The sequence below is a fragment of the Gastrolobium bilobum genome, unplaced genomic scaffold, assembly GCF_033153095.1.
Source record: "Gastrolobium bilobum isolate Gb01-03AN ecotype WA unplaced genomic scaffold, APGP_CSIRO_Gbil_v1 utg39213, whole genome shotgun sequence".
NCBI lineage: Eukaryota > Viridiplantae > Streptophyta > Magnoliopsida > Fabales > Fabaceae > Gastrolobium > Gastrolobium bilobum.
The window spans coordinates 132,599-273,432 of record NW_026897470.1 but is presented as its reverse complement, the minus strand read 5'-3'; the positions used below and the strand labels follow the sequence as shown (position 1 = coordinate 273,432).

General features: G+C 34.3%; 15 protein-coding genes and 2 non-coding genes across 28 annotated transcripts; 11 read left to right on the top strand and 6 right to left on the bottom strand.

The window, feature by feature from the left end:
* Positions 1-10,716: 10,716 nt before the first annotated feature.
* On the top strand, positions 10,717-16,644 carry LOC133307161 (probable LRR receptor-like serine/threonine-protein kinase At2g16250). The gene is made up of 5 exons (XM_061507609.1): positions 10,717-11,096; positions 11,266-13,291; positions 13,947-14,075; positions 14,876-14,898; positions 15,589-16,644. Exons 2-5 carry the CDS (start codon positions 11,346-11,348, stop codon positions 16,203-16,205), a joined length of 2,715 nt encoding a protein of 904 aa, XP_061363593.1. The 5' UTR covers positions 10,717-11,096; positions 11,266-11,345; the 3' UTR covers positions 16,206-16,644.
* Positions 16,645-17,029: 385 nt separating this feature from the next.
* Positions 17,030-17,101, bottom strand: TRNAQ-CUG (transfer RNA glutamine (anticodon CUG)). The gene has a single exon. It is a non-coding gene; the product is annotated as a tRNA-Gln (tRNA).
* Positions 17,102-17,228: 127 nt separating this feature from the next.
* Positions 17,229-21,239, top strand: LOC133307154 (transcription termination factor MTERF2, chloroplastic). 2 transcript variants are annotated; one of them, XR_009751012.1, is made up of 7 exons: positions 17,229-17,989; positions 18,315-18,723; positions 18,930-19,145; positions 19,405-19,512; positions 19,938-20,212; positions 20,330-20,914; positions 21,057-21,239. XR_009751012.1 is itself a non-coding variant. In XM_061507598.1 (6 exons), the coding sequence occupies exons 1-6, from the start codon at positions 17,292-17,294 to the stop codon at positions 20,568-20,570; spliced, it is 1,947 nt and encodes a 648-aa protein (XP_061363582.1). In that variant the 5' UTR covers positions 17,229-17,291; the 3' UTR covers positions 20,571-21,015. The 2 variants fall into 2 exon arrangements, 1 of the variants encoding a protein (XP_061363582.1); XM_061507598.1 differs by lacking the exon at positions 21,057-21,239 and having other exon boundaries at positions 20,330-21,015.
* A 345-nt stretch (positions 21,240-21,584) lies between these two features.
* LOC133307151 (phenylalanine--tRNA ligase alpha subunit, cytoplasmic) lies at positions 21,585-28,198 on the bottom strand. The gene is made up of 17 exons (XM_061507591.1): positions 27,887-28,198; positions 27,713-27,805; positions 27,482-27,538; positions 26,545-26,600; positions 26,354-26,446; positions 26,115-26,205; positions 25,392-25,429; positions 25,251-25,289; positions 24,331-24,407; positions 24,162-24,246; positions 23,958-24,054; positions 23,560-23,656; positions 23,208-23,279; positions 22,909-22,975; positions 22,704-22,829; positions 22,467-22,521; positions 21,585-22,276 (listed from the first exon to the last, which is right to left on the bottom strand). Exons 1-17 carry the CDS (start codon positions 28,154-28,156, stop codon positions 22,223-22,225), a joined length of 1,467 nt encoding a protein of 488 aa, XP_061363575.1. The 5' UTR covers positions 28,157-28,198; the 3' UTR covers positions 21,585-22,222.
* Positions 28,199-28,336: 138 nt separating this feature from the next.
* Positions 28,337-31,693, top strand: LOC133307166 (protein NONRESPONDING TO OXYLIPINS 2, mitochondrial). Of its 3 annotated transcripts, XM_061507617.1 has the most exons (4): positions 28,337-28,501; positions 28,579-28,697; positions 29,913-29,949; positions 30,262-30,630. In XM_061507617.1, the coding sequence occupies exons 1-3, from the start codon at positions 28,365-28,367 to the stop codon at positions 29,915-29,917; spliced, it is 261 nt and encodes an 86-aa protein (XP_061363601.1). In that variant the 5' UTR covers positions 28,337-28,364; the 3' UTR covers positions 29,918-29,949; positions 30,262-30,630. The 3 variants fall into 3 exon arrangements, with proteins under 3 accessions (XP_061363601.1, XP_061363600.1, XP_061363599.1); XM_061507616.1 differs by lacking the exons at positions 29,913-29,949; positions 30,262-30,630 and adding an exon at positions 31,354-31,693; XM_061507615.1 differs by lacking the exon at positions 29,913-29,949 and having other exon boundaries at positions 28,339-28,501.
* A 6,485-nt stretch (positions 31,694-38,178) lies between these two features.
* LOC133307152 (uncharacterized protein At1g01500-like) lies at positions 38,179-41,096 on the top strand. 6 transcript variants are annotated; one of them, XM_061507595.1, is made up of 3 exons: positions 38,179-38,221; positions 39,151-39,941; positions 40,478-41,088. In XM_061507595.1, the coding sequence occupies exons 2-3, from the start codon at positions 39,237-39,239 to the stop codon at positions 40,700-40,702; spliced, it is 930 nt and encodes a 309-aa protein (XP_061363579.1). In that variant the 5' UTR covers positions 38,179-38,221; positions 39,151-39,236; the 3' UTR covers positions 40,703-41,088. The 6 variants fall into 6 exon arrangements, with proteins under 6 accessions (XP_061363579.1, XP_061363576.1, XP_061363580.1 ...); XM_061507592.1 differs by lacking the exon at positions 38,179-38,221 and adding an exon at positions 38,359-38,675; XM_061507594.1 differs by lacking the exon at positions 38,179-38,221 and adding an exon at positions 38,705-38,877.
* Positions 41,097-44,452: 3,356 nt separating this feature from the next.
* Positions 44,453-48,914, bottom strand: LOC133307160 (BTB/POZ domain-containing protein At3g05675-like). Its single transcript, XM_061507608.1, has 2 exons — positions 47,753-48,914; positions 44,453-44,950 (listed from the first exon to the last, which is right to left on the bottom strand). Exons 1-2 carry the CDS (start codon positions 48,884-48,886, stop codon positions 44,666-44,668), a joined length of 1,419 nt encoding a protein of 472 aa, XP_061363592.1. The 5' UTR covers positions 48,887-48,914; the 3' UTR covers positions 44,453-44,665.
* A 6,228-nt stretch (positions 48,915-55,142) lies between these two features.
* Positions 55,143-58,200, top strand: LOC133307146 (probable receptor-like serine/threonine-protein kinase At4g34500). Its single transcript, XM_061507581.1, has 7 exons — positions 55,143-55,800; positions 56,309-56,413; positions 56,523-56,645; positions 57,033-57,203; positions 57,310-57,439; positions 57,526-57,735; positions 57,867-58,200. Exons 1-7 carry the CDS (start codon positions 55,268-55,270, stop codon positions 57,978-57,980), a joined length of 1,386 nt encoding a protein of 461 aa, XP_061363565.1. The 5' UTR covers positions 55,143-55,267; the 3' UTR covers positions 57,981-58,200.
* Positions 58,201-65,960: 7,760 nt separating this feature from the next.
* Positions 65,961-70,573, top strand: LOC133307150 (cyclase-associated protein 1-like). 2 transcript variants are annotated; one of them, XM_061507590.1, is made up of 10 exons: positions 65,961-66,330; positions 67,195-67,360; positions 67,435-67,499; positions 67,961-68,252; positions 68,332-68,479; positions 68,591-68,700; positions 68,963-69,018; positions 69,116-69,172; positions 69,379-69,522; positions 70,010-70,573. In XM_061507590.1, the coding sequence occupies exons 1-10, from the start codon at positions 66,049-66,051 to the stop codon at positions 70,094-70,096; spliced, it is 1,407 nt and encodes a 468-aa protein (XP_061363574.1). In that variant the 5' UTR covers positions 65,961-66,048; the 3' UTR covers positions 70,097-70,573. The 2 variants fall into 2 exon arrangements, with proteins under 2 accessions (XP_061363574.1, XP_061363573.1); XM_061507589.1 differs by having other exon boundaries at positions 67,192-67,360.
* Positions 70,574-88,873: 18,300 nt separating this feature from the next.
* LOC133307158 (glucan endo-1,3-beta-D-glucosidase-like) lies at positions 88,874-92,591 on the top strand. Its single transcript, XM_061507607.1, has 5 exons — positions 88,874-89,026; positions 89,437-90,098; positions 91,473-91,799; positions 91,889-92,180; positions 92,359-92,591. Exons 1-5 carry the CDS (start codon positions 88,957-88,959, stop codon positions 92,394-92,396), a joined length of 1,389 nt encoding a protein of 462 aa, XP_061363591.1. The 5' UTR covers positions 88,874-88,956; the 3' UTR covers positions 92,397-92,591.
* Positions 92,592-95,524: 2,933 nt separating this feature from the next.
* On the top strand, positions 95,525-95,596 carry TRNAE-UUC (transfer RNA glutamic acid (anticodon UUC)). The gene has a single exon. It is a non-coding gene; the product is annotated as a tRNA-Glu (tRNA).
* Positions 95,597-97,301: 1,705 nt separating this feature from the next.
* On the top strand, positions 97,302-100,444 carry LOC133307157 (guanine nucleotide-binding protein subunit beta-2-like). 2 transcript variants are annotated; one of them, XM_061507606.1, is made up of 6 exons: positions 97,302-97,574; positions 97,691-97,785; positions 98,253-98,677; positions 99,426-99,783; positions 99,905-100,018; positions 100,225-100,444. In XM_061507606.1, the coding sequence occupies exons 1-6, from the start codon at positions 97,469-97,471 to the stop codon at positions 100,258-100,260; spliced, it is 1,134 nt and encodes a 377-aa protein (XP_061363590.1). In that variant the 5' UTR covers positions 97,302-97,468; the 3' UTR covers positions 100,261-100,444. The 2 variants fall into 2 exon arrangements, with proteins under 2 accessions (XP_061363590.1, XP_061363589.1); XM_061507605.1 differs by having other exon boundaries at positions 97,302-97,596; positions 97,674-97,785.
* Positions 100,445-101,508: 1,064 nt separating this feature from the next.
* Positions 101,509-108,536, bottom strand: LOC133307147 (coatomer subunit gamma). Its single transcript, XM_061507582.1, has 18 exons — positions 108,370-108,536; positions 107,772-107,869; positions 107,631-107,681; positions 107,386-107,499; positions 107,080-107,280; positions 106,907-107,008; positions 106,050-106,157; positions 105,738-105,971; positions 105,231-105,481; positions 104,946-105,117; positions 104,701-104,856; positions 104,535-104,585; positions 104,256-104,396; positions 103,988-104,185; positions 103,709-103,840; positions 103,453-103,626; positions 103,017-103,256; positions 101,509-102,044 (listed from the first exon to the last, which is right to left on the bottom strand). Exons 1-18 carry the CDS (start codon positions 108,413-108,415, stop codon positions 101,850-101,852), a joined length of 2,664 nt encoding a protein of 887 aa, XP_061363566.1. The 5' UTR covers positions 108,416-108,536; the 3' UTR covers positions 101,509-101,849.
* A 3,863-nt stretch (positions 108,537-112,399) lies between these two features.
* Positions 112,400-115,517, top strand: LOC133307167 (ras-related protein Rab7). Its single transcript, XM_061507618.1, has 7 exons — positions 112,400-112,558; positions 112,944-112,970; positions 113,113-113,212; positions 113,689-113,835; positions 113,942-114,022; positions 114,158-114,303; positions 115,195-115,517. The coding sequence occupies exons 1-7, from the start codon at positions 112,506-112,508 to the stop codon at positions 115,259-115,261; spliced, it is 621 nt and encodes a 206-aa protein (XP_061363602.1). The 5' UTR covers positions 112,400-112,505; the 3' UTR covers positions 115,262-115,517.
* A 1,858-nt stretch (positions 115,518-117,375) lies between these two features.
* Positions 117,376-125,207, bottom strand: LOC133307148 (SWI/SNF complex subunit SWI3D-like). Of its 2 annotated transcripts, none has more exons than XM_061507584.1 (9): positions 124,646-125,207; positions 123,085-123,620; positions 121,050-121,703; positions 120,663-120,829; positions 119,810-120,564; positions 119,469-119,665; positions 118,932-119,375; positions 117,654-118,122; positions 117,376-117,556 (listed from the first exon to the last, which is right to left on the bottom strand). In XM_061507584.1, the coding sequence occupies exons 1-7, from the start codon at positions 125,118-125,120 to the stop codon at positions 119,001-119,003; spliced, it is 3,159 nt and encodes a 1,052-aa protein (XP_061363568.1). In that variant the 5' UTR covers positions 125,121-125,207; the 3' UTR covers positions 117,376-117,556; positions 117,654-118,122; positions 118,932-119,000. The 2 variants fall into 2 exon arrangements, with proteins under 2 accessions (XP_061363568.1, XP_061363567.1); XM_061507583.1 differs by having other exon boundaries at positions 117,674-118,122.
* A 4,762-nt stretch (positions 125,208-129,969) lies between these two features.
* On the bottom strand, positions 129,970-131,093 carry LOC133307163 (organ-specific protein P4-like). The gene is made up of 2 exons (XM_061507612.1): positions 131,022-131,093; positions 129,970-130,558 (listed from the first exon to the last, which is right to left on the bottom strand). The coding sequence occupies exons 1-2, from the start codon at positions 131,073-131,075 to the stop codon at positions 129,992-129,994; spliced, it is 621 nt and encodes a 206-aa protein (XP_061363596.1). The 5' UTR covers positions 131,076-131,093; the 3' UTR covers positions 129,970-129,991.
* Positions 131,094-139,534: 8,441 nt separating this feature from the next.
* On the top strand, positions 139,535-140,625 carry LOC133307162 (BURP domain-containing protein BNM2A-like). The gene is made up of 3 exons (XM_061507610.1): positions 139,535-139,606; positions 139,758-140,153; positions 140,277-140,625. Exons 1-3 carry the CDS (start codon positions 139,535-139,537, stop codon positions 140,601-140,603), a joined length of 795 nt encoding a protein of 264 aa, XP_061363594.1. The 3' UTR covers positions 140,604-140,625.
* Positions 140,626-140,834: the final 209 nt, after the last annotated feature.

Below are 140,834 nucleotides of genomic sequence, written 5' to 3'. Positions count from 1 at the left end.
TCACGAATTTCACAAAATAATCGAATGTCATTGATATTTAAAGAGAGTGGAAGAAAGCGAATACGAGGGGAAAATGAGAGGTAATTATAAAAATTTAGATGTTTGTATACTCAAGTGTCAGTGCAAATAATCCAATTTTTCCCCTTAAAACTTCAGAGGCAGTGGCAGAGTCGGTCTCCCAACTCAATCAGGGCCAAAGAAAATTTAGTAGGTGCCAATCAATAATCATTAAAACATTTCTATTTAGCTACATTTAAAACATCTCTAATTTTAGAAAATAAACTACGGCGAGGCATCCCTCCATTCAACATGGCTTGCCAGTTGCCACTAATCAGAGGTGATATTTTATTTGACACTGGGAAAAAAAAATCCAATTTGCTCCTTTTTTTTAAAACAATCAACTTTTTAAAATATAACTTTGTAATTTGTGAATTATCTAAGCTTAAAAATTCTTAGGAGGTTTTTTCTTTTACAAAATCAAGATATTTGAATATTTTGTATAAAAAATTCACATCCGTTTTGAATAAAAGTAAAAGAAAATATCTCAACAATGAAAAATGTTTCCGAATTCCAAGAGCTTAGTTGGCCATTTCTTTGGATCTCTGGGTCCAAAAAGGTAGGATATTTAGTATCCATTTGGATGTGTTTTTATTTCTAAAAAATTGTTTTTTTTCATAATAAAAATCTTTTTAAGAATTTTTTGATGTTTGGATACCAATTTTTTTAAAAAACAAATTTAAAATAAAAGTTAAAATGCTGTTTTTTTATAACCTACTTGGTTGCTTTTGAAAAAAGCAAAAATTAAAAGATAATATAATTATTATTTTTTTGGAAAAAAGATAATATAAATTTTTAAAATACAATTTTAACCTTATCCTATCATACCTATTTTATCTCTTCTTGTCCTACGATCATGCTATTTTATCTTTCATTTATTGTAATTTTATATATAAAAAGTGCTTTTTTATTTTAACATCCAAACAACTTTTTCATGTAAAAGTGATTTTCAAATCATACTTCCAAATATAAAATAACTGTATCTTTTAAAAAAAGTTATTTTAAAAAAATAATGCATATAAAGTTATTTTTTTTAAAAACTCGTCCAAACAGAACCTTATTGCTTAATGCGCTATGCACGCAAAACGTTCCACTATAATTTAATATTAGAAATAGAATCAGACAGTGTTTCCACCGGGTGTTTGAAAACTTGCCCCGATCATCAATTTGTCCAAAGTTAGGAATCACAGAGTTATGGATTCAACCGGAGGGTCACGGTTTGCTGACTCAAGTTTATGTATTAAAAAAAAGAAAAAAACTATTCTCACGCTACATGAGATAAGTTTTTCTTCCTACACATTATTCGATAATTGTGCCACATTTTTTTCTTTTTTTCGTTCCTTTTTCAAGTGATAGAGCCCACAAATTTGCCTCTATGACATGAGAATTGAGATAACTTATCTCATTTAACATGAAATTAAAATTCTTAAAAAATATAAATATATATCTTATATGAAAAATTCAAAAAAATAAAACACCAGTCATTAAAGATTCAAAATATACTTTACATAATTCAACCAATCACACCCAGAAAACAATATTACACAAGTTAATTAAAGTATCAACTATCAAAATATAAAATACATATTCTAATAGAGTTAATGAAAAGTTATATCATCAAATTCAGGCATTTATTGTCCTTCTCAAGAGAGAACAACGGAGGAGAGGCGGCGGCGCAACGAATCAACGATAGGGAGAGAAGAACTAGCCCGACGAAGGAGAGGGAGAGAGAAGACCGAAGATGATAGGAGGAACAACATCATGTCGGAAGAGATCACCATATTAGGTAGACTAGGTCTGGGAGAGAAGATCGAAAGAGAAGAAAAAAAAAAACGATTCAAATTTCAGATCTAATTCTAGATCTAGGTAGCAATGAGTTTTTTTTACATACCAAATGACGTCTTTTTGTGTGATTTTTTTTTTAATGAAGAGACCCCCTCGGACCCCGCAGACACAGGTTCAACCCGGGGTTTTGGAGATTAGAAGGGTCAACGTGTATGTAGAGTCTAACTGCTGATCCTTTTCCATATAGAAAGGGAGTTAGTGACCCGACATAATTGACCCTAGGATACGTGGAGTTTTAAAACACTGATTTTCAGCACAAAAAAAAAATAAAAAAAATAGAAAAAGAACAACATAGTCTAAAAAAAAAAAAGCAATGTCAAATGTTCATAGATAGTGACAATAAAATTGACTTTGTCTTATTATTTTTTATGATTTCTTCACCAATTTATTGATTAATCGATTAATTTGGTTCAGCCAAACAAGACCATAAAAACGACAAAATTCTCTTAATCAATTTTTTAACACATATACATATCTAAGACTCAAACTCAAGATCAATTATACTGAAATAATTTTTTACTATTTGATTTACGTGCTTCATCGTGACTCCGCATTTCAAAAGGGTAAAATTGAACAAAAAAAAACACTACTGTTGTTTGACCAACATTTTAGTGTATAACCATTAGTACCATAAGATATAACGTAAATAAATATTCAAGCTCAACTACAACAATTTTTTTATCCAATGTGATATACACAACATATTAATATATTAAAGTTATGTATAAAAAAAAAGGGCAGGATCATCTTACACCGGTGTAAGAATAATAAATCTTACACCAAATCTTAATCATTGATTTTCTACATCTAACGGTTAAGATTTATTAGGTCTCACTCATTAATTAATTTTTAATTCCCAATAAATCTCAACCATTGGATGCACGAAAATCAACGGTTAAGATTTGGTGTAAGATTTATTATTCTTACACCGGTGTAAGTTGATTCTATTCCATATATATATATATATATATATATATATATATATATATATATATATATATATGGCTTATCATTTCTCAAGCTGTCGGAGATAATTTTATCTTCGGTTACTAAATCATAACCGTACAAAGATTGATCAATGGTGATAAAGGAAGAGAAAGAAAAAGGGAATCATAACCATTCAAATGTGGATAAATTAATAAAAGGAAATAAATAAATAAAACGACGTAGTTTTGGAGTGACAGGAAATAACCTTATTTCAAGTTACCGGAGAAATATTTTTCTCATATATATATAAAAGTTTGTTACGCAATATGGATGATCCACACACGCCAATTTTATTTTATTTTATGCTTTAATTCAATTTTTTATTTAATAAATAAAGATGGTAAGCATCGAATTGGTAAGCCTTGTCAGGTCATATACAATTAACTCTTTTAAAAACCTAAGTCATTAAGAGAATCGACATAAATTGTTTTATAATATCTTTTAATAATTGTATAAATAGAGACTTATTAAATTAGATTAAAACGGAAAGAGAAAAATTATTAAAATTTGACTTTTATTGATTGGTGTGAACTCTTTGATATTATATGTGATTCTTTTAGTACAATAATAACGATGTTTAAATTTATAATTTCATGTAAATTAATTAAGTTCTGCGCCATTAATTCATTCCTAGTGGCTTTTATAACATATTAGTGAAATATAATATATTATTATTAGTATTATATATATATATTATTTTGATAATGAATCGAATTTAACTTAAAGGGAAAAAATAAAATGAAGTTTGAAACATTTTATATAGGGAAAAGTGTGTATAATTTTGAAGGATGTAAAGTTGTGTCATTTTAAGAGAGAAAGAGATAGATAAATGAAGAGAGAGAGTTGATAAAAAAATAAAGTTGTGAGTCCCACCTCTTTGTGAGAGTGAAAGGATGTAAGTTGTGTAATTTAAAAGTATAGACATTTTTCCCTTTTATATACGATAATGTAGATTCACACATAGCCGTGGATTGTTATTAGTAACTCAAGAGTACACAAGGAACGTAACGTTATCAAAAGTTTTTGTTTTTTGGGTACATAAATTGACAAAATATTTCTATCAAATTGTAGAGTATAATTTTAATCCAATATTAATAAAACAAGTGCCGTGTTATGTATAGTATTTTTTAGGGAAAAACATATATCCTTTTAAAGCATATAAATTTATATTTTTTTAGATCTTAACCGTTAATTTTCGTCCATCAACGGTTATAATTTATTGGACCAAATTTAATGGGTTAAATTTATTATTAATTAATTAATAATTTTAATCTAATAAATTATAACCGTTGATGGACGAAAATCAACCGTTAAAATTTAATAGGATATAAGTTTATATTCTTTAAAAGAATAGATGTTATTTTTTTTTTAATACGTGATTCTATAGTTAAGCTTTTATGCTTTCTGTTAAGCCAAATTATAATCGCTTAGTTTTATCATCTTTTATTATTTTTTCTCGAAGACATTTTTTTTAATATTATCCATCGTTGATCGGTAATTTTTTTTTTCTTTCTAAAATAGAATCTGAATGGAAACTTTACTCGATAACTTTGGCCGACTATACTCCCAACGTGGCATTGTTATACGCTCGGTTGTATATCTTAACTCATTTTCAAATTCAATCCACCTGTAACGATATACAAATATCAACTGTACAATTGTTTTTTAAGTAAATAAATATTGGAGAATGAATCAATTTTGTCTCATATACAACAAAGTAGATGAGACCCACTATGAACAAGAGATAAAAAAAAAAAAAATTGATCTCATGCATTTTTTGTGTATGCATAAAATAAAATTATTTCATGTAATATGTGAAATAAATTTCCCATAAATATTAGTATAGTAATATAATTATATTTGAGGTGGTTAATGCCAAGACCCTCTCACATTTTTACTTTTTATTTTTTTTATTTTTATAGTGTTGCCTGGCACTCTAGGCTCTGGAGTCTGGCCATCCAATCTCTTCATTAAGAAGTTTTTTCACACCCATTTTTAGATTATTTTGATAATGATATAATAATTAAAGATTAGAAATTATAGATTAGTAATTAGGGATTGATTAATATTCTATTATTTTTTTGAAATTATTTCTTAGTAAATTATAAGTTATAAAATAAAATATAATTATTAAACAAATGATTCACGATCATGGATTGGTTGATATAAGTGTTCAAATAATCAAGAAGGAGCTCCATTTTCCCCCCCAAACAATCTCTCTGAACGGTGTTTGAACTACGTGAACAAGAATAATACACTATATGAAGATGCCTCTTTGAAAAATATCAAATTTCATAACTATAAAATATATTTAAACAACAACAAATAAAATAAACATTAATTTAACAATTAAAATCTATTTTATAACTTATAAGTCACTAATAAAATATGGGAAAATATTACAAAATATAATAATAACCTAAATATTATACAATTAAATTTAAAGTCTCTAAATATGATTCACAAACTACTGCAATTACTTATTAATAATTAATTAGTGCTAATAAATAATGACTAAAAATTACTGGCTTTTTAACCCTTTTGTCCCTTATTAATTAAAAAATAACCATTTTATTACTGTTCCAAAACTATACCTCAATCTGCCCCTCTTTAATCGATTACACCAAATATTTAATCGACTACTCCAAAATTTTTGACCTAGTTGATTACATAATCGATTAAATGAAAAGAAAGAACATAAAAAGGTGTGTTTTATGTTATGCCATTTCTATCCTACTTAAAGTTCTCACTTCTGAGTGTGTTTTATGTAACCATAAAAAGGTAGACCTAGTACTAGACTGGTTGCTACCACTTCCTCAAGCGCATCTTATCATTTCATGCACTTACTCTACCACACAGCCATGCTTCATGCGGTTCTAGAATACAAGAATCTCTGTGACATTTTTTCTTTTCATTTAATCGATTACATTTAATCGATTATGTAATCGATTAGGTCAAAATTTTTGGAGTAGTCGATTAAATATTTAGTGTAATCGATTAAAGAAGGGTAGATTGAGGTATAGTTTTGGAATAGTGGCAAAATGATTATTTTTTAATTAATGAGGGGCAAAAGGGTTAAAAAGCCAAAAATTACTAATCACTAAATGTTATTCACATTTATTATTTATTAATTTTTACTAATCACTAAAAAATAATACTATTAAAATTAACATTTATTTAACAATTAAATTTTATTTTACAGTTTATAAATTACTAAGAAACAATTATAAAACAATAATAGAATATTAATCAATCCTAAATTCCAAATCAGGAAATCTTAATTCTTAATCCTTAATTATTATATGATTAATCAAAATTTTTAAAAAAATAGGATATTAATCTCAAACAGGAGAATTGCTAAATAATTTAATTTATGTTGGGGAGTAAGAGTTATGTGAGAATGAGAGGAGTTGAAATGAGCATGAAAATATTCAGGGATAAAATGAGAATGAGAGAATTAACTGAACATAATTACACCACGTGACACAATCATATCAGTATTGCAGGAATCTCACGACACTCTAATAAAAAAAAATGTCAAGATTGATTACCCCAAATACTTATATCTGCTATTGATGTGACCTAATGTTTATTGACTATGAAATTGTGAAAACTAGACCGGACCGGTCGGGTCAATCCGAGATTTGGTGAATCAATCATTTAATTGATTCGGTTATCATATTGGATCAGTCAAGTATTAGATCTGGTATGATCTGGTGCTACCTGATTTTTTGGTGAAAAATCGGTGACCCGACCCAATTTTTTTAAAAAAAGTATTTTTTTTAAAAAAAGTCAAAAAAATCATAATTGACATATTTGAGTAATCTGTTACTTATTGACTTACATAAGTTATGTACCTACAATCTTAATATTATCTCAATTATGCATTATGCAGTAAATTTTGATTTGATAGTTAGAAATGTCATTTACCGAACTTGAAATACCAATATAACAAACATTATGTATTTGTTTGATTCTTTATTGGACAATAATGTATAATTTATTATTTTTTATATTAAATTATTTAAAATTTATATTATTTTTTCAGCTATTTGACTATATTTATAATTTTTTTAATATAAATTTATATATAATCACTGGGTCATGCAGTTCAACCAGTGATCCACTGATTGAACCAATGATCCAATACTTCAATCAAGTTATTAATACCGATTTTAATAATATTAAAAAAAACTATTTGGGTCGAAAGTTTCCCTCTTGTTTTTCTATCTCCGAGAAGTACACATCCACTAATAGGATAGGAAAAATTATGTGTCTTTAAATTAAAGAAGGTAGAATTGTGTCATTTTAAGTGAAAAAAAATAAATAAAGAGAGAGAATGAACAAAATAAAAATAAAAATGTGAATCCCATTTTTTTATGTGAGAATGAAATGACATAAATTATATCATTTAAAAAATAAATATTTTATTATAAAAAAAATTAAATAAATATTTTTTCCTAAATTAAATACTGTTTGGGGCCACAGTTACTATTTACGTAATTTAATATTTCTGTAATGAGACAAAATAAAAGTGTGACTACTTAAAATATGATGTAAGATTAATTATAATTAAATGAACAAAAATTATTTATGTATAAACGATATGTGTATTTCACATTACTTGTCAATATAAAGCACGGACAATGGTTTCAAGTTTAATTTTTTTCACTGTATTTTAGTTCCTCAACGTCGGTTATTACTCTTCGAAATTAATTCCTCTGAAAATAAAAAAAATAATCAAACAGTCTTTGTTCGTAATATTTTTTTTAGAATCCAGGATTCGAATATTGTTGGATCTATATTAAAAACGGTTTTGTCTATAAAAAATAAGGTTTTTTTTTTTTTTTTTTTAACTATTTTCTCCATGCACTAACATTACGAATACTTAAATTCCTATGCTAAAAACAAAATTCACTCTCTATTACACCAAATCACTCGTGTGAGAGGGAAAAAAAAGAAAAGAAAGAAAAACTTTCGTTATTTGTTGCGTATCACATTCAACAAAAGTCTCGTCTGTTGCAGTGAAAGGCCACCGCAAATTAAATTTCGCTTCCAGGCATTCTATGACGAAACACTTACATTGCTTTTACTCCTTTTGCGTTATATTAAGAGAATATAAATGTACCTTAAAGTTACAGGCTGTATACAGCAACCCAAAATACGAACCATATATGCAATGAAAAAAACTTAAATGTTCATTCATAAAAAAGGAAAATTTTCGTACATTTTGAAGCTGGTCCATATGCCATTGACATTGAGAAAATTTTTCTAACTTGTGTGTTGGCAAGCGATACAAGAATTTGTTTTTTTTTTGGTGGTTAATTTTGGCTGCATTTTATTCTTCTCTCTTTTTGTTTCAAGCTACTTAATTAGTAGGTTTAAATGTACTTTCCTCTCTTAGTTTATATTTTCAGTGACATTTTTTTTACCTCAATTTATCAAATTAAACAAAATACACCCTAATTTAACACAGCTCTTTATAATTTCTTCCCGTACATCTTACTTCTTTTTTTAAATTCTCTTCAACCGATTCATCCTTGGAATCAGTCCGGTTCGAGTATTGTTAAATCCAAAGCGGTAATGGTTCTTTCAAGATCATTTTTTTCATTTTCAGAACTCAAACTCGAGATATTTGATTAAGGGACACAAATTCCTTACCACTTATGCCAATAATATTTGATCCTTACATCTTACTTAATGTTAACTTTAACAAAACAAAATAAATATGCTTAATATTATAGGTAAAAAGACAAAAAATTTCAAATTTTAATTTCATGCTCGTGTAGTGTTTTGGTTTTTTTCTTTATTCTTCTGACGCATTTGTTGTTATGAAAAAATATATGTTTATATCAAATAATGTTTTCTTATATCATTTAATAAATATACAATGAAGTAATAATATGTCATTAAATATAAGTATAAATTTATTACATCCACACTATATCCAAATTTATTTGTAACTGTATGTGGAAATCTACATTAAATCACTATCAATCTACCATTATTGTGATCATTAGAATGATAAAATTATAATCATCATCATTATCTTTTTGCTCTAGTGATTATCGTTTTTATAACACTCATTGTGATTGTTCTAACTATTACTGTCGATATTATCATTGCTATTGACTTAAAAACATTGACATCCTTTCCCTATTAAAAAAATTGCTTTTATTTCCAAACAAACAAAGAAAAAGAATAATTATCTTGTATCTAAACATTTTTAAAATAGTTATCAAAATTCATAAAATACATCAATCAACGAAGAATTTCTTAAACCACTTGCTTACAAAATACATTATAATTTTTGTTGTTGAGCATTAAGTCTTAGATCCATTTTTGTAAAATAATAACTCACTAAAAATATAGAAAAACATACATTTACCATACTTATTGCATAAATTGAACACGTGTTGGAAAAAAAAACCCTTTATATTCATGGTTTACAGGGTCGAATATTAGAGGTATTACGAAAGAGGAATAATTAATACTAAACTTTTCATCGATGCTGAGGAAGAAAAGTCATTCATAAATCATAACAATCCCATAATTTGGATACCAACTTAGAATTTCTTGTTGATTCTATTAATTAAAGTTTATTCAAGATTACGCTCATCATTGGTTTTTGTTTGAATAATTTTTACTTTAATTAAACATAAGGTTAATTTCTACCAATAGCTAAGTGCCTAAGTGTCATCATCATCGTTCTTAATTACAACCACTACAATCATCGTTACTACTAATGCTACCATCACAAATTTCATTTTTAATAAAGTAAACAAGGAAAGTCACTTTCCAACTATTCAATTCGTAAAAACTGAACTTTTCATATCAATCACTACAAAAACTATTAAAAACAAAATCTATGTACGAAACGTTTCATAAAATGTAGAGTAAAGCTCTTTTAGATCCTTAACAAAAAATATAATTATCATTGTCGTTCTTTATAAAAAAAGTCAATTTTTGATTTCTCTACCATTTCAATTCTTTGAAAATATGGTTCCTCATAAATTTAATAAAGATCCAATTTAATTCCTAAAAAGACTAATATAATTTTTTTTTGTAAGAGACAAAAATAGTTTTCATTATGTTTTCGCATAAAGAATGAAATATCATCGGTGCTCTAAGTGTACCTACATTAATTAACACCCCTAAATATTTGAGTATTTGATTCAATTCAATGCAAATAGAAATTGAGTATATAATTTTTTTTTGGGTCCTTAACAAAAAATACAATTATCACTCTCGTTCTTTATAAAAAAAGTCAATTTTTGATTTCTCTACAATTTCAGTTCTTTGAAAATATGGTTCTTCAGAAATTTAATAAAGATCCAATTTAATTCCTAAAAAAGACTAATATAATTATTTTTTTTCTAAGAGACAAAAATAAAGACCTTATTTTTATTGTTAGCAGTTTAAAGAGCTTTACTCTAAAATGTATTAAAGATTCTACTATTTGTCAAACTTTTCATAAAATGTATAATATTGTCAAAAGCATGTCTTGTTCATCCATATTAAACTTTAATGTGAGTACCTAAGAAAAAGTAGCGCATTTACTAGAGTTTATTGGTCAGTGCTGAACACAATCAAAGTTTCCCTTGCAACTAGACAGTGACAAACTTCAAAGCTCACAGAGAGAGAGAGAGGGCAAAAAATAAAAAAATAAAAAATAAAAAGAGAGGTTAGAACTTAGAAGCAATAGTTTTGTGGGCTTAGCTGTACTGGGCGGGATAAACGGTGGTCAAACCGGGCATAGAACCGAACCGGTGGTGGATTCAGTGTCAGAACACGGCGAGCCATCTTGTTCTGCACCTCACTCTCAAACAAACCATCATGGCAGAACCATAGAATTTTCAGCATTTTTTTTTTTTGAAAGAAAGACTCTACCTTTATTATTTGTGAGGCTTTGAGCAGTGACAGAAGCAAGCTATTGTTGATAGTCCACTTTCCATAGATATAGTTTTCATGTTTGAATTATTATCTTCATTCCATGTCGTTGTTATTTTTATTTCAACCCTTAACATTGTTTTCAATTTTCTCCAAATTTAAAATCTCCCCCTTTTCCATCTTGCTTCCGGGTCAACTGAAGAAACTTGATGGATTTTGAGAGAGAGAGAGAGAGAGAGAGAGAGAAGAAAGGTAGCACAAAAAGCGATGCAGATTTGTTATCCCCAAGTTTGAAGAATCAAAGCCTTGTAATTGAGGTAATTGTTGTTCTACTCTTTTATTTATTTTGTTCTTTTTCCTATTGAAAAGTGAAAGTGTAAGACTTTTCACACACTGAGAGAGAGAGAGAGAGAGAGAGAATAAAAAAATGTGTTCTTCTTCTGTATTGGCCTATTGTATATCTCCATTCTCCACTTGTGATTACAGACATAGATACAAAAGTGCATACGTATTTGGGAGCAAGATTGGAATGTTTGGATGTTTTGGTCAGCGCTCATAATAAAGACATGGTGGATCAACTTAACATAGTATCGTTTGTGTTCTTGTTCTTGTTGCTGTTTAAGTTTCAATTCACATTGGAGCAAATTGAGCCACTGAGTTCACCTACTGAGCGAGCAGCACTGCTGGAACTTCGATCTTCTCTGGGCTTGAGGAGCAAGGAATGGCCAAGAAAAGCTGACCCTTGTTTAAACTGGAATGGTGTTAGGTGCCAAAATGGTCGAGTTGTTGCCATCAATATATCTGGCTTTAGAAGAACCAGGCTTGGGAAGAAAAATCCACAATTTGCTGTGGAAGCCTTGGCCAATTTCACCCTATTGGAGTCCTTCAATGCCTCCAATTTTCTGCTCCCTGATCCTATCCCTGACTGGTTTGGCCAACAGCTCTCTTCACTTCGGGTGCTTGATCTTCGTTCTTGCTCCATCAATGGTTCTATTCCTCCCAGTCTTGGGAATTTAACCAGCCTCACTAGCCTCTATTTGTCTGATAACAAACTTACTGGGATACTTCCTATTAGTTTGGGTCAACTGTTAGCAATTTCAGTGCTTGAACTTTCCCATAATTCTCTTAGTGGATCCCTGCCGGCATCGATTTTCTCTCTTCGGAATCTTTCTTCCCTTGACATTTCTGCCAATTTTTTATCCGGGTCGATTCCCCCAGCCATTGGGGCCCTCTCCGAGTTACAATACTTGAATCTATCCAACAATGACCTAACTTCTTTTATACCAGCAGAATTGGGGGATCTAAGTGGCTTAGTTGACCTTGATCTTAGTGAGAATTCTTTTTCTGGTGCTGTGCCCTCAAATTTGAAAGGGTTTAGGAACATGCAGAGATTGAATCTTGGGAATAATATACTTGATGGACCTCTGCCAGAGGACCTGTTTACTAATTCATCACAGTTTCTGTTCATAATGCTGAGACAGAATAATTTCACTGGTGCTTTGCCTGTGGAGTTGTGGTCTCTGCCAAGATTGAGCTTCCTCGATGTCTCTAGCAATAACTTCACTGGTCAGCTTCCTAATTCTAGTTTCATTGCTAATTCTACTGTTGCGGAGCTCAATATTTCTCATAATAAGTTTTATGGAGGCCTCACTCCTCTGTTAAGAAGATTCGGTTTCATTGATCTGTCAAGCAATTATTTTGAGGGCAGGGTTCTGGACTTCATGCTTAATGCATCTGTAGATAGCAATTGCCTCCAAAATGTGACCGATCAGAGGACACCAGTAGAATGTGCATCATTTTATGCTGAGAGGGGCCTCACTTTTGATAATTTTGGACGTCCAAATTCAACAGGTGCTCCTGCAGCAAAAGGCTCTGGGAAGAGCAATAAAAAAAAGATAATATTGGCAGCAGTCTTGGGTGGGCTGGGTTTAATTGCACTTTTGTTGTTACTCGTACTGCTGCTTCTATGCATTCGAAAAAAGGGTAATTCAAATCAAAGGGGAAATGGTGTGGGCCCTGCTCCTGCTGGAGGCAGTTCTCCACAACCTGGCGAACTAATTAACTTTTCTAGTGTTGGAGACTCATTTACATATCATCAGCTGCTCCAGGCCACAGGTGACTTCAATGATACAAATCTTATCAAACATGGTCACACTGGGGATCTCTTTAATGGTGTTTTGGAAAGTGGGATTCCTGTAGTCATCAAAAGGATTGACATTCGTTCAACTAAAAAGGATGCTTATTTATTGGAATTGGAATTTTTTAATAAGGTTTCACATCCTAGATTTGTTCCCCTGCTGGGTCATTGCTTAGAAAACGAGAATGAGAAGTTCCTGGTTTATAAACATATGCTAAATAGGGACTTGTCAAACTGCTTGTACTACAGAAAAACTACATCTGAAGATGGTAGCTTGCAGTCATTGGACTGGATAACAAGGTTGAAAATTGCCATTGGAGCAGCAGAGGCCCTATCTTATCTGCATCATGAATGTAATCCGCCCTTTGTTCACAGGTATCTCCCGACTTCTTTCTTTCTCGATTTTGAAGATTTTCCCTACTTGTTCTTTCTTTTGAACTAGCCATTCTATTATGACACCTGACATGATGCATGATTGACCTATGCCCTTCTATCTGTAATTTCTTGTCTATATTGCTAATTTGTTGAATAAAATGTAAACTAGAATTCTGATTCAGTGATTTATTCCAACTCCCTGGATGCTAGTATCTTTTTGAAGGGTTCAAACCTTTTGATTGGAATATTTAGGGAAATTGATAATTACCACAAATTGGGGTTGGGTGGGGGGTGGTTGGAGACGACGGATTTTTTTTATAAGACTTATTTACGTAAATGCAGCTCTTTGTTAACTGATCATTAATTTGTAAGTTTTTACTGAGATCATGTGAAATTATAGCAAGATTTAAGTTATAGGTAGGCAGGGACTGTGGTTATTGAAGAACTGACCTAATTTAAATAAATGCATATGTTCGTTGATGTCCTTAGTGGCGGCAGCTTTGTGTATATGGCCAAGGTTGCGGTCATGAATATCAGTGGTCATATCTTTTAGGTGTATTGAGTGTGACTATCCTCTTTCTATAAATGGAACTAAGAAAGATTGGAAGGTAAATGGTGTGCTTGTAGTAACAAGTTAATGTTTTAATTATTGTAGAGATATCCAAGCGAGCAGTATACTTCTAGATGATAAATATGAAGTTCGGTTAGGAAGTCTAAGTGAAGCCTGCCCTCAAGATGTGGATACTCATCAAAGCAAAATCACCCGGTTGCTGCGGTTGCCCCAGTAAGCACTCCATTAACAAATTTATTTGATGAATTTCATGAAAATGATGTTTGATAGGTCTTTAATAATTCATTATATATTGACAGTATTGTGCTTCCTTTTAAGCTGTTTATTAGAAAATGCTCATGCTTTGAAGTGGTCTATTGCTTTTAAAAATTATTTTATGTATTTATGGTACGTCATTCTGTCTGTTGGGTTTTCTAATAATGAAAGCCATTTATTTGGTTTTCATTATCCCCAACTTAAAACTTACTTAATGGACATATTCGGACTTTGTGACTATGAAACCCTTCGGTATGGTAGCCATTTAATTATCACCTTTTGCACCTTTTTCTGAATTAACTCTTTACTAGAGGAACAAATTAATACATTACTCTACACAGGCTTTTGTTTGGTGCAGTACCACACCTAGTACTTACATTAGTTTATAATTTTAGAATGTTGTCAAAATCTGCATCTGACTGTATTATTTTAGTTTTCTTGACGTTCCAGTCTTCAAATTTGATTGTGAGCCCTGTGTAATGGGTGTAGTTAGTTCTCTGTTGGTTTGGGTTGTCAAGAGCTGATTCCTTAAAAACCTCTGTGGTCTACACAAAGTTACTATCAGTAAAACCTTGACATCTGTTCAAATTTCTGCGTGATTCCTGTCTTACCTCGCTAGAGAAGTTAAACATGGCTGTGTTGCTGTTGGATACTTTTTTCTCTTCAGCAAAAGTAGAACTATTTTTCCCATTTGCAAATGCATATTATTTGTTATATAAACATTTATCTAATATCTAATTTCTCTTGTTAATGTGCAGGTCCTCTGAACACGGCACTCATGGTAAGTAGAAATTCACGTTTATTTTTTGGCATGAATGTGTAGTCAGTTCTGTCTTGACTCTCGATTGTGTGTCTCAATCATTCACATTTTACCTCTTACAGATATCAACTTTGTCCTTTTGACTGTATTGTGAGAGAAGATAATTTGGTGCAGTAGAAATATCATTTATGAATCACTTTCGAAACTGTCACCTATAAATTGATATACAATGGTGTTTTTGTGGATGATCACTGTGAATTGTGGTTGGAACTCTTTAAGAGTAGGAATGGAAACATAATTATTAATCTCTATCAAAAAAATAAAATAAAATTGATGGACATCTCTTATCATCATTTACCAACTTAATGTTGTTTTCCTTCAATCTGATTTGAGGTCTGTGTGTGAACGGTGGAAGCAGGGAAATGTATGGTGAGGTGGACTTTCTTTATTGCTCTTAATTAGTTTTTTCTTTCTTACTTGAATCTTTGTTCCAACTATTTGTGTCTTTACATTTTAAAATTTCTGTCCTTAGCTGACTGGGAAATAAATGCGATGGAATTTTTTGAAGCTTAGAATTGCTATTTCTCTTATGCTGAAAGGGGTTATATTTTGATATCATTTGAAGCTGTGGTTGTGTTTATACTTGAATGATAGAAGAGTTCTTGTAATCTATTAATTTATGACATTTTTTGTTTTAAACTGTGAAACAAGGTGCATCAACATCAATTTGTGCCTATGACGTGTATTGTTTTGGGAAAGTATTACTTGAGCTGGTGACCGGTAAGCTGGGAATTAGTGCATCCAGTGATGCTGAACTAAAGCAATGGTTGGAGCAAATGCTACCTTGTATTAGTATTTACGACAAGGAGCTTGTGACAAAAATAGTGGATCCATCTCTGATTGTTGATGAGGATTTATTAGAGGAAGTGTGGGCAGTGGCCATAGTTTCCAGGTCTTGCCTAAATCCCAAACCTTCAAGAAGACCCCCTATGAGATATGTTCTCAAGGCTTTGGAAAACCCTTTCAAAGTTGTAAGGGAAGAAAATTCCAGTTCTGCAAGACTCAGAGCAACCTCTTCTAGAGGCTCTTGGAATGCTGCATTGTTTGGTAGTTGGCGTCAGAGTTCATCTGATGTAACAGTAATGCCGGCAGCCTCAGGTACAAGAGTAGAAGGAGGGAGTACTTTAAAGCGTTCAGGAACTACTGGCTCACAGGGTAGTTTCCTCAATGCTGGGGGTGATGTTTCATCCTCCCTTACACGTCATTCAAGGGAGATATTCCCTGAACCTTCTGGAGTTCAAGATGTAGAGAGGCAGGAGCAGGAGTAGCTGAAGGCGTAAGTCTTGATTTTTTTAGGTAATGATCCAACAGGCTTTCCATTCCCATTGCTGTTCACCTAATACCATGAGCTCTTGTTGGTTTTGGTGCTGTGCTTGGATATTGGAATTGGAAGGCGCATATTGTACATTTCTGCGGTTTGAACTTGTCATCTTTTAAACGGGAATTGTATTTCTTTTTCAGTGGTTTTGGACAAAGTTGCATTCAAGTCCCTTGAATTTGTCACTTTTCAAAGGGGAATTGTATTTCTTTTTCGGTGGTTTTGGACACACAAACATGGTGGACAGATAGAGATAAAAGGACCAGAATGTCGAGTGCTATGGTAGATTTTGGATCCTTTGACTGCTTGTTTTGGATAGAAAACAAGCCACAATTTTTTCACTTGTAATTGATTTTTTTTTTTAACCCATTGTTGAGAGTCTTCTCTTGGAATGTAAATTTTAATTATTAGAGTTATTGTTTCAGATCAGATTTGTTATTCTGGAAAAAGGAACAGCATAAAAAAAAAATGTTGTACTGATTCTTTTGGCCCTGAATCAATTTGTTGGCTTATTGAAATTAAGAGCAGTGAGCAACTTTGTTCAGTCTAGTGAGTTGTGAGTATGCACACTTCTTAGGTGAGCAGATGATAATCTGTTATTCTTCCCACATGGTTATGAATTTAATAGTAAACATAAAACATACATAAATTAACTGGTTTGAATTTATTTTTCTCATCAAATTTAGATAAGGTTTAAACAAATTACATTTCTTCCACCAAAAAAAATAAACTACATTTTAACAGATAAACAATAAATACGAAGAAAAAAAAAGAAGGTCCCACCGAGATTTGAACTCGGGTTACTGGATTCAGAGTCCAATGTCCTGACCACTAGACCATGGGACCTTATCTGCTGTATGTTTCGTAAAATCGCATTAAATATACTTATTCTATCTCCTCGGCGTCGGACATGTACATGTTCGTTCTTCGTTTTCCTTAAACCGAACTAACGAAATGTGGAAGAGTGGCAATTGTTAACACTCTTATCCATTGCCAATTCCGACCACCATCTTCACATTAATAAGAAGAAAAGAAGATGTTTTTTTCATGTCAAAAATACAACCTTTACATTCCTTGCTCTTCTGTTCCACTCTGCAACCCAAGATGCTGCATTGTCATGTGCCAAAACCCACATGCCCCAAATGAACAACAACCCATTCTCCGCAAACACAATTCCAAATCCACAGCCTTTCTCCTTCACCACCTTTCCCACAAGGATGAGGATGAACATGATTCACATGAACATCATCACCACTCTCACCAACTCACTCCAAAATCCAGTGACCTGCAAGACCCTATGCCCCATGAAGAAAAGGTGAAGCTTTTGGAACTTTCCCTTGTCAGGAAAAGGACCCCTCAGTTTCCTGGCTCCATCTATGCTCAGTCCCCAAGCGACCCTGATGTGGGTTCTTCTCTGCCTCCTCTGCGCACTCTGTTTCAATCAAGTGCTCTCAGCGATGATGATGATGATGATGATGATGAGGAGGAGGAGATGGTCATGCGGGCTCTTCAGATTCGCAGGAAGGTGACTGAGGAGGTTCTAAAAGAAGCTATGCGAAAAGGAAAGTTTGGAATCACATACACTACCAATTTGGTTAGCAGGGTGCCTGGTTTCATCGATTACATCATGATTGAAGCTGCTAACTTGAAAAGGTTACAGGAATATTCACACTCCACCTTCAATTTACGCGCCAAAACCGTCATTGATGATTCCCAAGTTGTGCCACTTATCAGGTAAGAAGCTAAGATTTGTCTGAGTTGTTACTATTTGTTATCGGAGGATGGTTATACTTTTCGTTTACAACATTTTACAATCATATCTTAACTGTCGCCAATCAACGATTATTATTTTCGCAAATCAAACTCATTAATTAATTAACTATTGATCGACGAAAATCAACTATTAAAATATAGTTGTAAAAGATTGTAAACGAAAATAAGTTGTAAGTATAATCCTCCTCTTATTATTGTTGGTATTAGTTGTTTCTTAATGTGTGGAATTTGAATTTTAAATGCTTCTTGTTATTGATTGTCTTTCTTCTTTACTTCAATTCTCTAGATGGTTGAAGCATAATGCACTGTCGTATCCTCAGATAGCAAAGCTCATTTTGATGTCAAGAGGAAAACTTGAGTCCATAAGGAATTGTGTTGAGTGGTTGAAGTCGGTGCATGTGAAAGGAGAATATCTTGGGCTTTCACTCTTGAAGGGTGGAGAGAATATTTTGCAACGCAGCAATGAGGAGCTGGATGAGATTGTTTTGTATTTAGAGTCCAATGGAGTCAGGAGGGAGTGGATGGGTTATGTCATGAGTCGATGTCCTCAATTGTTGTCTTACAGCTTAGAAGAAGTGAAGAATCGTGCGCAGTTCTATTTTGATATGGGTTTAAATGAGAAGGATTTTGGCACAATGGTTTTTGATTATCCTAAAGCACTTGGTTACTTTACTCTGGAAGTAATGAACCAAAAGGTACATTAGAAAGTCATCTTGCAATGTATCATTGTCGTCATCTCTCATACTTTACTAGCTTATTCAGTTTTAGTAGTATCTAAGTGAAACATGTAGGATGTTTAAAGGCTTAATGATATAAAGTCTACTTTGATATGCATGTTGGTAAATGTTTCTGATATATAGATATACATGATAAGGTATGGTGCTGCGGTTGTAATTTTCAGGTTAATTACTTAAAAGAATTTGGGCTTCAAAGCAATGATGTTGGCAGATTGCTAGCATTTAGGCCACAATTGATGGGGTGCAGCATTGAGGAACAATGGAAACCTCTTGTTAAGTATCTGTACTATTATGGGATCACCCGAGATGGTATGCGGAGAATGCTTACCATTAAACCAATGGTCTTTTGTACAGACTTGCAAATGACTATTGCGCCAAAGGTATGCAAGCACTGTTTTTATTCGTTTCTTTAAATCAGTTGAATGAGGCTCGTCATTAAGGTGGCAGCTGGTACAATAGGTACTTCATAAATGGCTTACATTCTGTTATCATTATTTCCATTCCTCCAGCTCACGATATCTAGATGCTAATATATTCTAAGCTATAGATTGTAGTAGATTCAGAAATAAATTTTCCATTGGTTTCTGTCTTGTTTCCTGATGATAATGCTGACAATTTATTCCCAATTTTATTATGAAGGTACGGTTTTTTCAGGACATAGGGGTTCGAGATGATGCAATTGGCAACATGCTTGTAAAGTTTCCTACTCTACTCACTTACAGCCTGTACAAGAAGATTAGACCAGTGGTGTGTCCTTTCTTCTGCAACTATGAAATTTGTCACCATAAAGATATTTTTCCAATTCCTCACTGCGACTATTGTCTTTTTCTTTTTTAAAAAAAATATTCTGAAAACAAAAAAGAAAAAAGAGTGTTCATATTGTGTTTGGGAAAACCAGCTAAGATGATTGGATTAGGGCCCCTCAATTAATTTTGAATATATTCTGTTCCAGTGTTAAAAGTATATTTATCAGTTACCAATCTCATATCTGTATTATATACATATCAAACCACATCCAGAAATGATGAGTTACGAATGAGAATTTGTGCATCAAGTGCTACTAACTTATCCTTCCTTTCATCTAGGAGCTTGCTAGTTAGACATAACAAGTTGATCACAATAATTACATGCCAATAAACTGACTCATCTGCTGAAATTTGAATGGTGTATAGGTTATATTCTTGATGACCAAAGCTGGGGTAAGTGAGAAAGATATTGGCAAGGTTGTAGCTCTTGGACCTGAGCTCTTGGGATGCAGCGTAGTACATAAGCTTGAAGTAAATGTAAAATATTTTTTGTCGCTTGGCATACGTATTAAGCAATTGGGTGAGATGATTGCTGATTTCCCGATGCTGCTCAGATACAATATAGATGTCCTTTGTCCCAAGTATAGTTATTTGCGGAAAACCATGGTCCGGCCTTTGCAAGATGTTATTGAGTTTCCAAGGTATCACAGAATGATATTTTGACTGTATATAACTTTGTAAAAATCTTGTTTGATTCTTATGTTTTGTATTCCATTGCATGGTTGTCTACAATTATCTAAGTCCCTTCCCGTTATCAGGTTTTTCAGCTATTCTCTTGATGGTCGAATTATCCCAAGACACAAGGTTCTGGTGGAGAATCAGATTAATATTAAGCTAAGATACATGTTGGCTAGCTCTGATGAAGAATTCAAGAAAATGGTCAATTCTACAATTAGAAAGCGCCAAAGATTTGAACCTGCTGTCATTAAGGAGGGTACTACTCATCTTCAATCTGGTATTGCTGGGGATATTACTACACCCCAGACATGTACAAATTGATGGCTCTGTGGAAAACAGAATGGTGGTTGAGTTTATGGGAATTAGAGCAATATAGTAATTGTTCTTCTCAAAGATGGAGGTGCTAAATGACATTGTAGCAGCTGATATAGTGCAGAAACACCTTCATGTGTAAATGAAGGAAAAAGAGCTCCTGTGCCTTAATAAACAGAAAGAAGCTTGCAATTTGTCATCCGCTGCCTCATTTCACTAGTAAAGCCAATGAAACTTGCTTACCAAAAAAAAAAAAAGCCAATGAAACTTACCTCTACAGAGTGCAGACTAAGTTTTATCAGATGAGGAGACCTGACCTGTATACTTCTTGTAAATCTCTAGGATAGTTTGAGGTATATGCTCATAACCCACTTTAAATGTGCATATTGTACTCTTGTTATTGTGTTCATTTTTGTTACATGTCTGCTTAGTTCTCTCTTCATTATCTTATTTTTTCACCTGATTTTTGGAACTCGTATTGTTACCCCACAACAGGAGTAGACGTAAATTTGACTGTTGTGCAACTGAATAATCTCAGTCTGAACATGTAATCACCTATGAAGTTTGGTTTGAATCCTGTTGGATCCATATTGGCTGAAGACCCATGGTCCTACCATTGCAAGATACCATTCCCAAGGCAGATTATTTGTAAAAATATCCTTAAAAAAAAAGCTATTATATATGGAAACGATCTGTTTATGAATTTTTACAAATTACACTATGTACTCCCAGAAATACATAATGTAGTTTGTAAACAAAAAGTTTATAAATATAATTCTCTCCATATGTGTGTGTTGTAAACAAAAAGTTTATAAATATAATCCTTCCCATGTGTGTGTGTGTGTGTTTTAGATATCAATCAATGTCTGAAGTCCTTATGGATTTAACTAAAGTTTATAATTTTAATCTATGGATGTTGCCGTCAATTTATAGGTCCTCATTATTATTCCAAGGTGCGTTAGAAATGGGTGAATTATATAATATGAAAGAAGTTCCACATTTTTCCAAGCAAAAAATGAGTTGTTAACCACTGCCCGTGTCAGTGAAATTAAAGACTGCCAACAAAATTTTTCGATAACTAAATAGTCCGAGGCATGCTGAAAAGTTACTTTTACATATATGATTTTGCACTATCTATTATCGTTATCACGGAAACTTGAGACTAAGACAAATTGTTTTGAGTACATTGCACACGGAAATTCCAAGCCTTTCCTTATGGTAAGATGAAGCTTGCCCTCTTTTCCTGGGAATAAATGTAGCCTGGCAATATAATGAAGCACCAGGAAGACCCATGGCAATAATAAAGGATGTCCCCACTGTTAACAAGAGCTGGTTCAATTGGTAAAGATCAAAACACTTCACTTGCAAGGCTTGGTTGCCAGCAATTCTCCAAAATGGGTGATATAGTAGGTAAGTCATAGCTAAGGTTTATGATATGCCCCGTCTTTGGAATTGGTAACTTACAATAAATTTTTCCCAATAATTTTCTTCCAAACCAAAAGAAAAATGCTACAACCACGAGTTAAGGTATCTTCAAATAAAGGCGTAACTTTTTCTTCCATAACAAAAATTACAGAAATTGAACTAATCTACAGGTAGTGTTTGAACTCAAGAGACAAAATTTATAAATAACAAGAAATACAATAGACAAATGAATCATTTTAGTCAATTCCAATACGACATATCGAATTTTTCTTTATAAGACCAAGATCCACCTGAAAAAAAAAATGAAAAATACAAGACTTAGGATAATATCACTTCGTAAATTTAAAAAATGTTTAATAATTATAAATAAGAACTCATCAATCAAGTTTTCTATACTTGCAAGACCAAATAACCAGAGGGTGGTTATTCAGTTCAAAACCGAGATAACAACAGAAGTGCAAAAGAGTTTGTTAACAATACCTTGTGCCCAAAGAGATCCCTGATATTATCTATCCCATATAGAATCATCGTTGGCCTGTTTCCAGGTAAAAAAACAAGTTAAAACTAATTTCCAGTCACTTCCATCAATATATTGCAATGCAATTTCCCTATAGTTTCCTTAGATTTGGAGAGCAAAACTGTAACTATAATTTAGGTATTACAAATTAATTCGTTTTATTCTCAGCAATGATCATGGTGTGCTCAATTTTTTCTCACCTTTCAAGGGAAAGGCCCCATGCAATAACTTGGACGTCTTCAGGAAGTCCCATCGGCTGCAACATTTCAGGTCTGAACATGCCTGAGTTTCCTACCTCTACCCATTTTTTAAAGCCTTCATGATAACTGATAGAGTAATTGATTAATATGTAAAGTCTCAGAATAGCATAAGGAAATGCCAAATAATCATTACAGAAAGACTCACCTGAAAATCTCCATGCTAGGTTCAGTGTATGGATTGAAAGCAGGTTTGAACTTCAGCTTGGTCATGCCTGACTCAATGATGAAATTATTATTTAGCTAAGATCAATAACAGATTAATTATAATACTAAAGTTAAGCCATTAGGTTTGGTCTAGTGGTGAGGGATATGAGTAGATTGTATTAGGTTGTGTGTTCAATTCTCATTGTATCCAAAATAAAAATAAAAATTATAATACTAAAGTCTCTAACTTTCATTCAACAATTAAATCATACAAAGTTTTTCAGTATAAGAGAGCATTACCTAAGCGTGAGAAGAAATCATGTAGGACTCCTATTAAGTCACAGAGAGTGAGTCCTCGGTCGCATACAAGGCCTGAATTGAAATGCAAAATCATGAGAATCACAAAATTCAGGTAAATTTTTTCACAAATTTTAATGCCGAGATTAAACCCCTGGTGGGTCAAACCAAAACAAAAGCTGAATTACCACCTGTAGTCTATTTCAGTAATGCCCCCATCCCCATTTAATATGATGGAAACCACTCCCCATTAAACCCCACACTAATGAGGGTGTAATGTTTTCATTTGCAAGAAGATGAACAGTTTGAAAAGAATTAAAACCTCAAGCACAGTAACTTACTAGCTCTCACATACCTTCTATCTGGTGGAATTCAGCAAGATGTGTTCGATCAACTGCTTCATTTCTGAATACACGATCTATAGAGAAATATTTTTTCGGAGAAAATGGTTTCTGCAAAGACATTAAAATGAAAAAAATAAAATGATACAAGCTATAATTCAGAGCTAGAACTTTGGAAAGTTTAATCATTTATCTGTGCGGAAGGAGGGATGAGTAAAAAACAAAATACAGAAATACGAAGTAAAATAGCTTAACCCAGCTTAAACACATAAATGTACATTTCTTGGAAATTTCAATCTAAAATCATATGGAAAAAATGAGAATAGTAGGAGGTCTGACTGGCACCAAACACCATGTTATCATATGCATCCACAAGATCACGATACCAACAAATTCAGAGACAGATGCAAACCTGTGCCAACTGGTAAAGCATCCTAGATGAAACAGCAGTTGTGTGTGTTCGCAGGAGGTTTTTATTTGCTTCCTCTCTTTTCCAGTCATACACATATCTACCAAGGAATATATTGTAAGCTTTCCCTCAAAACATTTTGGAACCTATCCATCTATCAATAATTAAACTATGCTAAAAGTGTATTAAGTGCTCTAAAGGTCATACCCCCTTGATCCATAACCACCAGATTCATGAACTTGCTTCACCCTCTGAACATAATCTTCTGGCAGTTTCTTTGTTGTTGAAGGAGCTGCAGATGTGTGTGTCACATCACATGTATTCAATGGAAACATAGAAGATTAAACTAGCATGGAAAAAATAAGGTTTTACTAACTTTCCAAAAAGAATGTGTCATGTGAATCACGAGCTGGGTGCTGTTGAGGCTGGAACAAGGCATCAAAGTTCCAGAAGCTGCCAATTAAAACATTCAGACGTAAAGTTTAAGGTGAGAGCAGACATGTACTGCTACTTGCCATACACACAATGGGTATAATCTGTTAACTTCCGATACTTTTAAAGATAACCTAGCATCTAAACAACAAATATAGCCAAGAATCAAAGGATCGTGCAGAATACTAATACAATTCATGTGATTCAGAAAATACATATTTTTTTAAAGTTTACTTTAGTTATGATGTTCTAATGCATTGTTCCGAACAATAAGGTTTCTTTTCAAGGTCTCGAGTCACTGCTGAAAAGAACCTTTCCAAGGACAGAAGAGGTAGTCTATCATTGTAACAAAAGAAAAATAGCCTCATTAGTCAATTCACCATCATTCAAAGGCCTAATTAAACAAATTACAGAAAAAAATATAGTGCATGCAAAAGTTTTTGGTTTCTGAATTTATATTTTACGGCTGCAATTACCAGCCCCATCCAAAAGCTTGGGAATTTCTTTAATTTTCAGTTCTGCCAAGGAATTTTTAAAGGCACTAGGCTGCAAACACTTCCAAACATTTGATTTTCAACAGCTTGTTTGTAAGTATCATTAAAGAGAACAGAGCTTCTTTTGGAGGGGAAGGGGGGAGGGCTATGAGTACAGAGCTTTTATCATTGAGACTTTGACAGTCTTCTTTCTCTTTAATTCTATAATATTGTTAAGTTTATTGTTATTTATACAATCCATGTGTATTTCTTTTACAAACTAGATTCCACATGTAATTCTCTGTTTGATAGGATAGGAGAGCCTAAGGATAGATTATCTGCATCTCAATCAGAGGCATTAAAAAGCTTTAGATATGGAAACAACAATTACCTGCTCTCAACAAAATTATTTGTTGGCATCTCCTCAAACCTGCAGCACCATATTAACATTAAGAAATGTTAAACTTGGAATTTTAAACAAATATTTACCACAAAAGACATCAAGCTTCCACATAACAAAAATAGGACTCACCCCATGCAGAGGAAAATCTGTTTCAGTTGACTCCGTACCTGAAATAGAGAAATTTCAGTAAGTATTAAATATTGAAGTATCATCAAACTCTTTTTTTTTTAGCATAGAAGCATCTTCAACAAAAACAACAAGAACTTTCTCTCATTAGGTGAGGTTAACTACATTGATTAAAGGACACCATTGTGCTATATCAGAAAACAAATTTTCGTAATAACAGAATTAAATTGTCTGTCCACATGATACCAATACAGATTCAACAAAGTTTTACGTTGGATGTTGACTGCCGAACATAATCTACATTTATTTTGGCTTGGGACTAGCAATGTAAAGATTGTTAACAATGCAAGACGTAGGTAGAGTTTTTTTTCTTTTGGATCAAAGTATCACCACAGTTAAAATCAAAACTCACTTTATAAAAATAGTATAGTGCACATATAAGAACTACTAAACACACATGCATAAAAAGGCAGACATAAACACATGTATTGTTCAGTTAATATAACTCCAGAGTATAGTAAAAACTCACCATATCAAACAGAAAGTGTAAATATAAAAAAACACAATGCTTCTGTTCATGTTTTCCCGAATATGGATATTTTTAATGTCAGCAAAGTTCTGTAGTATACAAAATTGATATTTGTTTAATCTAAATATCAAAGGGTATTTACTAATACTACTGGTTTGGGAAAGGAGGAAGAAAGGATTGGGGAAATATCTCCTTGCCTTCAGTAGAGGATGAAGATGACCACCCTCAAGAGGCTGACCTTTAGCACTGTAATTGTACTCTTTGAACTCTAATTCCTTCCACTCACCACTGACATAAAATAATATGACGAAGTCAGAATTCATAAAATATGACTCAAATCCACTAAAAATATCTTACACAAAGTATAAGCTTCAATACAGAGGTTTCAATACCCACTCACATTCAGTTTAAGCAAAAAATAAAAATGAAAAAATACCTCTGAAAATTATCCCGAGTTAAATCAGTGACAACCTTCTTTCTTTTTGGAGCATAGTTAGGACCCTTTTTCACTGAGTAACCTTTCCATGTCCTAGATCATAAGATATCAAGAATGAAAGTCAAGTCCTTCACAGCACATTCAGTATATCTGAAAAAATCTTTAGCACAGCCAAGTGAAATTATTATTACTGAGGAACAATAAGCTTTCTTGCTTTGAGTGCTTTGATATCATCTGAACCAATGCCCTGTATTTGTAACAAATTGTAAATTTTTTAATGAGATATGCAAATTTCATAGGGAAAATTGATAAAGACAACAATAAGCAACCTATAAATTTTTTTATATAAGGTGGAAGCAAAAAGGTCAAGAATAATAATCTCTCCAAACAATTGGAGGTGTCCATAAAACAGTTTTCCAATCACCCACGAATTAGACTGCAGGTACACCTCATAACTAAGAGAAATGAAACACCTCAAATCCCCCTTTCCCACTTTCTGTAACAATCTCAAACATTGAGTTGAATATGATGAACCATATAAAACCTTGCCATTTTCCCAAAAGTATTATTGCAAATCCAAGACTTAGACTATGTGCGCATAGCCAAAACACACAATTTAAAAAAGACTGATATCAACTAATGAGACTTCCCTGTTGTCTGCTCTAATCAACAAGAGCATGAAACCAAAAGGATGTGCATATAAAGTATAAGGCTAGAAGAAGTGAACTTAAAATTTCCTATTAAATTTAGGGGTGGAAGAAGAGGTTATTAGAAGATTTCAAACAAGCATGAGTAGTCACTAGTAACTATATAGGCTCCTATTTAAAAAATTGAATGCAACAAGGGTAAAGAGAGGTTAATTGACTGTAATAAACACATGATACTTCACGCGGCCACATCTCTATTATCTTATTTTCGATTTATTACTTTCACATAGTTAACTATATCTTAACATTTAACCTCCTCAATTTTCATAAAAGTTCCTACTAATCCTAAAAAGTTGAACGTTAGTTACAACACTCTCTAAACCCAACAAAAAAAAAAAAAAATCTCAGTTCTTCCTACAGTTGCCTCCCTCTCAACATGACTAAGAAATTTACTAACAAAGATATTCATACTAGTACACACCTGTCCCTGTTGTATTTGCAGAAGCAGGTCTTTAACTCTGTCATCCACATGTTCGACCTGCAGCAAGAAATCTACTCATGAAAAATATATCGTAAATCATAAAGCTATTACCATCTCAAAGAACAAAGCACGCTGATAAACAAAACATTATGTCTTTAAAATAAAATGTAATTAACATATAGCGTCCACTTGTTAGGATTAGATTAATACCAAAACTGAACAATCACATACCTTTCTAGATATAAGTTGTTTCCCCATTTCCACCCATTTGTTCTTAGCAGCCTGGGCACAAGCTATCTTGAAGGCTGAGGGATCCAGCTTTTTCTGCAAACACCCCAAACATAAAAAAATCAAATTTTTTCCACAAAAATTAATGAATTGCAGAGAAGGGTAAAAATAAATAACCTGAAGTTCATCTCTAGAGATACCCTCTGGTGGAATTGCCAAAAAGAGTTGAACTTCAGGGGATCCTGAAGCAGCATAAGTCTTCCCCTCATCAGTGAGAACCCATGTTTCCCTCTTAATATCCTCAGCATCCACGTATCTAAAACCATGAAGACTCTTTATCACATTCACCATCTCATTGTGATCAATACCTCGTTCACTTGCAAACTCACCCGAATCTCTTATCTCATCGTTGTTTTCCAGGTAACCCAGAACTGCTTCTTCCGCCATTCTCACCCCTCTTGCGCCGTCGCAGTACGATGAATCAGAATAGGTACGGTTCGGTTCGGGTTAAGTTCCTTCCCCACGCGAAAAGGTAGAAGACCACTGAAATTGGGCCGGATACCCAATTTCGTTTGGGCCCAAGCCCAAGCCCAATAACAATTAAAACACTGGTAGTAGGGTTTTACTTTTAGGGTTCAACCGTTCAGTAACAGCAATGGCTAGCATGGCTTCGGTGGCGAGGGTGGCTTCCAGGTCACTCGCTAATCGTTCCAGAAGCTTCTCTCAGAAATCATCGAATACTCCGTTTCTGTTATCTTCACCTTCTGCAACACGCATCCCTCGTGCTTCGAGGTACATTACACTGTGATTTCAATTATTCTTATCGATTTGCATTCTGGCGTTAACTTGAGACTCTGTATGTTTCTAAGGATTTTGACGGTTATTGGAAGCGTTGGTTCTTTGATGCCTCTTCACAGCGCCATCGCTAATGCTAGGCTCACTTCAAATATCGCCTTGGATTCCACTTGCTGGAGCTGGCTTTCTCAAGGTACTACTTTCCTTTCCCTGCTTCTAATTCAAGGATATGTATTGAATTGTGTGTTTTGCACAATGCTCATTGTTGAGATGGTCTTTTAGCACTGAGAAGGAAAAGAGTGAGTATATGTCAACGATCCATAAAATGATTCCACAGAACGGAATATTAATGGAATGGCATAAATATTCTAACTCAATTGTCTCCTACACTGAATCTAATTAATCTAAATGTCATAAATATTCTCGTGAGAAAATCGAATTAGGTTAACTTTTCTGCTATATCATATTCTAACTCAGTTTTTGTAGTAACTTAATAACAAAATGTTGGTACAAAAAGGATAAACACTGTTTCAATTGTGAGAGAAAAAATAATTACATGTGTAGAATGTTTTGGATAAATACTCCATACTTATGGTACGTTGGATGACAATTGTGCTCTATATAACATTATTATATATATATATATATTTAAATTTTTCACTTATTAACATAATATTTGAAACTGATTTAATGCATGAAGGTTAGGTTGAAAATATAATTAGAATTTATAATAGAAATTTATTGAAAAGTAATAATTGTAATTCTAAAAGAAATTGTTTATGTTAGGAAATGGAAATTAGTCTCATTCCACGGAACATCAAATCAGCTTTCCCACTTCTCTTGCAAGCATGGTTAAAGAGATTTGGGTTGGAATTGAATGCCCATTTCTGTTGTAGTGTTTGGTTTTGTCTGGGATGGAATGTCATCCATTTGTGTTTTTATATTTGATACATGGAGTAAGCATGGAACGGAATCATAATCCAACATCATTGTTACCTTTATCCCAAACTAATTGATGTCGGCAATTGATGAACCCAAATAATAAAAATGAAAAGATTGAGGGAAAAATGGAATCATAATTATGAATTATAAAATTAAATAAGTACAAAATATAAAAATTAAATTTACTTCTTCTAACTGCTTGGAATCACGAATCTCACCCCCTCAGTGATATACTATGGTTCCAGTCTATGAAGAATCTATGCCCAAAGCAAAATTGTCAATCTGTAGCATATCATTTAGTACGAAATTAAGAAATTATCATCAGATGTTTTGAAATTAGAGAAAATCTAACAGATAGTTAGAATTCATTATACAAAGCGGGTAACCCGCCACAAAACAGGTCAATCCATCTTGTCCCGTTTACGAAAGTGGGTTGAAAATCTCAACCCATCTCGTTTTATTGCAGGTTAACAGGCCAACTCGTCGGCGTTGCAACACCATATGTGAGATCCTCTGAAATTTAAGACTACCGTGTTTGGTGTGAAAATTAAAATAATTTAAAAGTTTAAAACATGTATGGGACATCTAGGAATAAGGAGTTCTTAGCTTTATGAATATCCTACATTCCCATTATTTGTTGACATTATAAATGTAGAGATCCGGGATTCCAGGTTATTTTCCATACTGGTGTAAAAATGCGCACGTGCCAAATACCTCCTTAATAGTAGTATTACTATCAGATGGGCATCCAATATGGTAATTACCTTTGTCTTCTTTATGCACATCCTGACATCTTCTTTTACATTGTTGTATAGGACTTGAAAAAACATTGTGACAGGCCTGCTGGATCCATTCAAGATGAAAGAAAAAATGAAAAAGTGATAATCATAGATTTTCTTTTCTGTCTCACCCTAGGATGAGAAAGGAACTTCAAACATTGAAATTTTGGTTATTGTATTGTGCACCAACTGCAGACTTGTATGGTTGAATTTCCTTATTTTCCTGGGAATAGATGACCAACATGCTGATAATTACACTTTGTCCAAAATTTTCTTGAATGGGTTTGTAAGGATTAACAATAAGAGTAAGTTTCCTTGGGGATGTTAAAATGATGCTTCAGGGGCTGTAATAATTATAATTTGTTACTTGCATTGATAATCAAGAAATTATAGATGTTGATTTTGACTTGCATTGATGTTCTTAAACAGATAACTGATTCTTGGCATTGTTAAAAAAATTAATATTCATGCAATGTGAAAGTAAAGTTTCTTCTATGCAAAATCTAAATAGACAATGGATGTTGAATCTACTACTTAGTTTGGGATTGTAGATTCATTAACTCCACTGTAAATATGAAGCTTGGTCAAAGGATGACATGAAAGATTGATGGTCCATCATAATAGATGAAATTTATTTCCTATTATTTTGATACTTGACTGGTGAATGTTGTGTTGTTCCATGCCTGTTCAATTGATCGTTTTGAGATTATGAATGAGCATCCTATTTATTGACAATTTCAGTATTTTTCGCATGGCTGTACAAATGAATGTTGGGTCTGCCACAACTTGATACAAGGATAGGCGTCCCTTTTTTAAATACACTTTTTGGTCCTTGAGAGATATAGTTTGTGGATTTTTAGTCATTAGAACTTAGTCTGGTTGTGTATAAAACACAGTCCACCAATTTTTTTTAAGTACTGACAACTTAATCCATTTTCACTGAGGACAAAATGGATTCTGGTCATTTTCTCCTTAAATTAGATATTGCCCTCCTGATTTTTCCCTTGTTGAAACTTCTTTCTTCTTCATGTCTGCTGGGAGAAAAATAAAATTTCGTTCAAACTTAGTCCCCTAGATTTTGCTTCCTCTTGCTGATTGTAATCCATATTTTTGGTTGATGTGTCCTAGACTTTGCAGTTCCTCGGTGACAAAGACTAAAGGATTCAATCATTTCAATCCTAGTTGGGTTGCATTAGAGTTAATGTTGGTTCACATCTTCCTCTTGGCCTATTTCCCTTATGGCTGTCACATGATTTGGATTCCCATCATTCCTTGGAGCATGACAATCTGGTTTCAAAGATAATATTATTCTTTTAGTAATGTAAACCTCCTATATATTACCAGGAGATTGTAATTTGAGGTAACGATTCTCATATTTGATGAACCATCTTTCACCTCCCATCTTTTAGATTCCAGATTATTTTATGCTTTAGAAATAGTGAATCGGAACTCTGATCCATCCCATTTGACTAGAAATCCCTACCAGGAACCTTTTTTTTTTTTTTTTTTTCTAACTGATATTTATTTTGAAGACTCGCTTTTATCTATTTTTATAGTATATATCCACAGGTCAACTATCAGGTGAATTCAATTCTTTATTAATATATTATTAAGCCATGTTCTAGGTTGATGGGTACATACTACATACAATGTTGTTACCCATTCATTAAAAGAAGAGAGATTATCTTTAGTTGTGTGATCTACATCGATAGACCGAATATTGAAGGAGCCAAGATAGAATATAATCATTAATCAATAAAATAATTAGAAAGCATTTAAATCGGCATGGTGTAGGATAGAAATTGTCAATTGATTTGACATTGTTTTAGTGTCATACGGTACATTTTGTCCAACTTGCTCAGTTTATGTAATGTCTATCCAAGAATATCTCAGTATAAACTATCAACATTATTTAGGCATGGCAACGACTTTTTGGGGAGTTACGTAAATTAATAAATGAAGGTAGGGAAAAACCCAGCAGTGTCACGAAAGTACCGCAAGGCTCCATTTCCAAATCCTTCTCATCCATATCAATAGTATTACTTGAATATATTCCAACTTTTTACTTTCCGACGAGATAAGAGTGGAGAAAGCGAATTCAAGAGGAGCATATAGACATATTGCATTGGAATCTTTATCCATCCATATTCCCTACCTTATATGAGGGGCCTCCGAACTGTAAATTGTAGTCCATCTGGTCTCTTACTCATGAGCTGGCCCAGTACAACACGCATCATCTTCTTTTCTGGGTTGGTGCACATGAATTGCTAGATTTTTTGTACTGGCCATAATGTAGGTTTAGTTTATGCTGGAAATGGTTTCACAAGAAACTCTAAAGCACTAGTTATCAATTTGGTTGGTATGTATTGTAACACTACCTTATATAACGACACGTCACTATTTAATTTTTTATTTTAAATAATGAGAAAATAGTACCGAGTGATAGGTCAAAATATTTATGGAAAGTTCTTTTGCACTTACAATACATATCAATTGACCTGTTATAAATTCATATATTATGATAAATTTATTTTATATTTTCTTTGACAAATAATTTTATTTTAATTTTGACTATTAGTATTCTTGAATTTTTAATTTGTCACACAACAGATATATAAGCATTAGTATTGAATTTTTTTATGGATGCCAGCACTTTATTTTTTAACACTACCACAACCAAGATAGTGCATAAAGCAAATTCTCTCAGACTACCAATTACCTTATGGTCAAGAGGTCAACCTTGACGAGTCTAAACTCTCCTTTAGTTGAAATGTTCTTTTTGATAAATAAATTAAAATCCATGCTTGTTTGGGAACAGAGCAGATGAATGAGAGCCACTTGAAATATCTTGGCCTTCATACCTTTGTTAGGAGTTCCGAGTGCCAAAGAGAGGTGCTTCTTAAATTGATAGCTCAATCTATCATAATTTATATAATGGGGGTGCTTCCTCTTGCCAAAAGGTATGTGCCACATTGAGTCCATGATAAATAACTTTTGGTTGGGAGCAAGGGTGTGAAGAGGAAAATTCACTGGGTCAAATGGTCCGAGCCATGTCAATCAAAAGATTAAGAGGGCCTTGGAGATAAATTTTTGAGGTTTTTAATCAGGCATTTCTAGCTAAAATGGGGTGGAGATTGCTGAAAAATCATGACACACTTATGATAAAAGTTCTAAAGGCAAAATTATTTTCTAGAATTACCTTTTTGGAAGCAGGTTGTGGACAGATAAATAGCAACATTTGAGGAGCATTCGTTTATCAGCATTGGTGTTGAAAAGTGAAAGGAGAGTAGAGAATTGGCAATGGGCAAAAGGTTAAAATATGGAGTAAAGGTAGCTAGCAAACCAATTAATTTCAAAAGCTATACATTGTTTAGTTTCTTCAAGTTGGTGGTAGAAGCATAAGAATCTTGGGATACATCATCTCAAAAATTAGTTCAAAGGGTAAGAGTATTCAAGGCTTTATAAATCTCACATTAATTTTCCATACAATCAATTGAAGTCCCATATCTTGCAAATGAAATCATAATATTTCACCACACTCCGCAGCCTAGCACCTATGCGAGCTGGCTTTGCACTAATCTTTTACTAGTTCTCGGAGATATAGTGGAAGGCTGAAATTCTTTATAAGGTACGAGACTTGAAGTTCTACATTAGTTGTATGTGCAACTAATATCGAGTTTATTAGACTTTGAACACTTTCACATTTTGAGCAAGTTTTTGAAGTGATGCATCTTAAGTTGGAGAAGATTTTTTGTGAACCTGGACCATGGTAGTTCCTTCCCAAAATAGGAAAAAAAGAGGGATTAAAGAGGGAAAAATCAAAAAGATAGGGATAGAAATGGAAGAAAATTTTTCATTTATGGCAAAGGGACCACTGAATAAGTGGTGGGCTTGAAGCATATTAAATTTTTTCCCCAAGCTGGTACGTGTAGTAGAGGTGGCAAAACGGGTCGGCTCGCCCCGACCCGCATTTTGATATGGGTTGAGAATATCAACCCACCCCGTTTTGTGGTGGGTTGGCGAGTCAACCCGTCTAAAAAATAAAAAATAATTAAAAATTTAAAATAAATTATATTTTATTAATTTTATAATATTTCTTATTTTCATTTCACAATTTCTTTAGTTTTTCTCCAATCTTAAACCTAAATATATACTAATATTCAGTCAAATATTTTTTAAGAACTTATTTTTGCCTCAATATATGGATAACCTTTGCAATAAATAAAGTTTTTCTTCTTTATTTTTCTAGGGGAGTACTAAGATAAAAAAAATTTCATATCACAAAAGCTTAGTAACAAATAAAACACTATCTATTAGTAAAAAAAAAAAATTGACCTGCGGGCCAACCCATCGCCAACCCGTTTTGACCCACAACTAATCAGAGCGAGTTGAGGTAAGTTGGTGGGTTGCAAAGTATAACTCAACCCGTCCCGGGTTGTCGGGTTGACCCTTCAGTTCAACCCAAATTGTTACCTCTAACGTGTAGGACCTTGACTCTTTTTACACCAAAGAACCAATAAAACATAAAATTATCGGAACAGTGACCATTGTGCCACTGTTCCCACTGTTATTTACCTAAATGCCACGCACCTGAACTTTTTCCCCAAACTGCCACGCGGGCTAGTTCGCTGGGAGTAGTAGCGACCTCGTAATGCTGAGCTGTCAGCTTCCTGGTGGTGTCAGAGTTCGCGACTGACGCAGGCGACCTCTGTTGCAATTAATGCTTGATCAGCCAGGCCACGTGGCGTGCATGCAAGAGAGGTCGCGACTGACGCAGGCGACCTCTGTTGCAATTAATGCCTGACCAGCTAGGCCGCGTGGCGGGCATAAGCGAGGTCGCTGTCCACGCAGGCGACCTGTGCCCAACGGCTACATTTTCACCCTATATAAACACCCCCTCCCTTTCATACGCATCTCCCCATTTTCTTTCTCTCTCTCTCTCTCTCTCTTAATTCTCTATCTCTCTCTCTTAATTTCCTTGCTCTCACATTTGGTCTTAAGTCTTCATTTGAGGTTAGTGATGTATAATTTGATTAATTTTTATTTTTTTTTATTGTTAATTAGTTGTTGTTTAATATATTATATGTAACATAAAATATTAGGTTAGATGACATTTTAATTGTTTTATTATTTTAATTAGTTTAATATTAGTAGTTTAGTAATTACATTTTAATGTTAGTAGTTAAATAACATATTGTTTAATTAATGTATGTAATAAATTGTTTTATATGCGTTATTCATTTATAGGTTTTAGAAGAAGATAATTTTTATGATTAATGTTATGACACATTAGGTTAGATGACATATTATTTATTATATTATTATAATTATTCTAATATTAATAGTTTAGTAATTGCATGTTAATTTAAGTAGTTAAATATTTTATAGTTTAATTAATCTATTTAATTTAATTGTTTTATTATTTTAATTAGTTTAATATTAGTAGTTTAGTAATTACATTTTAATGTTAGTAGTTAAATAACATATTGTAAAATTAATGTATGTAATAAATTGTTTTATATGCGTTATTCATTTATAGGTTTTAGAAGAAGATAATTTTGATGATTAATGTTATGACACATTAGGTTAGATGACATATTATTTATTTTATTATTTGAATTATTCTAATATTAATAGTTTAGTAATTGCATGTTAATTTAAGTAGTTAAATATTTTATAGTTTAATTAATCTATTTAATTTAATTGTTTTATTATTTTAATTAGTTTAATATTAGTAGTTTAGTAATTACATTTTAATGTTAGTAGTTAAATAACATATTGTTTAATTAATGTATGTAATAAATTGTTTTATATGCGTTATTTATTTATAGGTTTTAGGGTAAGATAATTTTTATGATTAATGTTATGACACATTAGGTTAGATGACATGTTATGACTGGTAGGGATGAAACATTGAGTGCTTGCCTCTCCACCGTTGTTTAGTTCCGCATATAACTCGATGTATGAGGACTCTCCATGCTGTCGAAATGCATCAACTACTAGTGACACATCTTCATCCTCAACCACCTCCACAGCAACCCATTGCACGGGGTTACCAGAAGCACATCTAACAATCAGTCGAGACAAGGATTGACCTCGTTGTAATCTCAACTTCTTGTATATTATTTTCTTGAGCTCATTATATTTGCAACGCGGACTCATGCGGAAGATCTTCGTATCTCCTTCAACACTTGACCGTTCGGTCCAAAATATCTTCTCCCATTGTAATATAGAAGGCATATTACATCATTGTTATTCTCACTCATTATGTACTGAAAATAGAATTCACACACAGAAATGAAAAAATTTCTTTTGAAAATGAACGAGAGAATGAATGACTGATCGAGGAAGGGGGTCTAAATTATATAACACTGAGTTCGCTTTATGGCCCAGCGACCTGTAGCTGTCGACAAGTAGTTCGCTGACCAAGGCAGCGGACTTCGAGGGAACTGCCACGTGGCACCTAGGTCGCCTTGGCCCCCAGCGAACTTGTCTGGGTTCAGACACGTGCCATCTAGGTCGCTTGCGTAGGCAACAAACTCAAAATACGTTGCAGGCTTTTTATTACCCAAGTTCGCGGCTGACACAAGCGAACTTGAGAACCAGCAGCTTACTGACACATCATCATGTCTAGTTCGCTACTACTCCCAGCAAACTAGCCCGCGTGGCAGTTTGAGAAAAAAGTTCAGGTGCGTGACATTTAGGTAAATAACAGTGGGAACAGTGACACAATGGTCACTGTTCCAAAATTATCCAGTGACTTAAAGATAGGCTCCAATAACAACTAATGATCTTTATCAACTTAAATAACAAGATAAAATAACATAACGGTCAAATAATAGCAGCAGCAACATTTCTTCTAATAGCCATTATAGGAGGATTTTGCGGCTGTAACATAATTTTATGTATGTAATTTACTCTCTTCAATAAAAAAACTACCGTGTATTTTTATTTTGGACAGCATTGGAAATTTGTTTACCTCTTGCTGAAACATTTAGGTATTATAATTTTTTCTAAAGTGTTAGGAAGGGTGGAAACTATGTTGTCCATTATTCAGCCCATATTTCTTTTATAAATTTAAGTTAGTATTCTGTTTGGATGAGTTTAAAAAAAAAAAATATTTTATGTCTTACTTATTTTAAAATTACTTTCTATAAAAAAATAAAGTTATTTAAATTTTTTAAAAAAATATTTGACTTTTTACTTTTATTTTTTTTATAAATTAAAATTTTTAGCTTTTAGAAAAAAGTAAATTTTTTAAACTTTTTTTATGAATTTTTTTTTATGAGAAGTGTGTTTTTTTTTTTTTTTTTTGAAAAAAAGGTGCTTGAAAACGTGCCAGTCGCCAGAAGAATTTCTCCATCACACGTATGTAATATAGCTTTATCAGGAGTTAATTTGTCTTCTTTAATGAAAACTCATTCGAGTTCCGAAAAAAGAAAAAAGACACAATCGTAATTTTCCTACAAAATTAGCGTACATAAACATGTTTTTGCAATTGCAACTTTACAAGTAATCCATCCACCTACGAATCTTTGAGACGCAGCACATCCTTTTCAATTCACGTAAAACTGCGAACGTAGTCTCTCTCGGGGATAAGATCTTGAGAATATCATATATAGAGCGACCCCACTTCTTCCATTAAAATAACAATAATATCTACATCTTCTCTATACCTAAAGAGATTGTAGCAAAACTGAGAAGAGAACTCATGATTTCTTATGAGGGATTATTCTCCACAGAATATGCGTTGTTCTGTTATTTTGGCATAATTGTGATTGATCCTAAGATGAAACAAAAGAAGGAGAATCCTCGTTTGTGAGGATTTGATTTTGAGGACGTCTTGGGTTTGGTATCTGAACTCGTATAGATTCTCCTTTGCGTGTCAGCGAATTGTGGGTGTGAACCAAAAAGCATTATTTTGTTTGGTCTATTGCTAGATAACAATCAAAATTCGATTTTTCTTTGGCAAAATTAAAGACACAAGATATTTATGGTGAGTGCGGTGGTGGGTGGGCCTTAAATAATTGATTTTCATTTTGGTGTTGCATTTCCATCGTTACATCATTTTATGTTAGTGACGGTTTTGTCGGGTTCCGTTGACGTGAGTTGTGTGTCGTGTATTGCCGCCTGTTTTGTCCAAATCTTTAGAGAGGAGATTCATTTGCTTTGCAATTTTTCTTTGATTAGTTCTGTTTCTTTGATCCATCTGTTTCACTGCATGGATGTGGTTAAACGCTTGAATTTCTTGTTTTTCTTTCGCATATTGGTGGATTGTCTTCGGTATGGTGTAATTTTCTGTTCATTGAAAAATTGGTATGAATTGGAGTATAGATAGAGAGAGACTGCTTTCTGAAGAATTATCCACCGAATAGATGATATATTCGAGGAGTTTCTAGATTTATCTGCTTCACTCCCTCTTATCCTCTTTTTGTTTGTTCTTTCTTCAGGTTCGGTAATTTTTTCTTTTTCTACTTAATTTTCTTTTCTTTTTTTTTTCTTTCCATTTTTGTAAATACTTTTTGGTTTGTCAATCCATCTATTATTTTGGTTTACTATTACCATTTCTTTTGATGGTTATCTTATCAAACTGAGTTTGGGTTGTTGTCGTCTTCTTTATCTTCCTCAATTGGGTTCTTTACTCCCCCAAAAGTAAATTGTTTCGTGTCTAAGTATGCTTGTTTCATTGTAGCAGTGAGCTTTACTTAATTGCTAATTTTATACTTCTTTATTCATTTGATAATTTATGCACGGATCTAGTTGAGCTCTTAGGTTAGTGGGAGATTTTATTCTTTATGTTAGATTTCATTCCCTTCTCCTTTCTTATGCTGATATATAAAACTTCTGATGGTTGCCTTCGTTTAGTCCTCCAAATGTACAGATTTTCTTCCCTAAATTGAGCTGATTTACACTTTGTTGCTGCAGACTTCTGAGCTTCCTATTTAACTTTTCAGTGGATCAGTGTTGGCACAAGACTTTGGTTCAATTGAAATGAAAGAAATTGAGAGAGGATGACAAACTCTCTGGCTATGGAGAATTCTTATAATGCTAATGGAAATGGACCAACTGATAATGGATACTGTGTTTCAAGGCACTCTTATCAACCCTCCATAAAGGGGTCATTACCTTCGCTGGACATAAGGGTATTTTATGTAAGAGTTTGCATGTGTGAGCTTGATGATTCCACTCCTGAGTTTCTTACACTAAACCATATTCCTTTAAATCCTGACACCCTTCTTGAAGTTAATGGTGTTCGTTCTGGTATACATTCTGATGGGATGTCAACCCTGCTCAAAAGAGACCGGGTAGATAGAAAATCAGAAGAAGTGACATTTGTAAGCACTGATAGCGTAAGGATGAGTGGTAGTGTGAAGTTTGAGGTGTTTGATAAAAATGTTCTGCTGCTTTCTGGGGTTTTAGAATTATGTAATAGCAATGGTGTTGTTAGGGAATCAAGTTATAATGGACAAAGGTGGAGCATGAACTGTGAGTCAGATATAATTCCAGACACCAGCTTTTTTAAGGGGAAGCAAATGTTATTCCCCACAATTGAGGTCTACATTGCGGGGTCCTTCTTGAGTACTCCAATTATCTTAACAAAGACCCTGCAGCTTAGTTCTCATAAAACATATACAAGGAGGGGGGTGTTGGATGCAATTCCAGAGCATGAAGCAAGTGAAAATGAGAAGGATCCTTCTTCAGCACTTGCTTTTCAGGTAGTTACTGCTCTTTTGATTATGTTTTTGGTCTGCTTCTTATATTCTCCTCTTATGCTATTTCAGTTCATCAGCCAAGTTAGCTTTATGCTTGTTTTTACCTTGTCTTGACTATTTTTTTACTGCCTAAATGCAATTTCATTGAGTTATTTGAAACAAGAGATGGTTTAACAGATATAAGTATTGGTATCAGATGGAACATAATAAAACTACATATAGCTGAAAATAACCTTTGGTCTGTTTCTGAGGTTTTGTTTTCCTTCATTCTTTAAAATCTTCTTGTTCCCTTCTGTATTGTGTTGATATCTATCAAGAAAGGATATCATTCATGTCCGGTCCTTAACTTAAGAAGTTTGGTCCCCCCCTTTAGCACATGCAGTTAGCTAATTAGCATCACATGCCCACAGAGTGATTGAAATGTCTTCCCCTAACAAGATGTGGAGAGTTTATTGCCAAGCCAATCGGAATTTGAAGAACTTTATTTTCTCGTAAATTATAGACCATCCTTCTTAATATTTTACATGCTAATCCTGCAGGCCCCAGATTACCTTAGCGACAAACAGGAAGAGGATTATAACAGCCTGTACTCAAGAACAGCATATCCAGAGGGCGAAGATGGAGAACTTTCATGGTTTAATGCTGGTGTTAGGGTAGGTGTTGGTATTGGACTGAGTGTTTGTCTAGGAGTTGGCATTGGAGTTGGCCTGCTTGTTAAAACCTACCAAGGCACCACTCGCCACTTTAGAAGAAGGCTATTCTAATTGGTTCTTTTTTTTAAGCTTCAAACTCCCCACTTCTTGATCCAAAGACAACTAACTACCTTTTTGTCCATCTCCTCTTGATCCATAGATAAACAACATGTTAATGTTTTGTCCAACTGAGTGCTGGATATATATCTAGATGTATAATTTTTTGTTTCTTTGTTTGCTGTATGTAATATAGTTTATTTTTAGTGCCATTCTCTACTAGTTATGATGTCTAGTAAAGAAGGAAGAAGTTTTCAATTATATCCTCCACTTATTCAGGTGTAATAACATGATTTGATTTAAGGGGGGAATTGGATTAGTTTTGATTGTCCTAGTCATCATCATAACATTGAACCTTGAATCAAGTATGGGGAAACTGAACCCAAAATGATTTTTGTCTGAGTTTCTATGACTTTTCTCAATTCATTTCCCTTGCCTTGAGCAGCAAGCCAGGATCCATGGTAGCAGCTGGCCATGAGGAAGGTCGTCTTCCACCTAAGTTTGGAAGATATGTGGCATGATTATCTACAGTCTAAAAAATAATAATAATAATTAAGTTTTGCATTTTCCTTTATGACAATTTACGAGAGGAAATTAACTACTGCAGTCAATTGTCTTTCATTTTCTTTTATTGTTTGAATGGTGCAAGTACAAGAGGAGTATAAACACACACACTGTCGTCTTAAAATATTTTCATCCCCCTCACAATTAGTTGGGTACCTTACAATTCAATCTTTAGGAATCTCTCTATCCACTGCTTGAGATTGACGCATAAAAGTGATCAATCTTCTTCATAAAAAAAGCATGTTGATAGGGAATGCGGATCAAACATTCAACCTTATTTCCTAACGTATTCATCAAATAATCTTTGAGTGGAAGTTGACTGGGGTTTCAAAACTGCTTGTGGCCCGACAACACTTGAATGATTTGTGGTTGAAAACCCGTAGAGAGTAAACCTAGAAAGGATCTTAAGAACACTTTGGCAGAGCCACGAAGCAATGAATTAGAAGTTAGTGATCCTTTAAAATTGCGTATAGCACCAGTAGTAGTGGCCTCAAAGCTCTTGTTGGGGCAAGAGCACCGAACTGATATCATTGCCAACCTTGTATCGTTTTTTGCAGTCAACCCATATCAAACTTTCCTGTAGTGTTTCGTTGAGGTGAAATTTTTTAATATTAGGGAAATGTAAATACTACGGAACTGCAGGAAAAGTGAGTTAGATAAGAAAGTTTTAAAAAAATTGTTTGGTTGGGCAAAATTTTACCAGGAAAATTGAATTAAATTTCTGAAATATGTGTTTGGTTGAAGATAAAATATTGATGGAAAAACTTAATTAAATTACAAAACTATCCTTGTAAAAACATTACAACCTTCGAACCACAACCTTCGAACCATAACGTGTCTCTGTCTTCCATTTTCGCTATCGTCGTTGACTCTTTCCATCGCCTGTCTACATTAGCCATTCTTATATCAAGCACAGTAATCTTATGCACATCTTCCACTGGAAATGCCGTAGGTCCAATGTCCTCACAATTACCTCCAATGTCTTCACCTGATACCAAATGTGGTCCACTTCTTGGATGATCTAATATGTAAGCTGCAACTTCCCTCAAGGCTCCTTCTCCCACCTTTGTCCCTCTTTTTAAACCTTCACCATTGGATGAACTTGGTAAATCTCGTGGGTTGTTCACAACCATTGGTTCCTCATCCATGGGCTTGAAAACTGAAACATACTCTTGACCTGTTGATTACGAGGGGATAAACTTGTCTTATTTTCCATCTCCTTTTTCCATCAAAACGGATTTCACAACAACACTACGGTGAGAGAGGGCAAGTGAATCCGAGATTTTCTTCCATTTTACACTCATTTGTCGATAGCTAGGCAAGGAGGAATGATGGCTAAGGGAAACTTTGTCCTCAACCAAACGTGGAGTTTCAGGAAACCCACTTACACTTAGATGGGATAATTTTCATATGTCCCGAACCAAACACTACCTTAGTAAATTACTTTGTAATTAAGTCCGCTAAATTGTTAATATGTGATGGGCTAATTCTTGTAATCGTAGTTGTTAAACTCGAGTTACTATCTTAGAACACATCAATGTGTTAATTCCCATGTAAATTCCTTTTTTTTTTCCTTTTTGGTCAAACTTGTATGTGTTCAAGTAATCTCTAGCAAAATTAATGAACTCTCGATTTTACAAACGAGTTCACGAACTTGAATCTACACAGTTTTAGTCTCAAAATGCACAGTTTTAGCGATTTTTATTCTACAAATGTGTTAGGTCTTTGTGTCAATTTTGTTTTATTTACAATTTTTGTTATGCATGGCTAAGTATAACAGTTGGAAGAAGTATTTTTACGTTTTTCTATATCTGTCATTTTCTTTGTTATAAAATTAGAAGGTTGGAACTTATGGGTATGTTATTTTCATTTGTTGATTACTAAGATGTGAGTTTCAAATAATATTTTTAAATATTTAGACTCGCAAGTTGAGTTTATCGTTTGAGTTTGGTGGAACTTCACATTTACTTAATTTATCGAGTTTGACAACTTTGCTTTGTAATCATTAAAATTTTTTTGTAGTTAAGCTAAGAATTGGTGTAAATTTAATTCATATGAATAAATGTTCTTCATTTAAAATTGTTAAGTTCGTAAAATTGGAATGTTTTGGGTGTAAGGCTATGATGCACGGACACGGACACGAGACACGACACGACACTCCGACATGTTAATTCTGAAAAATGCTAAATTTCGACACGCTGGGACACGTTTTGATATTAAATAATATATTTAATATATATAATATAGTTTACATTTAATATATATAGTAACCCATAATAAGTCACGTAACTAATCAAATATTCAAAATAAAAAATATTGTAAATATTTTTTTAAAATTGATTTTATTAAAATCTCTAAACCAGTACTGGAAAGGAAATAAAAAATATTGTAAATAGACAGCTTTTACAAAAAAAAACACAAATTACCCAATCTTTTACAAAACACAAAACACAAAAGAAACACAAAGGAAATAAACGACATGCTGGCAATCCTTGACTTTCTGAACGAACCAATTAAAAACAAGCACACAGATTAATTGCCTTTTCTTGAATCATCTTATCACACGGTCCTGAATCATCTAATTGCCTTTTCCTTTGTTTCTCTTATACGGATTTTGTTCTGTTGCAATTTGGATGAAAAAAAACCTTTCATCGATCGGATGGTTGATTACTTTCTCTCTTAAGAAAGAACAGTATTCTTCCTTCGAGCTATATGGATGATTACTTTCTCTCTCTCTTCCAATGATGGTCGCCGATGACAACAGCAACTCCTTCCTTTCCGACTCTTCTTCATGGGATCGTCCGATCCAACCGCATCTACGTTTTTACACGTCGATCTTAACAGATCTGAGAGTGAAGACCGAAGACAGAAGGGTTCATCGCAATATTTTCTCTTTTTTTTAAATTGTAATTTTTTGATTTTTACAAAAATGCCAAAACGTGTCCCAAAACGTGTCCAAATACGTTGACCGCGTGTCGGATTCGGTCAAAATCGTGTGTCCCTCTAGTCAACGTGTCCCAAAAAGTTGACCACGTGTCGGACGCGTGTCCGAACGTGTCCTAACGTGTCCGTGTCCGACACGTGTCGGACACGCATTTTTTTCCAAAATGGACGAGTCCGTGCTTCAGAGCTGTAAGGAACCATTATAAAGTTTTAAAAGTGTAAGTAAAAAAAAAAAATTATTTGCAAAGGATCAAATCAAAGCTGGTATTTTCATTTTGACCTATAATTTCCCGAGCACCGCATTCCAAGGATCCCACTAGCTATGCAAACAGCTACGTCTACCATCCTAAAGGGTAAGGTCTTAAGTGTCGATTTATATGTACAATGTTAAACTTTCTGAAGACGAAGTTAGTAATACACAAATGCACAATATTAGACAAGCCGACCAACAGTCACAACAAAACAGACCTCTCATTGATCAAAGAGACAATCTGGTTTGAGGGGTTGGGCTGCACGCCGGAACCAGGTGTTGAATGCCGTCACCAAGTGAGGACAATCTTCAACGTTTCGGGTTGAAAAGCTGAGGCACTGCTGCAACAATTCTTGAGCATCTGACATGGGCAATGTAGAGATGATTCGCAAAAATATTTCTTCCAGCTCCAAATATAACGATTTGTTGCTCGGTGATATTGGTGAAACATTGTCTTTGCATACAACCAAAACGGGAAGCCAATCTTCTACGAGTTTCTTTCTCACCTGAACAGAGCAAAGAAATAGGCATGAATATTGTAGTAATATAGGGCTGATGAACATGCAACCGTTCAAATAAGGAAAAAATATATATCTGCCTGTCTACGCTTAATAGCATATATAAGGAAATTTAACAAGAATACATGTGAAAAGACATGCGAATCACATCATTAAAAATCAATCTCGAATGGAAAGGAAACATCAAATTATGGGCTTTTTGACCCTTATAACCTTTAATTAATAATTAATTACCAATTTGACCTTCATTTGAAACTAATTCGAAAATTTAACCCCTTCAGAAAACATAACACCAATCTGCCCCTGTTTGACCGTTGACCATGAAGCCTACCCGGGTACACCCCTCCCTACCTTGGTATTTTTTGAAATTTTTTATCTACCCGGGTAGAGAGGGGTGTACCCGGGTAGAGTTCTTGAATCTGGAAAAATGGTTGAATTAGTTACCTGGGTAAGAAGGGTTGTACCCGGGTAAACATCCAGAGTAGCGTTTTTATATAAATGAAAAAAACTGTGACAGGCATGGTTCATGGACGATAGCAACGAAGATCCAAGGCTTCCTCACCATGGCAGCCCTAATGAATTTGTTTCCATCAACCAATTAGCAGGTCATTACTCTCTCTCTCTATCTATCTATAGTTTTACTTAGTTGTGACGTTGCAGAAAAATGGTGAGTTTTGTAGAATTGGGACTCTTATACTGGAAGCTGAACCCAAATGATTATGAGAACGATGAAGAGTTGAGGAAGATTAGAGAAACTAGGGGATACAATTACATGGTAATGTTGTATTAATTTTTTACTAATTTCATTTTGTTTTCTGTAATCAGAAGGTGCTTCAATTTTTTGCGTTTTCATTAACCTGATAGAAATATAAATCCGAGGAGAATATGAATTGGAAAAAGAAACTTTTTAGTATCTCGGTTATATAAAAACCCTACTCTTGATGTTTACCCGGGTACAACCCTTCCTACCCGGGTAACTAATTCAACCATTTTTCCAGATTCAAGAACTCTACCCGGGTACACCCCTCTCTACCCGGGTAGGTAAAAATTTCAAAAAATACCAGGGTAGGGAGGAGTGTACCCGGGTAGGCTTCATGGTCAACGGTCAAACAGGGGCAGATTGGTGTTATGTTTTCTGAAGGGGTTAAATTTTTGAATTAGTTTCAAATGAAGGTCAAATTGGTAATTAATTATTAATTAAAGGTTACAAGGGTAAAAAAAGCCTCAAATTATGGTATGTAAAACCTTTATTCAAAAAGACAAAGACAAAGGCAAAGGTGAAGGCACCAAAGTAAAATAAGACACCATTAGAAAAAGAAGAAAACATAATAATAGTAGACAATTTGGCAATACTTTGACATATAAGTTATCTGCTCAAGCATAATATTCATAATAAAAATAAAAGATTAAATTGTTCAATTTCAAAAACCCAATCCCATAAAACCTATATTTCCACAGCTAGCTATTTTTTAACATTCAAACTTTTTTACCCTATGGCATTGCAATTAGCAAACTACATGACACAACTAAGGTGCCAAAGGCAGGCGCCACTGAAGGGGCGATGCCTCAACCATAAAGAGGTACTTAACCCCTTTGTCACCTCAGGCGCACCTTTTGGTGCCTTTAACAGCACTGCTATTTTTACAACTAAGAAAGTCATATCGTATTCATAACTTGGAACACTTCTAGGAGTAGAAAACTGAAAAGTGTCTCTTACCAAACAACGCAGTGAATCCAGTCTACAACTCATACACAACAGAACATCTGGACATGCGGTTCTTAACGAAAAAATCCACATACGCTGGGGAATCAAGGAAAGCTGTTTTCTTTGAGAATCATTCTTTGACTTTTTTAAAATTATCCATTCTTTAGAAAACTAGTCTGCTCTTATCATGCATCAACCCCTTCCCTACTATTGACACAAAAGTTGTGTTAGATGAACTCGAGTGATTGAGTCATAGAACAATTTTTTGGGTTGCTAGTTGTTTGATGACCAATGCACACAATTAATTTTTTTTAATCCAAGGATGGAATAATACAAAATTCATTATAATACCTGTTGTGTTTATTTTGCACACAATAGAGTCGGATAATGAAAAGGTAGTGCATACTGTTCCTTTTCTCTTATTGTTTTATGAACAAGGTTATGTTTGATTTAGGGGAATAATATTTATCCTTTTAAAGGATATAAACTTATATCCTTTTAAATCCTAACCGTTGATTTCCGTCCATCAACGGTTATAATTTATTGGATTAAAATTATTAATTAATTAATAATAAATTTGGCCCAACAGATTATAACCGTTGATGGACGAAAATCAACGGTTATGATCTAAAAAGATATAAACTTATATCCTTTAAAATGATATATGTTTTTCCCTTTATTTAGTGGGTAATAAAAATTGAGAGATTTCTGCTATCAGTTGAGTTACTTTTTCTTTATTCCTTATATATTCAAACAATCAAACAATCAAACAAATACAATTTTACTTTTTTTTTAATGTGTTGTCCCCTTATTAAATCAAACACTAGGAAGTTAACCAGAGGTACATTCAGAGAACGAAAGCAATGAATTGAATACTCGATCCTTTTCGACTCTCCCACAAATTTATCATTATAAACAATAACCCACGTAAATTAACTCAAACTAGAAGACGACCATAGCATGACACATTGAGATGAAGTCATAGCACTAACAAAGGAATTTCACATAGATGATAGTAGAACAACGCAAGTAAAAAAAAAAACCAACAAATTGAAGATGCAATGCTATGTTATATAGTTAGGTACCTGTCTAGAAGCCAAAATGGTGCCGGAACTAACTGCATTTGCAAGCTTGCAGGTACATCGAAGCATGACAGCAGGAAGGCCAGGCACAATGTTCCTCCAGGCATCATCGCGGAATGCCCTCTGCAAATCAGCAGTGAAAGGCGCTTGCTCGCTCCATTCTTTGACTGCAGCATCAGCAACCCTTAACTCAATCATCCTCTCCACTAACCACAAAAGATGCTTCCCATTAGTGGAAGCTTTGTGCAGATTCAACCTCTGAATCGCTTCCGTTTCATTGTGGTCTCCTCTGAACACAGGGCTCGAATAGTCTTCCAGTGACTCCTTCACCGTCTTCAAGCTCCTTTTAAACGCTTTCTCCAACACCCTCTTCGCCGATTCCCTCGACGACAAGTCCCTCAATATCTTCCCCACAAACGCCTTCACAAACGCCGTGTTTTGATAATTGTTCATCGCTGACGAAACCAAACCTTGCAGCATCACTTCACACGAATCTTCCCCAACCGGTGAAACCCTAGCGACAAGCTCTTTAGACTCTTCCTCGCTCAGGAATGGGATCAAGCTCAGCACTCTCTTCTCTTCGTCCTCCGTCCACGGCACTGCCTCCAGAAAACTCACGCACGAACGAACGCACTCCTCGAACAGCAATTCCAGCGCAACCGGAAGCAGATCCAGCGCGGTGGACACGCTGTCAATGACGTCTGCGAAGTCGTTCGTGTAGAGCAGTTCCAGCACCGTGAGATGCGACTGAATCGAACCAGGATTCGGCGGAACTCCGAGATTGAGCCGGAAAAATTCGCGGTCGGAGGAGGAATTTTCCGGCGGCGGAGGATGAGGCTGGACCTGGCCGATCCACCGGTCAGATAAGAGGGCGGAGAAGTATTTGGAGCGGCGGAGGATGTCGGAGTGGAGGTACACGTGGAGGTCGGAGATCGACACGGGTTCGACGGCGTCGATGAAGAGGCGGAGGACGACGTCAGCGGTGGAGGCGTCGTTGAAGAAAAGGACGTCGCCGGTGGTGCTCATAGAATGACGGTGGCGGTTTTGGGAAATTTCGGTTAGGGATGTATCGGAGAAGGAGGAGGAGTTAGTGACGGTGGCGATGGTGCGCTGCCTCTTCTTGGCGGTGGGAATCATTTCCGGGAGAAGAGAACGGTTTCCTTCTTTTATGGGTACTTCAAAAATGGACTATATTTTTTTTTTTCTTGTCTCTATAAGTGGATTTTTTCGTTCCTCTGTTTTTTTTTTTTTTAGTTTTTCCTCTTAAAAATGGATTATATTTTCTTTTTCTAATTTTGGTTTCTAATTTTTGTCAATTAATGAATTGATTAGATTAAAATGGAGACACAATAATTGTTTACCAAAAAAAAAAAAAAAAATGGAGACATAAACACAATGATCCATCATGAGCAGTGAAATGCATATCTTGAAAGTTTAATTACAAGCAGGGTGGATAAGATTGAACAAAGAGAATGAAGATTAATTAATTAAAAATGAAATGGACCTATCTAGGGTGGGGCTACCCACTGAATTCTATTATCAAGATTCAAAACCTTATCCAAAACTGGTATTCGATGGTGCTTCGTCAGTTTTGTCCTTTAATAACATTTACAAGTGTTATGTTACATGAAAAATCTCCACTTTTCTACATATTCAATATAGCATGGGGCTCACTTCAACTTTTTTTGCTTTTTTACTATACAATGGGGTTCACAGTGTTTTTGTGTGTGTAACATGACACAATAACAAACGATTATTCCTTTAAGAAATAAACGAATAAACAATCATGTGGTGCCACGTCTAAAAAGTGATGCTACGTACCAATAAATTGTAAAGGCACAACATGACAAGATATAATGCAACGGCGATATGGATAACGTAGTTTTATTGGGCCTGCAATTCAATTGAGTTTATGCGTTTCAGACTTTCAGAGTTTCAGTCACTCATCCATCCTTCTTGTCTAAGGCTCCTACCTTTCTAACGTAGATATCGTAGCCCTAACCCAGTGAGCTTAAAAACTAAATCGGGCTTGTGATGATGAAAAGCTAGTTTTGTGATGACGAAAAACCGGAACCAAAGTTTATTGGAATTGCTATTGTGCCGAGAGGCAGGATCTTTGACATCGGTGTCAAATTTTAATTTTGATACTTCATCTAAGAGTCGTTAGATTAAAAAAGATTAATGGTATCACATACTTGCAAATCAAAGTCGTTGATCTTTTTTGATCTAACGACTCTCAGATGAGATGTCAAAATTAAAATTTGATACCAGTATCAAAGAATCTACACGTGACTATCCATATTACAAATTTACAATGTCGTATCTTAATTCTTAAGTGGGTGGTTAGATATCTTTAATTTTTTATTTTTATTTATAAATTTTTATTAAATAGCTAATAAAATAAATATTTGGAAGCTTATTTTAGAAATTGTACTTCTAAACAAAGTACCCAAGTTTATAAATAATACTCTAAGGGAAAACTGTTTGTCATTTTAAATAACATAAAGTTATGTAATTTTAAGATAGAGATAGACACAAAATAAATTTTTTTATTTAAAATTTAAATTAAAAAAACCATCCACTTTCTCTCTCTCATAATTTTCATTTTTTTGTGTCTATTTCTCTATTAAAATGACATAACTTATGTTATTTAAAATGACAAACACCAAACTTATACTATAATCATTGAAAACATTAACTAGCTTCACTTTTTGGCACCATTGTGAAACTCGGTCCGACCCAGTCGGGTCGACCTGGAAAATCGGTCATCGGATCGGTTTGGATCAAGTATGGGATCGGTCTTGTATCGAATCCGATCAAACCCGGCCAAAACCAGTGACTCGGTCGGGTCATGGATTTTTATAAAAAAAAAAAAAATCAAAATTATTTCATCTTGTCAGTAAAAAATGTAGAACTCATTTTAAAAACTTTTTGTAGTTTTATTTGTGACCTCAGATTTTAGCTTCCAATATTGAATTAATTTGCGGAATAATAAATTAAAAGAATGTGACATATGTCATTTTAATATAGATGAATTTAAAAAATATGAGTTCAATCTTCAATGTATGCTTATGAGGATTCTGAGTTACAATTTAAATTGACATAGTAATAACATGCATTTTCATTTATTTGTGCTTCATGAACTTGTAAAAATGTGATTAGATAATTTTTAAGCTTATTTAGTGAATCTTATTTAATTCATTTTAAATATGAAGAATATAATTAAATTTATATATTCATATATATATATATATATATATATATGTATATATATATCCGGATCAACCGGTCCGATCAATAACTCACCAATTCAATCAATAATTTAATAATTCAGTACCTCGACCAGATCAATACCCTGAATCAAATTTAATAACACTGCTTTTTTGGGTGAAAGAAACTCAAATTTGTTGACCCATATATTCTGGGTTGCTCCTCTTAAAATTAACTCAACTAGCCAACTAGTTGGTGGTTGGGTGAACTGTAATTGTATTGTTCGAATAGTCAAAATGATAATTATTTTCACCACATTATTGGCAATGTGGCACATGGTAGGTACCGGCGCCATTACCGGACAACAATATCAACTAAGTGAAACATGCACGGATATGCACTGAAGCTGGAAATCATTACATTTGGCGTGGGTCAAAACATTCATATGTAATAAATCATCTTAATAATAACAACTGTAAAACCCATATCAGGTTATTGTCTATATATACTCTTTATGTTCATGAGTTATAACTTAGATATCTTTGTTCATTGAATTCCTTTCATTTGTTTAGAAAAACTACAAAAATAAAATAAAATCAGATATAAACATAGACAGAAGGAGTAACATTCTTTTAAACCGCAGGTAAAGGAAACAACCCTTAAATCATATGCAGATTATTTGTATATTTTTATTAAATAAAGGAAAAAGTGTTTGTCATTTTAAATGACAGAAAGTTATGTCATTTTAAGAGAGATACAGATACAGAAAATTCGAATTTTAAATTAAAAAAAACCACCCACTTTCTCTCTCCCATGATTTCCGTTTTTATGTGTCTATCTCTCTCCTAAAATGACATAACTTACGTCATTTAAAATGACAAACACCAAACTCTTAAATAAAAGGTAAAATAAGTGGAAGGACAAGAAAACCAATTTCTTACACAATTTTCAATTTTTGCATCCATCTTTTTTTTTTGTTGAGTAAATACTCTTTTGGATCCTCAACAAAAAATACGTAACCATTTTAATCTTTTAAAAAAAAGTATCTTAATCTTTTTTGAAAGATTGATGTGAGTCTTCTTTGAATTTTTGAAAGATCACAATTTTAAAAAACTGGAACTTCATAAGGACCATGAATCGACATTTTTTCCCTAAAAAATTAAAATGAGTTCCGTATTTTTTTGTTGATGATCATAAAAGTATTTTTTTTTTTTTAGTTGCGAGCCACGCCAAAGCATGAGCCTGCAAGCAAATTTGGTTTTATCCATGAGAAAAGTAACACCCATAAATGAACATCACTAGGGGTGTAAATGGGCTGGGTTGGGCTTTGACCTTTCTGGCCTAAGCCTACGTAAAAAATATTAAGCCTATATGGTCTATTGGCCTACTAAAGACTTTATTTATAAGCCAAGCCTGGCTCATTTTTAAAAATTAGAGAGCCTGATATGGCCTACAGGCCTTGTAGGCCTCTCTCGTGATATATTTTTTAAAAAATTTAAAATTATTTTTAACAATTTTTAAAATATTCGCTTGACATTATAAGTCATTAACGTGTTCATAAATTGTTGCATTTTTTTACACGAGATATAAATTTCACTAGTGAACATTAAATATTTTACAAAAGTAAAAAAAACAACTAAAAAAATATACTGAACAAAGTTCCATTCATACATGCACTAGTACTTCTCATAAGAAATAAAAAATGACAAACAAGAAAGAGTCAACATAATACCTCAACTCTATAATGTATATCAGAGAGGAGTAGAGTCAAAGACATAGGAAAAATAAAAAAATACAATTATTAGGTCAATCAAAGCTCAAATAAAGTCTACAAGATAATGTCATTCATTGAAATATCTTTAAACCACAACAAGGGTTGGTACTAATTGTCACCTAAAATAAATATTTTATTTTATTTTTAAAAATTAAATAGGCCAGTTTACAAGGCTTTAGACCAGACTTGACAAAATTGGCCTACGGCCTATTTGTTAAAAAAGCTTTCTTGTAAGCCTAAGTCTACTCTACTTTTCAACGTAAGTCGGGCTAGGCAGGCTCAACGTAGGCTGGGCTGTAGGCTAGGCCAGGCCAGCCTAGCCCATTTACGCTCCTAAACATCACCAATGGCAATATATGTAGGTGAAATCAATTGTCATTAGAATTATTTTGAAAACATGATCGATGCATGTGAGTGCAATTTCTCTCTGAAAACATTCAATAACCAGCAGAAGGCAGGTACGTTGCTACCAATGGCGCTGCCCATTAATATATTGCATTTCATTTGGAGCCAAACGCAATTACTTGGCCAACCTACACAGCTACCTAGCTTGGGTGGAGACACACAAATTATATCATCTATCTATTCATTATCGTGAAGATAAATTACTCCTAAAAAAAGATCTAAACTTGCATTTTCCCCCATTAAAACTGACAAAAATGTCAGTCCGTATATTTTGGATTTTAAACTTCGTTTTAGTAAGTTTCCATAACTGAAGCAAATCCCATATTCCCATGCTAATCTTACATAGTTAATAAATGAACCAAATCCAAAACTCACTCGTGTTTTTTAGCTATATATGCTGGTGAAATTAATTGTCAAGCAAGAGATTTTTGCATTGCTTAAAAAATCATTTGGTGGCGAGTTACGTTACGTTTGATAATCACGTTCACGTGCAATCACGATCCAGACAATTTGAGACACATTATTCATCCAAGTAGTTCATTGGCTCCAATTCAAAGCCCAAAGTATTAAACATGGAATAAAAACATCAAGAGTAGTTGGTTTAACAGGCATTAAATGAAAAAAATTAAAGTATTAAGTAAGAGGTGTTAAATGTTTCATAACTAATATTCTTAAGCTACTCATTCAAAGTCTTTATATAATAAACAGGGATACCTAACATGTGGAGATTTTCTTATTTTTAAACATAAACGACAATAAAAAATATATTCAAAAGACTATTGCTTGGTGGAATTGGAGTTGAGACACAAATATTTCTAGGTGAGAACATAAAAATTTCAGACAAAATAGGAATTGATTTTTAATATAAATTTGGGACAGGTTATATTTACAAACTTTTTTATTTATAAACTCTTACAAACTACACTATGTTCTCCCGGGAGAACATTGGGAGAACATAATGTAATTTGTAAAAAAATTCAAAAAAAATTTGTAAACGGATGTTTCTCCTATAAATTTTATATAATATTATTACTATCCTCTAATCAGTTCCTATTACATAATTAAATATATTGCTTATGATAATAATTACATGAAAAATAAAATTGACTAATAGTATAATATCGTATATGATTAATGATTATTATAAATTAGTATATTTGATTTTATAAAAACAATACGACTAATTTATATAAAAAAAAAAAAAACTATGCATCAAACATATGTCAGCATTACTTCAAAGTGCAATAAAATGAAAAGGAAAGAAATATTAAATACATATAAGAATTAGTGTTACCTCTACAGTTTTTTTATCGCTACAATAGATTACATTTATGGGCTTAACATCTCTCTTGTTACAGGAGAGATTGAAAATTTTCAGCACAAATAAAATTTGGTGAAGCTCACAAGATTTTGAAAATAAAAAATAAAAACACAAAATTCGAACTGAGACAGCCGGAGAAATACACTTCTCAACAACAGGAGAAGTGTATTTCCCTACATTTATACGGATGATTGAAAGCTGAGTTGCTTTTACTCCCTTACTTTTGTAAACAACAAATTCCATCAAGGGTAATGTTTTCACCTTTTTACATAATACAAACAATTTTTCTACACAAACATAAAGTTGGGTCCATCAATTCTTTTACTTTTCTTTTATTTTAAAAATAATGAATCCCACGATTAATTGTCTTTATGACATGACTTAAGAATTTTTCTACAACATAATATTAGTTTTTCCCATTAATTAATTAATCTAAATGGACCACACATAAAATCATGTAATAATGAAGCTCCCTAATTACCTAACAATTCCGAACGGTTTTGACGCACTAGGACACAGCACTCAGCAAAAGAGTGGCATCCCCGTAAATATGGTCCTACGCCAAACCCAGAAAACAACGACCGAAAACCTCTTTCGTTTGTTTCTCGCATTTTGTATCCGTTGAAACCCCACTTTCACTCTTCTCAACAAACACTGGCCTCTGTTCCCTTCTTTTAATTTTCTTTTCAACACTTCAAAAACTTCTCCAAAAACTGCAACTCTGTCATCATAAAATTAGAACTTTCTCATCTACTACCAAACGCTCTGAACAACTTTCTCGAGAAAAAATAAATTTTTTTTATCGCCAATGGCGGATTCCGGCAGCGCCACAACCTCACTTGCGGGTTTGAAGCTTCTCGTTTTAGTTGGCATTTTCATTTTCATCGTTGTTGTAATTGTGGTCCTGATCTTCCTCTGCTTTCGCGGAAGCCGAAGCTGGAAGAAGCACAAGATGCTAGTGAAGAAGCACAGCTCCGGAACAATCCCTTTGGTCTCCAAGGAGATCGTGGTGGTTAAATCCTTGGATCTCAACCATGCCTCTGAACAAACGCAGATTGAGATTGAAGATGTTGACGTTGATCCGAAGAAGGAGGCGGAGATCAAGGTCGAAATTGGAAAGATTAGGAAGAGTGACATGTCTGGTGGGGTTCACTGCAATGATTTATCTGTGGAGGATCCGAACATAGGTTGGGGTCGCTGGTATAGTCTGAAGGAAGTGGAGGTTGCAACGCGTGGATTTGATCAAGGGAATGTGATTGGGGAAGGAGGGTATGGTGTTGTGTACAGAGGAGTTTTGCAAGATGGTTCTGTGGTTGCTGTTAAGAATCTTCTCAACAACAAGTATGTTGTCGTCACATGTCAAAAGCTTTTCTAATTTTGGTCCTTTTTGTGTTTGTGTTTGTTCTGCTGAATGTTACTGTTTCCTGAATTTGCTGCACTTTCTCTTTTTCTGTGAACATCTAGGATTTCTGCAACAATTTTGTGCAACTTTTTTTTTTTTTCCCACTGTTTTTTGAGATATATTCTATTTATTTATTTTATATATTTGTACAAGGAAATTTTTTTAAGGAACTGTTTCTTGTTCTGTATGCCTGTAAAATGGGATGCAGTTTTTAAATAATGAGAATGATTCAACCGGGGAAACAATGTGCTTAGCGTTTGTTTTGAACTGTTTCTTGTTGGCATGCGCAATGTTACTTTTCTCTTTGCTTTAACTTTTTCGTTTATTTATTGTATTATTCATAATTGCTGCATTGACCCAGGCTTTACATAGGATACTATATTAATCCCGAGAAAATTTTAATTTAAATTGAAAATTCATGTACTTTATTGTATCATCCATGACTAGGGGTCAAGCTGAGAAGGAGTTTAAGGTGGAGGTCGAAGCCATTGGAAAAGTAAGGCATAAGAATTTGGTTGGTTTAGTAGGATATTGTGCGGAAGGTGCTCGAAGGTATTATTCTGTTTACATGACTGTTATTCTTTTGATTTAAGGTTTTTCAGATGTTGAAAATTCGGAATTCCTCTAAATTATTTTAATGGCAATTTCACTGATCGTTCAGGATGCTTGTTTATGAATATGTTGACAACGGAAATTTGGAGCAGTGGCTGCATGGTGATGTAGGACCAGTTAGCCCCTTGACATGGGATGTTCGGATGAGAATTGCCATTGCGACTGCAAAAGGGTGTGTTTAATGTTTATTGAATTTCCTGTTTTCTTTTATTGTAAGATGTTTATATATATTGTATTTCCTGCCTTTCCTTAAGATGTATGGGACAAGTTTTATTTATAACTTTTTGTTTTCAAACTCTTACAACTTCAACTATGTACTCCGGAAAGTACACATTCAAGTATTTGTACTCTCCGGAATACGTAATTGAGTTTGTAAACAAAAAGTTTATGAATATAATCCTTCCCAAAATTGTATTATATTTTTAATGCTCCTCAAGGGAGAGATGTCTCTGCGCAATAAGTATTTCTCAGACTAATGTTATCATGCTCCATGATTGTTCCATTTATGTTACCTTAAATGTTCTTTGAAGGCAATTAATTTTTCTACATTATGAAACAGGCTAGCCTATTTGCATGAAGGCTTAGAACCCAAAGTTGTGCACCGAGATATAAAATCTAGTAACATTCTTTTAGACAAAAACTGGAATGCCAAAGTGTCAGATTTTGGACTTGCCAAGCTCCTGGGATCTGAGATAACCCATGTGACTACGCGTGTAATGGGAACATTTGGGTAATAAGCTCTTTTTCTCAAGGATCTGAGTTAATTTACAACGTCTATTCTTATATAGAAGTGAGTGACAATTATCTTATTATTTCTTACTGCTAATTTTCTGCAGATATGTTTCACCTGAGTATGCAAGCACCGGAATGCTTAACGAGCGCAGTGATGTGTATAGCTTTGGAGTTCTACTCATGGAGATAATTACAGGAAGAAGCCCCATTGATTATTCAAGACCACCCGGAGAGGTGATTCTGGGTTCTGTACAAGTTTCATTTGTGCATTCCATGTGCACCATGGAGTCTTACATCTGTTTTTGTTTGATGTGCTTCAGATGAATTTGGTTGATTGGTTTAAGGGAATGGTAGGAAGTCGTCGCAGTGATGAGCTAGTTGATCCTTTAATTGAGATTCAACCCTCTCCAAGATCTCTGAAGCGAGTTCTACTGGTTTGTCTGCGCTGTATAGATTTGGATGTCGTTAAGCGACCAAAGATGGGTCAAATTGTTCATATGCTGGAGACAGATGATTTCCCCTTTCGTTCTGTAAGCTCTACTCCACCCACTCTTTCTCTTATAAAGATAGTACATTCCTGTTACGTTGCAAATAATTTTTCTTTTTGAAACTAAATGCCACTTCAACTTCCTTAAATTACTAACTTTAACTTGTTGAATAGGAGTTACGTACAATTAGAGACAAAGATCCTGTGCCTTCTCATGCAGATGTTTCCGGTAGAGTTCCATATTTACAAAAGCATGCAGAACCCATAGAAAAATCAAGACGGAGATGATTGTTTGTAATATTGGTTATGCAACTTTGGTGATCAAATTATTTGTTCTTATGGTTTTCAGTATGTTATGAATAAGTCAAGAGTCATTGTTCATATCTTGTACACGGTGTAGTTACTCCCTTTAGGTCTCGATACCATTTTGTTGTATTGCATTATCTTGGGAGCTGGGAAGAGACGAGGCTTGTAAATATGTATGTCACTATATATCAATTTTATCTGTCTGCTTGTTGACATATATATTTCTATAATATTAGTAATACATATTCAGGGAACTTCTTGTTTTTACTTTCTATTTACTTGCGAGGATTAGGAGTCTCGGCCTTTAGCCCCATTTACAGAATATTGGAAGTATGAACATCGTATGTGTCTTTAACCAGGGGAAAAGTGCCTCAAAAAAGAAATGGAAAAAGTTGTTTTATGCTTGGTATCTGATACAACTTATGTAAAATAAACAGGAATTATACTGAATAATACTCTTGTATTAATAAACTCAGAATCACCAACAACAAATTAAAGAACAATACATCTGGTTCTCCATAGTCTGCTATGGATCAATGTTTGAAGGAAAAGAAATTACAGAAGAAAGAAAATAATAAGAGCTCCCTTGCATACTCTTCAGAACACTTCATAACAACCTGACCCCTTGGTGTCTCTCTTTCCTGCTCCTCACTCTACTAATACCCATTCCTTGCTAACTGAATTGTTGCACCACGTTCTCTTCTAACCTCCAGCTGACTCAGCATTCACCAACAGCATTGCCTTGGCCTCTCTTGCAGCTGGCTCAGCCTCCAACAAACTTGTATTGGGCTCTTTTGCATTAAGTCCTCTTCTTCTATTTTTGTCTCTTACATATACTTTTTGCAATTGGGCCTTACGTAGTTGGGCCCTATCAATACTCCCCCCCACCACTAGCACCTTGTCCTCAAGGTGCAGTTCTAGAAATTGCTCGTCCAAGGTTACAAAATCTTCCCAAGAATTTTCAAAGTCAGGCAACCCCAACCATTGGACCAGAACTTGGACATGGCCCTAAGCATCTTGACGCCAGTCCAAAATTTTAGCAGGCCTTACCTGCAGTTCCCAATCAGCAGACAAGCCAGCAGGTAAAGGCTGCTGAGCATGCACTAATGGATCAGCCTTCTTAAGCAGAGATACATGAAAAATCGGGTGAATTTTACACCCGTCAGGTAAGGCTAACCTGTAAGCAGCTGATCCAAATTTTTCTTCCACCAAGAATGGCCTATAGAATCTTGGGCTCAGTTTTTCATTAATTCTTGTTGCTAATGTCTTTAGTCGATATGGTTGGATCTTGAGATACACCCTATCTCCAACTTCAAATTGCACATCCCTTCGGTGTTTATCCACCTGAACCTTCATCCGATTCTGAGCCTTTTCTAAAGATGTCTTCAGCTCCTCCAAAATGACTTCTCTCTCGGCCAACAGTGAGGATACTGCATCCATTCTCAAAAAACTGTTCCCTACTCTTAACAATTGAGGGGGTTCAGTCCCATAAAGGGCCTTGAAAGGTGTCATGCCCGTTGATTCCTTGTATGTAAGTACCAGAACTCAGCCCAATGTAACCATCTAGGCCAGCTCCTCGGTTTAGGCCCACAAAAACAACGGAGATAAGTTTCCAAACCCCGATTGACCACCTCAGTTTGCCCATTTGAGTGAGGATGATATGTCGTACTGTAATGCAATTTAGTCCCTGTTGATTTGAATAACTTTGACCAGAATTTGCTCAAAAAAATCTTGTCTCTATCCGAGACTATGGTCAGTGGAAACCCATGTAAATGAACTACCTCCTTAACAAACAGTTCAGCCACCTGTTTTGCTGAATAAGGATGAGAGAGTAGCATAAAATGAGCGTACTTTGTCAACCGGTCAACTACCACAAAAATAGTATCTACCCCAAACGTTCTAGGGAGTCCCCCAATAAAATCCATGGAGATTTCAGACCACACTTGCGTGGGAATAAGTAACGGTTGAAGAAGACCCGCCGGAGACAAATTCAGAACCTTGTATTGTTGACACACCGAGCACTCCTTAACATACTGCTGAATGAACTTGCGCATTCCTTCCCAATATACAAGGCCCAATACCTTGTAAGTACGAGAGAAACCCGAATGTCCACCCACATTCGAATCATGGAACTCATGCATGATTAAGGGAATAAATCTAGATGAGGAGGAGAGGACTAACCTGTCCTTGTAAAAAAGTCTGCCTTCTTCCAATTTAAATCCCCCATGCGCACCTGAGTTAAGCACCAGAGCCTGTACTATTGTTCGCAGCTTGGGATCACTCTGAATTTCCCTGTCCACCACCTCCAATTCAGGTAACTGTACTTGAAAGATGGATGAGTACCACATTGTCCTAGAAAGAGCATCCTCCACCACATTTTCCTTACCCGGCTGATACTGGATTTCAAAATCATAACCCAATAGCTTAGATGTCCACCTTTGTTGTTCCTCTCCTAAAACCGACTGATCCAACAGAAATCGGAGACTTTTTTGGTCGGTTTTTACTATAAAATGGCTCCCAAGCAGATAATGACGCCATTTCTTCACAGCAACGACTATGGCCATCAACTCCTTTTCATACACCGACTTAGACAAAGCCGTTTTTGAAAATCCTTGACTCAGATAAGCCAACGGTCTACCCTCTTGCATTAGGACCGCCCCTATACCCTTCCCTGAGGCATCCGTTACAACTGTAAACTGTTTAGAAAAATCGGGCAAAGACAAAACTGGCGTCTTGGTCATAGCATTTTTCAAAATTTGAAAAGCTTCCTCTGCTGTTTGATCCCACTGAAATCCCTCTTTCTTCAGTAGTTGAGTCAGTGGCTGAGCAATTTTTCCATGATCACGAACAAACTTCCTATAGTATCCCGTGAGTCCCAGAAAACCTCTCAACTCCTTCACATTTTTCGGACTTGGCCAAGTTAGCATGGCCTAGATTCTGTTGGGATCAGCACTCACACCCTCTGCTGTAATGAAGTGCCCCAGGTATTCAATCCTACTCTGCCCCAGTTTGCATTTTTTTTTGTTCACAAACAGCTGATGTTTCCTTAATGCAGAAAAAACCGAATTGAGGTGCTCAAGGTGCTCGAAGGCATTCTTACTGTAAATTAAAATATCATCAAAAAAACCAACACGAATTTCCATAAAAATGGCTTTAATACCTCATTCATAAGGGCATTGAAGGTTGAGGGAGCATTAGTGAAGCCAAATGGCATCACCAAATACTTGTAATGACCCTCATGGGTGCGGAATGCGATTTTGTGAATGTCTTCCTCCTTCATCTTGATTTGATCATACTCGGATTTCAAGTCCAGCTTGTTGAACACCTTAGATCCCCCAAGTTCATCTAACAATTCCTCAACCACTGGTATGGGGAACATGTCCGACACTGTCATTTTGTTCAACGCCCTGTAATTCACACACACCCTCCAACTACCGTCTTTTTTTTTACCAAGATGACATGGCTAGAATATGAACTCACACTGGGTCTGATGAACCCATCACTTAATAGCTCAGCAATCAACTTCGCAATCTCGATTTTTTGATAATACGGGTACCTGTAAGGGCGACTGTTGGTCACTTGACTCTTTGGTTTCAATACAATTGAATGGTCTCTGGTCCTTTGAGGGGGAATCCCTTTTGGCCGTGCAAACAAATCCCCAAAGTCCTCCAATAATTCCCCTAACTCCTTCCATTCCTGAAGAAAGATACTATCATCATTATTCCCTTCCAGACTATAGTCCTCTTTGGCCACATAAAATCCTTGCCCCGTTTGCCTAAGGGCCTTGGTCATGGCTTTAAGAGATGAAAGAGTCCTGGACAGCGATGGATCTCCTTTAATGATCGTCTCTTTGCCTGGCTCCCCATATTTGAGTGTCATTTCTCGAAAATTAGCTCTGATTTCCCCTAATTCCCGCAACCAATCCAACCCCAGGACAATATATGCCCCTCCTAGTGCGAAGAGGAACAAATCTTGAACAATCTCATGCTCCTGGACTCTGACCGTCACCTTCCTACACACCCCGCGGCATTCCACTTTGTGCCCGTCCCCAACAATGACGTTGAACGAAGGAGTCTCATCCACCTTTAGCCCCAGACGTTGCACCACCTCAGCCTTCACGAAATTACTAGTGGCCCCACAGTCTATGAGTACCTCCAACCTTTCCCCCTTGACTTCACCCCAAACCTTCATTGACTGATTGGAGGTGAGACCCATCATGCTATGCAAGGTGAGCTGTAATGGCTCCCCTAGCGGTTCCGTAATGGGCTCCGTGTCAACCTGGGTGTCTCTAGAGACTTATTGCGCGTCGTCTTCCTCCCCATCATCCATGATCAGTCGAGAGGAACAGCGGTGCTCTGGTGTCCACCGCTCCTCACATCTGAAGCACAGGCCTCGGTGCCTCCGGTCGGTGGCCTCCACGTTTGACAGCCGACAGAACCCACCCTGGTTCATCGCAGAACTTCCCTGAGATGCTGCGGTTGACTCCTCGCGGCCTAGGGCACTCGGTTTAGGGCTCCCTATGCTGCTGGACTGACCTGGCGTTTGAGGGGAGGCACTCTTATTAAACCCACCCTTAGAATAACTGTCTGGGCCATTACTTCGAATTGGGCCAGCTGACCCCTTAGGCCCAAAGTAACCCACTCCTTCATCCATCCAAGCTGAGTTCCTTTGGTCAATTCGTTGGGCCAGCTTCAACATAGAAGACAAGTTCAGCCCAGGTGTCATCAATATTTCCTGACGGATACTAAGCTTGAGCCCACTCAGCCAAGCCCCTTTCAACATCTCCTCATCCATGTAACGCATCGTCCCTACCACCGTCTCAAATTCGTTTCTAAATTCCTTCACCGAACTCGTCTATTTCAATGAGTAAAGAGGTCATACGGGTTATCCAGGAGCTCTGGTTGAAATCGGCACAACACTTCGCGTCGGAATTGCCCCCACGCCACTGTTGGTTTATCTAGCTCCCACCAATGATACCAATTCAGGGCTTCACCTTCTAAGACTAACATTACAGTGGGCACCTTGCTTAGCCACGCATAAGCATTTTCTCCTGAAAAAATGGGTACATCCAGCTTTCTCACTCGAGGATCCATGTATCCCCCTCCTCTGTGACTTCCATGGGATCCTTCGGAGCCGTTTCTGCCCCTGTTTTCTGGTTCTCGATGAGCCCTGTTACGAAACTCCTCAGAACGGAGCTGCTCCATGCCTGCTCCCAACTCCTGTAACTGTCGAATAATTTCTGCTTGATTTGCATCATTAGCATCCATGCGTCCCCTTAACTCTTCTTGGGTCTGTTCTCCTCGTCTCAGCCTCTCCTCCATACCTTCCATGTTTCGTGTTCTTACCATAACCCAGCTCCCAGTCGGAGCTTTGATACCACTTTGATACGACTTAAGTAAAATAAACAGGAATTATACTGAATAATACTCTTGTATTAATAAACTCAGAATCACCAACAACAAATTAAAGAACAATACATCTGGTTCTCCATAGTCTGCTATGGATCAATGTTTGAAGGAAAAGAAATTACAGAAGAAAGAAAATAATAAGAGCTCCCTTGCATACTCTTCAGAACACTTCATAACAACCTGACCCCTTGGTGTCTCTCTTTCCTGCTCCTCACTCTACTAATACTCATTCCTTGCTAACTGAATTGCTGCACCACGTTCTCTTCTAACCTCCAGCTGACTCAGCATTCACCAACAACATTGCCTTGGCCTCTCTTGCAGCTGGCTCATCCTCCAACAGACTTGTATTGGGCTCTTTTGCATTAAGTCCTCTTCTTCTATTTTTGTCTCTTACATATACTTTTTGCAATTGGGCCTTACGTAGTTGGCCCCTATCAGTATCCTGTAGGTGAATCTTCCATGCCAATTCTCCCTGCGAAGCATCCTGCACACCTTTTCTGATATTGGGTCCATCACCTTGTAAGTTCGCAAAAAGAACCAATGGTATCCTCATACCTGATTTAACATGATCAGGTCATGTGAGAGAATCTTAATCATTTATGGACAAACAAATCAATTGTGATGAGAGATGACATGTTGGGATAAAGAATGATAAACAGATAATCATTGATTTATTCATGAATGATTGAGATTGTCTTACATGATATGATCATTTTAAATTATACATGAGATGTTTCATTTTCTGATGATGCTGTTCTGCCACGTTTGATATTGAACCCAAACTAAGAATCGAGGTATTTTTTAACTTTCACGACTTTCCTGCTACTGCAAGCATGCTTAGCTTCATCGCCAAGTTACTCTTGCAAGAGAAAGAATAGTCAGGCCAACTATTAATCTTCTTCTGAGTTATCCTTCGGGTATGTGTTAACGGAGATGAAAAAAGAAGAAGAAAAAACAGAAGAAATGCCTCTCTTCGAGGGGAGGTTGCCTCCTAAACCAACAAAAGGGTTTTTGATAAACTTTTCTTCATTATTTTCATTACTCTTGTCCTATGACATATATACTCACCAAGGGATTGTAACAGAAAGCTAATAACAAATTCAAAAAGGAAAATTAATAACATCATAATAGGGAAAATAACATTATGGTATAACATTGCATGGTCATTGTAAGTGCTGTGTGTTTAGGCTATGCTCATGTGCCTGATAGTCCAACATCTCCTTGGCTAGTAGCGTAACAGTATGCGACTACTGACTAGTTTGAAAAATGATAATATGACATTACATGGAAGACATAAAACCACCAAATCGTAAAGAACATAGAAAGTATACATGTGTTAGTCATGTTATCTGGATTGTGATTGAAGCAGAAATATGCTAGTTTTCATAGAAGTAGAAATAAGCTCAACAGAAAAAGGTGAGCATATTTTTTTCAATTCTACAATGACGGATTACTTTCAATTGGGCCATTATGATTGGTCATTGTTGGGTCTCCAACTACTTCAGCCCCAATACAACTCTACAAGACGAGCCCAACTTACAATCAATAGATCACTGACAATATTGGGACAGTAACCAAAATGTTAAGTTTTGACAAAAAAAATTACCAGAATGCCACGCGAACAGTAAAATTTCTCAAACTGCCATGCGGCATAATTCGCTACACAGTGTAGCGAATTATGTATGCAAGTAATTCGCTACACAGTGTAGCAAAATATGTCACGTCAGAAGGCACAGAACCAAAAAGTGTCATGTGTCAGAATTGTTGAAATTCGCTACATAGGTTAGCGAATTTCAACAATTTTGACACATCGCACTTTTTGGTTCTGACGTGGCATATTTCGCTACACTGTGTAGCGAATTACTTGCATGCATAATTCGCTACACTGTGTAGCGAATTATACCGCGTGGCAGTTTGACAAAATTTACTGTTAGCGTGACAGTTTGGTAATTTTTTTATCCAAACGTGACAAAATGGTCCCTGTTCCGACAATATTAAACTTATATTGCTTTTCCAAACTCGAGTTAAATAATCAGCTTATTTACAACAAAATAACATTCATAGTCAATTAAGAAAATTCCAACATTCTCATGGCCAACATTGTGAACAACTTTATAATTTAATAGAATCTGTTTATTCTTTATTATAAAAGCGTACGTGCACAAGTTTAAAACACAATAACACAAAAATTGGAATTTTTATTTACATAAAAATATAGAGGATAATGTAGATGACTTATATACAGTGAGCCCCAAATGACGTCGTTTTGAGGTAGAAATCAAGGTATTTTTGTAATTATAATTTATTTCAGGATTATAATAATCTTTTTTATTATAATTTTTAATTTTTTTAATACAAAACGACGTCGTTTTAAAAGCGAATGTAGATAACTTATCTACATTTAATGTAGAAATATTAAAGCAAAATATAAAATAAAAAAAATTAAAATGACACGTGGTGGCATAAGAAATTCCCCTTTAGCAGCTCCAATAAAATCCCAACCTCGCGCGCAAAGTAAGATAAACTTAAAACTACTTTTCTTTGTTCCACTATTTCCCTTTCTGTATCGTTCTCTTTTTTTTTTAATTAAATAAAAAAAGGGATAACGGCTTCATCATCTCATTTGGTACCAGATCTGAGGCATGGAGGAGAAGCTCATACATCGATTGGAATCGGCGGTGTCGCGCTTGGAGGCGCTAACCACCGGAATCCGCTCTTCCGGTTTACCGGCTGGCGGTTCCGACGCCGCGGATGCGGTGCTCGATCCGTCCGTTGTTGCCTTCGACGATCTGATCGGCCAGTATGTTGTTAGGGTTTCCGGTGCTGCCGAAATTATTGGAGGACAGGTCTCGGAGGTGACCAAAGTTGTGCAGGAAGCTTTTGCTGTCCAGAGAGAGCTTTTGATTAAGCTCAAGCTCACTCAGGTTCGTCATTGCTGTTTTCTCGCTTTCTGTTCCACGAGGGATTGTCGATCTGAGCCTGTTAACGGATTTCAATTTCACGTGCGCCATTTGGTTGGCGTGAATAAATTGTTGCATGTGTAATTTTGCTGTTAAATTTGTGTTAATATGAATGGACAAACAATGTGCCCTTTCGGTTGCCATCTTTCTGGAAGTAATCCTTTTCTTCCTTCATGCATGTGCAATTTTGCTGTTAAATTTTTGTTACTTTGAATGGATGAACAATGTGCCCATTTGGGTTAGATTGTAAAAAAATAAATAAAAAAATTAGAAAAAAAAAAACTAATTGAAAAAAGGTGATGATTAGAAAATGATTGTTGAAAATTTTGATTTTAAATTTGGGTTTGTGTGTGCATGGTAAACCAAATCAGTTTTGAGGTGTTAAAAGAGTATGCAGTAAAATATTAAGGTTCCACATGGTGGAATTTATATTAAGGAAATTTGTTTAAAACTAATGAGACGCAGCTACTAGAATTGATTTTCCACCGTAAAAGCAATAAAACCTTCTCAGGTGGAAGAATTAATTCTACAGTCTCGGAACTTGTGAGAATCAGTTGTGTGAAATTGACCAAACATATTTAGTTGGCTTTGAAATTTCCTCAAATGGGCTACTACATCCATCACTTTTCAAAACAATTTGCATAAGCATAATGTTGCCTAACTAGGATACTAGGATTGCTATAAAAGAATTACAAGATTGTTTATGGATAATAGAAAAGAAAGTGCATATAATAGCTCGTGCTGTATATTTTGATCTTCTTTGGAGTACATGTCCTGGTGTTTGTGAATGCTTTGTTAATTTGTCACACATCATTCATTGTGCAGAAGCCTGATCATTCTGGGTTGGCTGAATTTCTGAAACCATTGAATGAAGTGATCGTGAAAGCTAGCACATTGACAGAAGGAAGGAGATCCGATTTTTTTAATCACTTGAAGGCTGCTGTTGACAGTCTCTCAGCTCTAGCATGGATTGCATATACGGGGAAGGACTGTGGTAAGTGACGAATGAATCTATTCTAGGATGAATCTTTATATTTTGGTGTCTTATGTTTTTTATGTTTTTTCAAGGTATGAGTATGCCCATTGCACATGTGGAAGAAAGTTGGCAAATGGCCGAGTTTTACAGCAACAAGGTATTCTTGATGCATGCCAAGAGCTTGTTGATTTGTCTTGGATAAACTTTCATGAACTACTGGTACTCTCCCTTTAACATTTATGAGGAAAATATGAAGGAGTCCTCTGCAAGTTAAGGTTTTTCCCCCTTGATAAGTACTATATCCTTGCATTGAACAAAGTTTCATATTTACTTTAAAATGCATAACTCTATCCACTTCTTGAGTTACATCAGAATAATGGCTGAGAAAGGAAATGAAAGATGATCAACAATCTTAATATTTATATGCCTAAACTCAGTCATTGTGATTTTAAATGCTTGATTTACAATTTACTTTTGCTAACATTTTAAGTGCAGAATAATGTGTACTGATATTGCACTAGCCTCCTAGATTTTTCCTCTCGGTTTCCTATCTCATGTTGGGTTCTATTTAGCGAGTGAAGGATAATGATCTTGTCTTACATTTGTTGTCATAATCAGGTGCTTGTAGAGTATAGAAACAAAGACCCAAATCATGTTGAGTGGGCCAAAGCTCTGAAAGATTTGTATATACCTGGTTTGAGGGATTATGTCAAGAGCTTCTATCCTTTAGGCCCTGTATGGAGTCCAACAGGAAAAATTATTGCTCCATCAAAAGCCCCTGCACCTGCTGCCCCTCCTCCTCCGCCTGCTTCTCTCTTTAGTCCTGAATCATCTCAGGCTTCATCTTCTAAGAAAAAAGAGGGAATGTCTGCTGTTTTTCAACAACTCAGTTCAGGAAATGTCACTGGAGGTAGCATATTCTTGCTAATGCTCTTATTTTCTTGATTGAATATTCAGCATTTATGAATTATAGAAACTTTATCTAATAGGTTTGAGAAAGGTTACGGATGGTATGAAGACTAAGAATCGCACAGATAGAACTGGAATTGTTGGCACTAGAGAAAAAGAAAGTCATGCAGGTTCGCATGCAATTTCTAAAGTAGGGCCTCCAAAGTTCGAACTTCAAATGGGCCGCAAGTAGGTTTATATGTGTGCGTGTGTGCGCACGTGCATTTTAGTTACTATGATGTATATAAAGTCAATGTCACTATTTCATCTCCCTAACCTAACTTTTCTCTGCCACTGTAGGTGGGCTGTTGAGAATCAAATTGAGAAGAAAGACTTGGTCATTGAAGATTGTGATGCAAAGCAATCTGTATATGTTTATGGATGCAAAAACTCTGTTTTGCAGATTCAAGGTAGTCATAATTATGTTAAGGGAAAAAGGTGTGTCATTTCATAGACACAGAGGTGTGGTTCCCACTCCTTTATTTTTTTGTCTTTATTTTTTTTCCAGTAGTCCCACCTCTTTGTGTCTATGCAATGACACAACTTATTTCATTTAAAATGACACACTTTTTTTCCTTATGTTAAAAGCTTTTTTTTTTTCCTATTGGTTATCAAACTTATCAGTTGGTGAAAAAGCTACAAGTGACTAAATCACTTCTAAACAATTTGCAGGCAAGGTCAACAATATAACTATTGACAAATGCACAAAGATGGGAGTTGTGTTTAAGGTTTGTGAGACAAAAAACAGAGATTTTATAATATTAGATGATGGAATTAATTCATATTGAGGGAAATGTGAGTTAATTTGTCTGTTTTAAAATGTAGGATGTTGTTGCAGCTTGTGAGATTGTAAACAGTAATGGGGTTGAGGTTCAATGCCAGGTATCCTCACTGCCTCTTTTTCACTCCATAACAACTTCCAATGTCTTGAATATGATATTATTTTGCCAAAATATTATAATAGCTGTACTGATCTTACTAATGATATAACTGATGAGATGCAAAGGATAAGAGTTTATAACTAAATAAAAGACTTGATAGATAAAAAATGATTTGGTTGTACTTACCCTTACTTTCACTAATAAAAGGGTTTAGCTCCTACAATTTCGGTGGACAACACTTCTGGTTGCCAGCTTTATCTGAGCAAAGATTCTTTAGAAGCATCCTTATCTACAGCAAAGTCAAGTGAGATCAATGTACTGGTTCCTGGTGCTGAGCCTGATGATGATTGGGTAAGTTTTCATTTTCCTGTTCTATATTTGATACTGAAAAGTTTGGTTTTACTGATATCTGTATCCTTTAACTCGCTAATTGCAAAGTTTGGTTCCCCATCATCTGAACATGAACTCATATTTTTAATAGACCCATTCCTCTTTTCCCCACAATTTCTTGCGGACAATTTTGATGCCCTGACCATTGAAAGTTGAATATCATAGTATGTTTTTGTTATTGTTATTGATTGCAATTTAGAAGTGTCTTGCTTCCCACCTCAATATGTGCTGTGTGCAGTCTGAATTTGCTTACCTATCATACAGCAGTGGATGGAATCCATTTATAATTAGAATCTTATTTGAAACATCGTAAAATTACATGTGACTTACTGGCTCAGTCTTCCGAAAATTGTTAAATTGGATGCATACTTCTTGGTCAGAAACTATCTGTGAACTAGGGAAGTCAGGTGATATAAATTCCAAATTTTAACCACAACTTCTTTTGCAGGTTGAGCATTCTTTGCCACAACAATACATTCATGTATTCAAGGATGGCCATTTTGAAACAACTGCAGCTTCTCACTCTGGTGGTTAAATTGATTGGAAATTTGGAGCTTTTATTTATACTTACATCATCTTATTCCTTGGATTGCTGTGGGAGTGCTTTCAATTTCTTGTTTCTTTAATTCGTTTACCAATACAATCATACACATAGGTTTACCATATTCATGCTTGGCTGCCTAAGCTTGTGATTTTTCCTTTGGCTTATTTAACCATTGGAAACATCCATATGATTTTTATTTTATTTTTTGGGGGTCAGAGTTTGCTTCTGCTTGAGCGGGTTTTTCTTGTTAGTTGCATTTTGCAATTGGATTCTTAGCTTTCAGAGGACCCTTACATTTGTCTGAATATCTTGGTTTCATTCTCATATTGTTGCATATTTTGGGGATAGAGCAATATGATGTACTGGGGTCTTGGTGCATTCTTAAAATTGTTTGTACATCTCTTTTGAATGGATTTGTTCCCCAAGTTTGTAATGAGGAAATGAAATGAGTTGTGGACGTTCTTGGTTTCTGCCCACATTTTGATCAATATCTAAAATGTCACATGATGACAAAACTCAAATTTTTGTTCAATTTAATCAATCATTTTTACTACCCCTCCTTTACTTATTAATGTGACTCAGAAACTCATTCGTGTCAGTGGCTTAAAAAAGGGTTACGCTGGTGAGCATCAAACGCTCGAGAGTTTTATGGATAACTAATTGAAAAAATAAATAAAATTATAGTGCAGAAGAACTCGAGCATCTTAAAGCTGTGTCTAGCACACAAACAAAAAAGTCCTACATTAAAAAAGCGAAATATCTGCAAAAAAAAAAGTCCTATATAAAAGTTTTAATGGAGGCTGTATGTATTCCGTAGCAGATTCGGTGATGGTTAATACTCAAACACATCCCCCATCTTATTCTAAACATATTGTATTTTGGAATTGTGGGGAATGATCAGTGTAATCCAGCCATGCCCGTGGCCTAGTGTCTATTTAGAATAATTTATTTTGTATTTGAAAAGTTTTATAATTAAAATCTTGTTGAGAAGTTTTCTTAAAATAAAAAAAGTATCGTTAAGAAGTTTTGACCAAAAAAATGGATTGTTCTCTATTTATTTATTTTTATATGTGCTTCTAGTTACTAATATTTTCTAATTGACTAATTTCAATCATCATCAATATATTTTAACACTTTTGGGTAGCACAATGTAGTGATTTCTTTGAATAGGATATTTTTATTACTAATCTCTTAGTATTATGCGATTAGAAGACTCCAAACTCTTGTCTTTTCATTAAAAAATTGATTCAATTTGTGGTACTGTAGAGTGAGTTACGACTATACATCAAGTAATATGATTTTTCCTAATAAGAATGAAATCATAAGTAATATGGCTTCGAAATTCTGAAGCCAAACTCGTAAAATGAACTTACTTTTAGGGGTGTATTAGATTGGGATTTCAAAGGATTTTAATAGATTGTTTTTGGACAAAAAAATCCGTTGGAATTCGATTAGGATTTTAATGGATTAAAAAAAAGTCACGTGGTATTCGATTAGGATTTTAAAGGATTATTTTAAAATCTGTCCAAATTCGTTGGTATTCTATCAGGATTTTAAACAATGGAATCACAATCTCGTGGTATTCAAAAATCCGACGATTGTAATGGATTTTCTATTGGTGTGGATTTCGTGAGACTTTTTAGTGAAAAATATAAATAGGATGTCTCTCTCACAATCTCACCCCAACCCCTAGGATTTCTTGAGATTCTTCTGTTGCAGTGTTTTCTTCTTCCTTCGGCAGGTTGACGGCTCGAAATTGGGTTCCGCGGAGCTTCGTCTAAACTAAAAAAAAAGCATATTTTTGAGCGATTTTCATCACAAAACAACCCAGAAACAACAAACCAACGAGATTTTAATATAATCTATCTTAAAAATAACATATTTTTGAGCTGTTTTTGAGAAATTTTAAAAGTTTAAAAAGTGATTTTTCAAGCTATGGGTCGCAATTTTTCTTGGCACAAAAACGTGTGATTTTGGTATTAAAAACAACATAAAGCAGTGAAAAAATAACAGCGAAACTAAAACCCTCAAACCAATTTTCGTTTTTCATCAATGAATCAATATCACTTTAAAGAAAGAATGAAACTTTCATAATATGAACCCTATATTTCGTAACAATACATTCATGAACGAAATTCCTTTACTATAGGAAACGATTTCAAACAATTTTTGTGTCAATAGATAACTAAAAACTTGTTTCTCAAAAGCCCCAAAGCAATTTAAGGTTTCAATGTATCGACTGAAAAAATTTGAGAAATTTTCTAAACTTTCATGTAATTAAACCCAAAATTTCATATTCAAAATTTTCTTAGAATATTCAATGGAAATATGCATATGATATATGGTTAGAAAACTCTCATCACGTAAAACAAAAACCCAAGGTTTTCAAGATCAATTGCAAAAAATTTGAAATTTTTTTTTATCATGAACTTTAGGTTCTATATGCAAATTTAGAATTATTTTTATAATTAAAAAAAATTGGGTCTTATAATCGTATATGCATAACTTTGATACCAAATGAAGAAGATAATTTTCAACCCATTAGATATGTGAAAAGCTGTTGTTTAGTAATATTGAATGTTTGTTAAAAATTATATTATGTTTTACTGATTGAGAAAATTATATTAGGTTTTACTTTTTTTATTAATTTCATTGCATTTCTTTGTTATTTTTTTATGGGGAATATTATACTTACAACCTATTTTTGTTTACAATCATATTTTAATCGTTGATTTTCGTCAATCAATGGTTATTATTTTCACAAATCAAACTAATTAATTAATATTTAAATTGGAAGTTAACCGTTGATATATGGTTATTATTTTCGCAATCAAACTCAAACTCAAACTCATTGAGAAAATTATATTAGATTTTATTGATATGTGGAGAGTTGTTGCTTAGTAATTTTTGATATAATTTTCAACCCGTTGTTAAGTTTACTTTTTTTTTTATTAATATCATTGCATTTCTTTGTTATTTGTTTTTATTGACTCTTATAATTTTGAATATTTGCTAAAAATTCATATAGTTTTTTAAAATCTTATAAATTCATATTGTCCTTTCAAATCTTATGAATTCTATTAAAATCCTTTAAAATCTAATCCTATGAAATCTTGATTGTATAAAAAGTCTTTTAAAAAAGTCTATAAAGTCTCTTCAATTCTAAAATGTCTTTTAAAATCTGTTGGCACTTACCACCGAATAAATCTTTGGTACTACTGTTGTACCTATATTCAGTGCATCTCATCAATGAGAGTAGTACACATCAGAGGAGAGAGAAAATATTTGTCAGAAAAAAATATTTAAATGACATGTAATATTTTCATTGATGGAATGCACTAAATCTTTGGTACGACAGTAGTACCAAAGATTTATTTCTTACCATCGAAGAGAATCGTGCAGCTAATATATATTGATGTCAACAGAGTTTGATACATTAAAGGCAATAAAAAGCTGCATTACCTATAAATCTATAATAACCCTAACTTTTAAATTATAAAATTATGACTTGATTAAGAAAATTAATCATGATCTAGAAGGATAAATTAAATATGAAATTTAATTAGAAGAATTAAAATTATTTTACGAGAAAATGCAAAAAGTGTAAGTATAGGGGCAAAAAGATAATTATGCAAAATTGCCAGACACTTTAAAATAATATAGTTTAACATTATTAAACCATAGCTGTGAATCTTGAATTAAAAAAATATATTTAAGTTATAAAATTATCAAAGATTTCAAGAAAGATAATTAAGTAATTATAATTTAGATATTTTTTAATTTTGACAAAATGTCAAATAAGGTGGCTTAACTAACCAAGTGTCTTCTAAGCTAAGACAAGTCTCATTTTCTTCTCCTTCTTTATTATGTATTTCTTTTTCTTGGCCGAACCTCCATTTGTTTGGAGCTTAGAAATACAACTTCTTTATTTGTCATCAAATCAAGAAACTTTGAACATGAAAAATACCTATAATCAATTGGTGATTATAACCCTATAAAGAAATCCTTGAAAAATCAAGTGAGTGAAGAGAAATCACTCTTGGAAGTTGGCGGTTTTCATCTTGGTGGAAGCATAGGAGAAGTGTTTTGGTTCATCAAAAGTGTGGAAATCAATCCTTGTCCCTTTGTGAAGCCATTGGTGGTAAGAAACCTTATTTTCACATTATTTTTATGATGATTTATTTGTGGGTTTTCCTAAGAAAGTGTTGTGTGAATAGTGACGTTCAAGTGGGTTTTGGACTTGGCTTTAGTTGAAAAGTATGTTGAGGGACACAAATAATCGGTGGAAATGTGTTCAAAACATGATTTTGACAACCTTTGGAATTTTTAGATTTTTGACATAAAAAATGTGCTTACTTGTGTTGCAAGTAATTGATACATTGGACTATGGTTGATGGAGATTGTGTTCATTTGTATTTAGGGTTGAATCAAATGAGCAAGTGAGGAAAAACTAATCATGAGATAAGCCAATGGAGCTTGGCATTGAATCTTGAATGATTCCATAATAGGTAAGTTTCCAACCTTGTGGAATGATATGTTGGATTGCCTTAGAGTTATATGAATATATGTTTATATTCATATGTGTGCAATTGATTGTGTTGTGTTATTGATTGCAAATTCACCTTGTTGATTAAGTGTGCACATTCACAAGTTGTTGATTGAATCAAGTTTGTTTGGTTGTTGCTTTGGATAAAGCTAGTTTTGTGGATTTTCTTTGGTTACGAAGGAGAGTAGTTGGCGGAGAGCTTCATAGGTAAGCTTTACAACCTTGGGATTTATCCCTTGATTGTTCCACCAAGCCCTGAAAGGGTGTTGGTTTGTGTGGTGTATGTAATTGCAATGATTGGTTATTTAATGCTTCGATATATGTATGGGAATACTTTGTGTGGCATAGGATGGTGGCTCCTTATGTCTATGTGTTGCATGACGATGCGTAATTCATATTTGGTAGATTTCCTGGCCAGTAGGACTATTTTATTTGAGTATCCTATGGATGGCGAGAGTGCTAGAGGGATGTCTCGTGGAGATATTTTACACATTGTATGGATATATATAGGAAAAATATTTCTACAGCCACTTTAGATAAGGTTGTCTACAACTACCATTTTTAACTAAGTATAACCGGTCATACATAAAAATTGCATTTTCTCTCTCTGCCACGTCAGCCGACAGTGTCTGAGGAGAGAGAAAAAAAGAATAGCTTTATTGTTATAACTAAGTATGACCGATCATACTTAGTTAAAAAAGGGTAGTTGTAGATAACCATATCTTAAGTAGCTGTAGAAATACTTTTCCATATATATATATATATATATATATATATATATACATATATATATATATATATATTGCATTATTTCTGTTGTTGCTTTTGCACTTGAAGTGAACTTTGGGGTGGAGGAATCCTCCAATGAACTTAGTTTACTGAGATATATATGTATATCTCACCCTACATTTCGGGAACCCCCTTTCAGGTACTGATGGTGCAGGAGCATATGTTGGTAGGAGGCCACTGTAGATTGTCTTTTACTGCATGCTGATGTTATTGCTATTTTGTGGTTTATGTATTTTTAGAGCATATGAGATATCTATGCCTTTCGGATATGCCTATGTTATGTGTTAGAGAGCATGTATAGGATATCACATATGACGTATGTATTTATTTTACTTGACGTTATCTAGTATGTAACGCCCCAATTTAATAATCGGTTTGTTAAATAATATATGGTCTTAACAACGCAGCATACCTGTTTAAATTAGTGAAAAACTTACTTTTTCCTTTATGTTTACATAATGTAATTGCCATTTCTAATTTATTTCTTTTTGAATTATCTTATACATGTACAGTCCCATACTTGCATAAAATTTTGATGCTACAATAGCTGTGATCATAATTAATGATCATATCATTATCCAAATACGATATCACATACCGTTCCAGATAAAGTCACACGGACAACATAACGGCTGTAAAATGGACAAATTTAATCCATATAATGACCTATGTATAAAAATACCAGACAATGGCTCCGTGCCATCACTTATAATATCACACAACATAATATACATGATGTACATAATCCTGATACCCTAATTCACAACATCTAACTACCATCATCCATCTTAAAATACATATTTGTCTATATACCAGTGCATGATACTACAACACGCACACACAAAAAAACAGATATCCCAACTTCTGTAATCTTCATTGATCCCGTTTACTCTAAACATGTGCGGGTCCTTTGCCCTGTGTAGGTTCCCCTGCTACTGCTTTACCTGAAATATATATCCTCAAACGGGGTGAGAAACAACTTCTCAGTAAATTCATGGTTTATGGAGTAGTCTTCACCCATGAGTTCACCTCCTGCATAATAGGTCAGATAACATAGCATAGAATATATCATATATTTTAACATACACAACATATCCAATGACTATACTCCAGGGCTATATCCCACATTAGGAGAGTCCAACATATATTTATAATTATCCGGGCTATACTCCTGGGCTATGTCCCACATTAAGAGTGCCACTATATACTTCCTGGCACCATAAGTCTGACATATGGAAGTCTCACATAACCATTGACATATATTAAAACAACATATCACATCACATCACAACATATGCATGAGCTACATGAATGCAATTATACTACTATTTAACGTACAGTCACACAATTATAAAACCAAAGTCTCAATGAATCGTGGTGGAACAACGTAGGTAAGGAAACCCCTACACCAGGAGCTTACCTCTCAATGGCTCTATATCACGCCTACTTGGGTTATAAGTAACTTTCATAAAATCCACAGCATCCTGATTTGGAGTCACTATATTACCTGCTACACATTACATTATTCGTTACTTAGTATACTTGACAATTTCATGCCCATACCATAAGTCAGACCTATTAGCACAACCTTGACAATTGTTTACATAATGTTAAACCTATAGAAATTTACCCCAATTTAATGATTTAATTACATCAACATACTAGACACATTCATCACATATGTTTCTAGGTTAAATTACTAATTAATTTTATTAAATCCTATATAACCAAATAAATACATAACTTAAAAATAAAATTTCCATGCTTTTATTCATTCCCTAATGATTCAGTTTACTTTAATACATTAAGAACACTTTATACTCATTAACGAATTACTTTTTAACTTTATTGTTCCCATTTTAACTATCCACCAGTACACTTACCAATCCTTTACTATAATATATTTTATTATTAACATTATACATTTCCACTAATTATTCTACAAGATGGCCAAATCACACTTTTTGGCTTTTACCAATGTTACATGTTTTTCTTTCACTTGTTAATGGTTCCTTTTAAATTCAAACTATTAACAACCAACATATATGCTTTCCTTTACCAATTCGTGCTTCAAATACCAACAACAAACCTACCATTAAAGCACAACTCCAAGGTAATACCCGAATATATATATATATATATATATATATATATATATATATATATATATATATATAATTCAAGTATTTCATTTCAATATCTATTCTTGTTTCATCATTCTAATCATAGTTTCACATATAGAATGAATTAAACATAGAATTTTATGAGTATAATGTTACATGACCTAAGAAAACTTTCCTAAACTCACAACTAGGAGGTGGGATCCACATGTTTTTTTTCTTTCATTATTCCACTTTCTCTCTCCTCTTTATTGTGAGTGTAGGGAAGTTTTCTTACATCATGCAACATTATACTCATTAAACCCTTAAACATATCATCAATAAATATTTCCACCCTATGACCGATTGATATATATAAGATTTTACTAGGTTTGCATGCCTTTCTTTCAATTACAATTGGTTTCTTTAGCTTAGCTCCATTTATACTAAACATAAAATCAACACCATGAAAATACCACCAATATCAGCCATATAACACGAAGGAAAACATAAAGAAATCTTAGAAATCAACTCAAAGGAATCCAAGTTTTTTACCACTAAAGACTCTCCAACAACTAGAAGTTACTTCCAGGAATTCAACTATGAAAACAAGTCATCCTTAGCTCTAGGATATCCATGAAACTCGAAGGGAAAAGGAGGGAACACACAAAATACTCCTCTACTCAAAATTTCAAAGCTACAGTTATGATCACCATGATCTAAGGAATAAGTTTTGTGAGGAATTCAAAGTCAAAACATGAGTATTTAGTTATCTCCAAGCTTTCCCTTCACCCTCAAGCAGGTCACGGCCAAGGAGAATGAAAGAAAATATATAAAGCGTGTGGGAGAGGAAGAAAATAAAAGACGGATAACGTGGGAAATAAACACAAGAGATAGCAGTCCTATACTTATATAAATGCATGAAGACTTAATTAACAAGTCATGTTGACCTTTGTCACTTACATGCTTCGGCCTTGGAACCAAAAAGAAAAAAAAAGATACGTGAGAGAGTGAATAAAGTAACTAACCGACCTTGATTTCAAAATATCACTAAATCATCTAATCTCCACTAATTTAACTTTTCTACTCAATTGCTTTCCATTGGTTCCTTTAAAGCTACGGTCAATAAAGTAAATGAGAGGACACAATTTGAATTGAAAGCTTTCTCTTGTAATCTACCAACAATTTCATTGGCTATTGACTTTCAATATTAATTTGATTGGTTCTCAAGTTTCTTCCTTTAACACTTAATGACTAAGTCATCTAGCAATAAAGAAAGACAACATAATTTTAAAGCAAAAGGCAACCGACTACACATATAATTAAGCATATCACCATGCATTTAAACTAGCGTTGACTTTGTCTTATTAGAAACAAATCTATTGGTTAATATTTTATCAATCTTTGACCTATTTAATTAAATGATTCTAATCATAATTAGAACAAACTAAGGTCATTTTAAACCCATGAAATTCCCTAAAGAATTTAATTAAACCATCAAAATCAAGTTTAGACTTAATTTTGTCAAATTACTAACATAACCCTGACTTTTACGAAAATGGCATCTATGTCCCAATGACACATAACATACTCTTGTTTAGGTCCTAATTGACCTATTAGGCATGAATTGTATCCCTATTTTTCCTATCATGTTAATTTCATGATCATTTGATCATTACTTGACATAACTTGTCATAATTTTCTTATTTAACCTAATTTGAGAATGAGGGTTGTTATATGGTACATTTGTTTGTCGTTGAAGATACGATTTTGTATATATATGTTGCTGTAAAAGATCCATGGATGGATCTTTATGTGATTTGCATGACTGGTAAAACTGAAGTTAGTTCATGGATGAATCAATGGATTAGGCCTTGAATTGGCAAGAAAAATGTATGTTCATGTTATCAAATTGTCAATTAGATAAAAAAACATTAAGACATAAAAGCAAGAAAGTGCTGTCAAAATTTTATATACTTGTGAGTACAGATTTTGTAAGGGTACATCCCACTCATTTCTTAACCAAATGAAACGTGTGAGGTATCAAATTAAAGCTTAGGGTGTCTAGTTTCTTTCCATAAACAATGAGATTTTTCTGGGTGCCATATCGTTCCTAGAATTGGTAAGAATGAACACTGCCCAAAACTGCCCTATTTTGACAACATATTATATGGAGTTTGTAAAATTCATAACTCCTTTGCTCCTTATCCAAACGGGACGAAACTTATGTCAAATTAAAGCCCCAGGTGTCTAGTTTCTTTTATAAAAAACTCAGAAGAAAGTGGGCAGAGAAATTTTTGCAGTTTTAAGTTCTGTTCGTTGCCTTATTTTCTCGATAGACAATTTTAAGCAGTTGGCTTACAGTGGACATATCTTGAGTTATACAAATCCAATTGAGGCTTATGATATGTCGTTGGAAAGCTCAAGAAGTCTAGTTTAACATAGTAAAATATGAGAATTCATGATGTAGTTTGACACTGCCAATTTTTGGAAATGTATGGGATGGCAGGTAGTTGCAAGGCTCACAGTCGTCAGTACTAAGAATGCTTAGAGTCTTTTCTAACTGTAGTTGTTAGGAACTTTCTAACTTTTGGAATTTTTTGGATTATGGGTATTTTCTGTCGTGGGTTACATACAGTGTTTGAAATTTGGGTATTTTGGGTCTTTTAATAAAAAACGCAGAAAGGGAAATATTTTACACGATCCTACCAGCAATAAGACACCAAAAATCGTCGGATCTAACGATCTACATGTAAAATCGCGATTTTAATGATTCAGTGTTAAGCAAGCTTAAAATCTTGGGACTCCAAATTTGCTATTGAAGCTAAATTTATAATAAACGTCGTTTTTTCCATGAAATAAATAATAACAAACGATAACTACATTTATTATTAAACAACAAACAAATAGCAAACAGGATAACTATAAAAACAAAAATTAATAATAAGTGATGAAACTGATATAAATAATTAATATTAAATAGAACAACAAAAATAAAATAACACATATACAAATATTTATACTAGAAAAAAATTAAATTAATTTAAATTATTAACCTTGATAGTAAGAGAGAAAAAATGTCCAGGGTCTCTGAACTATGGGAGAGAAAGAGAAGGGAGGGACAGTTAGAGAGCTTGAGAATTGAGATATGCCTCGCCGAATGTGTAGACAAAATGTATATATAGAAGGCCAACGCGTCTCTTAATCTTACTGTCATGTGATTTCATGTTTTTTGTCTGAGGGACGTCACGTGTGGGATACGGTTAATGAAGTTAAGGGGATACAGTTAATGAAGTTAAGGGTGGGATATGGTTATTGGACATGGACATGGACATGGACACGGGACACGGGACACGACACGCCAACACGTTAATTCTAAAAAATGTCATATTTAGACATGTTGGGACACGTTTTGATATTAAATAAAAATTTTAATATATAATATAATTTATGTTTAATACATATAAGAGTCCATAATAAGTCATATAACCAATCAAATATTTAAATTTCATAACATAAATATAAATAAAAAGAGTGTTCTTCACCATGTTAGTCGATGATGGCTACATAGGAAATGATTTAGAATTTGTTTACACCCTTAGCTTTGTGGTATTGCCTAATAAGGGAAAAGTAAATTAAAATAATTAACGCTTTCGAATATTGTACATGTTATAAATATTGTAATTGAATGCGAAAATAATTATTAATAGTGAACAGAATAGAAGTAAAAGAAAAATTTTATCCGTAGTTCTAATCAATTATTGTGATTGTAACTGCGTTTAATACCTTATGTGATGATAACAAATCGGGTTGACTCGGGGCATTACATTACCATTTCCATTTGTTAGTTGCTTAATAGTAAAATGGTTAGATAAAAAATTGGAGAATATATTTCTTATGTAACACAAAAAAATAGGTCGGACCAATTAAGGGAAGAGAGAAAAAAGAAAAAGTCTATCATATCTACTTTTTGTGTGTTACATAAGATAAATTTAATCTCATCCATCATCAGAACCACATTTCTTCGAAAAATTTGGTCTGTACAGTGGTTTTAAATTTGGTCTTTATGGTTTCTTTTTTTAATTTAAATCGGTCACCATATTTATGATTTGTTTAATACAATGATGTTTTGAAATTAAACTTATAATCTCATAAAAATTATTAAACATCTCTTTATTAATGTTATAAACGTTTTCAAAACAATCTCATTGCTATTTTTTTTTGGGGTACTCAATCTCACTGCTAACTTTCATTATAACGTTGTCATAACACTCTTTCTTGACTGACTTAATAATTGTTTCTTTGTAAAGTAAATGCCTTTTTAAATGTTCACTTTTTCTATAAAATGTTCTATAGGTGCTTCTTTATTCTCTTAGGTGTTTGTATAGGTACTCCTTTATTCTAAATACGTAATAAACTTGTATTTTATTTAACCTGCTATAATTTTAACTCTAGTTAGCTACCATAGTTAAATGTTAGGTGAATAGTCAATTAGTTTACTTTTCCTTTGCATCAACACTACTTCGATGTTTTTTTGGTTCTCTGATATAATGGCTTTCTCTCTATCTGAACAGTAGGATGAATGAATGATTTTCATCTTACCCAAAATTTCTTTCTTGTTCTAGAACTTACTGTAAGATGGTCTCAGTTGACAAATAAACTCCGCTAGTTTCTCTGAAATCAAGATTTTCTTTTCATCTTTTTGGTTGTTTTGTTTTTTCTCTTCGTTTCCATGGCCTCTATTGAAGATCCTGGAAGCCCTTTCTTTCTCCATCACTCCGATAGTCCAGGGTTAGTTCTTGTTTCTCAACCCTTGACAGGAGACAATTATCAATCCTGGAGTAGGGCCATGAAAATTTCTCTATCTGTCAAAAACAAAATAGGGTTAATTGATGGTTCAATTCCTAAACCCCCTGATTCAGATCCAGTTCTTCAGCGTTCTTGGTCTCGTAATAATGATATGGTTATCTCTTGGATCCTTAATTCAGTATCCAAGGAGATATCTGGAAGCATTCTATACTCTAATTCTGCTTGTGACATATGGGTTGATCTTCGGGATAGATTTCAGCAAAGCAACGGACCACGAATTTTTCAACTACGTCGCGAGTTAACAACACTCGCTCAAGATCAAGCCTCGGTGAGTGTCTATTTTACAAAGCTCAAATCAATTTGGGAAGAGCTTAGCAATTTTTCGTCCATCCTGTACCTGTGGTCAATGCACTTGGAGGTGTTAGAAATCTTGTTGATTATTACCAAAAGGAGCACGCCATGGCATTTCTTATGGGTCTTCATGAATCTTTCTCCCAAATCAGGGCACAAATTCTTCTTAGTGATCCCTTGCCTCTTATTAACAGAGTTTTTTCTCTTGTGACTCAAGAAGGGAAACAACGACAAGTGGGTTTTTCTTCATCTTCTTCGTCCACCAACAATATGGTGTTTGCTGTGAAGACTGATTCTTCAACAAAGGGTCCACGCAAGAAGCGTCCTTTCTGCACCCATTGTCAATTTCATGGCCACACTATTGAGAAGTGTTATAAACTCCATGGTTACCCTTCAGGATACAAAGCTAGACCAAAGATTACTGCAACGAAGAACAACATAAGTACCGCTAATCAAGTCACCGTTGAGTCTTCGGTTGAGAATTTTGTAAAAGACCTTGATCCTGTCAAATGTTCTCAACTCATGAGCATTTTATCCACTCACATGGCAGCGTCTAACAGAGTTTCAGAAGCTATTGTGGCTACAAGTTTTGTTGTCTCTGATCCAGGTATATTTAATGGATCGTAGATTCTGGAGCTTCTCAGCACATCTGTGCTGACGCTCAAGCATTTGTTTTTTATGCGGCTTATCAGTGGGTCTAGAGTGACCTTACCTGACCATACCACAATTCATGTTCATCTAGTTGGTGATATCCAACTCACGCCTAGTATATTACTCATAGATGTGTTATTTGTTCCAACTTTTCGATTCAATCTCTTATCTATGAGAGCCCTCACTAATGCTTCGCAACTTATGCTCACACTTTTTCCAACATCATTTGTCATTCAGGACATGAGCAGCAAGAAGATGATTGGCAAGGGTGATAAAGTTGAAGACCTCTATTTTTTGACACCACATGTAATCTGAATTTTTTGTATTTCAATTCTGTAAATGATGTTACATTTGATATATGGCACAATAGGTTAGGACATTTATCTCATAAGTGCCTATCTCACATGAAAAGTTCACTGAATTGTTCTGATTTGTCTATATCAAATAAAAAGCCTTGTTATATCTGTCCTCTTGCTAAATAGAGACGTCTACCTTTTGTTTCAGATAATAATATGTCAGCTTTTCCTTTTGATCTTATTCACTGTGATATTTGAGGACCCTTACACACTGCCTTATACTCTGGTCATCGCTACTTTCTAACATTAGTTGATGATAACACTAGATTTACTTGGATTTACTTACTTAAAGCCAAGAGTGAGGCTGCCACAATTTTTCCTAAATTCTTTGCTATGGTCCAAACTCAATTTGGCAAGAAAATCAATATGATTCGTTCAGACAACGTTAAAGAATTATCGTTCATAGAATTCTGTCAAGAGCAAGGGATTATTCATCAATGGGCTTGTGTTGAAACGCCTCAGCAAAATTCAGTTGTAGAGAGAAAGCATCAACATATCCTCAACGTCTCTCGAGCTTTATATTTCCAATCCAGAATTCCTTTAACCTTTTGGTCTGATTGTGTCCTTACTGCTGTATTTCTCATAAATAGGACTGATTCAACCATTCTTAGATATCAATCTCCTTATTCAAGGCTATATAATAAGGAGGTTGATTACTCAACATTGCGGGTATTCGACTATCTTACCTTTGCTTCCACATTATTAGCTCATAGGACAAAGTTTCTACCAAGGGCTCGCAGATGCATTTTTCTTGGATATCCTCCTGGCATGAAGGCATATAAATTTTTTGACTTGGATAATGGCCAAGTTTTTATCTCTAGAAATGTTGTTCTTCATGAGAATATTTTTCCCTATCAACATGATAATGTTGCCACTGATTTAGATCATCTTCTAGACCTGGTGTTACCTAACAAAAGTGTTACAAAATGTATCAATGACAATTCTGCTTTTAATCAGTCCTCACAGCCACATCATATTACATTATCTTCACCTTTTCAAGATATTTCTTGCTCTGTAAATGAACCCAACAGTACTAATTTTGCACACATTCAGGTTACCCAACCTGATCCCACTCCCATAACTACTAGGCGTTCTACAAGGTCGTCTAAACCACCAATCTATCTCAAGGATTATCATTGTAGCTTATTGGCTAACTCTGCCAGCATTCAACCTTCGGTTCAACATCCATTAAGTTTTGTTCTCTCTTATGACAGATTGTTATCTTCTCATAAACATTTTGCTCTCAGCATCTCTTCTCATTCTGAGCCACAATATTACCACCAAGCAGTAAAATTTCCTCAATAGCGTGAAGTCATGCAAGCTGAGATTTCAGCTTTAGAGGACAACAAGACCTGGTCAATTGTTCCTTTGCCTGAAGGGAAGCATGTTATTGGATGTAAGTGGATATACAAAATAAAATTCAATTCGGATGGCTCTGTGGAAAGGCACATAGCCCTGCTAGTAGCAAAATGATATACTCAACAAGAAGGTATTGATTTCAGAGATACTTTTTCTCCGGTTGCTAAATTGGTCACGGTGAAAACCTTATTAGTTGTTGCATTTTCTCAAAATTGGCATCTTTATCAACTAGATGTCAATAATGCCTTTTTAAATGGAGACCTCTTTGAAGATGTCTACATATAACTACCTATTGGTTATCACATTGAGGGGGAGCATTTGTCTAAGGATTCTAAGCCTGTGTGCAAATTGCATAAAGCTCTTTATGGCCTAAAACAGGCTTCTAGACAGTGGTACTCAAAGCTGTCTGGAGCTCTCATTGCATATGGTTTTCAGCCATCAAAATCTGATTATTCCCTCTTCACTAAAGTTTCAGGTTCCAATTTTATAGTTCTTTTGGTGTATCTGGATGTCTTCATCCTAGCTGGTCCATCTATTGCATTACTTCAAAGTGTCAAGTCTTTTCTTAACTCTCATTTTAAACTTAAAGATCTTGGCCATCTCAAGAACTTTTTAGGACTGGAGATCGCTAGAGCCAAGAAAGGAATCACATTGTCTCAAAGACACTACACTTTACAGCTCCTTGAGGACACTGGTTTTTTGGCATCAAGACTAGCTGCTATGCCTATGGATCCAAATACCAACCTGAATAGCACAGATGGGGAATTACTCCAAGACTGCTCTCAATATAGAAACTTGATTGGAAGACTATTATACTTGACTCTTTCTAGACCGGACATAACCTATGTTGTTCATAGGTTAAGCCAGTTCATATCACAGCCCAGAGTACCTCATTTACAAGCTGCACATCACCTTCTAAGATATCTTAAGAGTCATACAGGTCAAGGATTATTTTTTCCTTCATCATTTTCTCTTCAACTAAGAGCCTTTAGTGATGCTGATTGGGGAGGATGTCCGGATTCTAGGAAGTATATGACTGGCTTTTGTGTATTTCTGGGGGATTCCTTAATATCCTAGTAATCTAAAAAGCAAACCACCATTTCAAGAAGCTCAGCTGAAGCTGAATATAGAGCTATGGCTACCACTACTGCAGAATTGAAATAGATTTCTCAGCTGGTGACAAATCTTGGTCTATCCTCTACATCCCCTGCTTTACTTTTTTGTGATAATCAAGTCGCAATGCATATTGCTTCAAATCTTTCATGAGAGGACAAAACACATAGAGATTGATTGTCACTTTGTCAGAGATCAAGTAACTTCTGGAAGGGTTCGTTTAATGCCTGTTAAATCACAAGATCAACTTGCTGACTTATTTACAAAGCCTTTGTCTTCGACTGTTTTGTTTTCTTTACTGTCCAAGATGGCAGTGTAGGATATTCACTGTCCATTTGAGGGGGAGTAATAAACTTGTATTTTATTTAACCTGCTGTAATTTTAACTCTAGTTAGCTACCATAGTTAAATGTTAGGTGAATAGTCATTTAGTTTACTTTACCTTTGCATCAATACTGCTTCGATGTTTTTTGGGTTCTCTGATATAATGGCTTTCTCTGTATCTGAACAGTAGAATGAATGAATGATTTTCATCTTACCCAAAATTTCTTTCTTTTTCTGAAACTTACTGTAAGAATATGTGCTCCGAGTAAATGTTTCATTATATGCTTCTTCTTTTTCAAAATATCATTAACGACTAAAATGACAATGTTATGATAGCAATTTGATTATAGGAACTATTTTAGAAATGATTGCAATTGTATGAATTGATTTGAAAATTATAGACACTAGATTCAAAACAATTTAAAATTATAGGGATAGAGATTTTAATGTAACCTCTTAAAATTAGAGGGTAAATAAAACTCTGAAAAGGATTAGTCGAGCTAGCTCATAACTATTTATGTTTGATTTGGTCAACAGCTCAACAAGCTAGGTTTATAAACTAATCAACTACGTTTGAATTAAATATCATGACTTATTTGTTTAATGAGCCGAACTTGAGCTTTCAAATATTTAATATATTAATTCGCGAGTTATTCTATATAATATATATAATTTTACTCTTAAGTTAACCATTGAATATAGAATTTGAGCTTTGATCCATCAAATTTGAAAAACTTACAAGTTAAGAATGAGTTGAACTCGAGTGAAGAAAATAAGTTTATTCTTATCCAACTGAACTTGAGTTATTACATTATAAAAGGACGACGGTAGCGGAAATGTACGGGATTAGTTTTACAAAATTAGTTACGGTTATATTATAATTAATTTTTATTCAAAATAAATTTTTAATCTTACCAACGTGATAGTAACACATGGATAGGGTGTCGACTTATTTACATTTTAAAATGACATTATTATTTATTTTTTAAATTGCATTAAAAACAGTTCCCCTTGATCATTTCTACTTTAGCGTTTCGTGTGTAATCAGTAATTGTCACTTATTTGTTGAAAATCTCATCTTTCTTTTTCTTTTTCTTTTAATAACTGATGATCTATTTTAGTTTCTAACTATAAAATTATATTTCTCTCTATTCGAGATAACGTTCATGTTGTCTATTTTGTATTAGGTAACTACTGTTGTAACATTTGAATACAAAAGTTGTTTGAATTTTTTTTTCTCTCAATATTTTAGTCTAAAAAAGAAACAAATCTTTGGTGCTACTGTAGCACCAAAGATTCAGTACATCCCACTAATAAAAATATTACATGTCAGCTAAAGTTTTATTTTCTCTGACAAATTATTTCTCTCTCCTATGATATGTAATGCTCTCATTGTTGAGATGCACTGAATCTTGGTGCAACAGTAGCACCAAAGATTTATCCCTAAAAAAAATCCATGGCACTTATTTTGATGCAAGAAGAAACCTATTTGTAGCTGCATCTTGACACTTATTTTTGTGATTTCTTGACTTTATTTTGGAATCTTAAGAAAAATTTCTTCATGAACATCACAAGTTACACCTTTTAATGTGGCTAAGAGGTGCGTGCGGATGATGCATAAGAGCATTGAAGCCCTAAGCATACCGAAGCCTTTATGCGAAACCAATGAAACACTCCAATTCCAAATATCTTTGCCACCTTTTGTCCTTGTCATCCTGTCCGAAGAATTTCACGTTCCTTCTGATTGACAGCACTTGATAAATGTTCATCATTCAGAAATAATAAAAAAAAACAATACAAAAGTTTAACATTTTACATGCTACAAATCTTCTCACTATATAAGTATATAACTTTTGTTACAAATCCTCAGAGCTTAAACCCTCTATAATATATTATAAATGTTTCGATTATTCTAGTAATTGAAATAAATTTTCAATACTAAGAATTATAATTCATAATAATTTACTTGGTATGTAATTATTTTTGCACATAATAACTTATTTATTTATTTTTTCATTAACAAATAATTCTCTTTCGTATCTTACATAAATCAAAACTATCATAAATCTATTTAACAAGTTACATGTGTCTCATAATTCACTTTTGATATATTCAGACACTAATTACAAAATTTGAATTTAGCAACCGAGTGTCATAACATTATCGATAATCTTTAAGAATCTGGTACAATTTAAGGACAATAAAGGACCCATCCAGGTTGTCTAGGGTCCTGAAAGTCGTTTTTACACTGTGACTCACTCTTTCTATAGCTACATTTCTACTTTCACATATTCTCAATCCTTATCAGCAAACTGTGGTCTTTTCCTTTCTTTCTTTTTCTTTTTTCTCTATTTAGTTGGTGTTGGTTTTAAGTTGCCATTATAAGAACATCTACTTCAAAAGCTCTAACTACTAAACTCACAGACTAGTTGGTTGAAGCTAAGCTCTTGAAGCCATGGCTACCCCTTCCTACCCTTCGTTACTCCTCTGCCTTTCTCTGATCGCCACCACCCTCTACTTAGCCGGTTTGTTTTTTCAATTCCATGCCTTTTTGTATAATTAATGTTACCTTTTGGATTGTCTGTTTTTTTTTTTCTTTCGGGAAAGTTGAGAATGCTTTTATTATGTCCCCTAGTTCAAGGAAAAGCCATGTTACTTTCTGGGAACTTTCTCTCTGAATTTTCTCGGGAAAGTGAAATTTTGTGGCTTACCCGTTTGGGAAAAATGGGATGGTGATGAAGTTCGTCGGTTACAATCTATGAAAACCACGAACAAACAACGTTGTGATTTGAACTCTGAAATGTGAAGTTTTATTTGTCTCTTGGAGAGGAGAATTAACTTTGCATTCAATTTTGGATTTTGATTCGATTTTTAAACTGTTGTAGAATTTTAGAGTTGATTTAGCTTCATGGGTATCTTTATCTTTGTCTTGCAGATTCGCAATCCTTCATCGGCGTAAACTACGGCCAGGTCGCCGACAACCTTCCGCCGCCGGATGCCACTGCCAATCTCCTCAAGTCCACCGCCGTCGGAAAAATCCGGCTTTACGGCGCCGATCCGGGGATCATCAAGGCACTGGCTAATTCCGGCATCGGAATCGTCGTCGGCGCCGCCAGCGGCGACATTCCGGGTCTAGCATCCGATCCCAACTCGGCGACTCAGTGGGTCAATGCGAACGTGTTGCCCTACTACCCTGCCAGCAATATCACTCTGATCACCGTCGGCAACGAGGTTATGACCTCCGGCGACCAGGGTCTCATCTCGCAGCTTCTCCCGGCGATGCAAAATATCCAGAAAGCCCTCAACTCGGCCTCACTCGGCGGTATCAAGGTGTCCACGGTGCATTCCATGGCCGTGTTGACTCAGTCGGATCCTCCATCAACCGGGTCGTTCAACACGACACTCCAGGACACCCTGAAACAGTTGCTGCAGTTTCAAAAGGATAACAAATCTCCCTTCACCATCAACCCATACCCGTTCTTCGCTTACCAGAGCGACCCGAGACCCGAAACACTCGCATTCTGCTTGTTTCAGCCGAATTCGGGTCGGGTTGACTCGGGTAACGGGAAGCTTTATACGAACATGTTTGACGCTCAGGTGAGTGACCAATTTGTTTTTTCCTTTTTATTTTCTTTAGAAAAATCTTTTATTCGAAAGTTGACTTGCGAGTCAACAGAGCAGACAATAGTAAATCTTTGATCTCTTCACCACGTAATGCCACGTGTCTGATAATCTTCAGTTTGATCTAATATTAGAATCATCTTTTTATTCCATTCCCCTCTGCTGTTGTTTTACTATGAAGTTTCTACGAGCCTTCCAATCTGCCTAGTTGCTAAAAGAGTTAAATCATATTTTGAAATTTGTACAGTACGGTCCCAAAACCAAATTTGAAATATTTATGTGATGATAAAGTATAATTATTTAGTTATGATGATAACTTATGAGTTATGATGAATCTGCCTAGTTTTTCCTTTTAAAGTTTCTACCTTTTTTATAACGGATTGCTAATCTGGTCCTTAGCTTTTGATAACACTGCAGCACAGAGGTTGAAATGTCACACTCACACATCTTTTCTATTTTGTAATTGTATGTTTCTGCTCAGTGTTTCTTTCTCTGTTATAATAGTGGTTACTTTCTAATTTTCATGTGGAACAAGTTAATAGGTTATTTAACTAGCATGTGATCTAAGTTTAGATAGACATCTACTTAAAATTCTCGTGTTAAATTCAGATGAAATTGTTTATAAGATTGTTTGCAATTTGAGTGAGTTGCATAACTAGCAGTCTAGCACTGTTGATAATTTAATATGTCTTGTAGTTATAGTAAAGAAAGTTTTGATTAAGGGTATTTGTGTTTGTTGTAACAATGCATAGTTAATTGTTCCTTTTCTGCTACAGTTGAGAAACGATGAAGTTAAAGAGTGCATAGCATTCCCAGTATCACCTTTGGGAGGGATTTAAAGCCTTAATCCTGGACCCGCCCCGAATCGGATTAGTTGCAAAGCAATGAACCGATTGGAATATTTCAAAAAAAAAAAAAGAGTGCATGGCGATTCCTCTCTCTGTTTTATTTTCCACCGTGAAATCATGAGTCCTTTGGATTTTATCTGATGGCTTTCATAAGAGTACAATATTGCATGTTGTTTGTGACAGGCTGGGTAGTGGCTACATGATGTGGCCCCCATGCCCCATCAATTATTGTTGAACAAGGAAAAATTAAAAAATATGACAAATCATTCTCTTTTTTTCTCATGCAAATAACAAAAGTTTTTTCTAACGGTCAAGTTTTGTCTCCATTACCTGTTTGATTTTGGCATATTCAGTGATTCTGATTAACCCAAAGTCTAGTAGTATACAGTGGCCTCAAACTTTTAATGGTTAAAAATTTGTTAGGTGAACACAATTTTGCTGCTAATTAAATGCTATTAATGGTATTTGAAAACATATGGTGCTATTGATGAATGTTGAGCAGGTTGATGCTGTACATTCTGCTTTGAGCGCAATGGGGTTTCAGGACATTGAGATTGTGGTTGCTGAGACGGGATGGCCCTCACGTGGGGACACCAACGAAGTAGGACCTAGTGTTGAAAATGCCAAGGCCTATAATGGGAACCTAATTGCACACCTTAGATCATTGGTTGGAACTCCTTTGATGCCTGGGAAATCTGTGGACACATACATTTTTGCACTCTATGATGAGGATTTGAAACCTGGCCAAGGATCTGAAAGGGCATTTGGTCTGTTCAAAACTGATCTTACAATGGCATATGATGTTGGCCTATCCAAGTCTAACCAGCAGGTGAAGAAATATCAATACTAGAATTTAGAATATTAATAAAAATTTCAAGTGATTTTTAGTAACATTTTGTTTCCTATGTTTGTCCACAGACTCCATCAACTAGTCCAAAAAGTCCAGTTACTCCAGCACCTAAAGTGGCAACACAATGGTGTGTTCCAAGAGTAGGAGTCACTGATGCTCAGTTGCAGGCAAATCTTGACTATGCATGCAGTACCCAAGGCATAGATTGTGGGCCAATTCAACCAGGAGGTGCTTGTTATGAACCTAACACAGTATCATCTCATGCTGCCTTTGCCATGAATCTCTACTACCAAAAGATTGGTAGAAATCCATGGAACTGTGATTTCTCTCAATCAGCAATGCTTACATCCCAAAATCCAAGTAAGACTGATCAGTTTTTGACCTTTTGGGTGATGTTTTGTTTCTTATGAGTTTGGTGGAAAGTGTTTGAAAAATGGAAGTTGAAGTTGAAGTTGATTAGATTTTCACTTTGTGCTATATGGGTTGTCCTGGTTTCATACCTATGTCTTGTCTAACTGGATTTTCCTCATCTTTGTAGGTTACAATGCTTGCATTTACCTTACTGGGAGTCCCTGAAAATGCAGAGGCTTCAGCTTGTTGCCAATTAAAAATTTATTCATATTAGAATTAAATTAACGAATAAAGGCACTATCTTTTGAGCTATTTTATTTATGGTACTTTAATTTTTATATAGCTTTAATTGTGAAGGTATTGTTGTAATGTCGCAATCTACAATTCTGTTTCCTTTAGTTCTTTTATAATCCTATTTATTCAATTAAATGCTTTGGGTACTCTTACCTAATGTGGTTTATTGGAGTGCATAGTAACCGTAGGTTAGTGCCTTAGTGGCTCCAACAATGCTTGTGTGGGAAATTGCAAACTTTATTTCTAAAAATTACACATTAATAAAAAAGTTATGGACTGTATTACTCAATCTATAGTTTTTACTACTTAATTTGAAATTTTTATTATTTAGTCTTAAATTTTTTTAAGTTTTCTAGTAGACAATGAATAAGAATTAAGAAGAAAAGACAAAGATAGAGAGAATGTTTCGGGGGAATTGGTTATGATCCAATGACAAATTTCAGAATTCAGATCCAATCTCAGGGAGCAACTGGCACGTTTCAATTTGTAAAAGGGCTTTACTTCTCTCACATAGTATGAGAGAAGTTATCTTATGTTGTAAAATAAATAAAGTAGGGCTTACTAATTTTTAAAAAAACAAAAAAAAGTACATCTTTTTATGTGAGTGTAACATGAGAGATAAATCTCATGTAACATAAGAGTATAATTTTCCTTTGTAAAATATTAAAAGTTCCATGTTTATGTATGTGTCCTTTTCTTGTTTGAGTGAGATGATCAAGAAGCACAAGTTGACATCATGGAAGGAGAGGTCAGAGTCACGTTGCACTGTCCCGCAACTATACATCAATTGAACTCTCATTTCAAACAAAGTGCATATTCATTCCACCACTTTCTGGTTTACGTCATATGTCAATTGTGCTTGAGGCCGCTGAGAGTCCTTGACTAAAAGCATCGTTAATATATTAATATCATCTAAATATGCCATATGTTATAAAAGCTTATGTGAAAAAAGAAAATGCTGAAGTTGCTATTCTAAAAACGGAAGCCAAAATCGCTTATAGTTGTTCCAGGAGAGAAAAAAGAAAAATGCCGGTTCAACTATTCTTAATTTATCTATCAAAGCAACACACTTATCATATGAACTTTGATATATTTTCACCGAAAACTAGTCATTATAGAGTTATTGCATAAGATTTTTTTTATTTTTTTGTTGTTGTACAAGTATTAACTATATCCTCTCTTTTTTTATGCTTGGTTTGAATTTGTTTATTTCACATTATGTGCACAAAGTACTGTAACGAAAACACCATTTTCTTGAGCTAAAAAAAAAGGACTTGAATGTGGTGCTCATATGATTTCATGAATGATAAGATTTACTCGTAAGGGCTTGATTTACTTATTGATGTTTTCTTCACCTCAAAAAGTTATCTCATTCTCAAAATTTTAGCATGGTAATATATATATGTTTGATGTTTCTTATATAAAAGTATTTTCTATACATATATAAAAGTAGGGAAAAATTATTCTTATGTCACATGAAACAAGTTTTCTCTCCTACACACCCTTCGATAACTGTGCTACATTTTTTTTTCTTTTTTTTTTCTTTTCTCAGGTGGTGGAGCCCACTAGTTTGTCTCTATGACATGAGATAACTATCTCCTTTAACATGAGATTAATAAAACCCATAAAAGTATGTAGGGCTTAAGTGAGAGAAGAGAGAAAAAAAAACAGAAAACATGGGCCTCACATGTTTTTATGTGTGTATGCGACTATATATATATGGGTTCGCTTTTTCTGCAGTAAGTCCAATACGACGTCGTTTTGGGGCGAAAATCATGGTATTTTTGTAATTTTAATTTATTTCAGGGTTATAATAGTCTTTACATTTATAATTTTTTAAGATTTCCATACCAAAACAATGTCGTTTTGAAAATAAATGCAGATAACTTATCTGCATTGACTGCAGAAACATTTTTCCCTATATATATATATATATATATTTCCTCCACCATCGCGAACCCCAATTAAATTCAGGCATGATTAAGAATATTTAGAGAATATTCGAATTTCATATTCAAAATTTTCTATTTTGATTCTATTTATTTTATTATTTTTATTTATTATATTTTTTATTGTTTTTTTTAGTTTTACGATATAACCTATTAACTATATGAGATAACATTCTTCCAATAGAAGAAGTTTGACCCCCCAAGAATAAATGATTGATCTCTATCAAGAGATCCACTAAAGCCCCCAACCATAGAGTACTTACCACCAGGGTCCAGAAAATTAATGAAGGGTGGGCATTCAATAAATTCAAGTACATATAGATTTGAGTCTGGTCTGAAACGCGACTTGCGAGCAGCTGCCAGCTGGCTGGGTCTGGTTGATATCTAGATCTGCACGGATTGCGACTCAACTAGACTCATGATGGACGAAGAAGCAAATGTTCCAACTTCCAATAACGGAGATTGAGGTTTGAGAGGAGATGAATCAGTATGAAGATGCAAACAATGGATCTGAAATAGAGTTCCCTGCTGTTAGGTTTGGATAACGAAGATGAGGAGAACAAAAAACTCACGGCAAAATAAATAGAAGGAGAGAAATTAAAGGGGTAAGATATCGTAACAACCAACTAGGGTTACTACCAACCAACATAATTGATCTAACGATGAAATTGATTAGTAGTAACCCTAGTTGGTTGTTATAATATCCTACCCCAAAATTAAATTGGAAAAACTTGAATTTTAAGATAAGGATATTTTTGTATTTTTACATTATATTTTAAGGGTGGACACTTGCCCCCTTTCTCCTGAACCTAGATCCGCCTTTGCTTATCACTGGTACCACAGAGAGAGATGTTTTTATATCCCGTATTTTAAAGAAGAAGAAAGGAACAAAAAAAGTGAAAGTTGATAATTCGAAATTCAATTATGTAGGAAAGAGGATCTTTTGTGTATAATCCTGTATAATCTCGAATGTTATCCGTTCCGATACTTAGACTAAATGATACAATGCAAAAAGTTGCTAGATTCATCGAGATATAAACTACATATAAGTTATCACATTTGAGTCTCCATAGTATATTATTAATAAATTGGATCCCTATTGAAACATCCTCCATTGTCGTCCAGCGTTTAGGATATCTGGCTTTCACCCAGGAGACCCGGGTTCGATTCCCGGCAATGGAACTTTTTTTTTTATCTCTTTTGCTTCTACTTCTGCATCTCAATTACTTAACATTCTTAGAGTCAAACTTAGAGCTTGCGTGTTATATACTGCATTTTGCTGACAATGGAATGGAGTATGCATTTGATATGCTCTTTGTCACTCGTGGAATTTGTCACCTGAGGCCTACTTTTGAGAAAAAGGCGACTATAAATTCTTAGCTTTCTCACTTCATATTTTTCAAAGATTCCATCCACTCCAAGTTGGCTCGCTGAATTTTAAATCTCACGTTTATGTGGCAAAGTCGGATGTCTGCACTAATTTGATTTTGGTATTGAGGAGAAACAGTGTAGAAGGATAAAAGTCCACGATCAAATGAACACTAATACCACATGTTGTTCTTTTTTTCTGTTAAGTTGGATTCACCTTTGGGGCTCGGAACAAAGTTGAACCTACTATTCTTTGATACATTTTTATTTTATTTTTTGAAAAGTTCACCAATACTTCTGTGGTTTACTCCAGAATCATCCTATGTCTCTGTGATTTTTTTTATCACATATGCTCTTGTGATTTGTAAGAGAGTATGTTTTTTTATCACATATGACCCTGTGATTTTTTACTTTTTACAAACTACGTAAGCATATATGATAAAAAAAAAACTCACTTAGATATAGGTGATTTTAAAGCAAATCATAAGGGTATTGGTGAACTTTTTCACTTTTTTATTTTGTTCAAATCAAAATGTTTATATTATTATTATTATTATTATTATTAATGTCTCAATTATCAATTAACAAGATATATCAACTAGTTAACAAATTAAGAATATGTTAGGATCCACACCAAAAAAAAAAAAAGAATATGTTAGGAAAAATGATGTTAAAATAATTATTGAGATTTCAAGAAATGGCTTCAACAGTGCAAAATTAAAACATGCAATAACACAAAATTAAAGTTTACAGTACGAAAATATATGAATATAACAAGGAAAAATCTGAGCCTAATATTAGACATTATGTTCTCAATACAATTTTGCATTCTCTATAATATTCAAGATTCGTGGTCAATTATCTCTCAATATAGAATGATTACCTCTATTCTTGTGTTGACATTTTCACATAGAATAGCCTCATTAAACTCAACTTATGTTTGACCAATCACATTAAAGTAGAAAATTGCAAATGCAAATAATGTACAAAAACTAAATGGGAAAAACTAGTGTCTTAGCGTTTTGATTCGCTTTATTTATAAAAAATGTAAAGTCACGGTATAAAAGACATACATTCGACAATGAAATAACACATTCGTTCGACGACGAAAAAACATATTTTTTTCAAATCAAACTTTTTATTCCTTAACATAATTAATTCAGATTTAATTCTACCAGAATAAGTTAGTAATAATTTATTAATTATAATGGATTATACGCTTTATCAAGTAATAGTTAAACAATCAACATAAATTCTGTTTGAAAATTTTGATGTGTAAACAAGGTTAACATTCTTTGATATGCTTAATGATGTTAACGTTAAAAAATGTTTGTGGGCCTAACATTGTGAGTGATGAAATTTTCCTACGTAGGAAGACAGATGGACAAAAGTGGGGCCCGTGAGTGTGAATGAAACAACAGTTGCCAGCTCAGATCTTTCTTCACAATTACTTTTCTTAGGAGGTTCACCACCACCACCACTTTCTTCTTCTTCTTCTTCTTCTCTGCGAAAAGGGAAGAGAACAAGCACAACTTAGCCAACCCCATTTCACAATTTACCTTTCCCATGATTTCTATCACTTAAATTTCGTGTCTTGCATTCTCACGCACACACACAATGCTCTACCTCTCAAACCCAACATGTACATGTCCCTTTCTTCCTTGAATACCCTGTTACGGAGCTGAAATGTCTGTTATGGAGCTGAAGGAGCGTCACTCTTCTGCCACCGACACCGTAAACAATCTCAGGGAGCAATTAAAGCAGAAACGTCTTTCTTTGCTTGATACAGATGGTAAAAGTTTTCATTTCTCTTGAAATATATTCGATTTCGATGTAGAACTTGTAACTTTGTGGTAATAGTTGGTTTTATATTTATCTGAACTCATTTTTTTTATGGGAATTTTTCAGTTGCTGGGTACGCGAGGTCTCAGGGTAGAACTCCTGTGACCTTTGGACCCACGGATCTGGTTTGCTGTAGAACATTGCAGGGTCATACAGGAAAGGTAGCCTTTTTGGTTTTTTTGTTTTTATAGTTTTTTTTTTCCTTTCATTTATGAAATGTAATGTGTGGCTTGTTCTCAACTTCACTAAACTTGGTTGACTTTTCGGTTTCAAGAGCACAATAGTTGCTTATCAGTTAGTAGGTTGTTAAACGATTATGGAATTATCTTTATCAAGCTTTTAAATTTGGACCATAACTTATGAAGCTTAATTTCATTAGTTTTGATCAAGAGTTGTTTACTTCTTTCATGTCTGATTCACCCCAGCCCCAGGTTGTCATGGAGAAAACAGTTAGTCAGTGAACACATTGAACTATTCCTTTGCGTTGTGTTTCCAATTCTAAATGACAGTTAGTGGAAATCATGCTTTTGATTTACTACTTTGCTATATGGACAAACTTTGTTGTAGATTTCTAACCATAAAACTTGCAAATTTTAGGATGACTTCATGATCTTTTTTAATTTTGCAGGTGTATTCATTGGATTGGACTTCTGAAAGCAATCAGATTGTTAGTGCATCCCAAGATGGCCGATTAATAGTGTGGAATGCTCTAACAAGGCAGAAGATTCATGCCATAAAGCTGCCTTGTGCATGGGTCATGACCTGTGCTTTCTCACCAACTGGTCAGTCTGTTGCATGCGGTGGTCTTGACAGTGTTTGCTCTATTTTCAATCTGAATTCTCCTACTGACAAGGATGGGAATCTACCTGTTTCCCGGATGCTTAATGGACACAAGGGTTATGTTTCCTCTTGTCAGTATGTTCCAGATGAAGACATTCACTTAATTACTGGTTCTGGAGATCAGACATGTGTTTTATGGGATATTACTACTGGCCTTAAAACATCTGTTTTTGGAGGTGATTTTCAGTCTGGACATACTGCAGATGTTCTTAGGTATGTTAGTTGATTGCTTAATTAATTTGAGCCAATATGTCATTTGACTAAATATTTACCCCCTCGGTGCGAGCGTAGAGCGGTGGTAAAAGTTATTTCTTTGTGACTGAAAGGTCACGGGTTCAAATTTGGGAAACAACCTCTTTGTAATATGTAGAGGTAAGGCTATGTACAAAAATTGTTCTCATCCCTACCCTTGCTAGTCGAGGTTTAATGGGGAGTGGTTTATTTATCCCCTCTGTATTTTGCGTTTACTATGCCTACCTCCCATCTACCTATAGAAACCTACAAAAAAACACCCCATTTCTTCACAAAGAACATTACAACTAACTCCAAAATACTCTCAAATCTAGCATATTTGTTAGACTATGAATATTTTGTAGTCAAATATGATTCCTACCGCTTGAGAAAAAAGGGAAGAGTTCCATGCATTTGATTAAAGGTTCATCTACACCAAATGGATGCGCTCTTCCCTTTTTCTCAACATATAAGGGAGGGGAGAGTAACTTACTCTTGTTTTTTAATTTGTTGAATAAACTAATCTTCGAAAGAATGGCCACTTAAGCTTCAAAATACAAAGCATCTACAATTCTACATAAATTTAAAAGGTGTTTCTACGCACATATTGATAAGTTGGGAAATCTTGTTGGTGATCAACGTGCTGGTTAAATAACATGTTTCATTTGAATATTATTTGTTAGTATTAAATCATTTCTTTGAAATATGTTATTTCTTTGTCCTCTCTCAGCATCTCCATTAATGGATCCAACTCAAGAACGTTTGCATCTGGTTCTTGTGATGCAACTGCTCGATTGTGGGATACTCGTGTGGCTAGTCGAGCAGTGCGGACATTTCATGGGCATGAGGGAGATGTTAATGCAGTCAAATTCTTTCCAGATGGAAATAGATTTGGAACTGGCTCAGATGATGGAACTTGCAGATTGTTTGACATTAGAACTGGACACCAACTTCAAGCATATTATCAACAGCACAGTGACAATGACATACCACCTGTTACCTCAATTGCATTCTCCGTATCAGGAAGACTTCTGTTTGCTGGATACACAAATGGAGATTGCTATGTTTGGGACACTTTATTGGCCAAGGTACTTGGTGCTCTGATGAAACATACAACAACAGCTGGTTGCTTTCTCTTTGGATGCACCATGATTGAAGTCTGCTTATCTTTTTAACAGAACATATGCTCGCTTCCTTGTTTCTTTGCAGGTGGTTTTGAATTTAGGATCTCTCCAAGACTCTCATGAGGACAGGGTTAGCTGTTTAGGTTTGTCAACCGATGGAAGTGCCTTGTGTACAGGAAGTTGGGACACAAACTTAAAGGTAAACATGCATTTTGGCCTTGTTGTCTACCTTTAGGCTATGTGATACACAGTTTGGCGTACCAGTTTTGAAATCAGCTTCTATATGTGGTTGATATTTGTCCTGTTATTGTTCACTAGATTATAGGATAAAAACATTGAAGCAACTGAATGTATAAGCTCTTGTTCACTTGTAGAGCATACGTTCTAACTACTTGCCTCTTGCAGATATGGGCATTTGGAGGGCATAGGAGGGTAACCTGAGCCATTGAGGGAGGTAAAGACTTGTCCATTGACTTTCCTTTTCAGGGCTACTAAAGCCAAAGCCTTTACAGGGCGTTGTGGTTCTCATCACAATCCAGTAGTGATGGTCAAATTGTAGACGACTTGCGTGGAATGCAAAGGATATGGTATGTTCATCCTCGTGTCCGTTTGTCAAATGTGTGTAATCTAGTACTTTTTTTCATTGTACTTAACGTTTCGGTAACTATACCTTGAACCTAAGTGAAGGACTACGTATTTTCTTGTCTCGACAATTTTAGCACAATATACAAATCCTTTTTAACTATCAAAGTGGATGCTACTTAAAATGGAATGATGGGCAAATGTAGCTGAGAGAAAACGTTCTGTCAAGAAATATATAATATCAAATTTGTCAAGCTGTTACGTTATCTTTACGATTTCAACAAACTGAATGACACGATAAATTTTACCTGAAATATCTATACGCTAGCGATTGCCAAAACTTCAGCTACAATCTTGTGTTGGACGGAGTTAGATCTATCATAATTTAGGCTACAGAAAAGAGAATGAATCGCACCTCTTTCTTTTAAGGGTTTAAAATTTTTAAAGTTATTTTAGATAATTTTATCTAATATTCATTAAAATACACACACAAAAAATATGTGGAGTTTATGTTTTGAGAAGAGAGAAAATATATATATATATATATGATCTCACACATTTTTTTGAATGTGTTTTGATAAATATTAAACAAAGTTATTTAAAGTAACTTTAGAACTTTAAATCCTTCTTTTAAATGTCAAACACTTGTCCGGTAAAACCATAAAAGTGAGCCTCATATAATATGTCGGTGTTGTCGTTGACTGCAGCCATTGAAGCTTTCTAAAACATGCATCATGTCCTGTCTTAGCCGGAGCATTATGTAGATCACAAATTAAGAGGTCCGAGGCTTGTATAAATAAAAATTATGTGGCCAATATTCTGAATGCACTTTTTTTATTGGGTACAATGACTGCACATAGGTTCAATGTGAGATATCTTCTACTGGATACATGAAGTCGTGTAAGCAATAAAAATTGTACTATGCACTGAATAATCTGATCGTGTGAAAAAAATCTGAAATCTTTTTTTTCTCCCTCAAGTATGGCAAAAAAAAATAAAAAATTCAGGATCGTTTTAGTGAACGAAACCTTTACGGGCATCACCTGGTCATTGAACCATAGTAAATCATGATCATTATACAGAAAAGAGTAGATCTTAAGCCCAAATAAGAGACGTATCTTTCGTACAAAATAATTGCTATTTAACAAATATAAATTCATTAAGAAAACAAATATTATGGCAAATCCTCAAAATTCATAATACATTTTGCTACAAAGAAAATGAAGTATAATCATGACCAAGGAAGTGTACTCCAACAAACCCGACGTGATACCTCTGAGTATCGTTGCTAGTTTAACAAGCATGCAGTGAGTGACAAATAAATTGCAAATACTAAGCCCAAGCGAACAGTTTTGCAATTCTTTACACACGCTTATCTATGTGGCAGTTTAACTCCAATCTCATTAACAAAAAGAAAGGCCAAGTTGAGTCAACATTTCTTCAGTGACCTAGCCGCTTGCCACAATCTCATGAATGGCATCGCTGACAGTTACATCCTCGGATCTGACAGCCAATTTCATTGCAACATCCTTTGGACCATCAAGTCCAAAAGACAACCGCACAAGAACCTTCACATTCCCGAGGAATACACCCGACAATAAGCATGTGTGTGACCTTGAATTGGGTGGGACTACCTCTGTGCCCTGCAAATAGTGAATAAAATTACGAGAAAGATATAGCCTTCCTGGAAGATACCAGTGAATAACCAATAAACAGGCACAAATAAAAGATTCTCTACTCTATTCATTTGAGAAATTCCTAGGTGTCATGAAATTAAAGATATCTCTTACTCTGGCTCGTTTACAAGGCAAATGTCTAGATGATGAAAGATTTGCATCACATTAGAAGTTTCCTACTCCCATGAACACTTTAAGAATCTCTTCTAATCTAGATTCTCAAGTGCATAAAATAGCATTTACATGCATCCATAACCTCCTTGTGGCGGGGTTTGGCAATGTCACAAAGGACAACTTCCAAATCTTTGAAAGGAACTAGGCTGAGAGAACAATAAAATCTTTTATATGCACCAAATGCATTTGCATCTAGATGTTAGTAATATCAAACTCTCAACACTTTGGCTTGATCTCTGTGCCATGGGCATTATCTTACACCCAAAGAACCTAAGAGTCTCTTCTAATTTAAGGTTATCTGAGCACATGTCTGTGAATGTGCGTGCATGCGCATTCGACAGAAAAGCATTCTGCCCAAACAACAGCAATTTGCATGCATACCCACACATCCTTGTGGCTTGAGCTTGGCAATTTGACAATGTTCAACCTTCAAATTTTTCTTAGGAATTAGGCTGACTGCAAGCATTTAAAGTTTTATATGCATCAACTGTACATGCACCTTTGAGTACTATTAAACCTAAAATTTATGAGAAAGAGAATGCCAACTCTTAGTCTATGCACGCTAATAAGTCACATGGAAAATGAATCCGTAATGCTATCTTGATAAGGATAGACAGTAACATTATACTGGTCTTTTGGCAGCATCTAGCAAGCAGAGCATTACATTATGTTGCAGTAAATGGTATAAACGGCTCATAACCATTTTAATAAAATGGGTCTCATAACAAGCATTTACCAAAGAAGCAAATCACATCGTTGGTTTACCTCACAAGGCTGCATGCCAAGAAGATTGGTGACGGTATTTACAGCTTCAGCCAAGCTCTCCCTTGGGCCAAGACCATATTCATCCACTCGTTCACAATCAGGGCCCATGCTTTCCCATGAATTCCTGAAATTAGATACCCCCGCTTTCAATATGTAATCTGCTGCAACAACCTCCAGATCCTCCAGCTGGTATTCATCTTCAACGCCATCATCTTCTGCCTCACCAGTCGTTGGGTCAACCTGGTCAATATTCAATTTATGAGCAGTGATGAGATTTCAACAAAAATACTACAGGTTTAATTTCCACAAATTCCTTGCCAGAGAAAAACAAAAACATTTCCAAGCTTGAAATATAAATATACACATCATGATATATATTGGGGGTCAGGGACAAAGAAAAACCATAAAGCTTAGCAAGGATAAAGGGGACAATTACCTCTTTAACAATAAATTTCAGAACGTTAGAAAATTTTCCAGCTGTTGGTATTCCCTCAGGCTTTTCAAATGCCACAAAAGTGTGCCCAGGTGAATCATAAGGAAGAGATCTGAGAGGCTTGGAGAACACCTCGGAAAATTCTTCTGCTTCTGAAGCATCGACAATTACAATTACCTGGAATATGGGGAAAAATTATACAGAAGACCTGTAGTTGCATTGAAGTATGAAATTGTACAGTATCTATATTAGTCATTACATCTTCCAATAATTGTTCTGGTATCGTGTTTGTGCAGTTGTACTGAAACACAACGTGCTTGTCAAAAATGTGTTTAACAACATTAACTGCATATTCTGTTTCTGCTTCTGTAAGCTCCACAGGTGCTGAGGACTGGTAAGAAATATAATGTCAGAATACAAATAATCACATTAGACCAACAATGGTAAGAAATATAATGTCAGAATACATATAATAACATTAGATCAACAAAAAAAAAAATATAAAATTACAATTGTGAAAGAAGAATTGAGTGAAAACCTTAAAAAGCTTCCCAAAGTTTGCAAACTCAGGAATGGACAGAAGCAGCCTTTCATATGCATCTGCAGTAGATGGGGGGCCACTGGGAGGAGCACCCAAGCCAGTTGGCTTTTTGCCAGGGGCTTTCTTCTCTGCAAGAGGCTGAGATTTGACCTCTTTGGGCACCAAATTAATGTTAAACGCTTCTTCTGAAGACTCCTGCATTCACATTAAAAACATGAGATATGGCCATAGTTAATGAAAAGCAAGAAAAATGAAGAGGATTTACATAGTTTTTCAAACTAGACTCCAGATTGACAAGTGGGATATCAAGTGACCCAAAGAGGAAGTCCTTCACATCTTTATCAGTCTCAACAATTGAACCATCACCTCCAAGTGTGTTCAGATAAAGTGTTGCTCTATCACGAACCTGCAAAGAAATCAAAATCATCCAAATATAAATCAAAGCGAGTAGCAGCTAAACACACTTCCAGGGTAGCAAAAATGTATGATCTCATAAACCACATAATTATAGAGATGCCTTGTAAGATATGACAGAGAAACTTACCTCATCATCACTGTCAAAAAGACACCGCCTTAACAAAACAAATACGCGGGGCTGAAAAGAGAAATTAAGAGATTTTAAAATAATACCAAATATCACCCAAATAAAAAAAAAAATCTCACGAGAAATCTACTAGAGAAAATAACTAAGAAACAGAGGCAAGTAACACCTTTAATGCATCAACTGCAGCACCAAACTTTGCCAGTGTGCTCACAGCACTGGCCCTAACAGTTGCATTCTCAAGATGTACTCTGTTAAAAATATAACGAATATATTTGCTGGGGTCTGATGTTTTTGGACCTTCAACTCCCAGAAAGTGCAGTATCTAAGGAAAAATGGAAACAAAATTAACAACAAAAGGTAAAAATACGAAAGCAGAGAGTAAATGACAAAGGACAAAACCAAAATTACTACCTGGGTGGACAAATAAGTAAATTCACAATCTTCAATGAACTCACAAAGATGAAGCAACCCACTGTCCTTAGCATCAGGGATATCTCTAATAAGAATCACAATTGAATCTACAATTGCTTTCTTGTAATCAAAGCCACCTTCTTCCCTAAGAATGTTACTCAGGAAGTTCATCCTGAAAATAATGAGACAGAAACCAGTAGTTTAGACCAGTTATATAGGAAAATATTCAACTGATAGATGTAACATCTGGGGGAAAGAAACCAACAAAATGACACACATACTCACAGAGCTCTATATTTTAAAGGGAACTTCAAGCATAATGATCTTATAGCTTCAACAACAACAATTTTAAACTCATCAGCAATATCAGACATGAAATTTGTAATCTGCTTCATAAGACGGTCCACACTTGATTCATTTCCTGTCTTCAAAAGTGTAGTAATAGCAAGTGTAGCAATGCTTCTGTTCTGGTCAGAGATTAAACTCTCCATATCAATGTTGCAGTTAGTGACTGCCATTGGATGTGTCATTGCCACCTGCATAGTTCAAAGCCAAACTCAAAAATTATAAACAAAAATAACAGTCAAATTTGACCAAGACAAATTTCGTGACATAAGCTACAACACAATCGGAAAATTTTAATGATTTTCTATTAACTTCCCCAAAAGCATAGTGGTAAAAATGCAAAACGCTCACTCCAGAAGGGCAAGGATTGTCATATATCCTTTCTCAAATTCTATGAAAGCATAAAATGTATGTCTGTTGAAATTAATGTAATTAAGGAAGGTTAACCTTGTTCAAGGTGCGGACAGCAGAAAATCTCAAGACTGGCTTAGAAGAACTTAAGAAGAGCTGAAGAACAGTAATTGCTGGAGTTAATTCTCGGCTAGTTACACCATTGAGCTCTGTAATTGCCTTGGCAGCTTCAAAAATCACCATCTCTGACTTGTGACGAAGGCAACTCTCAAGAAAATCATAGAAGGGGCGGTCCCCTGATTGTGTATTATTTCCTGACTCACGAATAACCTGCAGATATTATGCTACATAAAGATTACGAAATAAATATCATCCCAGTGACATCTATATATAAAAAGGAAAACACACCTGACTTGTATAACGGATCAAAAGGCATTGAGCCAAAGGTGAGCGAACAGTTCCCCTTGTCAAGCTGGTAACCAGCTTGCTAACAGCTAGTCGATCATTCTGCCGTATCTGCAATGTTGTAAGTCACTATGTGTCACTAACTCTGTTCATAATTTATTTGTTTTCAGTGATAATAAAAGTAGGACCCTGAGAAGTTAAAATCAAATTCACATGATGTAGAAATTCATAGGAGGACTTCAGAGGAATAGAATTTGCATAGTGATCATGCACAAACATTAACTCCACAAGACAATCATATACAATCACGTAAGACAAGTTTCTGCTTATTTACCACAAGATGTTGAAAACAATCAAAGCATATACAACCTTTGTCAACTTCAGTAATACAAGGATCCTGACAGATACTCTGTCTTGAAAACTTTTTACAGCGCTATATGATGCAGCCACTTGTAAATTGCTGCTGTAGTTGAAGCTAAAAGTATGAACAGGACTATGCTAAAAGTTTTACCCGCAGAAGATGGCACAATACCATAAGATGGATAGAAAAGAAATCAAATATCAACTTCTGTAGTTGTGCTTCAAGAAGTTTTGCTTTCTTTTATTGTGGTAAAATCAGTTGCTAAAGACTAGTTCATACTGAAATTCAATGAATTTCAATTGTGATAAACCAAAAAACTGACCATGCAAGAAAGTACTCTTGCTACTGCTACATATCGCAATTCCTAACAACCAAATAATTATATTGCAGCATTGATTTACTAAATGATCTAGAAGGATGACAGAATTTTGACTTTTCAGTAGAATTTATTTTAATACACCATAAAACCTTACATTATCAAACCATTCATGACGCATACCTGATGTAGCAAAGCCAGTGCATGAAATTGTACAAGAGCTGCTCTTGATTGAACAGCTTCCTGAACCTCATTGCTCCACCTTTTTACAATCTCAGGATTTGTCTGAAAAGGGGGTCATAAAATAAGCAAGCAACATCTATGGAATATGCAGCTATAAGGAATTTGAATAATACCTGGAGTAGATGAATGCCACTAACTAGTGCTGCACTTGCAACGACTGGATTCTTATCTACAATTGCTTGTTTCAAATACCGCTCAATTTGGGTAAGGAGGGTTCCATCCGTGATACGACAAAGCACACGAATGGCATTTGCCCTATACATATCAGTCTTACTATTCATGTCCTTCATGAGAGAGCTTGTGACAATAATAACCTTTTAAACAAAATAAGAGATAGAACATTCAGAATTGAAGTTTGTAATACACAGACCACATCTGTGAATCTGACAAGTAATAAAAATTGCATGAGAATTTGTAACCTCATCTGCAGAGGGGGAGAGTTCCTTTATTATCAGGTAGACCATTCTCCTTAAACCAAGATCTCTAGACTGGAAAAGCTTAGTCACAGCAAAGAAAACTTCTGTGGCTTCGACCTGTGAAATTGCAGCAAGTACAAATTATTGAAAAATGATTAATAATGACTCTAACATAATTCTGCAAAGTCAATCTATAAATAAGCATGGATCTTTAAGAAAGAAAAATGATGAAGGAAAAACCTCTGGACCTTTGTAAACGTATCTCCCTGATTAAGTAGGTATAAAAGTTTTGTGATAACCTGGAAAAAAAGATAACAATCATACACAACGTCAAAATTCAACCTATGAATGACGATATGAAAACATAAGATAAATAAATAAATAAAAACCTGTGAACATCTCCTAGCATCTAGTTGTGGGTCATTAAAAACCCTGGCCTCCTGAAGAACAGCCCCCTTTTCAATTCCCAAAAAGGGGGAATACTCAGCTGTTAAACAACCAATGAAATCAGAATTAATAACTAAATATGAGCATTATGTCATTACACCAGCCTAACTCGAGACCAAAATGTCAAAAGTTAAAAAAGATCTATACTACATCTATCAACTCATTACCATGAACTTTTTCAAACAAGGAATTGCGCAGAATTAGTGATCTGCACTGCGAAATATACTATATGCCTAGATCAATTCAAGTTTCTACAAACGACGACGAACCAAAATCAGATCAAAAGAGAGGCAAGTCAGAGTTCAAACAACGCACTAATCCAATCCAAGTATCGTGATCTACGCGAACCCTACCGCATTCACAATTTGGAACGGAAATTAAACATTGGATCTGGAACCGAGACAGAGTGATCCAGCAGTGGCAACAAAGGGAAACTAAAATGCTAAGCACAAGCATGGCAGAGAGCAGATCGAATTGCGAAAGAGAAAGGCAGAAAAGTGGCATGGATATTGGTGAAGAAATGAATGAGGAAGGAATCACCTTCGTCGTCACGGTCATCGTCTTTCTTCACGAGCGGCTGAGCCATCGCCGGAGTAGGTGAATCTCTGAGATCTGGAAGCTACGCAATCTCTCTCTAGGTGCCTCTGCTAGTGCACCACTTAAGTTTACAAATGAAGAAACAAAGATGAAGAAGGAAACGCTTCGTTAAGAGGTCCTTGTAGTTGTGTTAGCAGATCCGGAGCGCACATTTAATTTTATAATTTATATTTACCTTATTCACCAAAAATGAAATATACATTATTTTCATAGGGAGATTATAATTATTATCTCTTACTACTAAATTTTAATTGTTGGTTTATGTAAATTTAATGATTGTAATTTATTAGGTCATACTTATTAATTAATTATTAATTTTTAAAAATTCTAAAAAAAGTTTTTAAAAGAATCTAAAAAAAAAAAAGGTTTTGATCACTATTGGAGTGGCAAGATACTTGCTAAAATACTATAAAAACTTAAAAAAACGATAATGGGAGAAAGAACGAAAGCAAAGCCTACCTATTTTTATTCATGCTTTTTGTTTTTGGTACACTGCGTTGTCAATAAAGGTGCTTCAACAGAAGTTATATACTAGCTGAGTTCTCAGGCTATGATACGAAAGAATTATATTTAGTAATTACCACATGGTTAATGTAATATTGGGATCGAGGTAAAGGTAGTACACTTATATTTCTTTTCGGGTCAACGCAACCCTCCAATTTTATCACTCATTCGTTCATGTTCATGGGCTGGGCTGGCCTTTGTCAATAGGTTCGTTTGAGGCCCAAAAGTTCCCTAATCAAAGCATATACGTTGTGGTTTATTTTCATATATTCTAATTTAAAAAAAAAAAATGTAAGTGTTGTTTAGGGGGCGTTTGTATTAGGATTTTTTTTAGATTTATGGGGAAGTAACATTGAGAATCTTATTTGTTCATATTTGGTACAAGGATTATGAAAATTTTCCTGAAAATTTTGATTTTATTATGATTCTGATTTGTGAATATTTTTTAAGGCAAAATATCTTACAGGAATATCACCTCCAATTTTGAATTCCCAGGAGGTGGGAAAAAAATTTAGCCTATACGCTACTAGAGCTTTTTGACCATTTTGTCCCTCATTAATTAATTAATAATCATTTTTTCCCTTATTCAAAACTATCCATCAATCTATCCATCTTTAATCGATTAACTTGAATATTTAATCGATTAAATGGTCAAAACAGGCAAAAATGGTTGACTCGAGATTTAATCGATTAAATCTTCTAACATGAAACAAAGGTAAAATCTCCTCCGTAAACAAAAGCAGAGTCCATGCATATGAAGCAAATCAACAAGTATAGATAACCAAACAAACAAAGAAACCAACAAATTCACCTCTTGATGAGCATATCTCCTACATGGTTTCTTTGTTTATGAGAGATGTCTCTGCGTCCGGATAGTGAATTTTAGGACCCCCAGCAAAATAAGCAAATAAAAACATTGGATTCCTACAGATCATATTGAATTCACATTAGGAGAGATTCTATATGAACCAAGCAAAACCACAGAAATGAAAATTGCGAGCGACTGGTAAGTTCTCAATTGTTCGATTTCCTAAAATTTGGCACAAATTAAACCCTAGAATTGGAGGGAAAACGAAGAATCGAAATTAAATAAAGAACAGGACTTCTATAATCAAAATCTCAGAAAGAAAAAAGCTTAGCTGAAAGTGAAATTCATCAAAGACAAAAAAAGAAGATGGAGAGTTAAAGGAATTAACAATACCCAGCCATCAATGGAGGACCCGTGGGAGGTGATACCGTATTGTAGAAGTGATAAGCAAATCAACAATCGAGTTTTCCTTGTTATCAAGAGGTGAATTTGTTGGTTTCTGTTCTGTCCTTAGGACAGAGATGTCTAGCCCAGTTAGGCTAGTAAGTTGGTATCGGATCTGATATCCTCTCCAAGGTATCTATGAGAGAGATACCCTTGAGTCGGGAAGATCACTGTGCACAGGATATAATGAGGGCGTTTAGCCAATGGAGTGTGTGTGCACAGTGACATCATAACCATTAGAGAGAGAATGTGTGTACCTTTTAGGGTTTGCCCTGGTATTTATAGAGGTTACCTGTAGATAGCTATGCTGACACATCAAGTGGGTAGCTATGCTGACACATCAAGTGGATAGTTGTGCTAACTCAACAGCTCTTTGGATTCCCCCTTGTTGGGCTTGTTACTTAATGGGCTCATCGTATGGGTCCATAACAGTTTCTTTGTTTGTTTGGTTATTTATGCTTTTTGATTTGCTTCATATGCATGGAATCTGCTTTTGTTTATGGAGGAGATTTGATCTTTGTTGCCACCTGTTGGGAGATTTAATCGATTAAATCTCGAGTCAATCTTTTTTGTCTGTTTTGACCATTTAATCGATTAAATACTCAAGTTAATCGATTAAAGAGGGGCAGATTGATAGATAATTTTGAATAAGGGGCAAAATAATTATTAATTAATTAATGAGAGTAAAATGGTCAAAAAGCCCGCTACTAGGGCCAAGTCTTCAAGTAATATTTTCTTCTCGGGCAAATAGGGCGATGATGTCGCCACTAGCGCTAGCAGTGTGTTTTTTAAAGTCACCTTATATTTTTAGTAATATTTGACAATCAACCAAACATAGAATCAAGAAACTTGAGCCAACATTCCTAATAATATTTTAACCTATCAAACAGTTTTTTAGTCACATTTTTGAAATTTTCACTTTCACAACATATTCTTGGTAATCGTGATTCCTAAGCATAAAATAAAATCTCCTCTACTAAATATCTCCTTAATTATTTTTTAAACAAATTTAATTAATTATATTTGATTAATTAATTACTAGTGTAATTTTACCAGCAATCACTTGCAATCACATGCAAGTAGGCATTCCATAACAATATGTGACTATTGATTTTTCTTTAAAAAAATAAAGGGGAAAAAAATTCTCACAATATAGGAGAATTCTTTCTTCTAATTGTGAGACATCGAATTATGTGTAATTATTTTTTTTAAATTTTTTATTTTTAATGGGGGTGGGATCTATCAAATTTTATATCTATGGAGAAATAATTCTCTTATAATATGAGAAAAAAAGGACCCAGAAATTAATTACAAACTGTAACGAATATATTATATTATTATTATTATTATGGAAAAAATATTTGTCATTTAAAAAGAATATAACTTTGTGTCAATTTAGATCCTAATCATTGATTTTCATCAATCAATAATTATAATTTGTTAGGTTAAATTTATTAATTAATTAGTAATTCGTAATAAATTATAATTGACAAAATCAACAGTTAGAATTTAAAATGACAAAAAGGTATATCATTAAAATAAGGGATTTGCATTTGTCATTTAATATGACACAACAAACTTTTCTACACACACAATATTTTGTGGGCCCACACTTTTTGAAAAAAAAAAAGAAAAAAAGAAATTACGACACACAAAACAAATCTCTATAACATTACACAATTACTTTTCCTACAGCATAACTCTTGTAAAACCCTTAAAATAAAATACTTTTCTCTATTATTATTGGGATAGGATATTGTGACACCCAAGTTATGTTACACTCATGTGACACCCAGTCAATCTCACCGTTAGATCGCTTATGTTGATCCAACGGTTATATTTATTTCCATCTTTGTATGGTCATGATTTCCCAAATTTAATATTGTATATTTATTTCTACCTTTGTATGGTTATGATTTCCCATATTTAATGCTTTCACTTTAAATTTGGAAAATCATGACCATACAAAGATGGAAATAAATATAACCGTTGGATCAACATAAGCGATCTAACGGTGAGATTGACTGGGTGTCACATGGGTGTAACATAACTTGGGTGTCACAATATCCTATCCCATTATTATTAGATTAATTTATTATTATTACTACTGAAGCTCATTATTATTAGTTACAGCTGTCAGCAGGGGAATATTCGTCCTTCTAGATTAAGAGAGAGAGAGAGAGAGCGGTTGCAACTTGCATATAAAGTTAGAGAGAGGAAGGAGGGAGTAGAGGTTCAGAGTTGTTTAGCGCAGAAAAACGAGTCAACACAGAAAACTGAAAGCTGTTAGTGTTTTCTTTCTCCGATCAGTTTCATTGGTACGATGCCTTCCCGAAGAAGAACTCTCTTGAAGGTCATCATTCTCGGTGACAGTGGGTGAGTCTATCTTTTCTTTTCTTTATCTCTCTCTCTCTTATGATTTTCGATTCTAGGGTTTATTTTTTCCGCTTAATATTCTACAGATCTCTTTAGTCTTCATACTATCCAACAATACTCGCATCTTATCCAAGTTTAACTTCTTCGTTTCATTCTCATTATTCGATTTCTCCGAAGAATTTTGTCTCTTTCTGTTTTTTTTTTTTTTTTTTTCATCCTGTTGCGAATCTCCGTTTGTGCAAACATTTTTATGCTTTTCGTTTGGATCATAAGAAGCATAGCTACGTAAATCGTTTGGACACTTGCAATCATGCTAAGTTGGTTTATGAGTTACAAAGATTTATGGTTTCTTTTTAACACTGTAATGTTTGTTGATGCTTTGCAGGGTGGGGAAGACATCTTTGATGAATCAGTATCCTTAGGTTCTTGTGTAGTAACTCCTTATTCTTTACTTATTTTAATTTTCAATGCAATTTTTCCTATTGTTTAGTACAGTACAGGGTTATGTTTTGAATATCTATATATATGTATTTTCCCTAACATATATATTTTAGATATGTGAATAAAAAGTTTAGCAATCAGTACAAGGCAACCATTGGAGCTGATTTTTTAACCAAAGAAGTGCAATTTGAAGATAGGCTTTTCACCTTACAGGTGAGTCAATAGTGCTCAGCTTGTTTTGCAATGCATGAAAGTGACTTTATTCTTAAGCCTTAAGACCAGGTAAGGTCGTAGATGTCTGGGATCCTGTGGAGTGGGAAACAGAAGCATAACTTAGAGCCCAGATTTACAAATAGCGACACTTATTTTTGTTGAGTCTTATCTTTCTGATATTACCTAGATGTCCCTATCTTATGCATTATCTTAATGGAGTCTTTCTGGTGGAAGATTGTGAGTTAGGCTGTTTGAGCTTTTCAGATATTACACTACGAGTGGGATACATGTGTCAGAATATTAAGTCTCACTCTTGCAGTGTGCTGTGTGAGACCTATGTAGCTTTCTTCCTTGTTAAAATGTTTGGCCTATTCTACATCTCATATTTATCTTTGTATTTATTGAAAGTTTTGTGTTACATTAGACAAAGTTTTCTTTTTTTTCTTTTTAATTTGTTATTATTCTTAACTTTGCAGATTTGGGATACAGCTGGACAGGAAAGATTCCAAAGCTTAGGAGTTGCTTTCTATCGTGGTGCTGATTGCTGTGTCCTCGTATATGATGTTAATTCAATGAAATCATTTGACAACCTTAACAACTGGAGGGAGGAATTTCTGATCCAAGTATGCCTGTTTTCCTCTCTCAGCATAAATTTATCTATTTTATCTATTATCACAAGCAATGTTGTAAAGATTTTATAAATCTTAAGATCTCTTATCACTTTGGCAGGCAAGTCCTTCCGACCCAGAGAATTTTCCTTTTGTTGTTATAGGAAACAAGATAGATATTGATGGTGGGAATAGTAGAGTGGTATGTTTTTTAAGTTTGATATTTTCCGTGTTCCTTTTCTTCCTAAACCTTGCATAAATCATATACATTCATACTCATAAAACACTTAATAACGTACTGTCAAACAGATGAACACAAATAAGTTATTGTGTGCAGGTTTCAGAGAAGAAGGCTCGGGCTTGGTGTGCATCAAAAGGAAATATCCCTTATTTTGAGACATCTGCCAAGGAAGGTGTTAACGTTGAAGAAGCATTCCAATGCATAGCAAAGGATGCCCTGAAAAGTGGAGAAGAGGAAGAATTGTAAGTTTTTAAGCATGTGTAACTCGTCTTTTGTATATGTGAACACACTAAGGCACAAATACATAAAGTTTGGTCTCTATTATGATATGGTGTTTTGGTTAGGGGTTTGGTCCTAGTAGAGTTCTAGCTCACTATATCTATGTTGTATCTTGAAATTGGAATATATATATATATATATTAGTAATGTTTGATTACAAAAGGGGGCGAATAGGAGCAGTGGCAAAGCTGCTCCTTCATGACCAAAAGGTCATGGGTTCGAATTCAGGAAACAGTCTCTTTGCAATTATGTAAGGGTAAGGTTGCGTACAAGGATTATCTCCACCCCGCACTCGCTAGTCGGGTTTAACGGGAAGTGATTTTTTTTTTTTTTCAGTATACAATAAAAAATATGGATTTGGGGCATCCATTATAAGTTGCTAGCTGATGTTATTTGTATTTTGTAAATTGCATGTTTCTGTTTTTTATTTTATTTGTCGGCAGCATAAATTTTGGTTTTCACTTAGCAGCTTGCTTGAACCTTGGAGACTGCAATATAATTGTACTTGTAAATATGAAGAGTACTAAATGGGACAAATTTTTTCAATAATCTTGAATGGGTCAAGAGGGTGAGCCTTGGAGCACTGTAAGTTTGCTCCTTTGTGACCGGAAAGTCACGGGTTTGAGTGTGGGAATTGTCTCCTACAACAATATTACAACTCCTCTGAGAATCAGTATTGAATATGTTGTTTGTACCCTGCAACTGAGTATCGGTGTATATTCCCTTTGCAGTATTATTTGTAGTTACCCTGAGATCATGGATCTTTTTATTTATTGAAAATTGAATTATTCCAATGTTACTGATTTCACGTTTTGGGTTTTGTTTTCTATGTGGTAATTTTGTGCTTATTGAAGATACCTGCCAGACACAATTGATGTTGGAAACAGCAATCAGCAACGGGCAACAGGATGTGAGTGCTGAATATATAGATTTTCTTTTCAATACAAATAAAGTATATTACTTAAAATGATTCCGCCGTGTTTAGCCATTGCTGTCTGTGAGGCTTCATTGTACATTAAGTGTTTTTCAAGAAACAAATTGGTCCAAGGCTATTTGTTGGGTTCTTGTTTGGTTTGTGTTAATTGTCATATTAGATCTCCTTGTATGGTATTCTGATATTGTGAAAGAAACAGCATAAGATCATTCTGTAGTTATTTGTTACATTGCTTATTTTTCTTATCCTAGATAAACAATATTGTACGTCTTATTTTCATTGTTCTACAAACTTGTGAGCAACCAGGGTGGTTGCAGTCTAGGGTGTACATTAATCACGCTAAGCCAGACTTTAGACTAAATGGGCTAAACTTGTGTAAAATATTTCAAGTTTGGCTTGACTTGTTAGTCTTGTACAAGCCAAATTATAAGCTTGGTTGGCTTTTTAAAAATATAAGGCAAGGCTTGGCTTATCAAGTTTACCAAGCATTAAAAAATGGCACGTTGCACTCCCTAAAATAAAAATATAGGTTATAATTATTTTGTTTCTTTTGCACTCCGTAAAAAGTATAAAGAATGAGGACTTACTATTAGCTGCAAAAGTTTTGATGGTCGATGGTGAACGATGAATGGCTTGGAATGAAGAAAAGAAATGGGTAGAAGAATAACGAAATTTGGCGAATGAGGGAAGAGAGAAGAGCGGTGATAACGAAGAAATTTAGTATTAAAAAAATGTATTTCCAAGTGAGAAGAGAGAACATTGCAAAAAATTTAAAAATCATAAGATATTATTTTATTAAAATATATCAAGATAAATAACAAGATATTATTTTATTAAAATATAATAATATATTAATTTATTAAAAAATAAAAAGAAACTATTTTATTAAAAAAAATATTATTTATTAAAAAAATATTATTTATTAAAAAAAATGAGCCAGGCTTGGAGGCTGAGGCTAAGCTTACTAAAATCACCTTGTGGCCCCATTTTTAAATAAATCTTTTGATGAGCTCCAACATATGTTATTTTTAAAATAGGTCCAAGTCTGGCTAAGTTGTATGCCCCTAACAAGGCTCTGGTTCATTTACACCCTAAGTTGTGGTTGTATAGAGCTTCAGCTATCAAAATTCTCTTTCTCTCTCTCTCTCTCTAATATTCTAGAGTTCACAATGAATTCTTCAAGAATTGCTCCTCAGTAATCTTTTATTGGGTCATTTAATGATAATATTTGATGTTGATTTGGTTTATGTATTGCTACATAGTTATAATGTTAAAGTTTTTTTTTTTCTCCATAAATTTTTTAGAAATTTGTCAGCTGACATTGAGATTTTTTTTTTCTTCATATTATAATTAAGTACTTTCCATAATAAAAAATAAAAATTTATATCCTTTAAAAGGACATATATTAAACCCATAAAATAAATAAAAGCGTCCAGGCCTACGATGTCCTTAGCTTCGTGTTTAATTAAGGCGAGGAGATTCGCCCACTGTTATAATGCAAACAATGTTTCATGGATTCCTTTCATCTTCATCCTGACAGATGTTTGGGATAAGGCTTTCTCAAATTTATGTAAATATTGCTTGCGAGGAATTTTCTTTAAAGGGGTGTTTGGTAGGAGGAAAAAAAAAATTTGTCTGAAAAAAGAGGGTAGGAAAAAATATGTGACCATGTTTGGTAAGAAGAAAAGTTACTAGGGGTATGAGAAATTTTTATCCTGGTGGTAAAATTTTACACATAACATAATTAAAATTCATCCAATTTTCTTGAAAAAATTTTGACGTACTAAACACTTTTTTTAACTTACCCAATAAAAAATTCTTTCCATCATATTCGGAGCAGATTTATTTTTCTGATAAAAAAAATTTCTCCTATGCCCCTTAAAGATTAAGGGATCGGGAAAAGGTTTGACGAAGACGAGGTGTGAAAACGTTTCTGTATAACTACGACTTACAGGGCACAGACTAGATGAATTAGTTTTTCAACAAAGTATTAAACAACTATATGATTCCCCAAAAAGAAATTCAAAAAAAAAAATTGAAATAAAAAAATAGTGAATCACATTTATCTGCGAGTACGTAAATACATCATCAACTAATTGGGTCGGGAGTTACGAGTATGTAAATATTGTTCATAAATCATAATTATTGTCGGGATGGAAGATTGCTAAGGTTTCATGGAGTCGTGCATGAATTGTGAGGCTGAAAGGATTTTTACATAAATAATGGCCTACAATTTCTTGGTTTTCTCTCGCTTTGATCTTAGCGAACTCCAGGCAGCAATACTACAAAACAAAGGCAAAGGAATAATGAATACATGCGTAATATTAGTACGTCAGGTAGCAACTAAGAATAAACATGGAAGCAGATCCTACGACATACGGGAATATAATAAAATGGACCTGTTAAAAGTCCGCTGAAAAGGGAGGTTCCTCGACCTACAAAGTGAAGTGGGAAAGGAAGGTTGAGATGCATATCAAAATAAAGAAATGATAGGGGAAAAAGAAACCATCTCGGGTAGCCAATACTTGTTTTGAGCATCCCCAAACAGCTATATATTCTTTATAAAGTAATACAAATTTCACTATGCTCTATCCAAGAATGAAGTAGTGAATGGCATGTAAGTTACAGGACAACAACTATCCACTTGTTCAAGTTCAACGCCTCAAAAAAAAAAAAAAAAAAAAAAAACAATCGCTCTACTATTTCTATTACTCCGTCCTCTCATCTCTGGCTGCTCCTAATAACGGGGAAAAGATGAGCTTCAAATGCACTATTCTGGTCACTGAATTCCCAATAGTTGTCAATTTGGAGTTAGTCCTAGCCAGCACTTGACCTTTGAAAGAAATGGCTGGATCAAAAAATTACCATAGGTTAATAATGCAAACAACAAGTGTTAAGACTAGAACCAAGCAAGTATTTAATGTGGTAATCAAGTTATTTGGCTAGTAAAAGTATTTCACAATATTGGTCAGTATATATTTGGCATTGTCCCAGGGCAACCAAACAATTTGTCAATATAAAGAATAAAATAAATAAAGATGGAAGAGGCATCCGTTTTATTGCGACCAATGAAATTCTCCTATTGGCCAACATAAAATCGATTAGCTTCTCCATGAAAACAACTCTAAAAGGTATTCCTTAGCCAAAAAGGAGTCAACTCATCTCTAGAGCATATATAGTTCTAATAGAAGCATGCGCACAATGAATGGAAAAATAAAATAGAACGGATCTAGTACTGTTTCTATACAAAAGAAGTACTATGGTTTCATTTCAGTTCTCGTACATCATACTTGATCAAACCTATTAAATGGAATGATATTGTAAGAATGGGGAGTTGAGGGCAATGTTGCACCAAAAGGAGAGGCGACAAAATCCATGACTTCCATCATGCTGGACAGCTATTATTCTCAAGTTGAAATATTTCAAGTTTTAATCTACATAAACTTACCAAATATTCTCAAGCTGTATTCCAAATGTTTTACTTCCTTAGCATTTCCTAATTCTTGTCCCTTTGCTTAATTTCTTTTCTCTGTTACTTGTTTTAAAACACCCGCCATTGACTAAATTATTCTAATAATATTCAACTGAGGTACTCTAAGCAATATACTATCATAAACTAACAAAAAAATCCACAACAAAATGAAAATGCATACTCACATTGTCAAAATGGTGGCAGGTGATCAATAAGTAAGAAGACAAGAACTTTTTCCCATATTTACTCAATATTTAGCGTGTCCCAACAGAAGAAAGCTTTTCCTGGCTGGATGGCCGAACTGAATTTCCAGCTGCAGTTGCAGATGCTAATGGGTTTGGAAGAGTGGTAGCTACAGTGCCCACCGGTCTAGAAATCAGTGGCCTTTGGGGATTCATCATGATTTGTGATCTTGGGAGTGAGTTTGCAAAATTGATAGGAATTCTATTGGTTGGTAAGGATGGTGTTACGCCTCTAGATGAGGAAGCTGGTATACCAAGCCGGGACGCAATTATTAGAGCACGCTCATGGTAAAGCCTACGCCGTGACCGCTCCAAATGCTCCTTTACCCTCATCACCACATTCTCCACATCATTGAAAAAAGCCATTTTTGTTTCCAACTTATGCAACTGTTTGTAAGTATATGGAAGTTACCAAGAAAATCAGAGGAAGAGAGCATATAAATACAATGCAATGAGAGCTTTACTAGACCATGAGATTACCTGCTTTTCTATCAATGAAGAAGTAAGTTGTCGGATTTGGTCTTCTTCCAGATTTGCTAGAAGTTTTGCCTTTACTGCTGCTGCAGCAAGCGTAGAAACTGCAGCACGTTTCAATTTCTCAGAACTGTTATCCTGTTTAGACTTTGTACCAACATCTTTCACTGTTGTGCCATTTTCTGCATGATCTTGACCTGCCCCTGTATGAAGGACTAAAATTGTATTATGACAAACACTAATCAATTACTGTGTCAGACCTTGATTGCTCCAGTACATCTCTTATAAGTTATAACATTTCATGAATATTGTGTATAAGTAAATGACAGAGAGAAAGAGAGAGAGACCTGTATTTGCGTCATTTTCAGCACCAGAATTTGATCCAACTGGATGTGAAGGTGATATCATATCTACATCCTTTTCCGTCCCATTATATTGGGATGATGTTGATGTAGATAGTGGCTGGGATTCTATCTTCTCTAATGGCAAGGAATTAGAAACCATATCAACATCCATTACTGAGTCTGTCGGTTCCAGAGACTCACCAACTGAATTTGTAGAAAGTGGTTTTTGAGGCATGTCTGAGGGCATAGAATCAGACACCATCTCGGCAGATTTTGGTGTATCTGATGGCTTTGGATGCTCTTCCGGTATATTGGATTTAATTGACTGTTGGAGTTCTTTCTTTTCTGATGGAAGAGAATCAGATGCATGCCCGTCCTTTAGTTCCTCTACAAGATGGCAAGGTTCTTCTATCAGAGTTTTCTCCTGAACCTCCTCAGAACTAGGTGGAATTTCAGCCTTGGATGTTGAACCACCTGAATCATGCATAGCGCCCGGTGCTTGATCATTGGGTAGCTTTGAATTGCTGGGATCATTACAATTGCCGAGCCCACACTCATGATTAATAACTGCTTTCTCCTTTGAAGAAATTGGTTTATCTGTGGCTCCATCAGCTGTAGAAACCAGCTGTCTCTTGTCTTCTAAAGCATTATTTCCAATTTTCATGTTATTGTGATCATTTGGTAAATCTTTATCATCTAACATCGGTTTATCCTGTTTTACATTTATGTCATCCTGGTCTCCCTCACTTTTAGAATCCCTATGATCCATTCAGACACAACATTGTAAGTCTCAATCAACAACAATTGGATAGTTATGGAACTGCCAAAATGCAAACTCTCCACATAAACCACATACCTCTCAGAACTACTTGGTTCCTTCTTATTATCTGGTGGATCTTCCAGAAGAAAGCAACACCTTGCAGCAAGCTCAGTGCCAGGATAATTTCCAGACATGGATTTTAAGGAGCTATGAGCTGAAGCAACGGCCAAATCAGAACCCACCAAACGTGCAAGGAAAGCTGCCTGCAGAAGAAAGCAACATAACATAACTCGGCAAGAGGGAATGCATAAACAAGGTCAGAACCAGCATTTACAGCTAAATATAACAATTAATCCAAGATTTTTTGTTCTGAAGAGAGGATGCTTCCATTAAATAATTCAGACTAGATACTTTAGCCATACCCAAAAAGCAAAGAACCAAAAGTTCTGCTGTTCATACACCTAAGCTAAACGTTTAACTTACCAATGCCATGACAGGATTACCCACTTCAGCAAATGAAGATGGGCCTTCAGGTCCAGGAGAATAACCAACCGCTGCAAATGCTTCCTTAAGAGCATTTAGAGCACAGTCCTTGCCTGCATCCTGACCAAATTTCACTTCAACAGCATCTTCTTCTGATTTAGAAGTTCCCTCACTAGTTTTCTCATCACTACCATCTTGTAACTTTGGAGCCTCCTGACTAACTTTCACTTTAACATCTTCAGCCTTAGAAGTTTCATCATTGCCTTTGATGATATCACTAGCGTCATTCTCTATAAATTCTGAAGCATCATTGTGCACAGAGGAATCGTTGTTTTTTGCAGCTGGATCTGCAGTTTCTTTGCAACCAGCATCAATATCGTCATCACAGTCAACAAAGGTATCCTCAATTGGCATTTGAACAAAGTGCAATATGCACTGAGCTTTTGATTTTGTTCCAACATGTTCTGCAATTTCATTCCAATTTTCTTTATAAAGTTCTAGTGCTTCAAGGAGCAGAAGGGTCTCCTGATCAGACCACTTTCCACCACTGACCCCTGCAACTTCAGCTGGTTCCATGAGTATAAAATCCAACGAAGACATGCCAGAGCCAAATCTTCTATTACTAAAGCAGTCGGTACATAGGTCAAAATCTGCCTGTCAGTCACATCACAGAACTGATAAAATATACAACATGAAGTGGAGAAACAAATTAAATAATCATCAATTACCTACATTCCAGCAATACATGAGTGATAATTCAACAAATAGTCAAATAGTTAACCAGCTTGTCGCCAACAAAATTACAAACAACCATTACAACAAGAAAATCAAGCAACATAAACAATGACCTTTTAAATCAGCAAACACTTGGCCTCTCTTGATGAATGCAATTCTTTGTGAGTTCACTAGTATTTGAAATGGTTCCTCTATGGCTTAATGAAATTTTCCTTTTTAAATCAACAATTCCACTACTCTAGAAATGTTCCTTTAGGGCACTTGATGAAAAAATATTTTGAAAGATCTAGTTCAATTCAGATAAGATTGTAAACTGAATACGTGCCATAGAGCCACAAAGGTAATTAACACAGTCTTTTTTGGAGACATTAGCAATAAAAGTTACCAAATAAGATTCCCAGAAGCAAAATGTGCTAATAGTTAAACTCATCATGATGGAGGGAACTAAACTACAAGTACATCAAGCAATGGAAAAAATGATACAAATTTTATAAGAACAACAGGTTTAGGACTGTTAGAATAGATATGATCAGATTACTTCCTATCTTTGTAAATATTCTTTTGGATTAGTTCTGGGCTTCTCACTTAAGCCCATTAGGGTCTCTATATATTGTAACTCTTTGTATCAGATTAATACACAACATATTATTTCATATTCAAGTTGGTATCAGAGCCTTGTGTCCCAGGTTCGATTCTCACCGCCCCCCACATTATTTCTAGTGGAATTTCTTTCTTCGCACAGGTAAGGGGGCCTGTGCATTGTCCACCCTTCAAGCCCAATGGGCTCTCGTGTGAGGGGGCGTGTTGAGATATATAAAACCATTCATGTATCCTCACCCAATAGCTTAAGCTTTTGAGTTGAATTGATTCTTTACATGGTAAGTAATCTAATCATATCTAATCACTTCATGGTATCAGAGGCTGGTTCCGATCCAGGGACTTGTGGGTTAGAGGTCCTCGGGTTGAATTCATTTATAGCAAGCTTGGTGCTCACAATATATACACACCAGCTTGAGGGAGAGTGTTAGATTAGATATGATTAGATTACTTCCTATCTCTGTAAATATTCTTTTGGATTAGTTCTGGGCTTCTCACTTAAGCCCATTAGGGTCTCTATATATTGTCACTCTTTGTATTAGATTAATACACAACATATTATTTCATATTCAAGTAGGACAACAAGCATTTGAGTAGTATACAAGGAAGTATAACTCAAATAAATTTACTTCAGGTTAAGCTAAATCTTCAACACATCACTAAATTAGGCACTTCAATGACTTATTCAGTTATAATGAACAACCTGCTTCTGGCAATGGTAGCGTTTGCGAGAACAATCAGCAGAACAAGAGTTGCAATGGTACTCAAGCATCTCAACTGCTGGGCCCTCTTGTTTCACCAACTCTTCAGCAATTGTAGACTCTGGAAACAAACCAGAGTTCAGGGCTGGAGTCATTAGGCTAGTCTTTTGAACAACAGGAGGACGTAATTGGAGATTTTCAAAGTGATACAATTTTTCAAGCAAGGAATTCTTTTCTGCTTCCCCATCATCACTGGTGCTGGCCACAGCAGAATCCACAGAAGGGAATGGGTGGAAATTAATTAAACCCCAATAGTCCAGAAACTCCATTATCTCTTGCCTAGCATCCAAATCTCCAACATTAAGCTCTGACAAATCTTTTAATTCAACCTGTATGCTTGGATTTGAATGAAACTTCTTCATTATCCAATTCCGTATCTCCATGTATATATCATGAGTCCGATTTTCAGTTTTGCCATTAAAGAAAGAAGGCAACATACGCTTCTCAATTGGATGGATATCTGACCACGAAAACCAACCTGAAATTCCATCCAAGGATAAAATGGATAATTCAATAATAAAGCTTTTATCTTCAGGTCAAAGCTAGGGTTACTGCAATTAAATATTGAACCAATGGAAAATCAACCACCTAAAAATTAAATGATTTCAAGATTTAAGGGTAATCCAAAGGGACTCTTGGGTCACCAAGGATTTGCATGACGGCATTACTAATATATTGTTGGACAACAGATGCATTGTAATTAGAGCTAAATGATATGTACATATGCAATTAGTACTTATATTATTCCTTTCTCTAGGTTCTGCAGCACACTTACTCCCAGTAGTATGGATGATATGATTTGTATGTGGTTTCTTCTTTTTTGGACTTAAGAAAGTTCAGATATACTCAGTCAGTATGCACACAGTTCTTCCTGATCTTCCTCACACTTATCTACTAAAGACAACAGTCCATAAATTATTCAAGTCAAAAGCTCAACATAAGGATCACAACAACAATAATCTTGTGAGTTAAGCTCTATTATTAAGGTGGGAAAACAGTATGAAAAAGACGATTCATTAGGTAACCTAAAACAGAAAGCAAGGAGTTACATTATCATCAATTATTTTGCAAAGTAACATCAGGTCAGCTTGGCCTAATCAAATTTCAGAATTTAGAAAAACCACACACAATTTCCTGTACCAACCTGTTCTTTTTTCTAATACTACTGTAATTTAAATTAAATATACGACCAGGGTGGGAAGGCAAAAAACACCTCAAAATTTCAAACAACTACACATACTTGGGGCAATGTAATTTAAATTGCTAATACCAGTAGAATTAGAAAGAAGAGCAAACTGGAAATGATAAAAACTCGGGCAGACAGAATCTATCATATGCCAATTTAGCTGAATCAGTCGTTTGCAGAACATCAAGCGAACAACAATCTAATAAAGTCAAATACATAATGTGTTTTACACTATTCATTGTAGCGAAACCCGAATTCAAGTCCCAAAAAACTAAACGCAAACAAATTAGGGTTCGACAATAAGCACAAAGCCTCACCACAATGAGTCGGAACCACGTGAGCATTGGTACCACGAGATCTGATTGCTTCGAATTCCGCTTCGATCGCAGCTTCTATAGATTCCCACTCGCTCTCCTTCTCGAGCTGCTCCGCCAGCGCCACCGAGTCTCCACCCAAAGCCTGGGTCTGAGAACCACGTTCCGAGTGTTTCACCGCGGCGGGGGCAGAAGCGGAGCCGCCGCCAGCAGCCGAATACAACGCGGCGGAGGAGAGGTTGCTGGGGATTTGCCGAGCCCTAGTCAAGGGACCATTATGGAGGGGAGGAGGGTGAAGAGGCGATGCCTTCTCGCGTGTAATGCGTTTGGAGGGCGTCGACGAGGAATTGGAGGCGTTGAGAGCGCTGGCCTTCCTCTTATGGCTTCCGGCGCGGCGGCGCGAGGATGCAGGCTCCGACGCCGGCGAATTGACGGTGGGAGGAGGGTGAGACGCGGCGTCGCGGCGTTTCTCCTCCATCGAGATGAGAAGGTCTTAGGGGAAAATGGTTCAGTGCGACTGTGCTTAGCTTCCTAACATATACGTCATCACATCGCTCATTTGCTACTTCCAGATTCGCCTTTTGCTGCTTACACACTCGACAATTGCGATTGTGTTTACTTTTATTGAACAAAATGCTCTCTTACTCTATTTTTTCTTTTTCTGCTTTTTGGTATGAAGCTCTCTTACTTGGAAAAATCTGTAGTGCAAGTTCAGTATATCGGTAATTTATTTATATTTAGATAAATTTTGTGCAAATTTTTAGAATATTCTAAGATAAATAAATTATGAATGCACTGAAATTTTATCCCTTGTTCTAGCACCCATAACTATTATTAAATATATATATATATATATTTATATATATATATTTATATATATATGAAAAAATATTTACTTTAATTAAAATACAATTTAATGTTCAAAAATGAAATTCACAAATGAATCATTGTACGTACTGGTTATTAAAAACACAAGTTTTAATTTACAAAAAAAAAAAAAAAAAAACAAAAACAAGTTTTAGAAAAATATGTTAAACAATTCTAGGATAAATGAACTACCGATACACGGAATTGCACTAAAGTTTTAGTTTTGTTCTTTGTTTCTCTTACTCAATAACACCCATAACTATATATATATATATATATATATATATATATATATATGAAAAAATATTTACTTTAATTAAACTACAATTTAACTCGATTGATAAGTGAATTGTGTCCCAAGAATGAAATATGTGTTCGATCCTTTGCAGATGCTCTTTAGGTCAGAGATGAATACCCTTGCACTCCAAGCCTTTGATGAGAGGATTAGTATTGCCCTTGCTCCGGTAATAATGGTTCAATGCATTTTCTATTTCAACGAGGAACTAATTTTAAAGCCGTATTCCGAGAACAAGGTGACTGAACAAGATTGAGTGGGAATATCTTCATGAAAATTTTAAAAAATAAAATAAAAAATTACAATTTAATGTCCTAAAATGAAATACACGAGTGAATTGTTGTACTAGTTATTAAAAACACTAGTTTTAGAAAAATGTGTTAAGCAATCCACCAACTTATTACAAGTTTATGATATGTACATGAATCAAAAATAAGAAAATCATACGGCAAAAATATTTTAACTGTCATTGTGCAAGTAAATCCAGTTTCACATTAATGCAACAATAAATATTACTAGCATATGTTTGTGTTTTATATATATGATAAAGTCATAAATATATATATCCTAATTAAGTCATAAATAAAGGCTTGTAACATGACTAAAGAAAATGTTAATTATACATTATCTCTTACCTTTGTACAAGTAATAAAATCAGTATATATAAATATAAAAAAAAATGAAATAACCAAGTAAAAAAATTATATTAATCTAAAATGATACGCATAATTAAGTAAATCTACATGACATTAATTATTCGGTTGAAAACTTACAAAGAAGCGAGAACAAGTATGGTCACAGACTCACAGGTCAGTGGTGTGAAGGATAGGCAAGAGAAAAAGCGAAAATCAAGAGGATAATCTGAAAACAAAATCACAACAGTATTAGGATGAAATCATTGATGGCTCAATATTACACATTCCTTTGCACGAGATAATGATTTCACGTGGGTATGTAGTTGAAAAACTTACATTTTAGATTCCAGTTCCACTTAAACCAAGTTTAGTCAATGATTCTTTATTTAATTGGCCTTGACAGTTGCCACTTTTTGCAACTGAAATGAAACAGTGGAGTACGTGTTAGTTTATTGTCAAATCTGAATTGTCCTCTGAAATATATTGTTCCAGCAAGTGGATCAAAATTATTATGGTTATGTGTATATCTGGTCCTCCAAAGCGGTTTGTTTGCAAAGTATATTACTCTTCTTCATAAAAGCAGGGTTAAGAAAGTATAATCTTTTTAAAAACGAAACCGTTTTCAATGCTCTCCAAAGGTTATGGAGCATTGGTGTTCCATTTACTTTATTTGCTAGGATCGGTTGCTTCAATTAAAATAAAAAATTAAAACCCAAGTTAAAATGTTTTTTAATAGAAAAACGTGGTTAAAGATGAGCTAACGTTGTGGATTATGTAACACTCTTTTTTTTTTTTTTATACAAAAAAAAGAGTTGCAAATTTTAATTTAATGGATTTGTGAAATATCTCCTTAGATAAAAAAATATTATTAGAAATTTTAATTTAATTTTTTAATTCAATCCTAATAGAGTTGCAAATTATATTATGACTTCCTAAACTTATCAAAATCATGTTTTAAGCAAAGATTTAATTGTAAATAATTAAAATATTACAATAATTAGGGACAATTGTGAAGGGTAGTATTGCGAAATCGTCAAGTATACCGTTCATTTCAAGTAATAAAGTGATAAGTAGAGTATCGTTCCCACGATGATTAATGCACCAAGTACTAGTTTAACTAGTCCCCTTAAATTGGAAAATAAAAATTGGTTTGGTTTGTGAAAGTAATTTAAAAACAGAATTTAAAATAAAATAATATTTAAAAACAGAAAATTTAAAAACAATTAAAGTTGAACGCATGTAAGAGTATCAAGAACGTAAGAGAATATTGATGAAAAATTTGTAAAAAGGTTGTAGCCATGATGCACTTCACTTATGATCCTCCCTTATATTCATATATTGTATTTTATAATTAATTAATTCGTTTGTTCAGACAATTCATTACTTTCCTATAAAATAGTTGAACCCTAATGTCTTAGTGATTTCAACCCTTTAACCCAATCGGAATTTTAATGTCTTAGTAATCCCTCTTGAATTAAGCATTAAGCAAATGAATTATGAGTCTGCAATTTATGTAAGCCTATGTCTAGATTATACACAAATTGTTATTCTACCCTTGTCCAGATTAAAATCTCAATATGTCTATTGTGAATTCTTCCTATAATTTAGAGTGGCCAATTCTAAACAGGATATGAAAAAATTAACACAGGTAGAATAAAACTAACTAACTAATTAAATTATAAAAACAATATAGAAAATATAAAGGATTCACATCGGGTCCATGATCCCAACTACAAAAAGAAATTAGCCAGACATATTCATGTTTGACTTAAACAAATTAAAAGAATATCCACTAGGATTAGCCTAGTGGTGTGGGGTGTGTATGTTAGGTGTTTGTAGTGTAGTGGTGTGTGTTCAATTCTCATGTAATGTAAAAAAAAAAGAATAAAAATTGTTCATAAACTAAGAAGAAAAGAAGAAGAAGATAAAAACTCAATGTCTTCAGCCTTCAACTCTGGTGGAATCTTGATCTCTAGCGCGAGTCTCCAAGAATTCAATTCTCTGATCCTCGCAATTTTCTCTAGCAAAAGATGTCTTTCTCTGGGAGTCTAAGCCTTTATTTATAGACTTTGTGTCTTGCTCAGATATCTTGATTAAATCTTCGTCGTAAATCTCTGTCTAATCTTCCGCTGATACAGAATAGGATTGATGCTGATTGTCCGCACCTCCCACGCTGATAGCATGGGAGTTTTATTCACGTTACTGGAAGTTCACGCAACTAGCGTGGTTCCCACGCTGTGAGCGTGGGTTGCAAGAAAGTCTGGCGCCACTAACGCGAGATTCACGCTGTGAGCGTGGATGCCTCTAGAAGAAAAAGTTTCCTGGCGCTACTAGCGCGAATACCACGCTGTCAGTGTGGTTGTCTCTGTATGAAAAGTCCTCCTCACGCTCACAGCGCCACATCCACGCTGTCAGTGTGAGGCTTCAGTATTGTGCTTCCAAATTGGGCTTCTTGTTGTCCTGTTTTCCTACAAAATCAGAAGGAAATCAGTTGTGTGATCTCTGATTGAGATTTATCAAATTATCAGTAATTCTAGCCCTTTCTATCCAGGATTGATCAAGATTCTTTCTCTTTTTGGTTTAGATTTATACATATGCTGGAGGCATATCAGGTAGCTTTCTAATGGTGAAAGCTTTTACAAGTGAAAGAAGTGGAAAAAAAAAATACTAACGAAGAAAAGAAATGAACTTAGAGAAAGTGGATTAGTGGTAAGGAGTTTGGTATTGGGGGAAATAACAATATTTTCCTTTAATAAAATGTGTTATGAATGATTTATTACAAAGTAAATTGATATGCCAATAACAACTATGTAAGAAACAAATTCAAAGAACACAAAGCAATTATAATACGAAAAACCTTATCAAAGAAATAAAACCTGAAGGCGAGGGCATTTTTAATTATTTGTATTATTTTTTAACATATTCCTCCAGACAAGAGTCCTTTGGGCTTGAAGTGTGGATATTGGTGCATAGGCCCAATTTATTTTTTGATTTACCTCATGCTTATTTAATTTCACAAGTGGGGGAGGGGGGGGTGAGGATCCAACTTGTGATCTTATGGTCAAGGAAGCTCTGATACCATGTAAAACCTGAAGGCGTTGAGTGAAGGCATTTTTAATTATTTGTATTATTCTCTAACATATTCCTCCAGACAAGAGTCTTTTAGGCTTGAAGCGTGGATATTGGTGCATAGACCCACTTTTTTTTTTACATTATGCTTAATTAATTCCACAAGTGGGAGGCGGTGAGGATCGAACTTGTGATTTTATGGTCAAGGAAGCTCTGATACCATCTGATACCATGTAAAGAATCATTTTAATCTAAAACCCTAAGCGTTATTACAAATAAACACAAGCCAACATCAATATTATTTTTATGCTAAAATAGTCGAGTCAGCAGTAAACCTAAAGAAAACACTTATTATTATTTTGGTTCTCATCATTCAATATTTAGATATAACTTATTATTCAGAAACCATTATATATTACACCATATTAATCACCATAATTACCTTTAGTTTTGCATCGTTACAATTGCATTCTTCTTCTTCATTTAACCATTATACTTAGTGACGCTTGGCCTGGGTTCGAATTTATTATTCACTAGTGGTTCCTCACCGTCATACTTAGTGACACTTGGTCTTGGTTCAAATTCACTATTCACTAGTGGCTCTTCACCGTCATACTTGGTTACGCTTGGCCTGGGTTCAAACTCACTATTCACTAGTGGCTCTTCACCGTCATACTTGGTTAAGCTTGGCCTGGGTTCAAATTCACTACTCACTTGTGGCTCATCACCATCATATTTAGTGACGCTTGGTCTGGGTTCAAATTCACTATTCACTTTCACTAATGGCTCATCACCATCATATTTAGTGATGCTGGGTCTTGGTTCAAAATCTTCCTTGAACACCTTTTTTTCTATGGTAACTTGTGTATTTGTGACAAGAGGCTCTTCACATTTGTGCTTGAGTTGCTCTTGAATCTTGGGGTTGTTTTCAGTTTGGATCTCAGATGTCAACTGAAGAAGACCTTGAATTCCTTCTGGCAGTTCCTGATCTTTCATTACCATTTTCCAATATTCCCCTGCATCTTTTCTTGATTCCACAGTAGCAGCAAACTTCACAAAAATTACAAGAACAACACAGAAAAAAGGGGGAAATGGTGGTCAGATTACTATCCCAACTCCTAATTCAAGAAGCCATAATACAGAATATAATTTCGAACCAATATTAGAAAATGAGATCATGATGCCAACTAATTAATAGAGTTGAAAACTAATTAGAGTCCAACAGATATTTATCATTTTGAAGTAGGGAAGAAAATATTAAAAATAACCTTGGACTGCATGAAATTTGAGTAATATAACGTAATGAAATTTTTTTGGTGTGGCATGCTGCTTTTTCCTCATATTTTGTCAATAAACTTCATTCACTACAAATTATTTGATTATTGATTGATGTTGAGAACAATTCATTTGAATCCGTTACTGTTATTTAGAAGGAGAAGGCAATAACCAATGTTAGTGATAAGATAAGAAAGGATAATTAATAGAAATTGAGAAACAACAAAGGAAAACATACCAAGAAAATAACGAAAAGAGGAAGCAGAGCAAGAGCAGGTCTCATTTTCAACATAAAAGGAACGCCTTGTTTTCTGTTTTTTGTTTGTATGTATGTCGAATGATAGCTCACTGCCTATTTATAGTAGGATAACATATCTATTAGTAAAGTGGTTGGAAAATTATTGAAACCACAGAGAATTCATCCACCATCAGGGTTTGAAAATAATGCTTCACGTTTTACATGAAGTTTCAGTGGTATGCTTTGTGCATTTGTTCTCTGTATGTAATCCTATTAGACCCTCTACTTTTTTAGTTTTATCTTTTACCAATGTAATAACATGTTTTTTATATAGAATATATTCACATAAACACGCTGAAGATAAATAAACATGTTACGGAATTCATTATTGTCCAGCAAAAATCTTTTGCTAATAATTCCTTCATTACAATTTACAATACAAGAATGAGACATCTCATCCACTATTATATAAATCTCTCAAATTAGAAACCTTATATCAACATCCCACGCACTTCAGCAAGGTTATCCATCTAGGCCATTATATAATATCAAGGATCTTCACCCTTAGAGAATCTCCCACAAGTATATTTTTATCTCATAATTTCTTGTCTTACATATAATAATTTGAGTTTCGGAATATACGTAGATACACCACCCCTTCTTACTCATCAGGCGGAGAAAACCTTTGGTGCATTAGATATAGGTACATCTTTACCTAATTGGAAAAGTTTTTGGGATTTAGTGAAAAAAATAAAGAAAAACAAGGTTTAAATAGAAAAATAATTTCTCCATTTAGAAAAAAAAAATGTACCCAAGTGAATGCATCCGATGTATTCAAAAAAAATTCCACTAGCGGCCATTATTTGACCTTTTTATTTTTATTTTTTTAGAGTTAATTCAAACATAATTGCCTCTTTGAGGGTCTATCGATAGAAACTAAAAGTCTAGTTTTCAAACAACTACAACTTTATTCCGATAAACACCTCTTAGCAAATAGTGTTGTCTAGTGGCTAAGGCTTCAGAACAAAACACATAGTTGTTCTCTAGTTATCTAGGCTGTACATCATAATCATTATGTTTCTTAATATTGTTTTTGAAAAGAAATAATTCTTTTCTATTTCTGTGTCTTGGAATAATTTATAAGAAAAAAATAAGTTTGATAATATGTTCTATTTTTTATTCCGAGAATAAGAATTGCATTTGATAACATAATAAATAATATAACAAAAAATAATTCTTATTAAACATAAAAAATATTTTGGATCATCACTGTAAAGAATCTTGGGATACACCACCCCAAAAGCTAGCTCGAGGGGTGGGAGTGCCCGAGGCCTTATAAACTCCACTTTAGTTGCACATACAACCAATGCAGGACTATATATCTCAACACGCTCCCTCACACAAGAGCCCATTGGGGTTGAAGAGTGCACAATGCAACAGGCCCAGCCTACCTGTGCTAAGAAACTCCACAAGAGAAAATGGGGGGCGGCGAGGCTCTGATACCATGTAAAGAACCTTGGGATACACCACCCCAAAAGCTAGCTCGAGGGGTGGGAGTGCCCAAGACCTTATAAACTCCACATTAGTTGCACATACAACCAATGTGGGACTATATATCTCAACAATCACTTTCCTTTTCATATGGTGTGGTGGTGGTCGCGGCGGTGATGGCAGTGGCTGCGTCAATTGTGGTGGTAATGATGGCGATGGTGATAGTAGTGGTGGCGATGGTGATGGTGGTGACAGATGTGGTTGGTGACAGTGACAGTGATAACTGTGGTGGCGTGGTAGTGACGGTGGTGGTGATAACAATGGCGGTGGTGTGGTAGTGGTGATAGTGGCAGTGAGAATGATGATGATGGTGGCGATAGTGATTGCGGCGATGATAGTGATAATTGGTGATGGTGGCAGTGATGATAGTGACGATGGCATTGGAGATACGGTGACGGCGGCGATGATGGTGGTGGTGGTTGTATCGAGATGATGGTGGTGGTGGTGATGATGGTAATGGTGAAGAGTAATTGAGAGAGATAAATGTTTCTCATTTTGACCCCGAGAACAAAAAACAAAATTTTTTTTATTCTTTTTTCTGTTCCCTAGCACAAAAATTAAATCGGTTCATCCTGAGAACAAAAAAATAAAATGATTTTAATAAACGAGTTTTTTATCTATTTTCCTGGGAACATAAATAAAAAAATAAAAAAAAACTGATTCCAAAAAAATTGTCATGCACACCCCTAGTAACTAGTGATTGTTGAGTAGACATGTGAATATGTTATTGAACCAATTGAAATATAGAAAATACTTGAAACTTTTTTAATTTGTGACATGTCGATCAAAATATTCTCATTTCAGCTGTTTAATGATAAAATTTTAAAATATTTCCATCATAATTTAAAAGTTATCGTAAAAGAGAATATAATATTACTAATATATAATTGAAAAAATATTTCTCCTGTGTCACAGGAAAGAAAATTATCTACAGCAACTCCAAAACTATATCGTTTTGGGAATTGAGATAATTAATCAATCATATTTTAAGAATTTTATTTATTTTTTTATTATATGAATTTTATTAAAACACCATTAATTAATTTTTTTCAACCATCAAAACACCATTCATTCATTAATTTTGCTGGAAAAACTATAAACCAATACAAAATTATTATTTTTCCTTATCTCAAAAACACTAAATCTTAACATTAATGACAGAAGTATAATTTCATAAATTATTCCATCTCTTAACAACCATTGCCTTTCAATTTTGGAGAAAAGAAAAGAAATAAAAATTAAAAGGTATCAAATGAAAATTTGGTATGAAATCTTCCAATTCTGTTAAATTTTATTTTAATGTCCAAACAATAATATCATTTGTTGCTCCATTCTATTGTTTTCCTTTTTAATTTTTTAGAAAAACTGAGAGAGAGGCTTTGTATTTTTATAGGCCCGTTTGTGGACATGATATTGAAAATATAATAAGATCGACTATTCTATTGTATTTTTATTCATCATTTGTTTACGTCGCAACTAAAATCACGACGGGATGATAATTGAAATTTATTTAAAATTAAAAAATATAATAGAATCAGGGCAGAATTAACTTAAGAAACTCATATCATGCTCCCATAAAATCATCGATGAATATTACATCCATTATTAAGTACAACATCAATGTTTTACTCACAAAATTAAATGTGCAACACGTGTAAGTAAAGCCAGAGTCACATTATTTTCCATTTTCATCTATATAGAATGGGAGATAACCTAAATTTGATTCTCATCAAATATAATTTTGAAAAGAGGCAATGAGTTTAATTGTGATTAAGTTACGATTCAGGATTAATCTTATTGCTAACTCAAAAAATTGAAGTTTATGTGAATACTCGGGGCGTCAATTAATTTTAAATAGATAATTATGGATGATATAAAAAAAAAATTGTTATTAAAAAATAACTGCACAAGCTGCATTTCTTTCTTTTCCTTTTTTTGGAAATAACAAGCTGCATTTCTTACATCCAATGGTTCTTATTTAATTTTCAGCTTTTATAATAAAATTATGGCACTTTTTAATGATTGAGATTTTGGATGTAAAACAGCAGACAACCAAATCTTTCCTTTTGTTATTATATCCTCGGTTGTTTAAGCTGTTTCCGTTCTCGATTCACATTAAAATGAAAATAATCGGTTAAAACATACTATTTCTGGGGACAAAACAAATATATACACAAGAAGACAAGATTTGGAATCTCATCAGATCAAAGTGGGTCATTCGTATAATTAAACAAAGAGTAATTAGTAACACACATGTATTGGACAATCAAATTAAAAGGATTGTTATATATACATCGAGCAGGTGTGTGTTTTACCTTGGCACTTTAAATTAAATTTTAGACTCACACAGTAACACCTACAATAATTAATTAATTTATTATATCATTAGGGGAAAAGCAAATGTGTATACAGACAACAAAAACAAGATTTGATGAATCATCGGATCCTAGTGGGTCATCCATACAGAGCACCAAGCTTATCCAAAAAGAAAAAGAAAAAGAAAATCAACCAATAATTGATAACATGTATTGGACACTCAAATTAATGGGTTGAGATATAAATTGGGAAGATATTTTTTAAAAATAAAAAATTAGATTAGGAGAGACATTCTCCATATAAGATTAGGAAAGACCATCAAAATGTATATTTTTTTACATTAAGACTTCAAATTGAATTTTAAACAAACACCTACGATAATTAGTTAATTTATTTAAATGCATTATCCTGACATTTAAAATGCACTATGAAAATCATTATAAGCAACTGTTATTTTTTTAATAGGAAAAACTTTAATTTACTTAAAAGTTAAAAAAAATCTAATTTATGGTTAAAAAAAATTCAAATAGAGCACAAAATAATAATAATAATAACATATTAATGTTTGGCAAAATAAACGAACCAAACTGAGCCGAACTGTAGTTTTTGAATTAGTTTTGAAAATCAAATTAGTTTTATAAACAACTTTAAAATTTAAAACAAAAAAAAAAAAATCAGTTTGGAAAATCGATTCAAAACTGGTTTGAAAACCGATTCATAAATGATTCAAAATTGGTTTATATACACAACTCGGTTCTAAAACATAAATTAGTATTCAAACATAAACTGGTATGAAAAAGAAAAAAATAATTCAGTTGGAACCAAACCGATTTAAATCAATCTGATTCGATTCGGCCAAAATAACGGTTCGAGTCAATTCATGCCCACCCTTAAATTGTACTAATTTTCTTATAACCATAATTTTGATCAGTTACAACCAGTGTTGTAAAAATCGGACCGGCCCGGACCGGCTCATCAACTGGTCCGGTTTCATCATTTGCAGCAGATGGGATTTGAACCCTGCTCATTGGAGTGAGGAGCGCCTTCTCATACCACTAAGCCACCATCACTGGTTGAATAATATACACCATTTAATATATTTATTATATAACTATTAAGTTAAGAGAATTATTTCAAAAATTGCATCTAATGGGATTCGAACCCTGCTCATTGGAGTGAGGAGCGCCCGCCCTAGCGAACTTCATTGAATGTCTGCCATGTGTCATCGTGGCAAGTGGAAACGTGCATGTGTATTAATTGCAACCAAGTTCACTACTCAGAGTAGCGAACTTGGTGTCCAATACCTAGAGTAGCGAACTTGGTGTCCACCAAGAACATGACACATCAGCAAACTGAGTTCGTTACAGTGCCCAACAAACTTGTCCATGTGGCATATTGAGAATTAACACTGTTGACGTGACATTTAGAGAAAAAAGTTCAGGAACAGTGACATTCTGGTCACTGTTCCTTTATCCTGAGGCTGAACACGTTGAATATAACTAATCCAAACTAAAATGAAATTATATGAATATGTATTTAAAATATTTCACTTAAAAATATTTATTATTCATACTTATTTAAAAAAATTCTTTCTATACTTTAAGCAAATTTAACTCTCTCTTTTGAATTTAGACAAACATTTTAAGATTGGTAATTAATCTGAAATTATATTTTAAATTTTGATTTATTTTGATAAATTTATTTAAATTTTGATAGAAAAAGTTTTATCGTCCATATTATTCTACTTAGATTCAAATCGGACTAATCGAGTAATCAATGAGTTGATATATAATATACTAAAAAAGTGTATTGTGATAAAATAGTTTAAACTTGTATACAATATAATTTGATAAAATTATTTCTATATATTTTAATAAATATATATATTAAAAATTATAATAAATAGAAAAAATATTCTATATATGTAAATTAATATTTTAAGAAAATTAATCATATTGGATCGGTTGCTTTTCTTCTTCAACATAGATTTAACCAAATCCTCAAACACCTCTAGTTATCTCTCTTACTACTCAATTTGTTTTAAAAGTTGTATCTAGAGTAAATACCTTTTTTGGTCATCAGAAAATTTCACGAGGCTCATTTTAGTCCCTAGCAAATAAAAAGGCCCATCGTGGTTCCTAAAAAATTTAAATTGGACCCATTTTATTCCTTTTGAGGAATAATATGGGTCTTTTTTGAATTTGTGAGGGACCGCGATTTCAACTAAATGGGTCCTTTTGAATTTTTGAGGGACTACGATGGGCCTTTTTATTTTCTAGGGACTATAACGGGCCTCGTGAAATTTTCTGAGGACCAAAAAGAGTATTTACTCTAGTATCTATTACTTTGTAAATAAAACTTGAGTAAACACCCTTTTTAGTCCCTGTCAATATCTACGAAGTCCTTTTTAGTCCCTGACAATAAAAAAGGACCAAATTGGTCCCTGAAATTACAAAAAAAGGGCCATGTTAGTCCTTATGTCAACTCCCAAATATGTAGAGTGACCCTTTTCTTGTACTTTCAGGGACCAATTTGGTCCTTTTTTATTGCCAGGGACTGAAAAAGACTTCGTAGATATTGCCAGGGACTAAAAAGGGTGTTTACTCATAAAACTTTAATTTTGAATACTTTTGTGATAGTCATATTTCAAGAAAACTAACAAGGGTTGAGTGCGCTGATAAGTAAACCGATCTGTAAACCTTAAAAAAATAAAAGGTTATGTTTATCTCATTTTATATGAGATAAACAATTTTCCTACACACACAAAAAGGGATTGGGTCCTACTACATTTTTTCTCTCTTCTCTTACCTGTGGGTCCCACTTATACTTTTATTTCTACAACATGAAGTAAATTTTTTCCTACAACATATGAAAAATATATCTCAAAAATAAAAGGACTAGTTTTTATAGAAACACCTTGATAAAAGATAAAAAAATAAAGATATATTTTTTAATTAAAATGTTTTTTTAATGTAAAATAAACTAATCAGACATGTTTTCATTCTTAAAAATATAATTGAAGGGTGATTCAATTCAAAATTTAATAGTTATATGACTCTATTTTTATTTTGTTTGTTTAAACTTGTGATTTAATTTTGCATCAATAATTTAATATTTACATATAATTTATTTAGAAAGAGTAAAAGATTGTCCTTTTAATTTAATTTAACATATAAAATGACTTTTTTATGGAAAATAAAATTTTAAAGATTTTACTTTATTTTTTTAATTTTTTAATAATTTACAATTTAATCTTATTTTTATTTTATTTTTTTGTTTTAAACAAAACACTCTTAAGTCAGTAGATACATTTAGGTCATGAATGAATTGTTTTACGGGGAAAGTTATATTTACAAATTTTTTATTTATAAACTACACTATGTATTATGGGTAGTACATACTCAAGTAATATATTCTACCCCTAGTACATAATATAATTTGTAAGAATTTGTAAATAAAAAATTTATAAATATAACTCTGCTTAAAATTACCGCATCTGTGGCTGGACAATATAACCCTGCTCAAGTAATATATACTACCCGCGACACACAAGAGAAGTGCACCACATATGTGTGGCTGGACAAAATTACCGTAAACATCTAAACACAATAATAATTAAGAACTCACAATTGAGAGATTGCTCGATGTCATTGCCAATGTAATTATGCAAAATTACACTCTCACTGAAGTCCATCATCTCAACTCTAAAAAGTTCTCCCACAATAACTTATGCAATGAGGGGGTATTTAATGGTGAGTGTATCTTCACTTTCCGAATTCAAGTGAAGCTTTGAAAAGTGGTAGTTTTTGACAACTATTGGCAGCGCCTTTGTTTGATCTTTTTTCTCCCTTGTTTTTTATTGAGTGGAGGACCACTCACCCTTGATAAATTTTTTTTCTTCTAGAAATTTAAGGAGGGGTCAGCCGCCCACCCTAGCACCCCCTGCCTCCGCGTCTAATTGAGAAACAATGATACTATTTCACACTACATAATTTTAAACACAAGAGTAGGTTATATTTATAAATTCTTACAAACTACATTATATACTACTGGTAATATATATTACTTGAGTATATACTACCCGTAATACATAGTGTAGTTTATAAATAAAAAGTTTGTAAATATAACTTACCCCTATCATTTTTTACATTTTTATCAATTAAAAAAGGCAAATTGTGTGTCCTTTTTGTTTTTTGGAAATTGTTCCAAGGGTATACCGGGTCGAAAGCCAATGATTAATCCCCTCGAGACGGAGAGATCACACTATCGTGGGTACAACCTCTTCAAACAAAGCCTTTTCTATACATACGGTCAGGGATCGAACCCTTTTCAGCATGCTTAAAATGATACAAACTTATGTTCTTTTAATACAGAGAAAAACACAAAAAGGTATGAGTCCCACTAAAAAAATAAAGACAAAAAAATAAAATAAAAGTATAAGTCGTATCTTTCTCTTAGAAGAACAAGTTTGTATTCTTTAAAACACACATTTTTCCTATTAAAAAAATAGAGAAAATACATGTAAATGATTTACTCGTGCTGAAAATTATTTGTTTGTGAATTCTATATTGGATTGCAGAGATACTAGGGGGTTTGATGAGGTCTCTGAGTCTGTTCTGCTAGACAAAGTTGAACGAAAGTGTTCAATGCATGCAACCAGAAACATGGGTGAAAAAGTTGTATCTTGGATCTTCTTTCTTCATCTACTAGTAATCATGGTATATTAAGTGCTCAATTTTTTTCTTGAAACTCTTGGTTTTTTTCTGTTAGATTCTTCAATTAACAAGTAGGCAGCGACAAATTGTAAAGATATAATTTTCTTTCGCTTTTCCCTTCTCTAAATAGCAAATCTTTCTAAAATTTTTGCAGAGTTCCAATGGAAGCAGAGCGAGAGAAATGGCTGGAACAGAAAACAAACACTTGGATAATGCACAGGAAGAAGGTGATACTCATCAACCAGCACACAGAGATCATCATGCACATGCTCACTTCACAACCCACATGGATCATATAGACCCTTCTGTAATGGTGTTCTTCACCTTGAATGATTTGAAAGTTGGTAAAAGAATGCCAATTCATTTTCCCAAGAGAGACCCTGCAACCTCACCTCGGTTGTGGCCAAGAGAAAAAGCTGAATCAGTTCCTTTCTCATTGAACCAAATGCAACACCTTCTCAAGTTCTTCTCTTTCTCTCCAGATTCTTCTCAAGCCAAAGCCATGGAAGATACCTTGAGGGAATGTGAGAGCAAACCCATCAAAGGAGAGGTCAAGTTCTGTGCTACCTCTTTAGAATCCATGCTTGACTTTACTAGAACCATTCTAGGGTCAACATCTGATCTCAAAGTTTTTGCAACTTCTCACCTAACCAAATCGAGTGTCACTTTCCAGAACTACACCATCTTAGAAAACATCATAGAAATCCAAGCTCCTAAGATGGTAGCTTGTCATACCATGCCTTACCCTTATGCTGTTTTTTATTGTCACAGCCAAGAAAGTGAGAACAGGTTATATAAGATTCCACTTGCTGGTGATAATGGGGATAGGGTGGAAGCTATGGTTGTTTGTCACTTGGATACCTCACAATGGGGTCATGGTCATGTTGCATTTCAAGTTCTTAAGGTTATGCCGGGAAGCTCTTCTGTGTGCCACTTTTTCCCAGCAGATCATCCCATCTGGGTTCCCAAACTGCAATCCAACGGTTTTTCAACCATGTAATTTTAGTATCATGTGCTTACACATGAAGCTCAACTGTATTTGATGTTTGTTTGTTTTTGTCTGCATAACTAAATAATGTAAGAATGTCTGCTTTTTATTTTCAGCATAAAATAAGAGGCTCACCATAGCCAAAAAAAGAAGAAAAAAATGCATGATGTTAGAAAAAGTTATTAATCATTGGATACACTGATACATAACTTGTTCAGAAACCATAATATTTTACACCATATT

Coding starts and splice junctions, on each gene's coding strand:
- LOC133307161 (XM_061507609.1), top strand. CDS start 11,346: ATGGTGGATCAACTTAACATAGTATCGTTTGTGTTCTTGTTCTTGTTG. Junction 14,076..14,875: donor CGGTTGCTGCGGTTGCCCCA/GTAAGCACTCCA, acceptor GTTAATGTGCAG/GTCCTCTGAACACGGCACTC. Junction 14,899..15,588: donor CTCTGAACACGGCACTCATG/GTAAGTAGAAAT, acceptor CTGTGAAACAAG/GTGCATCAACATCAATTTGT.
- LOC133307154 (XM_061507598.1), top strand. CDS start 17,292: ATGTTTTTTTCATGTCAAAAATACAACCTTTACATTCCTTGCTCTTCT. Junction 19,146..19,404: donor AAATGACTATTGCGCCAAAG/GTATGCAAGCAC, acceptor TTTATTATGAAG/GTACGGTTTTTTCAGGACAT. Junction 20,213..20,329: donor GATGTTATTGAGTTTCCAAG/GTATCACAGAAT, acceptor TCCCGTTATCAG/GTTTTTCAGCTATTCTCTTG.
- LOC133307151 (XM_061507591.1), bottom strand. CDS start 28,156: ATGGCGGAAGAAGCAGTTCTGGGTTACCTGGAAAACAACGATGAGATA. Junction 26,447..26,544: donor AGAAAGCTTATTGTTCCTCA/GTAATAATAATT, acceptor CTTATGATCTAG/GACATGGAAAGGTTACTCAG. Junction 22,976..23,207: donor TGATTTCTTCTCACGCTTAG/GTAATGCTCTCT, acceptor TCATTGAGTCAG/GCATGACCAAGCTGAAGTTC.
- LOC133307166 (XM_061507616.1), top strand. CDS start 28,365: ATGGCTAGCATGGCTTCGGTGGCGAGGGTGGCTTCCAGGTCACTCGCT. Junction 28,502..28,578: donor CGCATCCCTCGTGCTTCGAG/GTACATTACACT, acceptor TATGTTTCTAAG/GATTTTGACGGTTATTGGAA. Junction 28,698..31,353: donor CTGGAGCTGGCTTTCTCAAG/GTACTACTTTCC, acceptor GATGTGTCCTAG/ACTTTGCAGTTCCTCGGTGA.
- LOC133307152 (XM_061507596.1), top strand. CDS start 39,237: ATGACAAACTCTCTGGCTATGGAGAATTCTTATAATGCTAATGGAAAT. Junction 39,965..40,494: donor GTTACTGCTCTTTTGATTAT/GTTTTTGGTCTG, acceptor AGATTACCTTAG/CGACAAACAGGAAGAGGATT.
- LOC133307160 (XM_061507608.1), bottom strand. CDS start 48,886: ATGATTCCCACCGCCAAGAAGAGGCAGCGCACCATCGCCACCGTCACT. Junction 44,951..47,752: donor CCATTTTGGCTTCTAGACAG/GTACCTAACTAT, acceptor TGCTCTGTTCAG/GTGAGAAAGAAACTCGTAGA.
- LOC133307146 (XM_061507581.1), top strand. CDS start 55,268: ATGGCGGATTCCGGCAGCGCCACAACCTCACTTGCGGGTTTGAAGCTT. Junction 57,204..57,309: donor CGTGTAATGGGAACATTTGG/GTAATAAGCTCT, acceptor AATTTTCTGCAG/ATATGTTTCACCTGAGTATG. Junction 57,736..57,866: donor ATGATTTCCCCTTTCGTTCT/GTAAGCTCTACT, acceptor CTTGTTGAATAG/GAGTTACGTACAATTAGAGA.
- LOC133307150 (XM_061507589.1), top strand. CDS start 66,049: ATGGAGGAGAAGCTCATACATCGATTGGAATCGGCGGTGTCGCGCTTG. Junction 68,701..68,962: donor CTCTGTTTTGCAGATTCAAG/GTAGTCATAATT, acceptor AACAATTTGCAG/GCAAGGTCAACAATATAACT. Junction 69,019..69,115: donor AGATGGGAGTTGTGTTTAAG/GTTTGTGAGACA, acceptor TTTAAAATGTAG/GATGTTGTTGCAGCTTGTGA.
- LOC133307158 (XM_061507607.1), top strand. CDS start 88,957: ATGGCTACCCCTTCCTACCCTTCGTTACTCCTCTGCCTTTCTCTGATC. Junction 90,099..91,472: donor CGAACATGTTTGACGCTCAG/GTGAGTGACCAA, acceptor AATGTTGAGCAG/GTTGATGCTGTACATTCTGC. Junction 92,181..92,358: donor GCTTACATCCCAAAATCCAA/GTAAGACTGATC, acceptor TCATCTTTGTAG/GTTACAATGCTTGCATTTAC.
- LOC133307157 (XM_061507605.1), top strand. CDS start 97,469: ATGTCTGTTATGGAGCTGAAGGAGCGTCACTCTTCTGCCACCGACACC. Junction 97,786..98,252: donor TGCAGGGTCATACAGGAAAG/GTAGCCTTTTTG, acceptor TTAATTTTGCAG/GTGTATTCATTGGATTGGAC. Junction 100,019..100,224: donor GTTGGGACACAAACTTAAAG/GTAAACATGCAT, acceptor TGCCTCTTGCAG/ATATGGGCATTTGGAGGGCA.
- LOC133307147 (XM_061507582.1), bottom strand. CDS start 108,415: ATGGCTCAGCCGCTCGTGAAGAAAGACGATGACCGTGACGACGAAG. Junction 107,500..107,630: donor AGGGAGATACGTTTACAAAG/GTCCAGAGGTTT, acceptor GCAATTTCACAG/GTCGAAGCCACAGAAGTTTT. Junction 107,281..107,385: donor TCTCCCCCTCTGCAGATGAG/GTTACAAATTCT, acceptor TTTGTTTAAAAG/GTTATTATTGTCACAAGCTC.
- LOC133307167 (XM_061507618.1), top strand. CDS start 112,506: ATGCCTTCCCGAAGAAGAACTCTCTTGAAGGTCATCATTCTCGGTGAC. Junction 112,559..112,943: donor ATCATTCTCGGTGACAGTGG/GTGAGTCTATCT, acceptor GATGCTTTGCAG/GGTGGGGAAGACATCTTTGA. Junction 114,304..115,194: donor AGTGGAGAAGAGGAAGAATT/GTAAGTTTTTAA, acceptor TGCTTATTGAAG/ATACCTGCCAGACACAATTG.
- LOC133307148 (XM_061507584.1), bottom strand. CDS start 125,120: ATGGAGGAGAAACGCCGCGACGCCGCGTCTCACCCTCCTCCCACCGTC. Junction 120,565..120,662: donor GAACCAAGTAGTTCTGAGAG/GTATGTGGTTTA, acceptor AATGGATCATAG/GGATTCTAAAAGTGAGGGAG. Junction 119,666..119,809: donor TGAAAATGACGCAAATACAG/GTCTCTCTCTCT, acceptor TCCTTCATACAG/GGGCAGGTCAAGATCATGCA.
- LOC133307163 (XM_061507612.1), bottom strand. CDS start 131,075: ATGTTGAAAATGAGACCTGCTCTTGCTCTGCTTCCTCTTTTCGTTATT. Junction 130,559..131,021: donor CTCTTTTCGTTATTTTCTTG/GTATGTTTTCCT, acceptor ATTTTTGTGAAG/TTTGCTGCTACTGTGGAATC.
- LOC133307162 (XM_061507610.1), top strand. CDS start 139,535: ATGCATGCAACCAGAAACATGGGTGAAAAAGTTGTATCTTGGATCTTC. Junction 139,607..139,757: donor TTCATCTACTAGTAATCATG/GTATATTAAGTG, acceptor AAATTTTTGCAG/AGTTCCAATGGAAGCAGAGC. Junction 140,154..140,276: donor GCAAACCCATCAAAGGAGAG/GTCAAGTTCTGT, acceptor GTCACTTTCCAG/AACTACACCATCTTAGAAAA.